The 131682-nt window shown below is 34.9% G+C and overlaps 11 protein-coding genes and 2 long non-coding RNA genes across 33 annotated transcripts; 8 read left to right on the forward strand and 5 right to left on the reverse strand.

Annotated features, from left to right (window-relative positions):
* The first annotated feature begins 976 nt into the window (after nucleotides 1-976).
* Nucleotides 977-13298, forward strand: LOC100854642 (uncharacterized). Of its 8 annotated transcripts, none has more exons than XM_059734115.1 (10): nucleotides 977-1168; nucleotides 2162-4360; nucleotides 4457-4542; nucleotides 5059-5552; nucleotides 6267-6422; nucleotides 9305-9425; nucleotides 10653-10883; nucleotides 10987-11111; nucleotides 12076-12602; nucleotides 12716-13298. In XM_059734115.1, the coding sequence occupies exons 2-10, from the start codon at nucleotides 4283-4285 to the stop codon at nucleotides 12896-12898; spliced, it is 2001 nt and encodes a 666-aa protein (XP_059590098.1). In that variant the 5' UTR covers nucleotides 977-1168; nucleotides 2162-4282; the 3' UTR covers nucleotides 12899-13298. The 8 variants fall into 8 exon arrangements, with proteins under 8 accessions (XP_059590098.1, XP_010663247.1, XP_019082238.1 ...); XM_010664945.3 differs by having other exon boundaries at nucleotides 4162-4360; XM_019226693.2 differs by having other exon boundaries at nucleotides 4177-4360.
* Nucleotides 13299-14007: 709 nt separating this feature from the next.
* LOC100250074 (histone deacetylase 5) lies at nucleotides 14008-25261 on the forward strand. Of its 7 annotated transcripts, none has more exons than XM_019226484.2 (14): nucleotides 14008-14455; nucleotides 14963-15164; nucleotides 15833-15979; nucleotides 16132-16238; nucleotides 16984-17195; nucleotides 18813-18877; nucleotides 19207-19377; nucleotides 19513-19599; nucleotides 21913-22039; nucleotides 22114-22232; nucleotides 23138-23331; nucleotides 23561-23687; nucleotides 24663-24727; nucleotides 24889-25261. In XM_019226484.2, exons 1-14 carry the CDS (start codon nucleotides 14292-14294, stop codon nucleotides 25052-25054), a joined length of 1953 nt encoding a protein of 650 aa, XP_019082029.1. In that variant the 5' UTR covers nucleotides 14008-14291; the 3' UTR covers nucleotides 25055-25261. The 7 variants fall into 7 exon arrangements, 6 of the variants coding, with proteins under 6 accessions (XP_019082029.1, XP_019082030.1, XP_010663245.1 ...); XM_019226485.2 differs by having other exon boundaries at nucleotides 22123-22232; XM_010664943.3 differs by having other exon boundaries at nucleotides 21916-22039.
* Nucleotides 25262-27098: 1837 nt separating this feature from the next.
* On the reverse strand, nucleotides 27099-34617 carry LOC100255234 (uncharacterized). Its single transcript, XM_010664941.3, has 9 exons — nucleotides 34405-34617; nucleotides 32689-32804; nucleotides 32421-32478; nucleotides 31902-32051; nucleotides 30663-30873; nucleotides 29842-29887; nucleotides 28491-28611; nucleotides 28299-28371; nucleotides 27099-27660 (listed from the first exon to the last, which is right to left on the reverse strand). The coding sequence occupies exons 1-9, from the start codon at nucleotides 34448-34450 to the stop codon at nucleotides 27426-27428; spliced, it is 1056 nt and encodes a 351-aa protein (XP_010663243.1). The 5' UTR covers nucleotides 34451-34617; the 3' UTR covers nucleotides 27099-27425.
* An 813-nt stretch (nucleotides 34618-35430) lies between these two features.
* Nucleotides 35431-43345, forward strand: LOC100246670 (ATP synthase subunit gamma, mitochondrial). Its single transcript, XM_002284017.5, has 9 exons — nucleotides 35431-35677; nucleotides 38316-38359; nucleotides 38477-38629; nucleotides 40073-40186; nucleotides 40280-40407; nucleotides 42000-42122; nucleotides 42215-42334; nucleotides 42619-42740; nucleotides 43006-43345. Exons 1-9 carry the CDS (start codon nucleotides 35583-35585, stop codon nucleotides 43073-43075), a joined length of 969 nt encoding a protein of 322 aa, XP_002284053.1. The 5' UTR covers nucleotides 35431-35582; the 3' UTR covers nucleotides 43076-43345.
* Nucleotides 43346-44008: 663 nt separating this feature from the next.
* LOC100251806 (phosphoserine phosphatase, chloroplastic) lies at nucleotides 44009-53459 on the forward strand. Of its 3 annotated transcripts, none has more exons than XM_010664939.3 (8): nucleotides 44009-44352; nucleotides 44840-45066; nucleotides 45375-45507; nucleotides 45600-45707; nucleotides 51573-51666; nucleotides 52355-52504; nucleotides 52577-52630; nucleotides 53088-53459. In XM_010664939.3, exons 2-8 carry the CDS (start codon nucleotides 44847-44849, stop codon nucleotides 53211-53213), a joined length of 885 nt encoding a protein of 294 aa, XP_010663241.1. In that variant the 5' UTR covers nucleotides 44009-44352; nucleotides 44840-44846; the 3' UTR covers nucleotides 53214-53459. The 3 variants fall into 3 exon arrangements, with proteins under 3 accessions (XP_010663241.1, XP_010663242.1, XP_019082032.1); XM_010664940.3 differs by having other exon boundaries at nucleotides 44341-44462; XM_019226487.2 differs by lacking the exon at nucleotides 44009-44352 and adding an exon at nucleotides 44609-44701.
* Nucleotides 53460-56857: 3398 nt separating this feature from the next.
* LOC100260312 (uncharacterized) lies at nucleotides 56858-64610 on the forward strand. 2 transcript variants are annotated; one of them, XM_010664938.3, is made up of 4 exons: nucleotides 56864-56973; nucleotides 57095-58742; nucleotides 61997-62442; nucleotides 63681-64610. In XM_010664938.3, exons 2-4 carry the CDS (start codon nucleotides 57800-57802, stop codon nucleotides 64545-64547), a joined length of 2256 nt encoding a protein of 751 aa, XP_010663240.1. In that variant the 5' UTR covers nucleotides 56864-56973; nucleotides 57095-57799; the 3' UTR covers nucleotides 64548-64610. The 2 variants fall into 2 exon arrangements, with proteins under 2 accessions (XP_010663239.1, XP_010663240.1); XM_010664937.3 differs by having other exon boundaries at nucleotides 56858-58742.
* A 740-nt stretch (nucleotides 64611-65350) lies between these two features.
* Nucleotides 65351-70176, reverse strand: LOC100256940 (glycine-rich RNA-binding protein blt801). Its single transcript, XM_002283990.5, has 5 exons — nucleotides 69991-70176; nucleotides 67844-67988; nucleotides 67693-67761; nucleotides 66983-67089; nucleotides 65351-66136 (listed from the first exon to the last, which is right to left on the reverse strand). The coding sequence occupies exons 2-5, from the start codon at nucleotides 67977-67979 to the stop codon at nucleotides 65615-65617; spliced, it is 834 nt and encodes a 277-aa protein (XP_002284026.1). The 5' UTR covers nucleotides 67980-67988; nucleotides 69991-70176; the 3' UTR covers nucleotides 65351-65614.
* Nucleotides 70177-76714: 6538 nt separating this feature from the next.
* On the forward strand, nucleotides 76715-78252 carry LOC100262038 (presenilin-like protein At2g29900). The gene has a single exon (XM_010664935.3). It carries the CDS (start codon nucleotides 76898-76900, stop codon nucleotides 78209-78211), a length of 1314 nt encoding a protein of 437 aa, XP_010663237.1. The 5' UTR covers nucleotides 76715-76897; the 3' UTR covers nucleotides 78212-78252.
* Nucleotides 78253-82871: 4619 nt separating this feature from the next.
* On the reverse strand, nucleotides 82872-84803 carry LOC100265529 (exocyst complex component EXO70E2). Its single transcript, XM_002280790.5, has one exon. It carries the CDS (start codon nucleotides 84801-84803, stop codon nucleotides 82872-82874), a length of 1932 nt encoding a protein of 643 aa, XP_002280826.1.
* An 8338-nt stretch (nucleotides 84804-93141) lies between these two features.
* LOC100267211 (uncharacterized) lies at nucleotides 93142-97873 on the forward strand. Of its 5 annotated transcripts, none has more exons than XM_010664932.3 (5): nucleotides 93142-93592; nucleotides 96011-96070; nucleotides 96180-96248; nucleotides 96676-97441; nucleotides 97562-97873. In XM_010664932.3, the coding sequence occupies exons 1-5, from the start codon at nucleotides 93276-93278 to the stop codon at nucleotides 97586-97588; spliced, it is 1239 nt and encodes a 412-aa protein (XP_010663234.1). In that variant the 5' UTR covers nucleotides 93142-93275; the 3' UTR covers nucleotides 97589-97873. The 5 variants fall into 5 exon arrangements, with proteins under 5 accessions (XP_010663234.1, XP_059590092.1, XP_059590093.1 ...); XM_010664933.3 differs by having other exon boundaries at nucleotides 93173-93592; nucleotides 97565-97873; XM_059734109.1 differs by lacking the exon at nucleotides 96180-96248 and having other exon boundaries at nucleotides 93172-93592.
* Nucleotides 97874-100527: 2654 nt separating this feature from the next.
* On the reverse strand, nucleotides 100528-105453 carry LOC109124341 (uncharacterized). The gene is made up of 2 exons (XR_002032289.2): nucleotides 105113-105453; nucleotides 100528-104674 (listed from the first exon to the last, which is right to left on the reverse strand). It is a non-coding gene; the product is annotated as an uncharacterized LOC109124341 (long non-coding RNA).
* Nucleotides 105454-108441: 2988 nt separating this feature from the next.
* On the forward strand, nucleotides 108442-110693 carry LOC100253457 (protein EDS1). The gene is made up of 3 exons (XM_002280750.5): nucleotides 108442-108910; nucleotides 108994-109737; nucleotides 109835-110693. Exons 1-3 carry the CDS (start codon nucleotides 108590-108592, stop codon nucleotides 110570-110572), a joined length of 1803 nt encoding a protein of 600 aa, XP_002280786.1. The 5' UTR covers nucleotides 108442-108589; the 3' UTR covers nucleotides 110573-110693.
* Nucleotides 110694-110845: 152 nt separating this feature from the next.
* Nucleotides 110846-116485, reverse strand: LOC104882293 (uncharacterized). Its single transcript, XR_788017.3, has 2 exons — nucleotides 116199-116485; nucleotides 110846-115897 (listed from the first exon to the last, which is right to left on the reverse strand). It is a non-coding gene; the product is annotated as an uncharacterized LOC104882293 (long non-coding RNA).
* Between the last annotated feature and the right edge of the window lie 15197 nt (nucleotides 116486-131682).

Consider the following 131682-nt stretch of genomic DNA (forward strand, 5'->3'; position numbering starts at 1 on the left):
ACACCAACAGTTCAAAAAAATAATTTTTTATTTATTTGAATTAATAAAAAAAACCGCTAGACTCACGCACGTGCAAAGGGCGTGTCGAAATGGGTTCGAACTCGAGACTCTCACTTACTTTTCGACAAACCCAAGAGATTAAGGTAATAAAATACAATATATACTTATATAAATAGCTTATTTTTTCTTAAATATTTGTCTCACTACTTGAATCGGTCCAATGGGAATCATTTGGTCAAAATCGATTTGGTTTGACCACTTAGTCTAAAGGTTGTACATGTGATTTCCATTTTTCTTCTTAATTGACTCTCTATCATGTTTTTATTCAACAACTCGATACCTAATTGGATCGAACTTTAATATTTCCTAATTAATTTTAAATATAAGTAAATGTTGATTGTGACATCATCATCATTTATGCCTTTGTTGTTTTAAAGCCAATGAATGAGAAGATAGGGACCTCCACATTATTTTATCTTGGTGGACCACCCATATGCATTAATGTGGGGTATTTTTTTTTCTTATCCAAAGTTTGGAACATATGATAAAAATTAATATGGCATTATCATATGTGAATTGGAGCTAACCCTGATATTTGTTTTACTATAACATTGGGTGGTGGGGTTGGACCAAATTTGAAAATGTAATGCATTCATCAAAATTCAAAATTAGTCCTTTTCATGTTGGAACCTTTTGTGACAATGATTTTATAATTTTTTAAAAATTATTATACCATTTTTTTTTATTGTTACCCAAATATTTAAAAAAAAAAAATGATTGAAAATAGCTAAAATTTGTTTTTAAAAAATAAATTATTTTTTTTAAATACAGAAAAAACAAGTTATGTTCTAAATTTTAAAATAAAAAAAAAGGTTAGAGAAAAAAAAAACTGTAGGGGCATACCAAAGACTTGTGTGAGCCCTCACCCACTACCACATCTTCCAGCATAGAAGCGAAAGCCACCAAAGAGAAAGCAACAGGCGCTGTCACCTTTTCTCTGACATAATTACGAATTTACAATTTACACAGCAGAAAATTTGGGTCTTGGTCTCTTCTCTTTCACTCCTGCATTGACCTCTCCACCCAAGAAATCCCAAAAGGCCTTACCAGCAAACAGAAGAGTATCAGAAAAATGATGCTTCCAGGGGACACCGGCAACACCCACTCGGTAAAAACCCTAGTGTCCAGTGGTATTCGTATTCATTTTGTCTGCTTTTGCTGCCTTTATGCTTCTCAATAATGCTTCTCTCTGCACACCACTTCACGTTCTTCAATGTTTTTATTATTTATTCCTTTATTCACTTGTCCGTACTCTATGGCCAGGTTTTTGTAATTTTTTTTGTTTTTTGTTTTTTTTTATCGAATTTCCGCTTGTTTGTTTGTTTATTTTGGCTGTATAGTTTGAGAGATTGTAGACTCTGTTTTGTGGGTAATAAATGGGGTTTTTGTTTATCTGGGTCATTTCCTTCTTCTCGTGTGTGTGGGTTTTTTTTTTTTGGTGAAAATGTTTTACATTCTTGGTTGAAATGGTTGTTCTTGGTTACTCTCTCTCTCTCTTATTTTTACCTTTGTTCTCTGCATTTCTGCATTTGTTTACTAGCTTAAACTGTTATGTGTCAGATGGGTTTGCTTAAGTGCATTTTTCTATATTATTTCTGTTTTGTATTTTGCATTCATTCTTTAGCTAAAGACTGTTAGGGGAAAAAGCATTTTTTTTTTCTTTTCCTGCTATTGATTGATTGATTGGTTTGTTTATTTTTTGGCTTCTATGTTTAATTGTTTCATGTTAAAAATTATTATGGTGAATGAGATTTGCTGGTTAAGTTATTTCTTTATAATTTAGAATTGTAAGCTTGATTTTCCTGTGATGGGTGAATGGCTTTTGCTTCATATGGTTGTTTTTCATTTTCTTAGTTCTCTGCTTACTTTCTTTGCATATTTGCTCTCTTCAATTGTGGCTTAAACGGTCTTTTTAATAAGCTGATGGTTTTACAGCTTTGTTCTGGTGTTAAGGAAAGGAAAGAAAGTGCTGTGATCTTCATTTTATACTTCATTTCTAAAATAAACTTAATATTAAATATTGGATCCGATCTTTTGTTGGATTGAATATGATATTGAATGTTGCATTGATTAACTGATAGTTTGCATTATTTGATTTTAGTTGTCTTTTGACCTGAAAGGTGCTGATCTTGGAGCTGATCTGTGTTGCCTCTAGATTCATGAACACATTTCTCAGATATAGGGTTTATGGGAAGAAATATCCCAGAGAAGCTTTAGAAAAGGAGCTCCATTTGGGTCCTTACACTTCTTCACTTTGATTCACTCAGCTGATGAACTGAAACCCAGCCATTTTTAGACGTGAGATCTGACCCCAACTGAAGAAAAAATTTCAAAAGCTTTGCCACTTTTATTAAGTACAAACTTAGACAATCTCAAATACAAGAGAGACTTGCAGTCACATCTTGACTGCTCCAATGACATGGTCGAGCATAACCTTGCAAGAATTGGCTGAGAATTTGAAGGAATGAAAGAGAATGAAGGAAAGTGCTAACCATATGATAGAGTTTTTGTTCACCGAAACAATGGATGCCAAGGATCTGACTTTTGATTGCACCATCCTCGTTAACAGTGGGAGTATAAATTGTACTTTTATGAACACTGATTGCCAGCCCCCTTTTCCTTTTATAGGCAAAATGAAGAAGTATTAAATTAGAAGTTCCCCCAAAAAAGGGCATGCTCCAAGTATGCATGATGTATAAAAGATACACTAAAGGAAAAAATTCGCTTAATCTAAATTTTTTGGGTTGTTCTACCAAAAGGGTCCTGGAAAAAGATATGTTGTCCACAAAAACTTGAGTGTGAAGTATTGAACTTTTGGTATTTACAGTGGAAAAGGAGACAAGGAAAAAGCTCAATCATCATGATAAAAAGAGACAGGAAGATGATGGCCCTGTTCTATACTGCTTTTTCCTTAAAAATACCAGCTAACTCATCACTCACAGAAACTGAATATTTAGGCCAAGTAATGCAAGCTGCAGTCCAGGGACAGAGGGGTGCACTCTCAGGAAAGGCAAAAGCTCTAAATAGCCAAAATCACTTCCCAATTGATAGGTGATGAGCTTTTTTCCATGTTCATTTTCATGGTATGCCTATGAGGTTGAAGTTCTCCTACGATGATCTATAGTCTCTAATAAGCTTCTTGGATGTATTTGCACCATTCTCCTCAAGGCATGAATGTGATCTTTTCGCCTTTTATCTTTTGGTGTTTCTGGTGCAAATTAAAAACGAGGCATCCACTAACATGCATGCAACAGATTGGAACCTCAATTGCTTTAATTATTTTATTACTGGGTGCCAGCATTTTGATGCCTGCCTCCGTGTCCTTTATTGGCACATGGTGCATATGAAGATATCTTTTTAAAACTACCAATTAATGAATGCTTCCTTACTTTTCTTTTCAAGAAAAAACACTTGATCTCAATTTTGCTTCTGGTTTGAGTACTATAAAGATTTTTTAAGTTCCAAAATTTTAACCTGTTTTTACCCTCTCTTTAATAGAATATTCCTCATGGTATTTGCATCATTGAAGTTTCTTTTAATTCTAATCCAATGCTGAAAAGAAATTTTTTCTCTTTAGAAGGTAGCATGATTACAACTTGTCTCTGTAAAATTTCAATTTTTCTTTCTTTCCCTTCCATCTGCAATCAAATGAAGCAGAACTGTTAAGTTAAAAATTTACAATTATATGACATACTTGCTTCGCAACATTTGGATTGTACGAATATGTCCTGGGATTGTGCTTTACCATAATTTATTATTTCCCCATCAGTTTAGTCTGTATTAACACAGGCAATGGAATTAATTCCATTTATATTTATTTCTATGTTTGTTTAGATGTTTAATCAATTAATGCCTATGTACATATGTAATGTCTTTTTATTTATACTAGTATATCCTATACTTTCTTTTATCATGGAATATTGGGCTATCTAATTTGTAATGCTCAGCATTATCCAATTGACAGCCTTGTTCCGAAATCCACAACTTAGAAGTTTTTCCATTGTTTTTTCCCTGTCCACATCAACTTGTTTTGAATCATACACCATCATTTAACTTTGGCCTTGGAATAATGGTTTGTTTGGTCGGCTTGATCTGAAATAGTTTCAGATTTACCAGCTCATATGATCTACCAATATGGATCCATCAAAAGATGGCTGTAGCCACTTTATGACATCATACGCAATTTATCACCAAGATTGTATTAGCATCAATTTCATCAGCCATGTCCAATGCATGGTTCCTCCAAGGCCTGCGAGCCTCACTTAACCAAGTGAATAATGTTCACTGGGTGCCAGAAGTTGTAAGCAAAAATATACTTCATTAAGCATAAATAACTGTTTGTATGAAGTGGTAACTATTTCTGGCATTGATTACTTGTTCTTCTTCCTCCATGCAGGGGAAAGTTTGTGACATATGTGGTGTATGTGGATTTGAAGATCTCATAGCTACTTGTATTAAATGCCGCACATCTTCTGAGCACATGTAAGACTCTCCCTATCTTCCCCACCAGACCACCACCTCCACCCCCCTTTCTCCCCCTCCCTTACTCTATGCAAGTCCTTTGAATAAAGTATATCCAGAAGAAATGTTGCATTTTGTTTCTTATTATTGTCTTCATTATATGTAATTACATGGAAAATGGTTCTGGCAGGCATTAGTTTCCTTATAGGGCTGGCTGACCAAGGTAAACTTAGTTTGAAGTTTGGACTAGAACTTGGTTAAAGTGATCTCCTTTTCTATTATAATTCAGCTATGTGGCCATCTATATCATTTCTTGCATACAATAAAAATACATGAAGGGTCGAAATTGGTTGAATTCACTGTGTAGGGGTTACTCATTTGATTTAGTTTTTGTTGCAGGGTCCCCATTAAATATTTGGTTTATGGTTCCCTTTCTTTGCTCTCAGCTAGTTTGATGCTTACTTGATTCCTGTTGTATATACTTGCTGTTTATATGGCCTTGGCTTTGAATATGTTGCCACCTCTCTCTATTTTCAGTTACTGCTTACCCATCACAGTGAAGGAGGTACCGAGTGAGTGGACTTGTGAAGAGTGCCAACGCGGCAACAACATTGTTTCACCAACATCTAGAGAGATGATCCATCAAAACACTATACATTCTGCAGGTTATGGCAAGGTTTCTGACAATTCAAGGAGGCAAGGTTGGTTTAAGAGGCAGAAAACTGTTGAAACTGCCAAAGTTAAGTTTCTTTCTACTGAAGAGGCCATCATGCTAAATTCAGGCACCAGAAGAATGGGTTCCTCTTCCCACTGTAATATGGACTCGAGGTTTGATTCATTGAGACACAGAAAATCAACCAAGAGAACTCCAGTTGGGTTTACAATTGCCTCTCCAGAGTTCCCTTTGATGAAATTGAAAGAAAATCATGGTATGCAGCCTTCTGGAAATTCAAAGCTTCCTCGACATGGTAATATGCAGACCAGTTTAATAATCAAACAACGAGCCCCTCAAATATCAAAAGAATTGGATGGTAATAAATTTTTTTAACCTGTTTTTCAATAAAGTTTGTAACATCAAATCGATACCTAAGGATAACAGAAGATAGAGTTGGCTGGTTGCATATTGTTTGTGTTGTGAAATCTAAAGTCTGCAGTTCATTGTAACATATTTTAGACAATGCTCTTAGCAAGTCAACTTAAAATCTGAAATTTCAATCTGATGTAGCCAAAGTTTTGGCTTTAGCTGGTGAAACCTGATATGATGATGTATGCTTGGTTGAGTCAATAGAAGACCCTGGGAGTTTTGTTCCATGCCCACAATTTCTTCTTTTCCATAAAATGTTTAACTATGATTTTTAATGCAACAATATCTGAGTTGTTACTATTTTGGCCTTTTTTCTTTTTCTTTTTTTGTTGAAATGCCAACTAGAAGTGTTTGACTTTTTGTTATTCTTATCTAATATTAGATTATCCCTGATCCTTTCGTTAGTCCTTTTTTTTTTTTGTGATACTAGTGGTCACTGAGTTCACCCTATAGACAATTTAAGTCAGGTGATCAAGTTCTAGAACTGTTAGAAAGGTATTGAGCTGGTGTATGGTGTTGATGGCAAGTACAATAAGGGATAAGGATGATTCAATAAGGCAACTGGTATAATAGATTTATGTTTGAGGATATATTGGCTTACTGATGCTGTAAATAAGTATTTATCTGAGGGGCATCTTGTTGCACCTATGATCAATCTCAGGGAAAAAGGCTTTTGCAGCTCCTGCAAAGGAATATGTTTGCAGGGAAGAATCAATAGATGTCTGTACCCATGCTAGAGAAGTTGAAACTTCCAATACAAGGGCAGAGAAGGCAACAAATAAAGCATCTCCATTGTTGCCATCTATGCATGTTTCAGGTAAGTGAATTTCTCTAATCTCTCAAAAGTTTAACCTGTTCTGTCCCATTAATAAAATGCTGATTGTTTTTGTTTCTTTAGTTGACACATTTAAGGATTTTTTTTTTCAGTAAATATTGTGGAGTAAAGAAACTAGAAACATATAATTTGGCTTATTTTAGTTGCAATTTGTTAATTTAAACACTGATTTGTCCTCGTTGAGATTATATAATTAAAATTGTGGATCAAACATAAAATTAACTAAAAGGTGATAAATTTCTTCCATTTCTTGTTGTGACAGCGGAAGTTTTGGTACCATTTGCTGTGGAACAAGTGTAAAGATAAAGAAAATCCACATAAAAAAAGACATGAGGCTTTAACATGGTTTGGTTAACCATGGCTATAGCCATGGATAAGAAAGAACCAATCCGCTATACCACAGGGACCTTACAAGAAATCTGATACAAATTCCAAACCCCAAAACAATCTCCTATTTCTTTGCTCCTAGTACTTATATCCTAAACCTAAGCATCGTCCCATAAGGTGCCTCTCGCTCTTGCTCAAATTTCTACTTAGTCATTGAGTATAGACTTTACATGTCTATCTCAATCTCATAACACTTTTCCTTCATACCCAACAATATTTATTGAGATTTTCCAAGCACCCTTTTTTATTCTACTAGCAAACCTATTTCCACAAGGAAATACCAATATGTAAAATATTTTATACAGTATTATTTACCGAAAGGAATATGTATTAAAATATGAATTTGAGATGTTTTCTAATGATCTTCATCTTGGCTCAAATGTCTTTGAATTAGTATTTCATCTTTTCACGATACATGCCTCCATTGTCTAAGTCTTCTCCACACATGCCTTTACCAATGAATATGACTTTGATAATCTATGATTGATGCCGTCACATAATATGTTCCACCAGAAAACTTGTCTCAACTACATCTACTTAAAATTTAAGTTCTAAGTAAAGGAATGCAAAACAAGCATCTACTATATCTAATCCAAGATCCTAGGTATTTGATCTTCTAGATCCTTTCTTGCACAACAAATACTTTTAGTAGATTTTTATGGATTCAAACCATTACACTTAACTATTTTTACCTCTCAAGATTCAATAAATTTGTAGTTGAGACTACACTTATTCTGAATCCATTGGATACATGGTCCATATATCACTCCCCAATGAGAGAACGACTGACTTTACCTTCAACCAAAGTCTTTTGTATTTCTCTTGTCCATTCCAAATCTTCTATACCATCTTTATGCTAAAATTGCATTTTTAGAATCTTCAAGCTTGAATATTCTCCTTGACTCTTCCAGAAATCATATTTTTAGCTTTGATACCAATTTTTTGTGGCTATGGAAGCTTATTGCCACATGTGTGCAATAAGTGTAAAGATAAAGTGAATCAACACACAAAGAATATGGGGGTTTTAACATGGTTTGGTCAACTATACTTACATCTACATATGGGAGAAAACTAATCCATTATACTGTATAGAACTTATAAAGGAAAGAGATATTAGGTACAACTCCTAAGCCTTAAAACAATCTCATGTTTCTTCACTCATAGTATTTACACCCTAAACCTAAGTGCTACTTAACCAATATAAACTTAATATGTTCATCCCAATTTTCTCCTCTTATTCTACAAGAAGTCCATTTCTAAAAGGAAATGTCAGTATGTGAAATATTCTATATAATATTCTTTACCTAAAGGAATATGTATTAAATAGGAATTTGAGACACTCTCTAACATATCTTATGTTAGAAAAATTTGCCTCTAAAGTTAACATAAAACCAAAAGGTGTAGTTGGCATGTGTGTAACGCTTACACTGGTATAGAACTTATAAAGGAAAGAGATATCAGGTACAACTCCTAAGCCTTAAAACAATCTCATGTTTCTTCACTCATAGTATTTACACCCTAAACCTAAGTGCTACTTAACCAATATAAACTTAATATGTTCATCCCAATTTTCTCCTCTTATTCTACAAGAAGTCCATTTCTAAAAGGAAATGTCAGTATGTGAAATATTCTATATAATATTCTTTACCTAAAGGAATATGTATTAAATAGGAATTTGAGACACTCTCTAACATATCTTATGTTAGAAAAATTTGCCTCTAAAGTTAACATAAAACCAAAAGGTGTAGTTGGCATGTGTGTAACGCTTACACTGGTATAGAACTTATAAAGGAAAGAGATATCAGGTACAACTCCTAAGCCTTAAAACAATCTCATGTTTCTTCACTCATAGTATTTACACCCTAAACCTAAGTGCTACTTAACCAATATAAACTTAATATGTTCATCCCAATTTTCTCCTCTTATTCTACAAGAAGTCCATTTCTAAAAGGAAATGTCAGTATGTGAAATATTCTATATAATATTCTTTACCTAAAGGAATATGTATTAAATAGGAATTTGAGACACTCTCTAACATATCTTATGTTAGAAAAATTTGCCTCTAAAGTTAACATAAAACCAAAAGGTGTAGTTGGCATGTGTGTAACACTTACACTGGTAAAACTTATATAGTGTCCTTTCAGGAACATTGGAGGCATTATTTTAGGACTAGATAAATCACTATAAAACTTGGTTGAGTTAACCTTTCCTATTATTGGGTTTTTGGTAAAAACCCTAAATGGCATAAGTTGGGTGCAGCCAAGTTTATTTTTACATCTACTGATTAACCTTTTATAAGGTTCCTGCACATGAAAGCCTTTCTTTTATAGATTTCATTGATAGATTGGGTGTGGTTCTTCTTTGTGTTCAAAAAAGGATATAGCACGTGGAGGCTCTTAGTTGGGAATTCTGTAAGTAATATTCTCATATGGTTATATAAACGCTTTTGTTAATCGGATAACCTGTATTTTGTTTAGGTGGTAAATGTCATTCTGATGCCGAGCCTATGGATTCTGATAAAGGAAGGGTTCCACCAATTATTCCACCTAAACTGGACAACATTCCTTTGAAATGTGCTGCTATAGATGCTGTTTGGAAGTGAGTAATCTATTCTTTCATGTTGTCAAGTGTTATAAGAGTTCAAGAATTCAATTTTTTCATGATAATTAACTTTTGAAGTAGGGAATAAACACAACAACCGATGAAGAATGCTTTTTCATCAATTTTTTCATTTTTGAAGCTTCATTTACTGTGGTGGAAAAGGTTTCCTGGGAAAAAAGATGTAAAGTAACTTTGCTTTAAATGATAACAACAGCGATCTGCGTGCTTCTCTTCAAACTGGAATTCATGGAAGCAATTTTCACTTGTTTTTTTGAAAAACATTTCATATAGATGAAAACAAAAGGTGATATAGTCTGGAAACTATTTCCTATGGAATACAGTATAGCTGCTTCGGCTCAACTCTGGTTGTTTAAAGAGGTAACCAACTGAAACAAAGAACTCTGTAGGGAATGATTTCCACAGAACTGTGTGGGCGCTTATGTTTATCTTTTCTTCCTGGAAAATCCTTGGAAAGGGCATGTCTAGGATGCAGTTTCCTAGAATTGGCTTAGATTATGCAAACAGTAAGTTCTAAGGTCTAGCTAGACATGCTAATAGGTTAGCATTGTTTTGCTTTTGGGACATTTTACATTTCTGCATTGGTTTTCTTCCTAATATTTCCTTTTTGTCAACGGACAATTGCCACAGTGTATAGGAGCTGGAATTGTGTTTCATTAAACTATTGTTTGCAACAGTTTTTGTCTTGTTTGGGTTCTGATAGAAATGAATGGTTTGTTTGTTTCATGAGTGAATTATGTTCTGTAAATATGAAATTGATGGGGGGTGGCTTCTTGTTAAGGAACATTTTGTTGATAAAGTTCTCCTTGGTTGTTGAGATCAAGCAGAAAAGAGATCAGCTTGACATAAGTGCAACACCTTCCACTGATTTCACCATCGTTGCCTCACTGTGCTGAGGTCACTGCTTCTTTGGTTGCCTAATGATAATTAACTCTTACTTTCCAAAACAATTTGACTCATGGTTGAAATTCCTTTGTACCAAAACTTCCACCATCCTCTCGAAAAGGGCCTTTTTAGTATGTCGATGGCACATACTTATGCTTGATTTCATGAATCATTTCTCTACCTTAAAGGGCGTAAAAACTGTTTTCAGGACCTCTCATTAAATGATCTGATGTGTATTGGCAATACTGTAATTAGGAATTGCCATTGTTTCACTTGAAAAAAAGTCACTAAAGCATTTCATGCCTTCTTTCTTGTTTGTAGGGGAAGCTTCAAATTTGTTGATACTGTTACACCAAATGAATCATATGTAGGATTTCAGGCTCATCCTCCATATATTGTACATAGGAAAGCCTATGAATTTTCTAAGCAGATGCCTACAGTCCTTCAGTTTGAGAGGCTTCATCGGTGTAGTCTTTGGGCAGAGTTATTCCAGGATGATTCTCCTGATGGAGATGATATTGCCTTGTACTTTTTCCCTGGCAGATTTGGGAGGTCAGTTTGCAGCTCAGTTTTGGGCTTAATCCTTCTTTCTATAAGGTTTTGGCCTGCCTTTTTTTAGCCTAGTATTTCAAAACACCTTTTTTTTTTCTTGCAGGTCCAGACGAGATTATGTACACCTTCTTGAACTCTTGGAAACACAGGATTTGGCAATGAGAAGTCATATAGATGGTGTAGAGTTGCTGTTATTTACATCTAAACAAATGCACAGAGACTTTCAGAGTGAGTTCTATAGTTTCTATAACATACAATTTTTTTTGCCCTTTTTTATGGACAAGTATGAATGACTAAATTTTTGGGCTTCTTACCTTCTTCCATTTTCCCTTTTTCCTAAATGAATTAATTTCAGGGTTTCTTATCTTTTCCTTTTCTGGAAGAAGGTTTTCTGGTTAACATTTTCAAACATCTTTGCAATTCAATGTATTATTTGCTATTGATATTTCAGATTCCATGTCCCATAGACAAGAATTATTTTGTAACATGACCAAGAAAGCAATACATGTACAGCAAGAAGTATTCAAGTTAGTCCATAAGAAAAGAAACTACCCTTTTCTTTGCATTGTTTACTAAATACTTTTTAGAAGTGTTAAACCACCAATTTTCTTAAAAGCTTAAGTTTGTAGGATTTGGTTCGATAATGCATATTATGCTCTTTAACACCCTCCCATACATGTAGCCCCATACCTGCACGTGGAGAGAGACATGACCCGTAGACAAACAACCATAATCAACCTCTTTTGGGCTTACATGTGTGCTTTAGGCTTTGATGCATGTTGAACAACCAATTTTCTTAAAAGCTTAAGCTTGTAGGATTTGAGTCCATAATGTATATCATGCTTTTTAACAAAAAACATATTGTGAATCATCATATTGTTGTTCAAAAAAATCATTTTGATTAAGTGATTTAAGGATTCTTGGCAATGACCATAAATTATCCCAAGAAAGGAAAATCATATACATGTGTATTGTATATGCACACACACACGCATCCTTTCAGTCTTTATTCTAATCTTGATAAAGACCGATCAAAATGCAGGTAAAACATTAAACTGAGTATCATTTTATGAAACACCGATTATTTTGTGCATCTGTGAACTGACTAGCCCATTCTGTCTCTGGTGTGTGCCTCTTAATAAGTGCCTTCATGATGATGACATTAACTGTTGTATCTCTGAATGCTATGCAGGAATAGACACGCAATACTATCTATGGGGAGTATTCCGTTGTGTAAAAACTAAGGAAACTGTTATCAAAGAAGGCATGAACATTCCTCTGTTGGTTCCTCCTTCAGAACATCCTGGTGATGATCATTCTAATAAAGATAACAGTGAAGTTGTGGATATGGAAATTGACATGGTAGGTGGAAAGAATGTGGGAAGAGTTGATGAAGCTGTTGGGAAGGTTAAAAAAGAACAATGCAACAACTGTGACTCGTTTCCTGGGTTCACTGAGAAAGTTGAAAACAGGTTGGCCTCTGCAGAACCTATGGGGAGACCATGTACAGATGTGGAAGGACCTCCAGGTTTTGAGGAAGTTCTTGACCTTAAAGTAAGGGGCAATCCATGCAAACCCACCTTTAGGAAGGAAAACCCGTGTCTCAATGGTGAAAAAGCTACTATAAAAAATGAGGATACAAGTACTGAGAAGTTTCCAGTAGGAGACATGGTATCCCATAGTTTGCAATTCCAGACAGGATTATGGAAACAGTTTAAGGTACTGAAAATCAATTGGTTTTGTCCAAGATGATCACTGATGCTTCATATGGCACTGAAAATCAATGTTTCAATTTGAATTTTACTGTTTTAACTAATTTTGAAATCCTACAGGTGCCTGCTCGTCAGCTGCCCGCGTATCCAATGGACAATAATCCTCTCCGTTTTTCAGAAATGGACAAAAAATATCGCTCAACAGGGAAAGAAAGAAAACTAGAAACAACCAGTGAGAGAAGGTGCCCTGAAGTAGATGAGAGGAAGAAAGGATTTCCCACTACTTCCTCTAAAAGACCTTAGAGCCTGCAAATATTTCAATTTTTTTTCCCTATAGAAACCAGATTTGAAGTTAGGAAAGTTCAGAGTGAATCTACTGTATATCAGTCATTTACCAGACACCATTAGAGAAGATGCTCAGGGATAGAAATATGTGTTGACAGTGCTGTACAGCTGAAGCTTTGAATTACATGGGCAAAGTATACCAAAAATTATAACACAGGTACAGATATGGGTTTTTTTTTTTGTACTGAGGCTTATTGATCAACGGATGGTTAGTAAATATATGGTGTAGAGAGATTTATGATGTGTACATGAAGGAGATGGATCTTCCCACTGACTGTAACAACACCTGAGTTCTGGGTGTGTTGTAACTCAAATCATCAAGTCTATGCAAAGCCCATGAGGGTCTTTTGGTTTGTCATAGAGGATGTGATGGACAGGAAAATGTAAACAAAATTATTTAGAATTTTTTTTACTTTTTATTAGATTTTTATTCTGTTTGTGGAAGAGAACGATATTAAAGACTTATTTGGTAATTATTTTCAAAAATAGTTTTCTATTATCTAAAAAGAAAAAGAAAAACATATTGAATAATAAAAAACTATTTTTTATTTTCTGTTCTTAAGAATAAAAAACAGATATTTTCAAATAATAATTTTTAATTATTTTTATTTGTTTTTTGAAAACTATTTTTAAAAATAATTATATAAATATGTATAATGATTAAAAATAAAATTATAAGCATAAAAATTATTTTTAAAATACATTTAAAAATGTTTTAAGTTCCTAAACAAATTTTTGTTTTATAAAACATCAAAAAAATGAATTTAAAAAATTGTTTTTAAAAATTATTTTTTTAAATTATTTTAAAAAATAGTTACCAAACATAACCTAAACATAACCTTTCATCTTAAAAAAATAATTATGTCATATTTGATTTTATTGGAAAAATAAAAAAATAATTATAGTTAAAATTAATTAAAAGTTTATACAATTTTAAATTATTTAATTTGTATATAAAAAATAAATAAAAATTTTATTTACTTTTAAATTATTTATTTATCTTTTTTTTTTTTTTTTTTCATAAATTTCCCACAAAATTTTCAAAAACCTTGGCAGGAACTAGGAAGTAATGAAGTACGTTGCCGGGAATTTTAAGGCTTGTTGCCTTAAACCCTTTTCCAGGTGATCAGGAGGCGTACATCAGATGTGATCAGACCACATCACAACCTAATCTGGTAGGCTAGGATGCTCAGAATAACTTCTCTATCATAACTCCTCTCTGTTCGCATCAAATCATCTTCCCTCCAAATCAAATCATTTTCCCGAATTTTCTTTTTGTCTTCTCTCACTTTCCATCCTGTTTCTCTCCATTCATCTTGGACTTCGAGCCTCAGTTACTCAGAGATAGGGCATGGAGGTGAACTCCGAGAAAGGCGATCGTCGGCGACGCGTGGGCCTCGTCTACGATGATCGTATGTGTGAGCATGCCACAGCAGATGGTGATCCTCACCCCGAGAATCCCGATCGGATTAGGGCCATCTGGAAGAAGCTCGAAAGCGCTGGAATTCCTCAGAGGTTTCCGCTGCTCTTCTCCTCAACTATTGGTTCTTTTTTTACGTTATCTTTGATTGCAAGAAAGTAGATTAGTTAAGGAAAATGATTTGACCAGGTTTGGGTTTGATTCCACTCACAGAAAATTAAACATGCTATTTTCTGTTTAATGTCGTTTCTTTAAAAAAATTATGTGGTGATTGATAAAAGCATTTGACCATTTGGGGTATTACTAAGTCCCATGTGTAGTAATTCAGATTTGAATTTTTCTGCTAATTGGACTGGAAAATGGGAATTTAGTTTTATTTTGGATGCGCCGAAAATTTCTCCCGGATTTTGCTTCTTGGGTTTCCCTTTTCCACTTTCACTTTCCATTTTTTTTGTCTCTTTATATGTCAAATTGCTTTCATGCTGTATTGGGCAACATGATGGTAACTCAAATAATCTTCATCTAATATGAATTTTGGCTGAAGCCGGAAGGTATTGACTTGGTTGAATGTTGTTTTTAAATGTGCTCTTCTTTTCTTTCAGATGTGTGGTTTTCAATGCTAAAGAAGCAGAAGATAAACATATACTATCAGTTCACAGCAATAATCATGTCAATTTGATTAAAAACATTAGCTCCAAACAATTTGATTCAAGAAGAAATAGGATTGCGTCAAAGTTTAATTCCATCTATATGAATGAAGGCTCATCGGAGGCTGCTTATCTTGCTGCTGGCTCTGTGATTGAGGTAATAATTCTTAGGCATGCTTTATATGTTTGAATGTTTAGGGTTTTTCTTTTTCAAGGAAGAGAAAGAAGTGTTCACACATGCCTATATTTTATTAAGAATGTGGTAGATTAATCTTCCTACAAGTTAATTATGATGAATATTGTTAACGATTATTTAATTTTCTATATCACAAGCTAAAATATGGGGACAAAAATGGCCTTATGCAAATGGACTACAATGGGCTCTTCTGTTGAATTTTTGTATCACATTCTCTTGCCCTTAAATGACATGATTATGATAAACATATAGTTAAATGTGAAATGTGAAAAGTTCAAAGTGGATTTGTTTGTAGCTCAAACTCTTATTTTTGAAATTATTTAAGTGCATTTCAGCTGGCATTCTTTTTCCTTTTAAGTTTCGAAAATTTTAGTCTCAGTCTCTGAAACTGTAAAATTTTTTACTAGATGCTATTTTTTGAAGAGGAAAACTTTACATAGCCGAATGTTTCAAAGCATGCTCTGGAAAGTTTTTAAAAGGTTGAGTTTGAGTTGCTCTAGTTATCCCTGCACTAAAACGAATTTCAAAACCATGGATGAAAAGGCATGCTCCACTTAATCATGTCATTGAATTTGTGTACCTTTTGGTTTGATTTTCAAAGCTTAATTTTAATTATTTTTCTGAATTAGGTTGCTGAGAGGGTCGCCAAAGGGGAGTTGAGTTCTGCTTTTGCCATTGTTAGGCCTCCTGGACATCATGCAGAGCAAAATGAGCCAATGGGATTTTGTCTATACAACAATGTGGCTATTGCAACAAGTTTTCTCTTGAATGAAAGAGTAAGATATTTTAGTTATTCAGCAACTAAAATCTCTATTTTAGCTTCTTGAATGGTCATGGTATTCTGCATTCCTTGTTTCTAAACCTAGAAATATGCAGTTTGAATTGAAGCTTCATTTTCTACCTTTAGTGAACTCTTTTTATGTTGCAGCCGGACATTAAAAAAATCCTGATTGTTGATTGGGATGTTCATCATGGTAATGGCACTCAAAAGATGTTCTGGAAGGATCCTCGAGTTCTATTTTTTTCTGTTCATAGGTAATAGAAAGTTGAATTACTAAGTTCTTTTTTTCCTCCTGATTGATCTCATCTACTTCTGATGTCAGTGTTACATTGCCTAATATTCACAAATACTCCTGGATAATAGTTGGTTTAATATGCATGAAACATATTTTTGCTATTTACAATTGACATGGATATAGTTAATGATCATGGGAGACACTAAACTTTATTAATTGAATTGTTAAAATATCAATTTTCTTATGACTTTCATCGAAAAAATAGTTCCATACAAGTATACAAATTATTGCCCAAACAAGGAGTTTGTTTACAAAAAAACTGTAATGTAATCACGAGAAAAGAAGTTATAAGTCGGTGGCAGTTGGTTTTGATTAAGACATGTCATGTCTGAAGATATTATTTATTCTGACAATAATAATGTTTATTTTTGTGTGCATGAGTGGGTGTATACATTTATATTCTAATCATCGATAATATAAAGGAATCTTTCCAAAACATTATTGATTATTAGGTAATAACTTTATTAATTATCTACCGTAGAACCAAGTTTATTTCCCAAAATATTATTAATTATTGGAAATGTTAGTTTGTAAAATATTAATTATTAGCGTATCAATTATAATTTTTTGTTGCTTGTCAACAATCTATTTGGTGATCTAACTGTTTTTAGCTTTTAGCTTGATTGGTTTTTGTTGTTCTGAATATTCAAGATTCAAAATTGACCCCTAGTTATAGTGATTGCATGGGTTGTCCTCTTCTGTAGGCATGAGTTTGGGAGTTTTTATCCCGCAAACGATGAAGGTTTTTATGCTATGACTGGAGAAGGACCAGGTGCTGGATACAATATAAATGTTCCTTGGGAGAATGGACGATGTGGTGATGCTGATTATCTCGCCGTTTGGGACCATATATTAATTCCTGTTGCCAAGGATTTTAATCCAGACATTGTTATAATCTCTGCAGGATTTGATGCAGGTTTTGTGGTTGTAACCTTATCTCTTGGAGATTTGTCAATTATCTTCCCTTTTCCTTTTTCCCCCCCTACTTCACAAGCTTTGTTAGTATCTTTATTAGATGTTTCATTTGAGTTATATCCATCTATGCATAATTGTTTGAATGCCTATTTGATAACCCAAATGGTAGCCTAGTTACTTGGTGTTCTTACGTATAAAGCTAGTTTCTAGTTATACATGGTATCTGTTGCATTCTTACTGTTAAATTATTCAAGTAACAAACAATTCCAAGCATTTTATTGTGCATGATGATAATATAGATCAAGATTTATAAAAGAAACTTCTTCAATAAAGAATGATATTTATGGCGTGGAGGTTGGGTATGGGTTGGGATGTTGCAGAAAAGCTGAAATCAAACATGAAAATTCATGCCATTCTTTGTCTATATTTAGCAAATATATGATTGCAAGAAATGCAGTTTTTAAATTGTTGTAAAAAACCTTGAAAAATAATATTCAAAATTAATTCATGTCAAAGGGCAAGTTTAGTATTGCTGTGATTCATAAAATAACCAATCATTAATAATTAAGATCACAAAGTAACATCAAGATATACAAGTATAGATCTTAGTCATAATGATTGAGTGTAAAGAGATGACAAAATTACGTTAAATTTATGTATACACATTTTAGTGGGTGGGGGAGGCAAACAAATAGAAGGCTTTAAGGGGTGCCTATCAAAAAAAGAGGATGCAACCCAAGGGCACATGATGTATTTAAGCAGTGCACAAAAACACTAACAAACACCAAAGCTAAGCTAATCAATCCCCATATTATCCACAAAATCCAAAAAAGACATCTTATGGGAGCCCAAGTCCCTGCTTGACAAAAAAGATAAAAGACTTTAGAACTGAATTTTTCAGCTCCATGCAAGATTGCTACACTCCTTGGGATATTTTTGTATTATGCTCTTTCCAACTTCCAAGTGATCCAAAACATACTTAATGGGATCATCCTCCAGACATTCTCCCAATTGTTTCCAACAAAAGAGCTGTTCCAGCTGAGAATGGCTTCTTTAATTAAATGAGGAAACACCTAAAACACCAAAAAGAGAGAAGACTGAAGACTGCAATCCATAGGTCCATTTGCAATGAATGATGATGTGTATTGCAGATTCCATATCATCTTTGCAAAGATAAAACTTATTGACCAAGCTTGTCTTCTATTTTATAAGCTGGTCTAAAGTCAAGATTTTCTCCCAAACGGCCTCCCATGCAAAAACCAAACTTAGAGAGCACTCTAGAGTTCTAAATCAGCTAAGTAGGAATGGAGAAAGGCTCCTCAGAGACCAGGTTTTAGTGTGATCTAATGGAAAACTTAAAGGATGCGTTTCTTTTTTAAATTTTTTGGGAGGCATTAAGATACGTCATCATTGTTTTGTAATTTATCTTGTAATTTGCATAGTACTCTTTCAAAGATTTAATATTTCTGTATGGATATCTGCAATAAAAAATTTTTCTCTTCCTTGGCTTTGTTATACATTGATAATTGATAGAGCTTCAATTATTTGATGAGTGCTGGTTATTTCTGTTTTGGTTCATTTTCTATTTTGTATTTTAATCTTTCTCAATATAATGCAGCAATTGGTGATCCCTTGGGGGGGTGTCATGTCACACCATATGGATATTCTGTTATGTTGAAAAAGGTTAGTTTTGAAATGATTTTTTATTTTTATTTTTTTGGTATGTGTATTTTCTTTGTTATTTGCACCAATGGTATAATGAAGTTGCTTGCATTATTAGGGTAAAAAGAATTGATGACATGGATGACATGACAATATTTCTATTACCTTGATGTTGGATTTGCTTTTGCCTCTTTTTTCTCTAGCTGGAATTACAGTTGGTGTTTATCCTCTCAATTTAGTTTTCAGTAAATTCCATCTCTGAATTCTCTTTAAAGTGGCGTCTACAAGTACTTTATGTGCATTTGCTCTAACAATTTCATTTTTATTGTTCCTTTATTTATTTTTATCAGCTGATGGAGTTTTCTGAAGGAAAGATTATAATGGCATTAGAAGGTGGATACAATCTTGTCTCTTTAGCAAATTCAGTTCTTGCATGTGTTGAGGTTTTGCTAGAAGACAAGCCTATTGCTGGATCTTCAGAGGCCTATCCATTCGAGTCAACATGGCGTGTAATACAAGCAGTAAGTTTACATTTCTCAGTATCTTTTACTTCAGGTTGTCCATTTCGCCTCTTGGATCTCTTTACAATTACCTCTGTATTATCATGGCACTACCTGCTTCTTGTTTGGCTAATTCATTAATATTCTTTGTTTCAGGTTCGCCAAGAATTGAGTGCATTCTGGCCAACTCTTGCAGATGAATTACCAAAGAAGCTAACCAGTTGTAAAGCATCTCCACTTCAGGTGATGCTTCTTTACTCATTTTATTCTAAGTGTACAATCATGTCTGTACCTAAGATTCATGGGCTGATACAGTTAATAAAACTTTAATATCCTAAGGATAGTTTTCGGTTAGTAAGTCTCATTTGAGTAACCTAAATATCTCAGGTTGTAGAATCTGCGACAATTCATTAGTTATATTTATTCTATGGCTCTGATAAAAAAATAAAATAAAAATTCTATGGTTGCTAAAGAAAGAGTATGTGTTCATGAGATTAACAAAGCCAGTGCAATGCTCATGTTACCTCTTAGGAAAGTGTTGTATTTTTTTAGATTTTGTTTTGATTGAGAACATCTTATTAAGGAAAAAAGCGATGGAAAAGTTTGGAGGAAACCCCACTCCTCGTCTTCCGAAAAAGAAAAAAAAAGCTTGTTAAAGGAGGTTACTGCAACAAAAGCAGTACATCAATACTAATAACAATTTATACAAAACCACCTTAAACATCTATCATAAGTGGACATGCCTTTTTAACACAAAAAATTAAAAATCATCTTAGTCCAACAACACCAGCTTCTCATTTCCTTTCTCTTAAACATCTAATCATATGTGAACATGCCAAAAAAGGAAAAACATCTTAGTGCTACACCACCACTTACTCAGCTCCTTTCTCTTTTCTCTGATTTTCCTTTTACTTATTTATGAAGGTATCCTTAGAGTTGTCACTGAAATTGTTGAACATTTTATCTTGATCCATGTCCCTGAAATAGTGAACCATAGGCATCCCCATTGTTGTCAAGGGAATTATACAAATATTGTTATTATATATTTTTTTGGATCAGATAATTTATACAAATATTTTAGTGAAAGAAGCATTAAATTGAAGACATAAGTCAATGACAATGAAATTAGTGTTCAACTTTTTTACTCATTTGTGTTAGGTTATTAGGTGGAGCAGGTTAGCCACACTAATTTGGGGGTGGGGGGGGGGCAGCGCAGTTGGTATGTTCCAGGTATAGTGTGTCAAATCTGTGGGAAGAACAGAAGAGCAATGAAACTTTGCTTTTTGATCTGGTGAAGAGATGTTAAGATTGGGACTAGGGTAACTAAAATCTCAGCATAATTGGAGATGGGCAGTGGTGGTTTGTCTTGCCAGAGTCCTCTAACACCAGCCCTCATGTGCGTCAAATCACTATCACTTTCCATAAGATTCTGGCTAGAAGCATACAAGTACCATCATGTGCATGGGTGTTTGGAACCATGTTTTTAGAGGTGTAATTACTGATTTGACTGCAAAAGCAATAAGATATCAATTTCAATATGGAATGTCACTCTCAACGCCACGGGATACGGTTGATTGGCTAATGTTTCAAAATTGAATGTTGGTTCATTCGAACCATATAAACTTATATCCAGAACTCCCAGTAAGAGAAAGTTGGAACCTCCTGTGGTGTTCAAAATAAACTTTGTAGCTGAACACAGATGTTTCTTTCCTCCCACACGTACATAAAGAAATAGATAAACCGGAATGAATTCTAACTCCTGCATGATGAAAAAATTAAGGCAAAAGGTCCTGGTAAGAACATGATCCTATTGATTGTTATGGATTGCCAACACCAGGAAGTGGAATAATCGGGATTTTCAAGCAACTGGCCAAGCTGAGGGAAGAGAAGAGGTTCTTAATAGCCTCCTAGTAGATCCAGGCTTGAAACCTTAAGTTGAAAACTCAGCAATCATAGAAGATTTCAAAAGTGGGTTTAGGATTCCCCATAAGTTGATTCCATTGCATCATGGCCCTTTTAGGTCTTGTATAGAGGGCTGGCGATTGCCAGCTAACTTGGTCAAAAGCTCAAAGTTGGTACTGGGTTTGTTTGCAGCCTTGTGAATCAAGAGGGTTTGGCAATAGCATTGATGAGTTAGGACCCCAATATGGCATGTGCTGCACCAAGGTTGACATTAGTCCAAATGAAAAGGTGTTCAGTTAGTATGAAATTTTAGAATCCACCAATGTTTAATGTTCCATTTTGTGGGTGGGGATTGATTAATCCTTTTTCATTTTTTTCTCTATTATTTTTTTTATTCCTGCCTTTGATTCTATACATCCTGTGTGGATGGGTGTTTTGGCATTCTTTATCCTTTTCCAATAAAAATGAAAGTATAACAAGAAACCGAGAAAGTAAACTGAAGTGATGAATGTCCAAATTTAGCATCTGGAAATAAATGAGTTTTTGACCTTTTTGCTGTTAGATGTCTTTTGTTCTTTTTCCTCTGGTAACTCTTATTTTTCAGTGTTTAATGCTATATGTGCGGCCTATAAGATGGTTATGTTGATCTTCTAGCAGCTTCTGGTCGCAAGCTCTGATTCTGAAGATGAAAGTGACATAGATCTGCATATTAGAGCAGAAAATCTTGAGGCAGTTGTTCAGGATGGCCTTTCAAAACTGAAAGTTGATGAAGATAGTCATGGTAAAGAGATATCTTAAATGCCTCATCTGAAAATTCTTTTCCTTTTTATTTTTCTTATGTGAGGGGCTTGAAAGTGGACACAGATCTGGTGGCCACCTGGAGATCAGAGTTGTCAAAAATTGATGTTTGGTATGCCTCTTTTGGATCGAATATGTGGAAATCAAGATTTCTGTGCTACATTGAAGGTGGACAGGTAAGGTTTTACTTACTCCACAAAAATGTCCCTAAATTACTTAAATCCTGAAACAGATCTTGGGGCTTTGTTTGGATCATGTAAATTGGTAGGGAAAGAAAAAAAATGTAGGAAAGAATTTAAAATATTTTCTTTGGTTTACTGTGGAAAATAAATGTAATGAAAATTATTTAGAAATTTTACTTTTTCAGGCTTTTTTATTCTTTATATAGTGAAGAAAAGAAGATTAATAAATTTGGAGAAACAAGCAAAAAAATCTATGAAGTTTAAATTTACTTATTGTGTTCCTTTTTTTTTTTCCTGTCTATTTTCTGTTCCTTGTACTTTTCCTTGAACTTTCCAAGATCCATAGAGGTAATTGATTGTGTAGCTTCAAAGATTGTCAAACATTTGAATGGCATTTATTGTTTTTTGTTTTGCCTTGAGATATCAATTTTGAGCAGTCATCCTTATCCTACGAAATACAAGAATCACTTACAATAATAAGCTTACTTTATGCCAAAGAATGAAGTAAATCAAAGGAAAAAAAATGAAAATTACAAAATAAAATAAAATTGAGCGAAAAACAAGAGAAAACATGATAAGAAGAAACGTACCTTGCTTCTCCTCCTGATGTCATTTTGGGTTACCTTTTATTGTTTACCTCAAGAAACATGGAAATGGATCTTCCTCTTGATCACTTGTTGCAAAAGGTGCAACTTTTCAAATTTCCTTCCAAGAGGACTATGGCTGGGCACTGCCTTGATGCACATGCTACCAAACTGGAGCAAAATTTGTTATGTCTTTGACCATTTGTGTAGCCTGGGTACTGCTAGCTGTGCATGGCCTTAAACATACTGCAAATCAGTTTTTTTTTTTGTTCATTTTTATGTTTCCTCCTTTAACATTTGTGAAATAACTTCTAGTTGGAAGGTATGGAAAAGCGATGTTCCGGTTCAGTGGATAGAAACCCACCAAAAGAGATTATGTGGAAGACTGTCCCTCATCGTTTATTCTTTGGTCGTGATCATTCCAGCACATGGGGTCCTGGAGGGGTTGCTTTCCTTAATCCTGAAGAAAACAATCAGGACAGAGCTTACATTTGCCTATATAGAATTACGTATGTATTTCTTGAGCTCCATCTCCCCTGCTATTGTAATTGCTTCTTTTTATCTTAGGATAAGTAATCCGAGTCTCTATGGGACTAGTCCTTACTTGGTATATTTTTATTCCTCAGATAATATCTTAAAGATTCAAATATTTTAATGGGATGCTGGTACTTCTAAGATGAATAGACTTCTTGCTTGTTTCATCCACTGAGTTGATTTACAATTCTTGATTTTACTCAGTCTTGAACAGTTCAACGATGTTCTGCTTCAGGAGAATGCTTCAAGTTATGACATCAGTTCTCCTTTGTTTGATTTAGTGGCTTTAAACTCTATTGCTGACAAACAGTCTATCTCTGTGGAGTTCAAGGTATGTCCACAGGTTGCATGAACTACGTCTTTGTGAAGCCCACTTTGTTTAGGTTGCAATTAGCATATTTGTGTTTGAACTATCACCTAATTTGAAAAGTCCATGCAGACATCTGAGCCTCAACTGAGCCTCTCATGTCAGAATTTTAAGCTCAGAAAATATCATTGTTTTTATTGTAGATGGTTGTTAAATCCCCCCAACCTCTTTTACCTCTTTCATTCAATTAATATTAATATCTTTTAATAGATTAATGATATTATGGCTAGACATTTGTTGCTTCAATTGGATTGGGCACCTTTTGGTTGGCCTTTTGAGAGCTTTCCTTGTCAAGACAAATGGAATTAGATTTCTTTTTCTTTTTCTGGACTTTGCTTTATCTACAAACTGCATCCCAGAACCTGGAAACATGTCTGCTTAATTTCTAAAAAGCATAGATTTATTGTCCATCTCAGTTTATTCTCAAATATCGTCCTGCTTCCGTGACAGTCAATAACCACCACCAATTGAGAGTTGTTAAATCGAACCATTTACACATTCTGAGACTTATTTTTTCTTCTTATTTTTATGCATTTTCCAACTTTTAATGCTCTGTTTAACTAATTATATTTCTCCCATCATAATAGTTACCTCAAGCTGGCAAAAGAGTGAAATTCTGGACCACTCATTTTATCTACCAAGATCTATGTGGAAATCATCATCATTGTGCCTTATTTATTGTATTCTTGGCCAAAAAAACATGCTGAACCATTGAAGAGTTAATTTATACTAGGTGGCAATAATCTCTGTTGAATCAATTATCATTTATCTATTATTGTTTTTTAGCCTAAGTTATGTGGTGGTTGTGTTTGGGGAAAGGATTTCTCATCTTTCTTTATATTTACATATTTTTTTATTCTAATTAAAAAAAATATATTTTTAGCTTTTTGCCTTGTGTGTATCCTTGCTCCATCTCAAAGCTTCTTGGTTTTTATGCAGTCGGGCTGGTATCGTAGCGTCCTTTATTTGGGAAAGGAGTGTGATATTCCAATTCTGACTCTCACGTAAGCATAAATGCATAATGTTTCTTCCTCTTGAATTCTCCTTCGGTTGTCTTTTTATTTTTATCTTAATTTTTCCCTCTAAAGATAGTTATAGCATTTGTAATGGTTGGTACAAAAAGAAATGTACTTACCCCTTTTTGTTCTTTTAAATTGTGGTTCAGATGCCCACTTTCAGATGTTGAGGCCTTCAAATCGGGAGACCTTCCCATGAGTGCTCCAAGCAAAGAATATGCCAACACCATAATAAGAGGCCTGACAGAAGGAAAACAGCTCTCAGAAGAAGAAGCCATTGCTTACATACAGGAAGCTTCTACAAAGCCATTGTGATTTCCACCCCTAAACCCTTCGCCTGCTTTGTTTCCTGAAGACCATTTGAAGGAAATCAGCTTGCAAATATGGGTAAAACCCTTTGATGGTATTAAAATTATGATGTGCTTGCTGTGATAGTATTAAAATTATGATATGCTCCCCTTTAGTAAATTCTCTGTACAATATGATGATGCAGTTAATATTATTCTAATTTGCTTATAATCATGAATTACTTGTATTTTATTTTATTTTTATCAAATTAATCCTTGTTAACCCAAGTTTCATATCAAAATTCAATTCCTGTTAAACAATGTTCCAAAATCTTAGAATTGGGTGAAGTGGCTCTCAAATTTGCAACATAAAAATAACAAAACAAAAAATTTTGGGAATGAGACCATCTTACCTATATGTTTGTAAGGGGAAATGAAGGTAGCTTGACAGCATAATATACCGGTAGCACACAACCGATCGAGACACTAATCGACCAACTGCCCAACCAGTCGATGCTTTGCCAACAATGGTCACCTGCAAAACCCCAATGGCTAATAGAGTGGTTTGTTGTTGATCGGTTAAGCTATAACTTGTGTCTAATAACTAGTTTCAGCATAAACATCTATTTAAAGTTTTGAAATTCATTTAGGAAGTTGCATTGATGGAGTATTATTCCTATTGATTGAAATTGGGCTTTTTAGTTTATTTTTTGAGTGTATTTAGTGGGTGTTTGGTAAATCAATTAAATAACTTAAAGTGATTTGATAACTTGATTTAAGTATTAAGTAAATTAAGTATGGTAAAATAATTTAATAATATGATAAAAATGATTTTAAGTGATAAGTAAAAATAATTAATTGATTCTTAAGTCTATATATTCATTTTACCTTTTTATCTTTATTTGTCTTAATTATATCTATAATTTTTTTTGCTATTCCACAACTTTTATTATTACTCGAGCTCCTGTTATAATTTGAGATAATAAATATAAATCAATTTGATGATTTATAATAAATATTAACTTAATTTTATCCAACAACCTTAATACTTAAGTAATAATTAATAATAATTTAAGTATAATTTAATTTAAAATCAACTTAAATTATTAAATAATAAGTATTAAATTTTATCAAATACCCCTTTATCGTGAAACTTATGAAATTCTATTAATGCACCTTGAATTTAAATATCCTTTGTCTCGTATTCCATTCAAAACCAAGCATTGATAAATTTTTATTTTTCTAGTGATTGTTTGAGTGTGGGAGAACGACTTGAGGTTTGTAAAGGTAAATGAATTCGAGTATGCAAAAATTAGAGGACTTTGATTTGAGAAATTCCTTGAATTAATGGAATAGTCTAGGAAAAAAAATAAAAGGAGTGGAGAAATCGAACTTTGAACCACTATAAAAATTATGTGTGCATCTCTTTTCACCTCACTATTTAATTTTAGAGTAGTAAGTTATTATTTATCATAATTTTTTATCAAAAATTAAAATTTAGGCTATGTTTGATTCTAAAAAAGTACAAAGAAAATAAAAAAATGATTTTTTTTCATATTTGGTTTCATTATGAAAAATACAAAAAAAAAAATAATTATAATTAAAATTAGTTAGAATTTTATACATTTTAAAATTATTTAACCCTTCCATTATAAAAGAAAATAAGTAAAAGGAATTTAAGCGTATAAAAATAATTTATTGACATTAAATTTTATTTTTTATTTTTCTTTGTTTTTTCTTTCTTTTCACTTTTCTTTTTTTTTTTTCTTTTTCCGAGAGAATCAAACATAATTTTAAAGTTTATTCAACACCCAATTTGATTCCATCTTGAGTTTATTATTAAGAATGGATTAACCTTGACTTTACAGTGAGTCTCACTTATTAATATTACAAGATAATTAAAAATCATTGTAAATTGTGATATAAACTTAAAGAAATATTTATATTTTCTATTTTTAAAAATAGAAATCAAGTTTTCTCAAACTTGAATACTTGAATATAAGATACTCACAATATCCATGAACCCAGCACGTCTGTGGTTGATTCTCCCCATCCTTGATTAAGCAATCACAGTAGAAATTATTGTAGACTGTTCCTCATTGAAACTCAAGGACAGAAAATTTTGGTACCCAATATGGGAATATATGTTCACAATACAGAAAAATGAAGATGGTACAATTGTACTAACCATCCCCTGTACATTTTCCATCATGAAAGATCACATTTTCTTCTAACATATCAATATATCAATCTCTAGTGTTGTTTCCATGTTCATGGTTTAGATTCCTCTTGAGAAAAAAAACAATTGGGTGTATCTGTGTAATCTGTAGATTTGGATATGATGTAATGCCCATCTCTTATAAAAATGGACGGGAAATGGATTAGAGTTGATAGCAGGTCTAAGCCACCTCTTGTAGAGAAGATCCCTTTTTGTCTATAGACAAGCTTGAAACTTCCTGCATACTATTGTTGTTGAGTCCTCCATTGAAATGGTCTCTAAGGAACTCCACGGCCATGAATGTAAGAGCAGAGGCTGGAATATACCATACAATCCTGGGAATGCTCCCTCTGAACATTCCTTTGACACCTTCGGTCATCCATATCCTGTGAATTGCGTCCAACCAGCCATTGTAGCTAAGGAGGCACAACATAAGAAAGTAAAGCCATTAAGCAAATAAATAAATAAAAACCATCGAAGTATCTCGGTACGAGTGGAAAACAATGCTACAGAAATCATATTTAGTCTTACTTCTATTTCTGCTTTATATCAGAAGGTAATGTCATTGATTGATTTGGAAGAAGACAAAAACATCCAAAGGAAAATGGAATATGCTAAAACTAAAATTCAGTATCATTTTGAATCATGCTGATTACAAAGGTACTTCACTCTACAAAAGACACTTTCTGCATCTTTATTGAACTTGTGAAGTTCTAGTTGCTCTGTAGTTTGAGACACAGATTAAGCTAAAAGACAACACAATTGAGATTCAGATTTTCAATCCCTCAAAATGAAATACTAATTTCCTTGCTGATGAAGAAAGGAAGAGGGTGAGGGTGGTTACATCCTTAGAGAACTGACACAGCGCCTAAAATGGCCTTTGAATGAAGAGGTGCATGTGTGTGTGTGTTGAGAGAGAGAGAGAGAGAACTGACACAGCACTAAAAATAGCCTTTGAATGAAGGTGTGTGTGTCGAGGAAAGAGAGACAAAGACAGACAAAGACAGACAAGTCCCACACAAGATATTTCTACCTCATAAAAAAAGAACAATACCTTGAATTCGATCCCTGCACTTGCAATCTTGTCTTGATGACATCCAAAGGAGTGGTTAGATATGCACTAAAACCTGTATGATTTAGAGTACTATTAATTAGTTTTTTGGCATCGTCTTTTGAATATATCCTTCTAAGATGGAGAAACAAGGGAAGCCATTGCCAAAAAAATGGCACCAAGCAGACCACATACCACCAGCTAATCCTCCCAACACGAGTCCCTCAACAGAACTATTCACATTATAATCTGAATTGGGTATCCATTTTTGCTTCCCATGCTCTGCTAAATCTTTTAGAGCTTCATAAGAAGTTACCTGAAAAGTAAACCAAAAAAAATGTGTGAAACAAAATAATGTAACGAAGACTTAAATCCAATATTAGTATTCGAAAAACGATGATAATTCAGAACTCAAATAACATGCACATGTATAAGGATAAAATGATGAGGCTGTCAAGGAAAAGAATGGTGAACTGGAGCTGACATGGAGACAAGCAATTAACTGCCCTATGATATACCAATGACAAAAACACAAGCTAGGTGAATCCTCTTCATTTAAAAGGAACATCTGTATGACAAGAAGAAAATTTTAAAAAAGAAGAAAGGAAAATGGTTTATTCTATTGGGTGTTGTGGCGGGAAGGCATGGTAGAAGCCCAGTCCGCATCACACGTTCTCTGATTGAAATGAAAAACTCTGCTCCAAGAATTCAAGCAGATGTGATTGGTTCAGCAAACAAACTCAACATTAAAAGAAAAATCATAAATTTTTGCTCATATTGAATTTGAAATGCCATGCCCCTCAATTTTTTTCTTCTTTTGTTCTTGGGATGCAAAGGAACTCTAGTTGAAGTGCTTAATGTTATATGGGATAACATTTCAAATATTTATTTCAAACATTGTGGTTTGGAAATTGAACGCTAATTGCTCAACAATACTGCTAATAAGCAAGGACCTGAAAACATAATGGACACAAATTGCTAGAAATTAATCTATTTTCCTTCCACTGCAAGATTCCCAAAGAAATAAGCTGGCAAACTAGGAAATCTTCCAGAACCACCAGCAGCTTCACCCTTTTCTTTTCCTGCCATGCATAAACTCAAGCTACAAATACTTTCTGACAAGGGTTATAACTTGCAGACTTTCTCAAATCTTGGATGTAAGATTCAGAAAGGAGCACCAGAAGCTAGGGTTTCAACCAAGGGAATTCACTTTAAGAACATTAACTGTTCAGTTCAGATCATCTCATCTTGAAATGTATCTTAACATTGTAAAACAAACAGGAACATTATTCCAGAGAGCTGGCAGTAGCCCATGCCACCAACAGCCTCATAACTCCAACATTCTTGATGTGTCATTAGAAATGCTATTTACAAAAGACTACTAAAATCAATTCATTGGCTAAAGTCATTTACTGTATTTTTCCAACCTATCAAGTATCAACTAGTGCAGAATCTCAGATACCTTTTTCACTTCTAAAATGCAAGTAAATTTATAAATAAATAAAGCAACAAAAGAAACAGTAAACTCTCTAGTAAATTTATATACCATGAGCCCAGAAAATGGCACATCCCTGGCAAGCGTAGACCAGTATCTGCCAAAATGAACAAAAAAGAAACTTAGAAATAAAGAAAATATGATATGGATCTAGAAGACACAATTTGTATGAATGCAATGTATTGGTGGGCAACAGTTCCAATTGGATAGTTTTGGCATCATGACAAAACTAATTGCGTAAGTCACAAGCTTCCAATTTCCTAGACACATTTGCATGAAATATTTGGAAAATTTCTTCCAAGTAGTTTGTTCAGGCAACATACCATTCCATACCTATTAAGTGGGTGGAATGGAATAGAGAGCCCCATAAGTCATTCATCGCTTGCGGGGTTCACAGGGAAGGAGAACAAGGAATCTGCAATTCAAAAGGTCCACTCTGAACTCAGCATGGTTATTTTCCACCAAAGGGAAGGGTGATTCTCAGGCTTTCTAATGCATACTGAAGCCATCAGAACATCAAGGAAGATAACTTATTCTCTAAATTGGATTCCTGAAAGTGCAAAATCAGATTCCAATAATCTTACTAAAAAAGGTACTGTAAGTCTAGAACTCTTGGGCAACATTTTGCCCACTTAGACATATATTTTTTCCCTTTTGCTTCTTTACACAGTTACCAAATTTGCTCTTCTGACTTTCTTGTCACTTTTTCTGAACAGGCCCACCGTCCTTAAAAAGGACATTAGGCGCCATATTATGGACCTCGGAACAATCATATTTATTCATAGGTGCTCAATGCATCATGAATTATTCAAAGTTAAATAACTATATTCCATGGTCTATAATATCAGCAAAGGGTTGATTTCAAGATGTACCCTGCATATAATCCTTTTAGGCCCTGCTCCTTCCATATTGAACAGCCAGCCTGAAACATTCCTGCATAATAACCATACATTTGTGGACCAGGTCTTGTACGGGCAGTACCATTTATGATAACTGAACTCCAAGTTGTCTTTGTGCCTTGGACCTGCATGCGTTGCTTCATCACTTCACATGGAACATATACAAAAGAGCCTAGTGTGTCTCCTGTAATGCATATAGAAAAGAAGACAAGATTTTGAGGTATGCCAACAGATCATAAATCCAAAATCATTCAAATTACTAATTTAAATTAAAATATTTACCCATGTTGTAACAGCATACCAAAGATTTGACCAATTTCAAACTCTTGCACACTGCTCATGTGCATAAATTGTAAGGTGTTTTCAGACATCAAAGTCGTAACACACAACAAGATTAAGATATTGATATTATGTGCATCAATAGTGTGCATGGAGGATTCAACTAGCTTGTGATTCAAAGCTGGTATGTATACAAAGGCAAAAAAGTTCTGGTTTATTTAAATCTAACAAAAATAATAGATAGCGAATGCCATAAGCTACCAAATAAGAGGCAATTATAAATTTCTGTAAAACCAGTGAAGACAAGAATGAGAAGGAAAGTAATCTTAAATAGGAATAATCCAGAAGAATATTATTGATTACATCAATATCACTCAAATTCATCAATATTGGTTGGTAAAACCAACCCACTCAATACATGTAGCTTTTATGTCCTACAATAATAAAGCCAACATTTTTTTTTGCCCCTATCGGGACTTGAACTTGAAACCTCCCACATATCCATATCAATTCCTTGCAACTTGAGGCAGGCATCAAAGTTGTCCCCATCATTAGAAGTTGTTCAGGCATAATGATTGTAAGGAGAGAAAAGGAATCATCTCAGATAAATGACTCAGGAATTAGAATTTGCTCAAAGACATTTGTGAATAAAACTATACATTCATGTCATTCAAAAACATGTATAATATTGCCATAATAGACAAATTGTAAAATAGCAAAACCCGGCTCATCAAGCTACACTAGAGTTTATATTTTATGTCTTCATATCAGAAGTGTGGAACTTTACACAGAATGCACTCAAAATTCAACATAACATACGTTTTGTGATCATTTATCTTGCCATTTGCAACAAAGGGAGCATCTAAAGGAAATTTATGCAGTGCTGACATGATTCAAGTGAGATGATAATAAAGGAGCACCAGAACAGCTTACCAACACTTCCAGCAATGAAATGGGCCCAGTGGCCCTCAAGGCTGGGATGTGATTCTTCAATCCATTTTTTGGTGGACTCGATGACACCAAAATATGTTGCTCCGGTTGCAAGAGAACCGGTTAGCCCAGGAGTTATACCTCTATAAAATCCTGTAAACAAAAAATTAGTTCAGAGCAAGTATATGAAATGGTGACTATGCTGACATCGGATGAAGAAATTAAAACTTCCACAGTTCAATTTTCACATCATGGATGTAGTGTACATTGACATTGAAAAAACATGACTTCACGTATGCTCATTATCTTCAACAGTTAGATAAACCCAATGCGACTGAGAGATACACACCGCCAAAAAAAAGTTTGAGATTAAAGGAGAATATAAAGAAATGATTTTAATAGCCTATCAAAAAACAATGAATAAATGATTTTAATTTTTATGAGTGAACATACATATATTCACTCAAACTGACATGTAAAAGAAAAGGAAACAGATACTAACAAAAATGAAAGAAAATGTACCTCTCAACCCATCAGCAGCCCAGATTGTATGCACCATCTGAATTATAGTTTTTTGGTTCTAAGGCAGCAAAACAAAATATCAAAAAACTATAAAATATCAAGAACCAATGAATCTCCCAACCAGAAACTTTAGCAAGACGTATTTAATAAGATTGAACACCCATAGAATTTTAAAGTGAAACATGCAAGATATCAAGGCAACTGTACTGAATTGCTCTCACATTTTCATTTGTACATTGTATTATGCCAAGTGCCCAAGGGTACATACCTGGCCTCCCCTTAAAATAGCTTGACTTTGAATTCGGGTCTTCACAGTATCAATTGGATGCATCATTCCTTCCCCAAAAGCCCCAGCCATAGCTCCCCATACAAATTCCCTCCATACTGCAAATACAAGGTATAAATCAATCATAAACATCTGCCACTGCTATCTATGTGGTAGTGATGAGGAAAATGTAAATCATCTTCTTATTCATTGTACAGTGGCTAGTGTGTTGTGGGGGATGGTTCTTAGCCTGTTTGGAGCCCAGTGGGTCTTTCCAGAAACTGTAAAGGAGGCGATTATCAACTGGAAGGGTTCTTTTGTGGGCAAAAAGAGGAAGAGAATTTGGAGATCCATACCGTTATTTATTTTTTGGACAGTGTGGAAGGAAAGGAATAGATTAGCATTTAGGGGGGGGGAGTTAGCTATACAGAAAATTAAGTATTCTTTTGTCTGAAATATGTGGGGGTGGGCAAAATTGTATAATGGTGCGGAGTCTCGCTCCCCTATAGGTTTCCTGAAGTGGATAGCCTCCAGTTGAGGGCTGGTGGGTTTTTGTTGTTTTTTGGTCCTTTGTTGTGAGGCCTTCGTCGCCTCGTATACTCCCTGTATGCTTTGCGGCGTTTGCCTTTGCTAATATATGTGTGCTTACTTATCAAAAATAAAAAAATAAACATCTGCCACTGCATATAAACTACAGAAATGGAACACTCCCCAATGGGTTCTCTATATGAATCTTTCGACCAACACAATGGCATGTAGGGGTGGCAAAGTTTGATACAATTCACCAATACGACTCAAACTCAAGACGTTTTTCATAGGGTTAGGTTAAGTATAATTGGATTTGAATCAAATTTGTGCCGAACTACATGACCCATTTAATAAATAGGTAGTTTTTAGGTCAACTTGCATAACATGAATTTAACCTGAATTGACCCATTGATTAATCTAATTATAATTTTAAACTATTTAACCCTTGGTTGAAATATTAATCATATGGATTTATACAAGATCTACCTCAACTTAATTATTAAATAGGAAGACCAAATTATTAAATGGGCTAAATGGGTTACATGATGTGTTACCTATTTAATATATAGGTGGTATTTGGGTTTATGTTTATGACACGATTATTATCCATGTCGGGTTTGAGTTGATCTATGTAGTAGAATACCTAAGCGACCCACCAACACAAATTGCCACCCCTTGTGGCATGCCAAAAATTTGTTACAAAGCCTTTAGGAATTATACTTTTCCAGATGATAAATTGGAGCATATACTAGTATTAGGACATTCATGACTAAATGACTGAATAAACAACAACACAGTTCTTCGATGCTCCACCTTAAAGCATGCTGACACAACCACCTCCTCCGCATTACCCCTTTTCATTTCCCATACCAAAGCAACAACAGAATCAAACCAGTCCATAACTACAATAGAATCTACATTACGTGAACTCTCGCGTTTCAAAATTAAATTGGCTCGAGGAAATAGAAAAACGAAAACAGCAGCAACAGCAATGGCTCAGCCAGCTTTTAGCAATTATTGACTCGACTTAAGGTGGGTTCTTCATTTCCACGAAAATGAACAGCAGAAGGGAAAATGCGAGATTTCAAATTAATTTATCTTTCCTTATCATTTCCTGTGTTTTCTTGGCGACCAAACAATGGTAATGCCCATATTGAAAAGGACAAACAGAGTAGAAAAAAAGAAGCATACCAAAGAAGTTACTGGGATTGGAAGGTGGGTTGGCTGAGTGGGACATTGAAGCTTCGACTTGTACGGAGAAGGTCGTTGGGGCCTCTCTTATTAGGGTTTAGTGTGGGAAGGAGTGGGGTTTTTCAATTCAAATCTCCTTTTATGGGAATATAATTTCCAGCCATGACGTCGCTGAGTATGAATTCGTTGCTAGTCTTATGTTTCTGAAAATAATTCTAAAAATTGAATTTATTGTTTTTTAAAATACAATTGAATTAATAATTAAAATTAATTAGCCTAATAAAAATATCATTATTTTGTTTGTTTTATTTATTTATTTTAGATTATTCAACATAATTTTTCAATTTACAATCCTTAAAAAACTATGTTCCATTATCGAAAAATATTTAAAAAAAAAAGTTAAGAAAAATAATTTTTTTCATATTTGATTTCCATTTGAAAAATAAGAATAAAAAATTAAATATAATTTAAATTAGTTATAAATTTATATATTTTAAAATTATTTATATAGATGATGAAAAATAAGTGAAATTGGTTTAAAATAGCATATAAAATAATTTATTAATTTTAAATTTATTTTTTTATTTTTCTTTATTTTTTATTTTCTTATATTTTTACTTTTTATTTTTTTCTTAGTATTTTTCCTCGCATTTTCTAAATACCAAACATGGGAGAAAAATTGAAGGCCATCACAAAAAATAATCTCTTCTCACTTTTTATTATTGTTGTGATAAAAACTATAGATAAGTTATTTTCTAATTGAAAAAAAAGGTGGTTAGTCATTATTATTGATTTTTTTTTCATTTTTTAAAATATTATTAAAATACAATTTATTTAACTTTAAATGAATCACAATGAATTTATATTAAGTAAAATAATTTTAATTATATTTTTATTTATAAAATTTTAATATTAAACTAAAATTAGGGAAAATAATAACAAAATAGTGACAATAAAATAGTGAATATGGCACCTAATTTGGTCCAAGAGTTAAAGGAAAAATAAAATAAAAAAGAGATGGTAAAACGACACCGTATTGTTGGGCAAAGAAGCACGAGTGGTTTTTGAGCAGCTATTTACAAGGGGAAAAGAAAGAGAGCAGCAGCTGCGACCTGCGTCGGATCTACAAAAGAACGCCTCTCTGAGAATATTAGGGTTTCCAGGAATCGATCGAAGCAATGGCGATGGCTGCCTTTAGACGAGAAGGGAGGCGTTTCGCCCCTCTAATCACCCCCCGTCCTATCGCCGCCGTCCGATCCTCTCCCATTCCTGAGTATGGTCTCCTCCATTTCACTGTTTTCGATTTCGCTTTTCTCTCATGTTTCGATTGAACGCTGATAGGGGTTCTGTTATTCTATTGCTTTATTTTAAGCTCTGTTTCGTTGCGCAGAAAATGCAACTAAAAGAAAATAAGTTGAAATCATGAACCCTTAGGGACGTTGAGATAGAGGAAAAAGAAGGCGTTTTTTTTCTTTTTCCCCCAAAACGATTCCCATTTCTGGAAACGAAGGCGGGAAACTTGATTGGCAAATTTTCATTTATGGGTCACTTTATTTGTTTAACACAAAATGCATCTTTTTTATGGACGATCTTCTGTTTTTTTTTTTTTTCAAGCATTTCTTACCCAATATGTTTTATGAAACTGAGCCTGTACAGCCTTTTGGATTTGCTGATACGAGATTTTCAAACTATCATTAATTTCTATTGGAAACCCAAAAAGCGTGCAAACATATAATTCAGATTTTATTCTCTGTTCTCTACTCAGGTTTCTTAGCAACCAAAAGAATCACCGTCGGGATTTCTAAAATAAAGTACATATTTGTTTTATTTCTCATTATACATTGATGATTTTGCGTTTTGCATGATGTGGGTCTTAGCGATTTTGGTGGCTTTTGATATTTCTATATTTGGTGTTGCATTTTAGGGGCCTCATTTGGTTTAGATCGTTCTTTCATGACCTGTGAGGGATTTACATTTAGATTATGAGTCAACTAAGCTGAATAACACTCAAAAGGGTAGAGTTTAAAAATGTCTATACAATAAGCTCAAAAAGAAACATAGAAATATAGCAAATCCCACAACAACTCTGGCTTCTCCAAGTGTCCTCGAATCCATATGACATGTACTACAGCTGGCATGCATATGACATGTATCTGAAAGTATCTGGCTGTACTCAACGAGTATCAGTATGACCTTGTAACCTTACTGTATGAGTGAGTATCAGCATCTGACCCTCGATCCTCTCAAGTCAAGAGGATGAAGCACGGCTAATATCTGTTACTTATGCAAGAAAAACAAGGGATTAGTGCATCATTCGGTGGTTCATTGTGGAGTTTTCTGGGAACCATGAGCTGCTGTTTTTATTTATTTATTTATTGTTTTTTGGTTCCATTCATCCTGGGTTCTTCCCGGTACTATGGAAGAGGTGCTCCTTAGTAGGCAAGGTAGTCCTATCAAAAAAGCAACATATGGGTGAGGATGACTATCCTTTGTTTGGCATGGCGTAAGTAGAAGAAAAGCAATCTGAGGGCTTTCAAGGTTTTAGACGATTCAATCCTGAGCTTAAAGAAGTTACGCTGCTCTTTCTACAGTCTTGGACAGTGGGAGAATCTTTTGCTAATGGCTATACTCTTGTGATTTTCATCAGTATCTTGGGCTGTTCAAGTGATTAAGGAGCTCTTGTTTTTTGTTATTCTCCTTTCCTGTTTGGGTTTCTATTTCAGTGCAGTCCCAGTATGCTACCTTTGGACACGGGCTGTGGCTCCCTAAGGGTCCTTCTAATCTTCTTGTTCTTTTTCTTTTATTTTTATTTATTTTTAAATCTATAAAGCACCCATGTCACATAGGAAAAATAGGCGAATTAGTGAGAGTGAGGAAGTTTCTGGGTGGTGGGTTGATTTTCATGTTGCAGTGTGGTTGATCCTGCAATTAAGGGGCTTGGAAGTTTAGATTTTATACGAGAATAAGTCTCATCCCAGTCTTTTTTTTTTTTTTTAAAGTAATTCTCATTTTCTAATAGTGTACTCTGCATCCTTTTGTGATTCTGAATGCATAAAATTTCTTGCATGTCAATAAAAAAATTTGGAAAAACTTTTGGTTTAGGTAACTGGTTTAATAGGCAATCATAAAGCCTAATATTGGAAATCCATATTACAGTATTTTCATCACCATCAATATTGTTTTGATGAATGAATTTATTTAATGAAGCACAATACCCAATGATCAAAATGGTATATTCCTCCCTCTCATATATTGATTCTAATGTGGGGATGCTCCATGCTTGGTCATCGTTAAAATAAAATCATTGATGGTTCATAGGGACTTGGGGGTGTACCTTATGTGACTGATGCTTTATTTATTTATCACTGTAGAACCACAATGTAAATCTCAATATGATAAATTTATTTAAGATTGCATAGCAAGAGATTTTCTTATGAAACAATAATCCAATTCAGTGCTACTTTTATGTGCTAGAGTCATAGGTAATAAAAAGGTTTGGAGAACTGCTCCTTTGTGCATTTCTTGGATAATATGGAAGGAAAGTAATTGAAAATCATTTGAAAGTGAGGAGCAGCCTGATCAAATGCTGAAAAACACTTTCCTTAGTAATCTTTTGTTGTGGGTTAAGTTGTACATAAAAGAAGGCTTAATGTCACTAATTGATTTTATAGTTTGCTTAGGTTCTCTTGGAGTGAGGGAATTGTTTTTTGTGTTCTTTCTTTTTGGTTGTGCCTTTTGTTGCTCGTTGTATACATTTTGTGTACTTTGATGCGTTGTTTCTTTGGCACCTGTTTATAAAACCATTTCATTTGTCTAATCAAAAGAAAAAAAGTTCAGTTTCCTTTGGATGCTTATTTGCAAGTTTTTCCCATTTACACTTTGAGCAACTAAAAAATTAGCTTGGTGGTCAGGGAGCAGGCCCCTCTTGGAGTTCGCTCTATTTCAACTCAAATAGGTGAGAAACTTTCCTATCCTTTTTCTTTCATGATATCAAACTTAAGTTACCGACTTCTGATATATTTATTATTTCTCGTAAGTGTTGATGGTTTTTGGTACTGTATTGTTTTTGCAGTCAGAAACCGGATGAAGAGTGTCAAGAACATCCAGAAAATTACAAAGGCAATGAAAATGGTTGCAGCTTCAAAGCTACGAGCAATTCAAACTAGAGCTGAAAATTCCCGTGGCCTATGGCAGCCATTTACCGTACTGCTTGGCGATTCTCCTAGTATGTGCTATTCATTTGAGCTGGCTTTATTCATCTTCTTGTCAAGTGTGCTCTGGTTGTCAGTTCTGTGCTTCATTGTTAAAATGTTACTGGGTTGTCAACATGTTAATGGTCAATCTTATCAATCTTGTTCATCATCCTTGCATGCATCTAAAGTCCACTATACTGGAGTTCATATTTTTAACTGTGTCATATCATTCTAGTGCGCTACTCTAAATTTCTAAGGAGTGGTAAGTGAGCATAAACAAGATCAGAGAATGTGTGAAAGACTAGAGATCTAATTGGTCGTCAGTGGAGAATGAGTGAGGACCGATTTTTTTGCCTTCCTTGTTTTTATTTTTAAGGTTTGGATGACTGATTGATCCTTTTTGTCCACAATTTTGGGAGCATGGGAATGGCTTTAAGAAACAAATGTTACAAAATTTACCACAGACTTGTGGACGATATGTTTTAAGTCCAAGAGTATATGGGATATTTATCACGATTCTAGAGGTTGTAGATGGGACAACTACATAATCTTGAGGAATTGAGTGATTTAATTTTTTTATGCAGGAAGGATAGCTGATTCCTGGCTTAGAATTAAATTTTGTGGTTGTAGTATCCAAATCTATGGGGAGTGTAAGGAATTCTGTTGCATTGTAGTTTTGCTCCACCCCAAGAAAATGGTTTCCTCTCGAGTCAAGGGGATTTTTTTATCTAAAAATGACAAGTTGATGATGCTTGATCAAAGTTCCTTTTTATTTATTATGTTTGAAAGTAGATGTTGAAATGGATCCTTGCCTTAAAATTAGTTTTTACATTTAAGAATCAAGTAATCTTTTTCCCCCCTTTTGAAGGATAGCTTATAAGATTGATAGCCTAGCTCTGGAGGATTACTTTGGTCATTCCATGCCCATTTGGTGCCTATGTTGTTCTTTTTATCCTTGCTGTTTATTTTTCCTTCCTTTCTTTTGGGAAATCGCTTTGTATCCTCTTTTTCTCTTTAATAAATTTTCATTTCCCATAAGAAAAATTTTCAAACTTGGAAGCAGACATTTTAAATTTTGCCACCCTCTAAGCTTCTGGTGTGAGGATACTTCAGGTTTTTCTTCGGTCCTTTGCAAAATGAATGATGCTGTTATAATGCAATGGATTAGGGTTCAAAAAAGTTTGACAGTAAACATCACTTATTATATTTGGATATGTATGCACAAAATTAACTGACATTTGTGCATGTGTGCATATACAGCTCAAGTCTTTTGAAACTTTCCATTTTCATAATATTACATGCTATCACTATTTGGAATTGTAGTGGCTAGACAGTGCTTGCTCTGTGATAAGTGACCCCATATTATGTGCTCTTTATTTTAATTCTTTGTGGGTGTTTAGATCTTTTTCCTTTCTATCCATTCATTTATTTAATATTTGCTGTCATTTTGTTTTCTTGTTTTTCTGCATTGCTAGGTGTTGATGTAAAGAAGAATGTTATTGTTACTATTTCTTCAGACAAAGGTCTATGTGGTGGAATTAATTCTACATCAGTCAAGATTAGCAAGGCTCTTCATAAGTTTACTTCTGGTATTTCTTGTGGGAAACTGTATTTTTGGTGATTGTTTATCTCTATCGCTGGAGGTTGAACACTTTTTACTAGGAATCTTCTGTTCATATCAGGGCCTGAGAAGGGAACAAAGTATGTTGTTTTGGGAGAAAAGGCAAAGGCTCAGCTGATGCGTGATTCAAAGAAGGACATTGAGCTATGCATAACTGAATTGCAGAAAAATCCTCTGAATTATACACAGGTCAATTTCTAGTGCTTCTTTTCTCTATTTGACATATATAAAAAGAGAAGAAAGCTACCTTATTAAAAAAAGGAAAAAAAAGAGAAGAAAGCTACCTTTCCCCTTTTTTTTTCTTTTCTAATGAACATGGCTTTTCTTGTCCAGATTACCAACAGAAAGGGGAACTTCTTTTCTGATTCATATTGAATGTCTAGAAATATAAATACATAAATCTATTCTTGTTAACTGGAATTGTTTGAATTTAAAGTTCGTATGTTATAAGGCCCTTTAAACTTCATTTCACATTTAATCTATTGCATTAGTTGTTAGTAGGGTTCCATGCAAAGCATAGGCACCACTTCTATGGTTTGTCTTAAGACTTTTAGGAGTGAAACTTTTTGATAAGTAAGCAAAGAGAATAAATTGAAGATTTTAAAAACTATACACCAAGGTACATAGGTCATGTACAAAGGATAACAGAAGGCATAGCCTAGAAGAAAAACACAACAAGACTACTCCCTCTCTCATCCAAATCTCATCCAATCTACAAAATCGATTAAGGGCATTGATCCTTCCACTATGTACATTCTAACCTATAATGACAAGCTTCTAATGAAAGAGCTTTTGTACATTTGAACCAGCTGCTCTGTTTTCAAACGTTCTTTGGTGCTTCCAAATTGTCCCAAAAAATGCACAAAGGGGCGACTTTGCATACTTGTGTTTTCCTCTGACAAAGGAGCGCCATGCCAACTTAGGAGAGTCTCCCTCACCGAAGAAGGAACCACCCAAATGATGCCGAGTAAGGAGAAAAACAGTTGCCATAACACCCTGACTTTGGGATAACGAAGGACGATTTGATCAATTGATCTGCCTTTGCTTTTACATAGGTAATGTCTGTTTGCCAATGACCATCCTCTTCTCTAAAGTTGATCTAAGGTTAATATTTCCCCCAACTACCAAGGCAAGCAAAAAAAAAACTTGCTTTAAACGAAACCCATGAAGTCTAAATGATCCCCTCTAGGAAGGAATTGAGACCCTTAGCTCCAAAATAGAATTTACAGATTTGACAAAAAGGACACTGTTCCTTGCATCCATCCAAGCCACCATATCCTTCTCTTCCCTCTTTATGGATTTTCCTTGCTGCCTTGAGAAAAAAGCATCTACATTGTCTAACTCTCAAATGTTAAAATGTCTAGCGAAACAAGGATTCCAGTGTCTTCCCTTCCCTTATTCTTCTGAAACATCTGCTACCCAAGCCTCTTTTGTTGAAGCTAAGACATACAAAAAGGGAAAAGACAGACATAAGGGTTCCTCCCCATGCTTAAAGCCTCTTTTAAGTGTTAAAACACAATGCTGGACTCTTTTCTGAGATGGTTCATTCCATTAGGTTGGACAGGAAAACAAGTAATTGAATTGGAATGATGCCTGCTTTTGTCTCTCTTTTGTAACTCTAATGTGCTTATCTCAAAAGATAAATAAACAAAGGAGCAGATTAAATAAATAAAGTAGTAAATTAAAGTTTATGCATCTAGCCATCTAGAGATATTTCTAATTCGTCTTTTTGTTTTTTCTTGTTCTTTCCCTCATGCTTCAATCAAATTGTTGTATTTCAGGTTTCTGTTCTTGCTGATGAAATCTTAAAGAATGTGGAGTATGATGCTTTGAGAATTGTTTTCAACAAGTTCCGTTCAATTATCTCATTTGTACCAACAACGTCAACAGTGTTATCTCCTGAGGTAACTATATTGCATCAAATATAAAATCACACTTTATTCTTATTTAATGCTTTTTTTTAGTTTGTGAGCTCATTTGATGTATGTTGATTTAGGTTGTGGAGAGAGAGGCTGAGGCTGGGGGAAAACTGGGTGATCTGGACTCCTACGAAATTGAAGGTGGTGAGACGAAGGGAGAAATACTTCAGAACCTAGCGGAGTTCCAGTTTTCTTGTGTAAGTCCTATCCTTAGAGGCTAGTACCTTCCCTTTCTGAATCCTTTTTTCTTTCTAGTTCCTTCTAACCAAATATAAAAAAGGAGTAATTTTTCCAAATCATGCCTGGTAGCAGCCAGTAGGCTCTAGTTTAGATTATTAGTCCATAACTAGTCATACATCTAAATGTATGGTTGGTTGATTTATCTGAATGAAATTTCAAGAACCTAGAATTCTTCAGGCCTGTCATATCTATAATTATTTTTAAGATTCACCCTAAATTTAATTTTTCACATTTCCCTCAGGTTTTGTTCAATGCTGTATTAGAGAATGCTTGCAGTGAGCAAGGTGCGAGGATGTCTGCCATGGATAGCTCCAGCAGAAATGCTGGCGATATGCTTGATCGTCTCACGCTTACTTACAACAGGTCTCTCTCTCCCTCCCTCTCTCTCTCACACACACAACACAAACATGAACATGTTAGACGACCTTTATTAAGAATATAGGCGGCATGGCAGGGTGTTGAGATCCCCAACTTTCACCCACAAAATTTGAATTATTATTCTTTGGTGAATAGTTGTTGCATCCATCAGTTGAATATCATGGATACTTACGGCAGGCATATTTGATTTACTTGTATTTTTTTTTAATTTGTGATTGATCTCCCCTATTCATCTGATGTTTTGTCACAGAACCCGTCAAGCTGCAATCACCACAGAACTGACTGAGATTATATCTGGAGCATCAGCACTGGAGGGCTAATTGCACAACATACCCCACTGCTGCTCCACCCCCAGACAGCGACGAAATAAAAAACTTTGGTGTAAGCTTTATTCGCAGACGGTCGTGATACGTTTGAGGCAATTTTTTTTTTTGTATTTCCTCTTTCCAATTGAGCAATTCTAATAATCTCCCGGATCAACTGCTGTGCTCAGGATTTAGGAATCAGCATCTTTCCATCTGGGATTCCTTGTTCATAATCAGCTTTTTTATTTTTGTGGCTTAAATTTTACTTGGATGGTTATGGTTTCATTCTCATAAGTTGTCCCAAGTCCTAACTGTCTTTATCACCCCCAAAGTGGCCACTAAGCGAAGTGAAGATATATGTATATATATATTTTTTAAAATTTTTTAAATAAAAAAATAAAAATATTATATTCAGATGGTGATTTTAGAAGATATTTTTAATATAAAACTATTTTAGCCAAAAAAAAATCAGTTTTTAAAAAGTTGAAAAAGCATTGTTTGGATTCTCTCAACTCTCAAGAATATTTTCAGAAATAAGTTAAATAACAGTCACCAACAGTAAGGGAAAATAGTGAAGTCTTTTTAATTATATGAAAATGTTTTTAAAAATAAATAAATTAGAAAGCGTAATAAAAAATTGGAAAGCAACGGGTTTCTAACTATGCCCCACGCAAGCTTGAATCTTGTGCTTGTTAAAATTAATGTGGTTGGTACTTGGTATAGTGGGTAGGGCTGGTGGGATGAATCACACATCTTCAACCTACGTGTTTCCCTTTTTTTTTCTAATAATATTCTTTTAAAAAAAAAAAACAACGTTTTAGAAAATATAACTATCTTTCATAGAAAATAAGTTTATACTTTATAAAAACATACAAAAAAAAATGATATATAAATAATATACGTCTTAGAGTACTTTCAAATACTCGAATGAAATGATGAAAATCGCTTCTTAGATTATCTAACGAACTTTAATTTTGACTTTATTATTTATTTTTATTTTATTTTAGATAAAATTATTATTATTTTTTTTTAAAAAAAAATAGGATTTTAATATAAATGTAATTTAAAGATTTATATTAAAATAATCGATTTTGAGAAGTATATAATTTTTTTAAAAACATTCGTAACTTTTTAAAAAACAGGACCAAACATGTCTCAAGACCATGTTTGGCGCTCCCATACGATGTTGATAAATTTATAAGGATTCATGCGAGCAAGGCAAGCACAGATCCAATCAATAGAAAGACACAGAAGGTCCAGATTCCAGACAACATTCAAACGCAGCGTAAACCGTAAGTATTAATCTTTGTCCCTCTGTTTGTTTCTCGAGAAAATGTCTGAAACGCAAACCAATTCTCAAATGTATCTGCTTCCCTGAACCTTATACTACAACCCATCCAAGGTAAATCTTAAGATCCGAAATTTTCTTTTCTTTTTCGTCATTTTCTCAGCTACCAAAAGTGGCTACGTGTCTCTTTTTGTCCTTGTGAATTCGGTTGTAGATCTGCAACTCCTATATCTTTTCTTCTAAGCTCTTATGTGTTTCGCTTCCTTTGAAAATTCTTGTTATCCTGTTTTAAATTTATTGCGTTGGCTCCTGGGTTTGGCAAATGGTTTCTTGTGTCTTTGTTGATTCAATCAGTAATTTTCCTTTCATGAATCATATGAATGGTTGTCACTGGTTTATCGTGTTTAGTGCCCTTGTTGTTTTGGCGAAATGATTACATTACACTGCATTTTCTTTCTTCTGATTATTGTTTTTCAATCTGTTGAAAACAGATAAGTAATGGAAGGATTGATGAGAGTGCGAACAAATCCCATTCATCTTCATTGTGGACGACATCATTCTCCTTCTCTTCCTGCATTTCCCACATTGCAGCTACATAAAAAGTTTTATAGAAATTCATTTGGGATGATGAAACATCCCAAATCGTTCAACTCAGTAGTTGCTTCTGTTCAACCGTTAGAAGCTTCTACTCGCTTTGACAACACTTTACCATCCAAAGGTTATATTCAAGGATTCAAGGAATTTTCGTTAATTTTATTCTATTTCAATAATTGAAATATCATTTTGATTCAGAAGTTTAAATTATTTATTTATTTTTATTTTTTAAAATTCCTTTGCACATAGTGCTCTGTTCAGTTAATCGAAGGAAAATGGATTTGTTTTTGATGTTTGAAGACAATGAACCAAGCTATCTTGTGCAAATGTTAAGTTTACAAAATGAGTTTTTAAATACTGAACTCTAAATTGGCATTCTTGAAATTTGAGATCATAGTGCTGCTGTTGATGATTGCTCATTTCAATTTCTAGAGATTCTTGAACTTTGGCAAGATGCCGATGCTGTCTGCTTCGATGTGGATAGCACAGTGTGCGTGGATGAGGGCATTGATGAACTTGCAGAATTTTGTGGGGCTGGAAAGGCTGTTGCAGAATGGACTGCAAGGTTGGATTCCCTTGCTGTTTGTTTGGAAAAAGTTTAATTGCTAGACACTCTAGAAGGTACATGTCTGATTCTTCTATGTCTGCTTTTGCTAGAGCGATGGGTGGCTCTGTTCCTTTTGAGGAGGCCTTGGCTGCCAGACTGTCTCTCTTTAAGCCTTCCTTATCCCAAGTCCAGGACTTCCTTGAAAAGAGGCCCCCAAGGTAGGAGGACTCTCTCTGATTCTCTAGACTGTTTTTGGGCCTTTATTTTCACTTATAGTTATTTGGCAGTGGATGAACAATGAAAAATTGAATCTTATGTTATGGAACCTAGTTTAAAAATATTAATCAAAAGAGAAAAAGTAAAGCTCATTGTGAGGAAGTTTAGCAAAGAGTACTAAGGTTAGAATTCAAGAATAAGGAGAGGGACTATTGGCTTCAGGCTTTGAGAATCAATCCAAGGAGGATGGCCTATCTTTCACACTTTTACTAGGATTTCAGTGAGCAACAGCTTATGGGAAGATCCTTTCATGAGATGGATTTTCAAATTTGTTTAAGATAACAGCAAATCAAGAGGCTGTGGTGGCTGATTATTAGTCTATATAAGTAGTTAGTGGACATTGGCCTCCTTGGTTGATTTGATGATTTCATAACTTGGAGTTGGAAATTGTGAATTCATTTTTGGCTTTTCAACTTGTGGTGGCCATAATGGTACAAAGGATAAATTACTTTGGAAGCTATTGGAGGATATTTGCTTGTCTATCAAATCTTATTTTAGTGCTTAAGTTCAAATCCTTGAAGATGGTATAAAGGTCTTTGACTCCTTTAGAGATTGGTTCTTTTGCTTAGAAAACAAATTCGACAATCAATTTTTTTTCCCCCTCAATCAACTTATAAGAAGAGGAAGAATTTTAGTTCCTTGTTTGCACTTTGTGTTAATTGGGTTTTTAATTACTACATCTTGAAAAGATGGAGTTTAGCCAAAAATTGATTGGATGGATTAAATGGTGCATATCTACGGTAGATTTTTTTTGTGTTAATTAATGGCACCCATTTGGGCTTCTTCCAAAGCTATAGTGATTTGAGAAAGGGGGATACCCTTTCAAGGGGGTGGGGGGTGGGTGTGGTTGCTAATGTGGATGAGTTGTCTCTTGTGCTAAATTGTAAGGTTAGGGAGCTTTGATCTTCCTTTAAGTTTATGCTACTTTGGGATGGGTTGGAAGAAGGTTATAGTAAATGTCGACCACATGGAAAAGATAATATGTTTCGAAAAGGAGGAAGGTTTACTTTGATTAAAACAATCTTATCCAAATTGTCTATCTTTTTCATGTCCTTGTTTAGTATTCCTAGGATGATCAGATTGAGGTTTAAGAAGATTTGAGGAGACTTCCTCTAAGGAGGCAGACTTAGAGAAAAAGTTGCATTTAGTGAAGTGTTCAATTTTCTACATGGATAAGAGTTAAGGGGTTTAGGCATTAGACGCCTTTCTTTGCTTAATAAGGCTCTCCTTAGAAAGTAAAGTTGGATATGCATATGTGAAGAAGAAGCACTATGGAACAAGTTGTAGATAGGAAGTATGGGGAGGAAGAAGTGGGTTGGTGTTCTTGTGAAGTAAGAGTTGGATATGAGGTTGGTTTATGGAAAGCTATTAAGAAGGGATTGAACTTTTTCAATGGTAGAGCCTCCTTTGTAGTGGATAATGAGAAGAGAGGTGAGGTTTGAAAGGATAGGTGGGGTGGGAATAGGCCTTTTTTTTTTTTTCTTTCCCTTATTGCATGTGATAGCCTTGACAAAGGAGGCCTAGGTGTTGGATTATGGAACTAGTTAGGTGCATGGATGAAAATTTTGCTATATATTGTGTAAACGATATTGGGTGAAGAAATATTGACTAGAGGAAATTTTGGGAAAAATCACCAAGAATTGGCGAAATTTCAGGGCTGTCAAATGTGGTCAACATGGCAGTTAAACTTGGTCAAAGCTCCAAAAATTTTAAGCTTTCTGTTGATAGGGGGACTCGAACACCAAACAAAAGGCTCATATTGCATCTAGGCCAACCACTGGGGCAACTTCGCCCTTTGTTAAATATGATGCACCAAATATATATATTTAAAAGTAATCATATAAACAAAATAGAAAATGAATATTTTAAAGAACAAATTAATTATAATTATTTTATAATAAAATGAAAAAATTTCATTTAATTGATTACCAAAAATATAAAAATTATCATGATAATTTTTTTCATAGTATTTTTAATATCATTAATATATTAATTAAATATTAAAAAAATATACATATATCATAATTTATTTTATATCATTTAATACAATTGAATTAAATGGATCATAATTTTAATATTAAATATCTTTTTAAAATTAGACATATTATAATTAAATGTCACAATATTGTTGTGGAATAATATTTGATGTAATTTAATAATAAATGTACACTAATAAAATCCATATTTTTTATCGACGCATATGATATTATTATCAAATATGATAAATTATATCATACATATATCAAATTCATGAACAAAACAACTTTAAAATGTCTATTATACTTCTAATTACATTTCTATAAGGTTTTTCTTACATTTTCATAAGTTTTGATCAATTTTAGGCTTACTGATATTTTTTTTCCAAAATATACGCCGATATATCCCCAATATATTCGTAAAATTGAAGTACCAATATATCCCTAATTATCGATATTTTCATCCTTGGTTAGGTGTGGGAGGTCATTGGAATCCTTGTTTCTCCTAACATTTGAACGATTTGGAGTTAGATAATGTAGAGACATTTTTTTCAAAATTGCAAGAAAAAGTCAATGAATAGGGAAGAAGAGGATAGGGTGGCTTGGATTGATTCAAGGAATGAAATATTTTCCATCAAGCCATTTTATTTTATCTTGGAGTTTGGGAGAACGGTATCTTTCCTCATGGGCATAATTTGGAAAGTCATGGATTTTCTTCTAGAATGGACTTTTTTGCTTGGGATATCAATAAGGGAAAGGTATGACTTTAGATCAACTTTAGAAGAAATAGTGAATGTTGGCAAATAGATACTTTCTCTTAAAAGGAGAAGAGGAATCAATTAATCACATTTTCCTTCATTGTGTAAAATAATGGTTTTATGGTAGTTTCTCTTGTCTTTGTTCAACATAGATTAGGTGCTACCTTCCACAGTCAAGGAGCCTCTTTTAGGCTGACATGATTCTTTTGTAGGAAGAAAGTATAAGAAGTTTTGAAGAGTCACTCCTTTGTGCATTTTTGGGATGATGCGGAAGGAAAGGAATTGAACATGGTTTAAAAATGAGGAGCAAGCTAATCAAACTCTAAAATACACATTTCTTAGTAACCTTTTAATGTGGGTTAGGTTGTATATAGAAGAAGATTTAATGTTTTTAATTGACTTGTTAACTGTTGGGATTCTTGCTAAGGGAGGGAGTCATTTTTCGTGCTCTCTCTTTTTAACCTAGCCTTTTGGAGCCCTTTGTATATACCTTTGTACCTTGGTGTGTTGTTTCTTCTGCATTGTCTATAAAATTTTTTATTTTGCTTATCAAAGAATTTTAGTTCCCTGGTGTTGTATGTGCAAATGGGAAAAGGGATCAACTAGTCACTTATTCATCCATTGTAGGGTGGTCCATGGTATATGGTTGTTGTTGTTCTCCACTTTTGGGGCTTCTTGGATGTTGCTTTTGGTGGTAAAGGATATTTTAGTAGTTGGTATGGAAGGCTTATATGTAGGAAAAAGTATGGAGAATAGCTCAGCTGTGGTTATTTTGGTGTTAATGGAGAAACTGGAATCAAGAACTATTTGAAGGTCAGAAGAGTTTTAGAGTTACAATTGAAAATTTTATTCCTGAACTCCATTTATATGGTTGGATAATTCCTTGGGTAGTGGAAACCTTCCTTTTTAGAATTCTTTCCTATTGGCCTTAACCTAAAGTTGGTGGAGAGGATGTTTTTATCTTTCATTTTGTTTTTTGGTGAGCCTTGTATATTTCCAGAGTAGTTTGGTTGCTGTCTCTTTTAGGTGCTAGTTAATATATTACTTTTTTCGTATAAAAAAAATGTTCAAATCTAGTCTTTCTCGGAAGTCATGGATTACTCAGAATAATAGGCCATGCCCTAATTTTCTTTTGTTTAAAAGTTTCCCTGACTGCTTCTAGCGTTTTGTGTTTAGCATACTGTGGTGCTTAGACTGTTGGACTATATGATGCCTGCCAAATTATTTTTTTCATTTCAGCACCTTGTTTCAATTTGATTGGTAAGTCATATTATGGAAGATTATGTGGCCATTATTTCCATGAAAGTACCAATACCAATACCATGGGCTTTCACTAACAGCCATAATAACTGTTAATCAAGTTCTTAGCTATTTCAGAATCTCGATGCATAGCATAATTTAATTTTTATGCTTGTTAGACAATCTGGATCCAGTAAAGTTTCTTATTGCCATCCAACTCTCATGTTTATAATTTTGTCTGAATTAGGTTGAAAATCGTACTGGGTAATTATTTCGACTGTTTGGAGCACATATATCATGGCATTTATAACTACCATTCAATGTCTGACCGTGGCTATTGAATCTTGAGGTTGTGTTAGGGAGCTGACACTTGGTCTACCTTTTCCTATTACCGTAGGATGTATTTGTCTATTCATAAAGAGAACCTTTACCTAAGGATGGAGTTGCTAATGCCTATGCCTAAAGAGTAGTTGCCCCTATAATTGTAGTTAAAGTTAGAAGGATATAGTGCCAAAAGTAATGGTCCTTTTAGTGTATAATGCGAGTCAGGGTCTGACCCCTACTAATAAAGAGACTTGGCAACATAAAGCAAGATGTGTTATCATATGCTTCCTAGTATTTTTATACACACTAGAGAAGATCCCATGAGTATGACCATCATGTCACAACCTGCTCCAAATGACCCTCCCTAGAGCTTATATAGGGAGCAAGAAGCTTTTGGAACCTTTTTGGAGTCATCTACACTAGTGGAAGAGTGAGAAAGGTTCTAGAGAAGCCTAGAAATGTCCACACATCTCTACCACTAAGGCGGAAGACAATGGAAGAGTATGGAGCTATCTAGAGAGTTCCAGAGGTCTCTTATAAATACTTGTACATAGCCTTTGTCTAGGAGCTTCTAGAGAATTCCTGATTGGTAAGGAACCATCCAATGTTTCAGAGAGTTCCTAAGATGCCTATAAATAGGTGGGGCCTCATTTGGCAAAGGCACCAAGCAAGTGAGAGCTTCCAAGCATTGTTAGGATCCTTGTGCAATACAAGCTTCCTTAAAGTGTTGCCTTCAGTTCTTATCCTAGCTTCCAAATCATGTGCCCAACTTAGCCTAACTAGCTAAGTACGAAGGGAAGGCTAACATAGCAATGTCAAGTGTCTTGAGTTGTTTAAATGCTGCACATGAGCTTAGAAAAAGCCTAAGTTCATGACAATCTAATGGTGAATTCTAAGGTTCAAAGATAGGGCTAATTCATAACTACAAAAGCCTGGCATGGCTCTAAATATGCATTGGATTCAAGATTTGATCTGTTTACTGAGACAAAGACATAATAATCAGAAAGATTATGAAGTTTCTTTTTTTAGCACTTAACTTTTTTCTTGGATTCCATTGTTCAAAAATGCCCGCAAAGCATGGTGAGATGATGATGGTGCAAGGCCAAAGCTTGATGAGTAACACAGTTAAATGGTGCTTTATTCTATGGTTTGCTAAAATGCCTCATAAAAATGATTGACCCTATTATGTTATTTTGAGCCCTAATAAGTTTTAATATTAGTTTCACTATCTTATAATGAGCATATAAATAATGCATTGGAGATATTTGTAAGTGTAGAGAGATGATGAATTTACTTGTTATGGCCTCTTACAATAAAACAATAAAACTCCACCAATTTATCCTGTTATTCTGGCCAATTTAAACATGCTGAGTGTACTATATTTTACATTGCTGCAATTTGTTTTTTTATTTCTATATTTGCTTTTTTTTTTCATGTAATTTGATACCGTCTGGTTTCCCATACTTAATTGAGTCTAATTTCTTGGACATTCACCATTCTGCTTGTGTAGAATTTCTCCTGGAATAGATGTGTTGGTCAAGAAGCTGAAGGCTAGGAATACCAACGTTTATCTGATCTCGGGAGGCTTTCGTCAAATGATTAATGTACACTGCTGAACTATGGAATGAGTGCCCTGGTTTTTTCTTTGTTTGTTTGTTTCTTGAAAGCATGCATCAGATGTTAATCTTTTTCTTTAATTGGGAGGGAGTAGCTTTCAATAACTTAGTGTTATTTGGAGAAGATGCATCATGCAAAACTGAAGCTTATAATGCTATTATCTAATGAAGGGTCAAAAAACATCCAGTCAAAGGTGTCATCTGAAGATATTGTGCTTAAGCCATATTCTTAAATTGTTGTTTAGGAAGAGGTTTAAAACTGAAAATAGTGCCCCTGGGAAGGAGGTTGAAATTGTGTGCTGATGGGATACTGCTTCACTTTATATCATGTCAATCGTAGTCAAGCTTGTTAAGTTGAATTTCTGCTAGCAATCCTAAAATTTGACTTGACTGTTGATTTTTTTCGTGACACACGTACATGAAGTTCAATTCTACAGCTTGATGATCTAGTGGTTCTGTTATATAATGCTTAGATTCTAGATGCCTCAACTCTTCAAATGCCAGAAGATAAGCAATTTCCTTTCTTTGTATTGCATATTATTATCATGGGACCCAGAAGATGTTCTGTATCTATTGGAGCCCATGAATGGCATAAGTGTCCTGTGTGTGTGCGTGTGCATGTGTGTGCATGTCAATTTTATCTTGGAAATATTAATGAGAGCAACTTCCTTTGAAGCCTGTTGCATCAATCCTGGAGATTCCACCTGAAAACATCTTTGCAAATCAACTGCTGTTTGGAAGCTCTGGGGAGTTTTTGGGGTTTGACGCTAATGAACCTACTTCAAGGAGTGGAGGGAAAGCCACAGCAGTTATGCAGATAAGGAAGGTCAGTCTTTTAGTTCTTGGTTTCATGAATGATGAGAATTTTCTTACAAAGCTGAGTACGATGATTTTCCAGGTTCATGGATACAAGAGATTAGTCATGATTGGAGATGGTGCAACTGATCTTGAGGTAAGCAACCAAAGCTGATCTGTGAGCTTAGTTGTTTGGCACATGTGGTGGTTTGATTTGAAGATATTTTCTTGGGGGTGCTACCCCACCTTTGTTTCTTTCTCGATTTTGTGGTTATTGTCCTTTCCTCTGGAACTGCTTCAGGTTTCTTCTTTATGAAGAGATCTTCTTTTCATTATATTTCTTTATGATGTCGCGTTTTCTCTGGAAAAAAGAAAGGGAAAATTCAATGAAACTTTCTGTTGTGCTCATATTAGGACTTGGTAACCCTGTAGACAAACCCTGCAAATCACGACTATTTGATGTATAAATGTTGGTCAAATTCATCTAAATGTCTAGTATCATATACTGAAGACGAGGCAATCTTGTTGTAAGTAAGCCCCTGTATTGGAACATTAAGTTCCTATTTGATCTGATTCTTTTCATCTTTTTGTTCTATTCCTTCGATTCTATGCAGGCTCGTAAACCAGGAGGTGCTGACTTATTCATTTGCTATGCGGGAGTTCAACTTCGCGAGGCCGTTGCATCAAAATCTGATTGGCTAGTTTTCAATTTTAAAGACCTGATAAATACCTTGGAATAACTCGAAACACTCGACCTTTTTCAAGGTATTTCATTTGGCTTTGTTTTGTTTCATTATTATTCTGTGGTGCTGCCTGGGGGCACCTGCATCTTATAGTTGCATTCTTCCCAGAGGTATCAATTTTCCTTTACCATAACTGAATGTAAAGAAGAAGGAAGAACTAATGTCATTGAAAGAAAATGGTTCTTAGGTGTTGTTCCTGTGATGTAAAGATGATCATATATTAATATCTTTTGTTCCTGAAAATGAAGTTCTCCTTCTAATATTGTTTTTTCTGTAAATTTCTTAGGTGATGTTTGTTTGTTTGGTTTTTTTTTTTTTTTAAACTTAAATTTAAATAGAATTTAATTTAATTTAACTTAAATATAATTTCATAGTTTTAAGTATTAAATTGCTTATTTTTTTATTATTTTATTTTTGTTAAGTATTAAATATTAATATGGTAAGCGACATGTTTGATTGTATTTTGATTATTTAAAAAAATTATTTTTAGTTTTCAATAAAAATTTCTATTCAAATAATTCGAAGTTTGAAAACAAATTGCATTCGTTGTTAACTTAAAAAACAATAATCACCTTACTTTCAATACTCATTTACCATTTTCTCTCTTAGTTCAATTTGCAAGAAGAGAAAGGTAAATTGGTCTTTTTGATACTCTATTTTTATTTATTTATTTATAGTTTGAATAGACTTGAAAGATATTTATGGGTTTGTTTGGGAATTGTTTTTAAAACAATTTTTTGTTCTTAATAGATAATTTGGTATTTTTAGAAAACATATTTTAGTTGTTTTCTATTGTGTTTTACTTATTTTTTAAGAATTGTTTTAAGAAATAATTATACAAACATGAAAAATAATTAAAAATAAAACACTAGATACAAAAATTATTTTTAAAACATATTTAAAAGTATAAAAAATAGATTAAAAACATTTTAGTTTTCTAAATGAACTTTTATTCTACTAAAATTAGATAACAATTTTCAAAAAGTAGTTTTCAAAATTGTTTTTGAAAACAATTACTAAAAAGGCCATAAGTATTAAAAAGATAACTTAGCATGCATTATTTTGTTTTTTGAAGTGTAGTTTTATTTTATTTTTTCATTATAAGAGAGGTAAAAAATTAAATTTTTATATAAAAATATTATTGTGAATTATATTTAAATTAATTTTTATTCACATCTTAGATAAATTTACATCTTTTCATACTTTAAATAAGAAATTTGTAAAAAGTAGGTGATACTACATCTATTCCTAAATCCTAAATGGAATGTAACGATATACGAATTCATTTTTCGATACATAATCTATTTGGATAAGTTTGAATGAACTTTTCTCACAACAAAAATGCACATAATTGTATTCTTACTTGGTTTGATATGAAATAAACTTTTAATCATGAAATCGATTCAATCATCATACTATATATTATAAGTTCATAATTCTAGCCCTTTATTAAAGATGGTAGGAGGGATTATGACTTAAGAAATACATCCTAAAAGCTAAAAGAGATATCCAAGAACAATTGCAATAATTGGATTCATTAATGTTTTTGGTATGATAGATGTTATCACACATACCATCATACTCAACATGATGGAAATGTTTGAACTTTTAGAGCTCTTATAGCATTTCGCATATGAGGGGTTATTTCTTGATTTTTAATTGGGTTTTGTTGGGTCATTAATAACTTGATAATAGCTTATAGAAACAATCCTCATAACTCCTTAGAAGTCTTATTAAAATCAATTTCTATAAATACGAGCTTTTTTGTTCTTCACATCAGAATACTAAAAATGCGTTTAGACGTGATTTTAAAAAGCGTATTTAATATTTTCAATACTTAAATGATAACATTTTTAAAGTAATAGAAATATTAAAAATATTTTTTAAAATTACTATCAAACGAGCTCTAAATGAAGTTTTTAAGAAAAACTTGGTGGTGTGTTTTGGTGCATAATCCAAACAAACAATAGAATGAAAGCAAAAGTAAAAGAGATGAGGATTTGGGGAAAATTTTGTTTTTGGCACATGATGCACAGGATCAAGGTAATTAGCCTCTTACTATTGTCCCACTTGCCCATATCAATATGAATTCCCATTGCCAAGTTAGCATTGCTTGATGGGTCCCCTCATTTTGTTCACTTTGCTTGAATCCAACAACCACATGCACAAAGGATATATAATAATGATAATGCACAAAATCAAAACCCAAAATATTGCACAAAAGAAAAAGGGAGAATCCCTTAATATAATAATATAAATGTCATTTTCAATGAGTTACATGGAAAGCAACTTTATATGAATATCCAACAACTTCACATATTCACCAAGAAAAATGAGTCTCCATTTTCTTGTCATTTTTCTTGCATCATGATGAACTCACTTGCTTCAAGCAAAAGCTTACCCTTTTCTTGAACTTAAACCCTAATTCTACACACAATGAGAAGAATTTCAAGATTGTACCAACCCTAGAAAAACAGGTTGAAGTTTTTGTGATTGAACGCCATGTGCACAAAGGATTAAGGTAAGAAGATTGGTTGTTGAATTACTTATACCCCTTTCACACTTGCACATAAAAGTAATTGAAGGAAGAGAAAAAGTGTAGGCTTCAAATTCTTGGCCACCAAACATTGTTTGCTCTTGTTGTCAATGGCGATTATGTCTAGGGTTTTACAGAGAGAAAACAAAAAGGTCTTTTCAACCCCATGTGCCTCCTACACAAGAGATAAAACATCATCATTAAAGAGCCCTAAGAAAGTTGAATTGAGACCTTCCTCTATAAATTAGTACAACTGTTCACATTAATATTGATTAAAAACTAAATTTTTGTGTACTTATTTGAATTTTTCCTTCTCAATAACATTATATTCTAAAAAATGTTTTATACTTAAATCACACAATTTTTCCACCTCTCACCACCCAAAAGAAAATTGTTCAGCAATTAATATCACAACTCATTTTGTTAAAAGAGGTTTAAAACATTTTAATGAAAATAAATTAATATTTGTTCCACTCATTTTATCTATGGGCCTATATAGCAGTAACTAAAATCGATCATATTGGTTCCATTTTGTTCCATTTTAAAAAATAAAAAAGTCGATTTTCTTGTCTCCTTATAGATAAAGATTAAATCAAACCGATATTCTAAAACTTATATATAATTATTTGATATTTGATAAAATAATTTTATATTAAATTTAATTAAAATAATTTATTGTTTTTATATTTTGGTCAAATTAATTTTAAATACATTTAATATATTTTTAACATTAAATTAAAGTTGGTTTCGATTAATTTTAAAATCAGGTTAGACTTAAGGTCTAATATAAACTCAAATTAATGAGATTTGAGTTTAAAACAAACAAAAATCTATATGTTTAACACTATAAAAATGTTCTTAAGTTAAGTGTAAACCAATCAAATCTAATCAATATCACAAAGTTTGGTTTAGTTCTAATTTTTACTTTCAAATTTAATTAGTTCGGTTTTTATTACATATAAAATCAATTATATTGGTTTTATTCAAAAAATTGATTAAAAATAAATAAGAATAAATAAATAAATACGTGTATATATATATAATTCTAAAAATGGATTATTTAATGAATTTAGTTTATTTCTTCTTTTGTAAGAGCCGCCTCGTTCGAGTTGTACGATATTTGAAGGTCTATGTAAAAAGTAAAAACAGAGCAAATGGGTGTGGTTCTTACAAGGGTTCCAACCAGCTCTGCGACATCTTTTGGGAAAATTTCTCCAAGAGGTACTTCATTGATCCTGAAAAAAAAAAAATTTTTTCTCCTCCTTTTTGTTCTTCAACCGGGACTACGGTGGTGAGCCTTGGTGAAACGGGGCTTTTCTCATTCATGGGTTTTGTAGTGCAGTGGTTGCTTTTAATTGGGTAGGGCTTGATTTTTCGTGCGCGGTCGACGAATGGGGCTAGTGGTTCTCATACGAGGGAGTTTTGGGTGAAAAGGGTAGTTCTCGTTTATGGGTTCTGCAAGCAGAGATTGATCCGTTCGCTAATGGAGTTGCTGGTTCATGTACGACAGAGTTTTTAGTGAAATAGGTTCTTTACGTTGGTGGGTTTTTGAATACTGACGCGCCTCGCAATGGGATGCCGTTCAGATTTCTGACGTCTGTTCGCAAATGTATGTGTTAAAATGTCGCTGCTTCTGGTATTGAGTTCGCTTGTTGAAGTTTACAGATTAAGGAAGGTCTCTGGGAGAATTGATCCTTAAGTTTCTTTCAATTGATGGTTCTAGTGTTGGATTCTTTTAGATTTTTATTTGTTGCTCTATCGGAGTGGTGTTGGTTCATTGTTTTTTCTGAGTCTGAGGGTTTTCCATTTTCCTGAAATTGGCTGTTGCTTAGAGAATTGGTGAGGCTTTGGTTATCAGGTTTGGACATTATTTCTCATTTTCGGATTCCTTGAGTCTTAGTGGGTTTTCAGTTCTTGGATTCAAGCATTGTTTTTGTTTTCAATTTAATGAAAATTATCATTTTGGGTACTTCGGTGGTGGGAAATGAAACAAAAGGGAAACTTTTAGTTTTGGGATTTGGATGCTGTTTTTCTTGTGGTGGGGAGCATGAAAATGGATATATGGATTGTTGTAGCAGCTGCCTCTGCAGTATATTTATCTAAGCAGTGGCAAAAAATTTTAAGGCACAGGGAAAATTCTTCAGAGTCATTTTGTGGGACTTCTGATTTTGAGAAACCCAATCCAGCATCCACGTGGTGGCTTCCTGACAAGAAGAGCTGTCCCTTGCGCAGTTTGGCTTGGAGAAAAAAACTAGATGAAGACATTTCTATAGAAAAAGAAAATATCTCCAAAGGGGAAGTTTCAGAAATGACCCAGTTAGATGGTACTCCAGCAGCAGAAGTGGCCTCTGCTTGTGGGGCTGATGGTGAAAACCTTGTAAGTTTGGGGAATCACAAGGATTGCAATGTACTTTTTATTTCAAGTTTGGCTAATGGATTTTCGAGAAATGACAACCTTCAAGAGAATGAGGATGGAATTAGGATGACTGGTGATATTGATAGTTCTGGTGATTCTGTACATGAACCTTCAACTGTGAATGTGGGTCCTTTTCTTGGTTTATTGAGGAAAGGAAGAGCTCTTAGAACTAAGCGGTTGCATGCACGTTTTGCTAGGCCTATAAGTTCTCTGGAAAGTTGCCTTATGGCTCAGTTATATAATGAGCATGCTGAAATGGAAGAATATGTGCTTAGTTCCTTGCAATCACCACCCGCACCAACTGTGAGGCCATTATTTACATCCGACGGAAGCAGAATTATAAACAAGGCAAGTGGTGATTCTCCCAGCATGTGGATTGGAACTGGGGATGACAATCTACACAAGGAGGCCTATTTAGAAGGTAAGGAGACTGCCATTGGTGTTCCTTCACTTCCAAAGTTAAGGTCTATGGAGCAGCCAAGGAAAATGAAACTTAAGACAGGAAGGGGGCAGAGGCAAAGATTTGGCAGTTCCAGTAAAATGATCAACAGAAAACATTTCCATTCACAAGGAGGTACTATTCTTATTTTCTTCTCCATCTATGCATAATTTTATTTTTATGGAAAAGAAATTATGGATGAATCTCAACTATGGATTACACCTAAGAGGATGATTCTCCCTTCTTAGTATTTTTCACTATTTAAATTTTCTCTTTCAATTCTTTTCAACAAAAAAACCAAAACACATGCAAGAAATGCAACAACACTCTCCCAACAAGTATATCAATGCAATTCACATGCAAGTGTAACAACACTCCCCAATAAGAATTTTCATCAACTTGTAACTGCTTTAAACACAAATCCAAATACCCTTTATTTCAAACAAAAATTAAGCTAAAAATTATTATGCTATTTCAAGGATCACATAATCAAATTTTAGTTCAGATTCTCTGCTAATCTACTTATTAAAACAATGTAATTTTCTTAATCAAGATAAACACAAAGAAAATTAACTAATGAAGAGATAGAGAGAATAAGACAATGACACCAAGATTTGACATGGAAAATCTCCAAAGAGATAAAAAAACTACAAGCCTACAAGCTATTATGAGCATCTACTACAAAGAAAAACCAACTGACTACAAGGTTTTACCCAACTTAAGTGTACTTATCCTTCCCAAACTACTTGACTAGCACCTTCCAACTTCAACTTCACACATTTTTTCTTTCAGAGCACACTTGGAGTCAACACTAAGCATGATCTCAGCCTCTTCTTGAATTCGCATAAGAAGAAAATGAGTTTTCACTCAAACCCAAATCAGCAAGAACACAAGAGATGAATGGAAGAAATGAATCAGCCCATTTTTCAGAAAATCTAATTAAAAAACGATTGAAAATCAAGGTGAGGAGGATTTTCTCAGGAACCAAACACTCCTAATTTGGATTGAAGTGAGAAAGCTCAAAGGGAGTGGGAAAACAACTGTTGGTGTTACTAGCCCTAAAATAGAAACTTTTTGGTTAAATATGAAAGAGAACCCTTGGTCTAATGGCCCAAAAAAGATCCAATAGTAGATGGATCGATCTTACATAAATGTGGATCGATCTTGAAATAGGGAACAAAAATACTTAACCAAAAAAAATTGTTGCCTAAAACTCCCAAAGCTTCTTTAAAAGATTTTCATTCATTTCAAAAACCTGGTTGATTCCATTTCATCCATCTACAACCTCAGTCACATGCCTTAGCCTCTAAGCACTTTCAACATCTTGAAGTTCTTCATTAGGCAAGTAGTCCAAAGGACAATTTGGAAGACCCCAGTTAGGAGTGCACTTAGGAGCTTTTGACCCAGAATTGCCAACCTAACTAAAGCACTCATAAAAAGAAATGTATTTTATCATTCTTTACTAATAATTCAGAACATCCTAATGATTCAATTAGCAAGTAGTTTCACCACTTTCATTTGTTTCCATTTCCCCACATCTTTTACTTGACAAACTTTCTATGGTTGTGGGAGCAATGAAGAAGAAAACAGAATGTTTTTTTTATATTATATTTTGCCAAGCCCTTGACTCATGTTATTGCTAGTTAAGGTGTCAGGGTTGCAACATCATGACTGAGAATGTTGGCATTGGGTTAGAGCACTTTAGGACCCTTGGACTTTGTCGTGAATCAAGTATTAACTGTTAGGATGCCCAAAAGCATGGGTAAGGGCCTAGAGATGGCTTGTTCTCTTACATGTCAAGCCTTTTAACCACATATAAGTATTTAAATACAATGTTTTAAAAGGCTATAGGTGGTCATGGGTAAGGGCCTAGAGATGGCTTGTTCTCTTACATGTCAAGCCTTTTAACCACATATAAGTATTTAAATACAATGTTTTAAAAGGCTATAGGTGGTCTAGAGTTGTTTTAATAATAATAATCATGAAAATCAGAAAAACACTAATAAAATCATATGAAAAATCAAATAATGAGAAAACCATACAATGTATAGTAATCAAATTAATTGTGTGCCATTTTCAATAGCTTCTAATTTAGTATTTTTTTGTTTTCTTGTCTCTTCTAAAATCCAACTCTCTCATGTATTTATCAAATAATCTTCAAAACTACCATCACTATCACTAGTAGGATCCTCTAATGAATCATAATTATATCTAATTGCTCTATTATCCTCTCCATCGATGTTAACGTCAACCCATTTTTCTTTGTTATCCTTTTTTTTTTTTTTTTTTTGATAGGTTTCTTCTTTATTCATTAATTACAGTGACTTTTTTTCCTTTATCCATCAATAATAAGATAATGATTATATATAACCTCAGTCACTACAATGACCAACAGTTCTTTTATTTCTTTTTCCCCATCTCTTCCTTTCATTCCCATTTAAGGGTTAATTGATAGTTAGCTAAGCCCTTAGTTTTTTAAAAGGTTTAACCCTTAATCTTGGATGCAAGATAAAACTTATTAATCTATACCAAAACCCTATAAAAACACAAGTCATTACAACCATAAATATTGTGGTCTAAACCTCTTAACAAATCTATACAAAAAGCCTATAAATGCCCTAAACCCATTAAAACCTTTGAATATTTGAGGCTATAACCTCAAGGTTATAAGCCTCAATCGGGTGAAGCTTAAGCTTTGATTACTCTCTATTGAGGCCATGGCCTCAAGGTTAATTTGCATAGCCTCACCCTGAGGTAAGCCTTCATAGCCTTTTAAAGCACTGCTTAAATAATAACCTTGCAAGTTTAAGAGGCATACTAGACATGACGCCATCAGTATAGTTAAACCTTGACAGCATGCATTTTGGATCTGGACATCAAGATGTGCATCCAATGCCTTAGATGTCTAATGACAATGGTTTTCTATGGCCTTGCAGATGAGTCCCTAAACACAGTCAGTAAAGCTGGTGTTTTGTTGACATGGTATAGCTCTTAGCCTGGAGGATTGTGTCATTGAAAGGGCTTTTGGATACCCTAAGCCTAAGGCACTTGTGATAGGGTGAGACACCATGAATGGGAGGCCTATCATCTAGATAATCCTTTGCATGTAAGGCACCAAGTGTGCCGCACCTTGTTTACCTTTGCTTGCCAAACCTTTTAGTGTAAGACGATATGCCTCAGATCAGGTCCCTTATTGCCACAAATCACTCTGAATTGCAAACACCATGTTATTTCTTTATAAGCAAAAGTTTTATCATGTGATAAATTGAAGTTGTACCTTCTTGATTTGCAAATGTAGAAGGTACAGGCTCTGAAATAGGTTTTTAGTCATCATACTTGGAGATCTTGTGATAAAACTGAACTCATATATTGCATGAATGGTTTTCCAGGATCACCTGATGGAATGGTTCTTTTCTGTCTTGGGATTTCGATTGGCATGATATTTTCTCAAATTTCAAATAAAAGGGAAGTAGATGAAATGAAAGAATTGTTGCAGCGGACTGAGAACTTGGTTCAGGATCTACAGGAGGAACTTGAGATGAAGGATTCATTAACCGTGAAGGAGCTAGCTAATGAGGATTACGAATCACAATATACCCATGATCATGCATTTGGTAGTGAGGCTAATGAGGATTATGAATCACAGGATGCACATGAGCATGCATGTCACAATGGGCCATCCAATAGGTTTTCCTCTGAACCGTGTGATCAGAAGGCAGAGGAAAATTCAGAATTAATGAGTAAAATTGAGGCAGAGCTTGAAGCTGAGCTTGAACGGTTGGAACTAAGCATGAATTCATCTTGTTTGGAGAGAAAATTATCCAATCTTGTTGAGGTAAGCATATCCTCTAACTTAATATTTTTATTGATGCAACTTGATTATCTAGTCACTTCCATGGGTTTACCCAAAAATCCATGAATTAAATTGATGTTGGATCGCTTTTCAGTTTTGTTACATTGTTTTTATTTCAAAATCGGAGTTCTAAGAGGGTTTATTTGATCAAGAAAGCAAATACTATCATTTCTACTTCCAAAACTTAAGAATTATCCTTTCCGTTCTTGTAAATTAAAATTCTTCTTTAATTCCAAGATACAGGTGACTGTCTGTCAAAACCCTTTGTTTTAGTACTTACTATTTTATTTTGTTCTATTTTTTATAATCCAAAACAGTGATTTAGGATATAAATATTTTTGGGAACTACAGTTCTGTAATTCATTATTTAGGATATTTCAAATGTAAGAAAGTTGGCGTAGTTGTCACTGGAGAAGGAGTTACATTCCTACAAAGAACTTGAGAAGAAGTTCCATTACAAGAATCTCTATACAAAAGAAATTCTAAGAAAATAAAAATTCACCCCACGAAGGAAAATTTATCTAAGTTTGCAATGATGATCTGCACCAACCATAGCTTGGTTCCATCTATCTAGTCCAAAGTTTATCTCATAAGTTAAGGTTTTTGTCCCACGCAATTCAATAGTTAAGCAAATTTTTTTTTCCCTAAAATCATTCCTAGATAATACTCAGAAGAAAGCATTGAGTATTTCTCTCTCTAAATCCCTACAAGCTCTTTGGAAAGCTGTGTTTTCTTTTGGCTTTGGGCAATAAACCCCCATGATGCTTAAGCCCCTAAATTCCTATTGTTAAATTTAATTACACCAAACTTTTTTTAAAAAAAAAAAACCCCCAGAAACCTCATCGCTAATAAGAACCCTAGAATCTGAAACCATTGATATTCCTCCATCTACAAGGAAATGCTGCTTCCCATGAACTAATGCTAATCATCTGAGATCTTATTAGCAACTATCCCATTAACTGTTTATCTGTTGTTGTGTTTGTAAATCAAATTTCAGTCAGACATGATAAAAGACTGCTGAATTGCCTGGTTTTTCAGTGATAAATTAGTCCAAAGATTTAGGCCTTGTGGTTCTAGTAACCAAGCTAGTAGAATTGGCAAGATATGCTATATAATCACCAACTTTTGAGGCCATTATAACTTGAATTTGCAAGTGTCTGTGGATGATCTCTTTGAAACAATCTGTTCACCAGTTTCAATCAATCTTGAAATCTGTGCAGCTTGATCCAGACATTGTAGCAGATGTTGCTCAGGGTGAGCTAAAAGTTGAGATGGTTGGCAGGCAAACTGGTGGCCAAGATGATTCGTACCAGGATGTGAGCAGCACATCCACAACTCACTCAGCAAACTATGCAGTCTCACCGCGTGAGTTGAGCTTGCGTTTACATGAAGTCATTCAATCAAGACTAGAGGAAAGAGTCAAAGAACTTGAGACAGAACTTCAAAATAGCAATAGGAAATTGCAATTCATGGAGTCAGAGCGCTTGACTTGTTATGAGGAGTTCGCAGACAGCATACTTGGGTCCTCTACCCAACGAACTCCAATTGCACTCCCTGTAGAAGAGAGCAACCCTATAGCCCAGCTATCAGTTGTAAATTTGCCAGAAGATGCCTATAATGAGGTTGAGGACTTCATGAAGGAAACCCAGTCAGAATCAGAGGATTTTCCATCTACGGCTTATAGAAATAACCATCAAGATGGCTTACATCAATTTGATGGAAGTGTGTTGTGGGATCATGAAGATCTCCTGAAGGTAAACCAGTCTGAGGAAGAGGATCAAGAGAGCTCACATCAAGTTGATGGAATTGCAGAATGGGGCCAGAATGGGAGGGTGGGAGATTCCATGGGATACCGCCCTACAATCAATAAGGAGAGACAAAGGAGAACATTTATACCCCAGGAGGTGAGAACATTGGAGGAGCACATCTTGATGGACAGGGAACTGAGTGGAGATGAAAATAATGACGAGGCTGATGATGAGATGAAACTACTGATACAGCAGATAGTGGAGAAAAGCCGGCAAGGTTCTCCCATAGTTTTGAACGTCCAAAGGGCATTGTTTTCAGTGGATGAAAATGAACACTGATTGAATTGTACTGAAGAAAATTTTGCAGAAAACGAGTATAAAGAAAGGAATTACTTTTCATAATCCGCCATTTCCTTTTTCCCATCAAGTACTTGCGCCACCTCAAATCTAATTGAACATTTTCTAATACATCACAAATCAACCCAACTGTAAACATTTGAGGCTATAGAGTAAAGTTGTTGACTTACAGAGTATGACCATTGCCTGTTCTGTTTTTTATTTTTAAAATAAAGGCAAAATAAAATTTATATGCTTACTTTATATCTTTAAAAATTATTATAAAAAATTCTTTGTAAAATATTACACCAAGAAAGAATTAAGAAAATTCCAGCCACCGTTTTTAGGCTCACCAAAGGATGCACTCTTACAGGATCAATTTACTTCTTGACAAGAAACCAAAACGAAAAAATATATTTTTAAAGGCCCCTGCACAGTTGTTTAGCACGGAGGAAACCTGCAACAGCTAGAAATGTTTAGGAAACAAGTCAATAATCTGAACGACCGACTGGTATGATAATCAGCACTTTTTCTTCTTTCTTTTCTTTCTTTTTTTTAAGTGAAGTCTTCTAAAATAGAAACAATTGGGCAAAAACTCTAAAAACTCATGAACCAACGACTTGAGAGAAGAGTGAACCCACATAAAAAAAAAAGACATAATAGCAGATCCAATGCAAGTGGCAAACACCTGTGTGTAGTTAGCCTTTGTGGGGCTGCTCTTTTCCCGGAAGGGTGAGTAAATTATCAAAATTGAATACCTGTGCTTTCAACAAGAAGGCATACCATGGAAAAGAATTTCCAATGTGTACAGCAACAAAAACAGAACTTGCATGCAAGAAGAGATGGGGCAGAACTTGTCTGTTTACAACTCTTTTATGTTTCTAAATAAATAGTTCATCTAAGTTCTTAAAGTTCTCAAAGCCAAATCCAGCACTAAATAAATCAAAGAGAACAGGGGAATGGGGAGGAAAGGTTAACTGAAAGAGGCAGTCTATCTTGAATCTGGATAAGAAGCAAAAGTCATGTGCTTTCATTCCCACGTCTAGGAGATGATTCTTCAACCTAACTTTTCAAGCCCTTCTGTTGGCATAGTCATCAGGTTCATCATCGTCATCCCTGTAATTTCCTTCTGTGGCAGGTTCATCTGGAGAAAACTCCCCAGCACCATCACCCACGCTGCTGCTCTCATTGGTACCCAACTGATCAGCCCCACCACTGGCAAAGCTGCTGCCACCACCACTAGGAAAGCCGCTACTGCTTCCAGCAGCACCACCAACATAATTGTCACTACCACCAGCAACACTGAAATTCCCGCCACTGCCATAGCCACCGCTACTCCCACCATAACCACCACCACCACTGCCATAGTTTCCACCTCCACTCCCATAGCTATCACCACCACCACCATATCCACCACTACCACCACCATAGCCACCACCTCCATAGCCGCCACTTCCACCATAGCCGCCACCTCCATAACCACCCCCTCCATAGCCACCACCGCCACCTCCATAACCACCACCACCTCCAAAGCCACCAGAACGTGCTCTATCCGTTGCATAGTTCACTCTCACCCTACGGCCATGAAGATCCTGGAAGAAAAATATAATATAATATCAACTGAGGTTCCTTTAATTACCAAATCCTTAGAGGGTAAACCAATTTAGTGAGGACCAAATAAGCTTTTCATGATCTCAAATAGGATATATTCTGTGATAAGCCATCCCCATTTCTCTATTCAATGGCAATTGTAAGATTAATTTCTAAGCCAAAGCAGGCTCTAGAATCTCTGGTATCAGCAGATATTTGAGAGTCAAGAAGGAGAAATATAAATGGAGGCATTAACCATTTTGACGAGTTTTTGTCAATTGCAGGAGATTTAAGTGGCAGTTTGAAGTTTCACCTCTTTTTTCACCTCCAACATTGCTGATAAGTAAAATCAGACCAGTCTCAAAGAGATTAAATTCATAGTCAAATTTCACACATTTACATTTTCCCTTATATGAAAGTTGTACTTCAAAGACTTGGAATTTGCACAAGATTTCTGGTTGATACATTTGCATAATCAATAAAAGTTGCTATATTTTATACATTATTGTAAGAAACATTTATACATTAAAATGCTTATAAGCCATTACATATTACAACAATAATCTTCAAAACTATCATTCACTTCAATTATCATCAGCAAACCATAAATGAAGAAAAAAATCCAATTCCTCTGGGTAGCATTGGATGCATTTGAATAATCAATACAATTCCAAATTTTATTAATCATCGTAAAAAACCATTTACATAGTAAAATGTTTATATGTTATGAAGTATTCTAGCAATGATTTTGAAAAACCATCCTTCATTTCATGGTCATCACCTTAGCCAATCCTTACACAAGCAAACCATAGATGAAGAAAAAAAATCAGTTAACAGATTAAAAATACCTGTCCATCCAAGGCCTGGATGGCACTGGAGGCCTCCTCACTAGAAGTGAAAGTAACAAATCCAAATCCTCTGGATCTACCAGTCTCACGATCCACAATGACTCTTGCTGCAAGATATTTCAGGTTGTGAGCATTAATTTCTCATTACTAATTAACCTGATAGACTAATGATCCATCCAAAACTTGCCTCAAAAACCAGCCACCCACAAAAGCTCCCTCCAATAAAGAAACATATAATCCTTTTTTTTTTATTCTTAAGATTCTGGCATATGGAGTTGGAATTTGGAATGTTTTTCAGTCATACTAGAAAATGCCATTGCTAAAAGAATTGTGAACATGCTCAACAGAGGGAGAGACTGAAGCCCATGGAACACCCATTCAAATATTATTAACACAAAAGAAGAAAAAAATTAAAGAGACAAACAGACAATGGACATGAATGCAGAGAATGTGTCACCCAAAACACATCGCCATCTCTTTGAAACCTTCTATTCCAAATTCCCTTTCTTTTCAAAATTGCTAACTTGAGAAGTTTATTTAAGGGGAGGGGGGGGGGGGGGGGGGGGGGGGGGGCGCTTTAAAACGATACAATGAAAATAAAGCTCAAACATCAATACTTTCAAAAACCATTCACAGAAAAACCAGCAAACAGAACATGTTGGCTTAATTGTCTGAAACCTAATAAATGTCAGATGGATCAGTACAGATACCTTCAATGACTTCCCCATACTTATGGAAAGCTTCTCTTAAACTTGTGTCATCTGTGCTATATGAGAGACCTACAGCACCAAAATTAAGGGAGTGTAACACAATGCCATGAAAATGGGTAAGAACTAGTATGCAGAGGGAAAATGAATGCACCTCCAATGAAGAGTTTCGAGGATGACATGCATCTTATTGCTTGGTAGATGGATGGGTTGGAAACAGAAAACTGAGAGTTGACCTGCTTGCTTACAGTCTGTCGAAGTATGTTCCCAACTTTACCAAAGAAAGCCATCTCTGAAACCTAATCAAAGTAAGAAAACAAAATCAGGTAGCCATATTAATCTTAAATGCATACGGTGAAGTGCAAGTCATACATGCATATCTCAACTATAATTCACATATCAAAGAAGAAAGTCTCCATTTAACACAATTATTTTCAACTATTTTTTTTATAGGTAAATAAAATCATGTATTAGAAGCACCTAGAAGCAACGAAAACAGTACACACAAAATATACAAACAGATCGCCCAAGAAACTAGGCAAAGAACACAATTATTTTCAACTGAATAGGAAAGCTCAAATCCACTTTCCTTATTAAAGATATTGGGCAAAGGGAAGAGAAAAGACCTAGCTATGAAATAATAATAAGAATAAGCATTTAAAGGAAAAGAAAATGATTCAAAGTGCTTGTCCTTCATGAAGATTAGCAGGTTGATACGCAATATCATTAGCATTGCATTTGGCCATTTGGGAGAAGAGATTCTTAAAGTAGACCTTTTTTATGCACTGTGCTTCTAGCAACCTACTGTGTCCAAGAAGCATGAGAAACATAGAAAAGGGGTGCAAACAAATATATATAGGTTATAATATTCCACCTGAGATCAAAATACTGAATAACATGGCAATACATCATAGGATGTGTTTGGTTACAGTTTCATGTGTGCTGGATAGCATTATCCACACAAATAGGGAGAAAAGAGGTGCAAAAGCACACAATTTAGAGGGCAAGTTAATTAAAGTCTTGTTTGGATACACTTTAAAAACAGAAAATAGTAGTAATGACTCTATTTAAAAAGTATAAACTCTCATAAAATATTATACATTTATGTCTATGAAAATCACTTTCAAAAATTTTAAAATTTGAAGTAATAAAAACCCTAAATTGTTCTTGTATTTTCTGAAGAAGCTAGTATTAATTTTTTGTTTTTTAAAAACAAAAACCTGGTAGTCTATCCAAATCGACACTAAAGTTTTTTTAATGGGCAAGGTCCAAAAAACAAAACTTTTCCAAGTAAAATTTTAGCAAAAAACGTATCAAAATAACTTCCATGCATCCTTCCCCACGATTTACATTTGATATAAACCTAACACAAAAAACAACTTCGTAAAAAAGCCCTTCAGAAATAACAAAATGCGTCCATACTTTTAGTTAACACCCCGAAAAACAATAAAATCCATTCACATAGGCTATGTTTGGTTCCGGGAAAACTTGAAGGAAAATGAGAGGGGTAGAAAATAGAGAGAAGGTAGAAGGAAAGAAAAAGTGAAAGAAAATAAAAATAAATTTAAAATCAGTAAATTATTTTCTAAGCTACTTCAAACTCATTTCCCTTGTTTTATATATAAAAATTAAATAATTTTAATAATTTGAAATGTATAAGTTTCTGAATTATTTTAATTATATTTTATTTTATTTTTCATATTTTCCATACTAAAACCATCCATAAAATTATTTTCGGATTTTTCTTAGCATTTTACCATAAACTTGAGTTTTTCTCCGTTTCTTAATACAATGACAACAACAACAACTGGAATATAGTGACTTCTTTTCCTCCTCCTTCCACAGTTTCACTCTAGCAGCAACCAGCCAAACAGTAGAAAAATGAACAATAACGAAAACCACAAAAGGACCACACTCAAACTTCAAACACAAACAACGCGCAAACAACACACGCGGATTGATGCAAAAGAGAAGAGAGAATCACTAATCTATAACATTTCGATGAGCGATCAAACCCTAAACAAGTCAAACCCTAGAAAAGCATATTAAACGTAAAAAACACAATAAATAAAAAATAAAAAAAACAACACACTCTCGAGATGTCGATAAAACACAACAAATAAGATGGGGGGAAAATCAAGAATTCATAAAAACGGCAAAGTAAAAGTCTTCAACAACGATCAGTCACTGGATTCCGGGCTCTCATTGCCTTTCAAAACATTTAACCGAGAACCAAACAGACAAACAAGAAATAGAACCAAGATCGGCAATGAAATCCACTGATTAGGGTTTGGACCATACCTTTGCTTCTCTTTCTTAAACCCTAAAAGGTTTTGATCAGAGAGGGTTTTATAAAGGAACTGAGGAGAAATATAAAGTGGTCCGGAAATTAATATTCACCGCTGGATTTGTTTCGAGGAGTGACAACCGTCCGATGCGAGATATTTGCTAATGCGGTATACGCCCTGGGTGATGATAAATGTCAAATGACATTACCGCCCTTTCCAATTGTGTTATTTATTTATTTATTTATGTATGTTTTCCTTTAAAAGAGTTTAATCAGCATGTTTTTTAAAAACTATTTTTTATTCATCTATATTTAAAATAAAATAAAAAATCGATCAAAACAACTCTTATTTATTATCTAAAAATTATTCTCTACTTCACTTTATTTTTAAAAATTGTTTCCAAAAAATACTGGCAAAACAATGTTACAAAATTTTAAAAACTTAATATTTAAAAAAGAGTTTGTATAATAATAGAATAAAAAATTATTTGATTAAAATGAAAAAAATAATCTCACATTTGTAAAACTAACCTCCTTGTATTTGAATCCAAAAAATAACCTATATCTAATATAACTATTTGTATTATTTTCATATAAGTTTTGAAATAAAATATCGTTTTTACAAAGAAAATATAAAGGGTATTGTGGACCCCGCATTTCGGCTCATGCATTTGCCACTCGATGGCGAGCTCAAATTTAATTTGAAAAATGATTTTGTTGATTAAGAAAAATTGACATGGAGTCGCCACTTATTTTTGTTTTATTTTTAAAAGGGTAAACAAAATAAGAAAGAAAAACTCTAAGTGTGATTCCTTATTTTGGAAAAAGTGGTCTGTGAAAAACCAGATCGGGTTCGGGGGTCAGGTTACTTATCGGGAAGGTACGGTAAAGACCGTAGCACCCCTCTAAGTCCCTAAAGTCGGGTCTCTACTAATAAAATGAAGCTGACGTGGCAATCAATAGGAAAATCAATAGATACTCAAATCGATTAAGCGCATATGGGAATCAAAACATGCAATAGAGAATGACTAGAATAGGAGTAGATGCGTACCTGGGCCACGAACGAGCAATGCGCTATCATAAAAATGAGGTTAGTGCACATTATAAAGCACGAAACATATCACATGCATCACCAAACGGAAATTAAAATTGTTCGAAGGAAAACTGGATTTTTGAAATTCATTTGAAAATTGGAGTCTTAGAGGTTATTTGAAAATTGGAATTTTAAAGATTATTTGAAAATTGGATTCTTAGGAAGTAGATGTAAGAATGAGAATTTTAGAAATTAAATTTGAAAGAAATTGGGATTTTGAGGAATTATTTGAAAGTTTGGGATTTTTAAGGAAAACTAAGTTACGAAAATTAGGGCTTTGGGAATTAAATTTTGAAAGAGATCAGAACTGTAAGTTAATTGAGAAGTAGAAATTATGAAAGTTGATTTATGAAAATTGGAAATCTCGAAAATCATTTGAAGACAGACTTTTTAGAAATGAACAAATAAAATGGTAATAAAAATAATGATGATAACAAATGAGTAATTGAGTAAATACGGTAATTGGAACATTAGGAAATGAAACTTAAGTTCGGAAATAGGACAATTGAAATCTCATATAGCTAAATTTGGAAATCGGAATTTTGAAGAATTAGATTTTAATGATTGAGGTTTTTAAGGGAAATAAATAGGTAAATATGGAATAAGGTTATTAATTAATAAAACGATATTTGGACGGATGAATAGTGAATAGTGAAATTTTTGAGATTGAAAATTAAATTTAAAAAAAAACAAATTTTTGAAAAATTGAACTTTAATGATTAAGATTTTTAAAGGAAATAAATAAATAGATAAATGGAATAATGATAAGAAAATAATAATAATTAAATAAATAAGTGTGAAAAATTAGAATTATGGGAATTGGGGATTGGAATTTGGAAATCGGAATTTATAATTATTGTTATTATTTCTTGAAGATTTATTTTTAAATGATATTTTAAAAATTAAATTTAGTAGCTAAACTTTTTGAAAAATTTATTTGAAGGTGAAATTTAGAAAATAATAATAATAATAATAATAATAAGATAAACTAAAGTAAGACTTAGAGGTTAGAATGAAAACGTGTAAGACCAAAAGAAAAATGGGCATGTACGTTCCAGGATGGCCCACAAAAAAAACTTCCATTGACTTCATTGCCATGTGATGATTCCCAAGCAAGAAAATAATAATAAAAGAAAACCACAATGGTTCTCGTATGTAAGAGGAATGAATGGGTTTATAGGTATTTAGGTGGGGTAGGTTGGTGATTGCTGTAATTACTGCAGTGGAAATAACAACCACATACTGATGATGCTCCGATGCAAATGGCTGTAATACAGGCAAAGAAGAGGGTCAAGAAGCCTCTAGCTGCTGGTCGTAATTCCCCATCAACCCTCGACTCATTTTATTCAAACCTCAGACCAAATAATATTCCCATTATAGTGAGAATATAGGGATGAAAACAACAACAGAGGTTAGAGTGAATGCTGAGAATAGAACCAGTAGAATAACAGGCAACACACTCAAACGTATAGGGCCTCATCTCAGGAGGCTCAAAATAGGTGGGATCCTGAAACTGGGTTAGCACAGCATACATAAAGCAAAGTCATACGAGCCCCATACTAAACCATAAGGATGACAATGAGATCAAAAACAACAAAGTAAGAGCATGATCCAGAAATCAACAGAGTTAAGCATGTATCCATTATCATCCACACCCAAACTTCGACAAACAAATGCGAAACAAGCAAATGGGAAAGAGATGAGAAGTATAGGAATCCAAGTAAGAGAGAAACTCACCTCAGAATCAAAGAAACACGCCCCAAGCTAAAAAGAATGCCCTCTTAAAATAGGTCTGCTCTCCACTCTCTCTAGTCTGAATGCGTTCCTCCCTTTACTCAAGCTCTCCTCCAGCTATCCTCTCTAAAAATCCGGCTCAAGCTATCTCTCTCTCCAGCCAGCTTTCCTCTCTAAAAATCCAGCTCAAGCTATCCCCCTCTCCAGCCAGCTTTCTCCTTTCTTTTTGCTCTCGTCCTTGCCCGAAGACCCAGCACCTCTTCTGCAGATCTCCCCTCTCTTTTTCCTTTTTTCTTTTTTTAGCTTCTCATCCAAGCCATCTCCGTACCCCCATCCCATCTGCCGCCCCAGCCCACTTCAGAGGAGTCAGAAGAACAGCAAAAAAATAATCATGCAAAAGAAAAGCCCTGTGCTCCTCGGGGGGGTCTACAGGTATTTTTATGGAAAACAATAAATATTTTTATTATTTTCATATAAGTTTTGGAATAAAATATTGTTTTACAAAGAAAATATAAAGGGTATTTCTATGAAAAAAATAAATATTTTTATACTAAAATATAAGAAAATGTATGAGATGAAAATGGACTTATAAATACCATACGGGATAGACAGACATATGAAGAAGAACAAAAGATACCCCGTGGAGCATGATGACTCATGATAGGGTATGATTACAAGGAGTAGAAATCCAATAGCTGCATCTATTATATCATCTATAATATTATTTATTGTATAGTGGAATGATTTTCTCTCATCACGTAAGCATGATTGGTTGAACCACATTAAAATCTCATATATATGTGTGATTGTTTTATTTTTGTGTATCATACGTATGATTGTTTTATTTTTATATTTTTAATCTAACAACATAATTTATAATCAAAATGTATATAGAAAATTTTCAAATTTAATTTAAATCACCTTATTGAATATGGTAAAAAACAATTCACAAAGTTTTGTGCATTTGAAGTAATAAAATCAATATTGTATTGGTTTTTGATTCACATTATTTTATAAATAAATAAATTTGAAATTATAAAATTAAATTAAATTTATTTTAAAATATTTTTCAATAATTATCTTTGTTTTTATTTCATTATTTAATTCTTGAATATATATATATATATATATCTTTAATATTTACTCAAAAAGAGAAGAAGTTGGAAAGATGATTGTAATAAAAGTAATTTATATCATTTTATATATTATTTTATTTAAAAGAGATAATTTATTGCCAACCTATAACTTTTTTTAAGAATAATTTTTAATCTAATTTAAATTATTTCATCCAATAAAATAAAAAGTAAAAATATTTACATAGAAAACTTTGAAGTTTAATTTGAACTATCTTGGGAAAAAATATCATAAAGTTTAGAAGGAAATTTTATAGAAATTATTACGGCTTATTAAAATTGATTTTTAAATATTAAGCTATTGATATGACACCAAGTTACATATGATAATGATGAAAATTAAGTTAATTATAAAATATATCCAAATCATTACCATTTATTAAAAATTAATAATTTTCAAACATGAGTAAATTATTAACTACAATAGGGATAAAACTAAGGGGATATTCAGTAAAACTTAATACTTATTACTTAATGATTTAAGTTACTTAAGTTGTTGACTTAAAACTTATTACTTAATTTTTACTTTAGATATTAAGGTTGTTTGATAAAATTAACTTAAAAAATATTCTAAATCATCAAATTTACATATTTATTTTCATAAATTATAATTAAGGTAGAGAAAGTTGAGTAACAATGAAGATCGTGGAGCAGTGAAGAAGATTGTGAGGGTAACTAAGGCAAATAAAGGTAAAAAGATAAAGGGTTTATTACACTTTACTCTCCTAACCTATTGTGTGTTTTGCACATTGCTCCATCGAATTTAAAATTGAGCAATGTACCCTCTATCATTTATAATCGTATGCAATGTACATTTTTTTTACTGATAGTGTTAATTTTTTGGACAGAAGACACATGTGCTTTTTGCGTGACTGAAAGCAAAAGTATCACTTTTTTTAAAGTGAGTGTGAAAGGGTCATTGTTATATTAAAACCCGAAATTCCAACCATCTTCTCCTCGACTGTTCCTCCTTGTTGTTGGTGTTAGATCTCAAAATCGAAGCCCTAGAATCTAAAGGAAGCTAATGTAGGATTGACATCGAATAGAAGACATGAATTTAACAATATTTCTTTCTATTGCTATTTCTTTAATGAGTAGAAACATGTAGAGAAAGATGGGTAGGGTTAGGATTTCGTTTTGATTTTCATAAAATTTGGGGAAAATAAAACTCAACCAAATAGAGGAAGGTTAGGGTTTTTATGTTATATTTTCGTTTTTGGGTTAGGATTGCAATTTGATGTTTAAGAGAATTTGGGGAAATTTTGGGTAGAAATTTTGGGAAACCATATCTTGAGCAAAGAGGAACAACCGAGAAGAAAAAATTTATATGGGGTTTTAGTAGTAGTTTTGTAGGATTGGGATTCTAGGGCTTTGAATGGGAAAAAAGAACGAGAGGAGGTGAGCTACAATTTGGGGAGTAATGGTTGACCAGAAGAGCTTGAGGTTGGAGGTTTACAAAGAAATTGACATTTTTGCCCTTGATCGTGTCGACAACATATGCCCTCTCATCTAAAAAAGTAGCATCGTGAGTTAAAAAGCGTACATTGCATGCAAGTATAAAGAATGAAGGGTACATTGTGCAATTTTGAACTCGAATGGGTAATGTGCAAAAAAACGTTGTAGGTTAGGAGGTAAAGTGTAACAAACCCAAAGATAAAATAAAAATATGGACTTAAAAATAAATTATTTTTTTATTATTATTTAAAATTATTTTTGACTTTAAGTTGTATTATTAAGTTATATTTTCAAATATACTTAATTTACATTACTTAAATTAAGTTATTAAGTTGGTTTATCAAACACCCACTAATTTAATTAAAAAAATAATTTAAATAATTTTATATTATTATTATATACTATCTATTAATACAATAGGATATATATTATTTTAATTATTTAAAGAAAATAATTTATAATCAAACTACTTTTTTTATAATGAATATAGAGAAAAAACTCAAATTTAATTTAAAATATCTTATTTAATATGATAAAAAATAATTCATGCATTTAAGATAATAAAATCAAATCTTTATAATTATCAATCACCTTCTAAAGCATTATCTCTTCCCACGTTACACCTATATTGATTTGATTTTTCATATAAAATTTACATTAAAAAAACCATAAAATTGGGAATGACACTAATATAAAGAGACATAATATAAATTATTACTAATTATTAAAAAATTAAATTTAAATTTAAATATTAAATTATTAATATTCTATTTTACTAATGACCTATAAAGTTCGTAAATTTTGATTTAACAATATTATTTTAAAAAATGATAAGAGAAAGCTAAAAGTCTAAATAATTATAAAAAAAACAAAAACATATGCAGTTTTTAACTTTTACATAACATATGTATTATTTAAAAGATTGATTCATTTTAAAATATTAAATTATTGATATTCTAGGATTCTAATCCCTAAAGTTATCGGGATAAATTTATTATACAAATGGTTTAAATGTTCATAGAAAACCAAATGAATAAGTCGTTTTAATTTTTATCTATGATAATATAATATTTGTTATTAAATTAATAATTTTCAAACATTAAATTATTATATACAAAATTATCATAGAACCACCAAAGAATTAAAAGTTTCAATGACCATAAAAAACAACCGAACTTAATGTGAGTTTAGAATAAGAGATTAAATTGTTAAACCGTAAAAGAAATATTTTATATTATATTTCACCCAAAAGTCCACTTGAAATTTTGAATATCATGGTCTGGCATTACCTACATAATACAATTAATTTTTCTAATATTTTTGGAAAATTTTATTATCTGTGGTAGAAGATGGGGCAAACAGACCCTTACCCGCCTACCCAAAGGTCAAGAGGAAGCTGGGAAGCTGCAAATTTTGTGTCTACCCTTCAAACCCCAAACAAATCTCAAGGACCCATCAATCGAAACGCCATCAAGAATCAAAATTGATCCTAAAATTGGAACCCCAATGGCCCAAAACCGAAGACCCAGAAGCATTATTGAATCTCTTGGCGAAGAAATCATCAGAATCATATCTCCAGTCTCAATCTGCATGTTCCTGGTGGTCCTTCTTGTAACCATCCTCAACTCCGACACCTCTTCATCGTCTTCTTCAGTTTCTACCATAGCAACCATAGCATACAGCGAGGACAGCTCAGACTCGACATGGGACAAATTCAAAGGTGCCCTTTTGAATTCACTTGTTTTTGTGGGTGTTGTCACTGTGGTGACCTTCCTTCTGGTCCTTCTTTTCTATTTGAGATGCACTAAGTTCCTCAAGTACTATATGGGTTTCTCTTCTTTCATTGTTTTGGGCTTCATGGGTGGTGAAATTACTCTGTTCTTGATCCAGGATTTCAGCTTTCCCATTGACTGTATTACATTTCTTGTTGTTTTGTTCAATTTCACTGTTGTGGGTGTTTTGGCCGTGTTCATGTCAAAGATGGCGATCTTGGTAACTCAAGGGTATTTGGTGGTGATTGGGATGTTGGTTGCATATTGGTTTACTCTTCTACCTGAATGGACTACATGGGTGCTATTGGTGGCCATGGCATTGTATGATTTGGCTGCAGTTTTGTTGCCTGGTGGCCCTTTAAGGCTCTTAGTTGAGCTTGCAATATCCAGGGATGAAGACATTCCGGCTTTGGTTTATGAGGCCAGACCAGTGACTTATCAAGATTCATGTCCAGGAGGTGGTGTAGCTCAAAGGAGGGCATGGAGAGAAAGGAGGGGTGTTGGATCAAATTTGAGCGAAAATTCAAATAATTTGGCTACTTCTGATGTAAATGTTAATCCTGATGTGGCTTCAAATTCGACTCTTGGGACATGTTTATCTGTTGGAAGTGGCGAGCAAGAGACTAGTTTGGTCAATGCTGAGGAGGGTCGGGTTTCAGAAGGGAACTCAGAGCTTGTTGTGCCATTAATTGATCATCGAATTAATGTTGGGGAGCATGGACAGGAAGATTCTGTGTCTACTGAAAATTTGCCATTTGAGGGAATTGGGCTGGGATCTTCTGGTGCAATCAAGTTGGGCTTAGGGGATTTTATCTTCTACAGTGTGCTAGTTGGCAGGGCAGCAATGTATGATTTTATGACGGTTTATGCATGTTATCTTGCTATCATAGCTGGTCTTGGTGTTACGTTAATGCTATTGGCAATTTATCAGAAAGCATTGCCAGCTCTTCCAGTGTCAATTTTGCTAGGTGTGTTGTTTTATTTCTTCACTCGATTCTTGCTTGAAGCTTTTATTGTACAATGTTCTTTGAACCTCTTGATGTTCTAGAATTATAACTTATTTTTTATTGGAATTACCTATTGATGGAATCCATGTCTTGTCTTTGTGATTGTACTGGCTCCACAAAGTGTTCTCATATTTTTACTTGTTTTATAATCAATTTGAATTGTGATCAAATTTGTTTAGGTAAGAGACTCCTCAAACAAATAAAGGGTAAGGACAATTTTTTTTTTTTAAAAAAAATTTGTATTTTGTTTATAGGCAAACAAAAAGATATATTAAAAAGTGTCAATCAAAAAAAGGAGGTGCACCCTATGTACATAGGGAGTATACAAGGGGAGGCACCTGGACAAAAGGAAGCTGCAATGCAAACAAAGAAGCACATTCCCTCTCTAAAGGGATTCTACACCATTAAATAAGCGACCTAATAGGGGTTTCTTTTAGCTTAAGGTCCGTCAGCTCTTCCCCATCGAAGATCCTTCTATTTCTTCCCTGCCACACACCAAAACAAACAAAGAGGGGCCATGCTCCACACCCTTCTCCACCATGTGTGGCCTTTCACCCTCCAACCCAGAAGGGGAGCTATTTCACAGAATCTAAAAATATCAACTGAAGCTTGAAGATTGCTAACAACATGTCCCACATCTTTCTAGTTTTGTTGCAATGGATAAGAATGTGGTTTATTGATTCCTCATTGACTTTGCAAAGACTGCATATATTAGTCATTGATTGTCCTTTCCTTATAAGAGCATCAATGGTTAGGATCTTCTCCCACTTAGCCTCCCAAGCAAAAAAACAAATTCTCGAAGGGGCACAAGTGCTTCAAATTCCTTTGGTAGGGAACAGTGCTTGATTCTCATCACGTAAAAAGTTATAGAAATATTTCACTTGGCATGTCCCTTTTTTTCCTCCCTTCAAAGTAGGCTATCCTCCCTTGATTCTAGCACTCTTACCTTGTGGATGAGCTCTGAAAATTGCATCAGGTCCCAAGGGAAATTAACCAAAGAAATATTTTCTGGACCTAAAAGAATTGGAGTGGGTAAAAGCTATTCAGAAAGGGTTGAAAATTGAAACATAGAAAAGGGGAGAAAAATTTAGGAAGAAACAAGAACTAGTTATAAAACCACCCATTTGATTCCTGTTGCTAACAATCAGCATTGTGGCAATGGTTTATTCTCTGGGTCTTGCAAAAAACTACTTATTCACACCATGGGACCTGGCCATAACTTAAGTTATCATCTTGAGTGCAAGGAAGGGGATGCAGAGGGTAGTAAGCATGGTAACTAGAATGGTTGAGTCTCGTCCATTCTTTGTAAGAAGCGTTTCTCTAGTTTCAATGAACAAGTAATCATGGAGTGTGCGATTGAATCCATAGGCAAAATACAGGTATCATGAGGGTTGAACTTGCTTGAAGGCACACAATTCAAAATGTGTATTGGAGATGGTATGGGAGATCGAAGCACAAGATACAGATTGAAAAGAATAACAGACAAAATGTGGGGAATTATTTTGTTCTGCTGAACCTCTGTATTAGCTATGTCAAAATGAAATGGATTGTCAGAAAACATACAATAAAAATATAATAAATCTCAAAATTTCACTTCCATGTTATGGGAACCTGGGTCTCTGGAAGTCAGTTTACCTGTAAAATTTCACATGACTTTTTGCAATGACAAAAATAGGAAGTGGAACTCAATACAAGTTTTGGGTAGTGAATATTGTGATATAAAAGGTTGGAAGGGGCACACAGGACATGGAGAAGTGTGTAATCCCAGGAATAATAGTGTTAATCCAAGGAGCCAAGGGAGCTATTGGACACAAACTTTCAGTTAACTGGCAGATTTTTCCTGTGCTTACTTCTACTTTGTGGTAGGTATGCCAGAATGCGGGGTTAATAAATAAAAAATCTTGAGGCCCTCCTGGTTGTGGCTTTTGAGAAATTTCCTTTTCTTTCTTAGAATGGTGCTAACAACTATTTTCTGGCATCTACTTATTTCTTTGCCACAAATTTTGAAGTAGGGAAGCCTCTGCAGTGCATTAGATATATAACTGCGTTGGTCGCTTATATAATTTCTTCTCAAACTATCCTCTGAAATGATGAAATAAGAAGCTCACATCTTTATTGATCCAGTTTCTGGAGAAAATATCCTAGATGTGACCAGCTCAACTTTGTAGTGGTAGTTTGGTAAGAAGAAGCAGTTAAGAGATTTTATCATATATAAATGTGCAAAGCTAATTTTTGTATGTTTAAATTAACATTTTGAAAACAAAGAGAATTGGGTATGGGGTGCTTTGGAAGGAAATCATACTTTTAACTGTTGTCAAGTAGGTTGTTCATATCATGAGTCATATCTAATTGCATTTTATTTGGTCATTGAGCCAAGATCATTCTCTACAAGAGACTAATAGAACAAAGGAAGATGATGAAAACTATCCTGTCATTATTTTTATTTGACCACACTGAATCCATTAAATGCTTGGCATGTATCTTTCAAATGCTAAGCAAAATTGTGGAGTTTTACTGGGCAGTGGGAGTACATGACTGATGACTTTGATACCCTGAGAACAGTTTCATACTTTAATGCTGTCGGTTTAGTCTTTTATATGGATCCATTAAACATGAGGTTTTGTCGTTTGAAAGATTCCTTATGATATAGATACCTTTTACCATTGGTGGCTGCTTTTATTTCTTGCACTTTCTTATGGTTATGATCCAACTATATTTGTTTAAAGACCAAGCCGAAGTCTTTAAAATCGCTCAAATTAATCTCTTGTTCTGAAATGTGTGTGTTTCTCTTGTTGGATGCTATGAAGTGAGTATTTACTATGTTTTTATGTGTAGAAATCTTAAATAATCTTAGGCTATATTTGGTTGACGGGATACGATAGGATAAGGTAGGATACGATCTTAGGATATTATATCCCGTTAGATAGGAAATGCATATCTTAGGATATGATTTCTAATGAGATATGATATCCTTGGATATTAAATTCAATGAACATAATATCCTAAGGTAGCATATCTAATGAGATATGTTCTGCTATGTTTATATTTAATTTGTAAAATGAATAAAAAAATAAAATAAAATAAAATATATATTATTTTTTAATATTTAAAATAAAAATTATATTGCATTCCAATATTTTTTATTTAAAAAAATATGAAATTTCTTTTATGTTTTACAATATTTTGTATTCATGGTTAAAATATTTAAACTTTATAAATAAATAAATATATTATGTTATTCAATTTATAAAACTAATACATACATACATACATATATATATATATATATATGTATGTATGTATATAATATTAATGTTATTTTACAATATATTTTATAAATATTTTTTAGCCATAAATCTAATTTTATAATAAAAGATTTTTATTTTGAAAAATAAGTAATGTAAAAAAAAATGAAAAATTGATAAAAATAAATAAATAAATTTATGATACATGGGATATATATATCTTACTTCTTAGCTTAAAATTAACATATTTCGTGTAGAATGGATATAAAAGAGATAATGGATAATATATTTCATCACCGATCAAAAAATATTTGGTTGAATGTAAGATAAGATAATTGATGTGATATAACTTATTAGTTATTCTATCCTATCACCAACCAAACTTGGGATAGGATATGCTAGCCCTTCTCTTATTCTATCCGATGTTATATTCAGCCAACCAAAAATAACCTTAAAGCTTGTGAAAGATTGGTTAGATAAGCATTAGAACTGAAATGTGCAAGTTTATTTTCTGAGTACAAGTCATAGCAATTTTGAAGAAAATGGCTGAAATGAATGTGGTGTACTATGGTTTGTACCCATGCATCAACTGCACCCCCAACTTGCATCTTTATGTTGCACATGTACCTGAAAAAACCCTGATAAAGCTGCCTAGGTCTTCAGGGTCTTGACTTTGTCCAGCCATGGAAGTTATCAAGGGCCAGTATCACACAGTCACTTTTGGCTGGATTAAAGACTATCATGTTCACCACCTTATCCACCTTCCTGGCTTATACCCAACTAGTGCCTCAACCAAACTAGGTCAAGCTCAACCAAGGAGGACGGCAACACCATATAGAAAACCAGTTTGAATGCGTCCAGGCCTTGGGGGCCCTGTACAACAGGAAGTGTCAAGATCACTAGGATGCTTCTGTCCAACATTGAATGCCATCACTATCATCATCACTTTCTCATCTTCAAACACAAACACAATTAACTGGAATTGGGACAAAATCCTGGACCAGTTTAATCTGAGTAAACAAAAAGGGTAGCATTGTCCTAGTTTTGCAAGGAGTACTCTGTTTTTCGGTTTCTATTTTCAGTTTTAATTGTACCCCTGGAGCATAGAAGGATTTGGGTCTAGGATCTAAGGCATTGTTTAATGTTTTGGACCCTGAAAATGTGATCAGGCAGTGTTGAGTTCTTTACCAGCATCTTCCCATGCTAATATTAAAAAACATAGGCACATAGAGCATAGCAAAAAAGAGGGAAGGAAATAACCATATAACCCTGCCTATAATCCCACTCAATATTATCACAAGATAAAGTTACAGTTATATAACAGCCTAGTTTTGCGGCTTGAGAACCGTTGACTGTAGCCATAGAGTGAATCACTTAACATGTTTACATCAATGACAAATATGAAATAATTAAGGAGCAAAGAAAACGAATACTGAAACTCAAAACTATTCAGATTTCACTTCCTTCTATTGTTCAGTGATTTTGGTGACCCTTCAAAGAGATTGTGGACATAATTCTCCAGATCATCTGCTGAGTACTTGATGTGCTTGTCACTGAGATTTTCAGAGTTCCTCCCAATAAAACCCCGATATGCCTGGATTATTTTCTGTGAAGTCAAAATTCGTAAATTATCACGAAGCTGAGGATCAGGGATAAACCAGGCTGTCTGGTTTTTGTATACCTCCTCAAAAGCAATACTGAAGCCCCTGCACCTCTCTTTAAGAATCATCTTCCAGGGTGAACTTGAACCCGAATTTCCATCTTCTCTAAGCAAAGAAAGGACTGAACTCCAAGTAGTTCTCTCGTAGCTTGTCACACGCTGCTGAACCTTCACCATGTGCTTCCTGATCCATTCATCACCAAAGAAACCCCTTAGTTCAGACCCCTTAACCTTCTGGACCATGTAGTGAATGTTGTTCATCAAAAATATGTGTTGTAAAGACACATCTTTGTATAATTTGGATCTGCTTTCAAGGTTAGATTCCAGGAGAGATGCGATTGAACGAAGGTGATGAGCTACTGGACAGACTACTTGAGAAGGAACACCCTGCGCATTCTCTGCTTCAATAAGAGGCTCTGGATCCTCCCCATTCTGGTCCTTGAGAAGCAAATTGAGCGTATTGCTGTATTCAGTAAGGATCTTGATGTAATTCATGACATACCTGGTGAGATGGAGAATGCCACCTCCTGGGAAAGGGCTCGTTGATGTGTATGATGCAATAGCAGTCTCAAATTCCATAAAAGTTGCTCCCGCAGCATCACCCAATTCCCTTTGAAGCTTGTGGAAATCAATCCTGATGGAAGCGCCGGCTTCTTCAGAGAACAGAGCATCTATGTGTAGGAGAAGATCTGCCAGAGCCTCATACATGTTCAATAAGCTGAACAACTTCTCCGGCAGATGCTGCCCAATTGCTACAGCTTCACCAAAATTCAAGAGGCGCAACATTGAAACCTTTGAAGTTTCAACAAAGCAAATTGGATTAATGGATCCAAAATCCCCCAAGATGTGGTCGCATAGCCGTTTCTCGCTAGCCAGATAAACCCGAATGATTATCTTCATAGCCCTGATCCACTTCTTTATCTCGTAGTTCAAGTTTCCCCAATCCATCCTCAGCACATCCTCAATGCTGAGTTTCTCCAGCTCAAGAATGCCCAAGTACTCATCCAAGGCATCTTTCCGGGCACCAATGAAAGCCTGGCAAAATTCCTGGTCATAGTTGGAAGCAAACATCACATTTGCAATGGATTTGAGATGAGGAATTACTTCTGGATTGATCAAACCTATTGTATATTCCTTGGATTCATCCCCATTGCTATCTCTCCTTGATGAGTCCTCAGAGATGTCATCTTCCACCGAAACAATGGATTCTTCATACACAACAACCTCCTCACAAGAATGAAAAGATGCGAATTCAGGCTCAAATGATTGCTTCTTGTGTCGAAGAATGTGGAGTAGCTCTTCCTCAAGCCTTACCATTGCGATCTGCAGAATGCTCTCCGCTTGGCGAAGTAGTCTCTTCTGTTTCTCACCTCCATTCAAAGACAAGCTCTCCAAACTTTCTTTCAAGGTTTGGACTTCTTCAACAGCTTGCAGATACTCCAACACTTGCTTAGAACCCGAGTCCCATATCATCAACTGCTTCGACTCCCGATTCATTATCTTCTTCTCTGCACATTTGAGCCGCAATTCAACCTCACTCAATTCATCTCCCTTTCTTTCATTGAGGATGGTCATGGTGGACAGGTGGGTGTCAAGATCCACTAGGATTTTTTTGAAATCCCCCGTGAGGTTCTTACTTGCCATTAGTGCCTTCACCATATGATGAGCTGCAGCCACCACATGTTCTTCTCCTTCATAGGTTGGGATTATTGCTCTGCACTCCTCCATGACAAGGAAGATTGATGGAGGGAAAGAATCACCAACCAAAAAATCGAAACCTTGAAAACCCTCAAAAGGAAATGGAGACCCAAATCTACCAAGCCTCTCAAATTGGAGGAACCCGAATCAAATCAAATCAAATCGTTGCCAGAACAGACTCAAAAGGACAAAACATGAACTGGGGTACAAGAGAAAGCCCCCCAGATAGAATTTAATCTCAGACGTGGGGAAATTGTTGCGATGTTATAGGGGAAAGAAATAAAAAATTCAAAGGCTCTATGGATAAGAAATTCACTTTGCAAGAGAATGGATTCAGCAGTTCTAGGTTACAAGAGGTGATTCAACAGTTACACTTACAAGAGAAGTGAAACCCACCAGCCCATCTGAACTGCTGCAAAGAACCAGACCCAGAAGTGAAGAAGATGGAGGAAGCCCACTTACCCATGACCCAGGAATGAAGAAAAATTACTGAAAATTCACGATCACAAATCAAGTTCAAGAAATTTCAAGCTGCATATGCCATGAAGATCTAGTACAATCACACAAAATTTTTTGTCATGCTCTATCGCATAGTCCTATCAAAGAATAACACAAAAGACGAATCCAAAACTCCAGAAACCCCAGAAATCAACCCCAAATCAACAACTCTGTTTCGGAAAACCAACAACAATAAAAAGAAGAAAATAAACCAAAAACATCATCAACAACAACAACAACAACAGACGTCAAAGAGGAAAACTGGTAGACAAACTAACCCATGAATCTCCTTCTTGATACGTGACTGAATCGAGACAACTGCCATGAAAAGGGTGAATGGCCTTTTGGGAGGAAAATAAGCCAATTCCGCGTTTTTTTGTGCCGAGAAAATGAAGGAAAATATGAATAGTGGGAGGAAAAAAAAGAGAGAGAAATTGAAGCTGAAACTTCGTAAATGTCCGATAGCGTGCGTTGACATTTGACTCAGAGTTTCTTGGGAACATGAACTTGCTACAGTGTTGTCCCACTGCCCAATCCTAGGTTGCCATCGGCCCATCACACAGTTCCGCTTACATAATCATATGCTTGTCTTTATTTTCAGTGTCTTTGGCCTTTGTTCCTTTTGGACGTCCTAAATCGTAGATACAACCGCGGTTTTATGGATTCCATATGTCCATTTTTATTGTTTTATATCTTATTTTCATGGTCTCTGTCATCGTTCAATGATATTCAACAATCAAGATGAAAAATTCAATAGATATTTCTTCAATTTCTTTTTCTTTTTTTCATTTGATTTCATTATTAGTCGTTCATTATGATATGAACTCTCAATTTTTTTTGGCAAATATCGTCCTTGCGTTCATTTTTTGAAGGTAATTAATTAATAATAAGTTTTGGATAACATGGTAATTTCACAAATAAACCTTTAGAGCCCAATACAATAATGTCATTAACCAACAAATCTAAAACTAAATAAAATATTTCAAATACTACTACAAAAATCCTAAATAAACAATTTTAGACTGTCAATAAAGAAACACCCTTCCTATCCTGAACTTTCTTTATCGATATTACTTGTATCTGAAAGCGGAATAATAGAGAAGATCGACAATTTAGTAAGGAAAAATGGTTCAATAAGAAGGATCAAGTATAATACATGATTAAATCACTGAAAATATCACATCTTTATAAAAATCAATTAGCAAGCAAGCTCATATAATTCAATAATTTAATTCTTTTTTTTTTGAAAAATTCAACACTTTCAATCTAAAGATAAACCCAAATAAAACATTGCACAATCAAATCATATTCAAAAGAATTTTACAAACAAATATTTTACTTTGATCCATTAACATTGTGCTCGAATATTGGGACTTGCGATAGGTGGCTAGTCTCAAAATATACCACCAGCAAATAACACTTTTATTAAGAAGGATTGCACTACATCACTATCCTCACAAAGGGTCACACAACCAAAGTTTTCAAAATTATTATAATAAAATTCACTTGTAAAGTAATAAACAAATTGATATTTCCAATTTATTTAATAAACTAAAGAACAAATCAAAAAATATTTTAGAATTTTAGGGAATTTAAACATTTTAACACTTCTAAAAACAAATGAAAAAATAGATAGAAAATTATAAAATAACTTAATGCACTATTAAGTCTTACCTAACTTACATAAACATAAAGAGGTAGAGTTGTGAAAATTTCCCATGAATCACCGTGTGAGAGATTTAAAAAAATCTCACAAATTAAAATTCTCATAAATATTATACTCTAAATATATATTTATTTATTATTTAGCCCGGTACTATAATAAGGTAAATTAATATTCCTTTAGGGAAATATCCAATTTTTATTAGTGAGGTTGACTTAACTTGTTTTCCTAATCAATTATTCGACTTTCTTTTCTAAGGAATCAAAATATACTTATTAACCATATCATAGTGTTCTTAAAGTCCCCACATAATAACCCTTTAGTCTTCATATGCAATTCTTATGAATTTCTCAACAATGACAAAATATCAATAAGTCCACAACATATTTCCATAAAATTCAAACTTTCATACTACGGCTAATTTTTTATTCTTAAATCTTCATCAAAATAACTCTAAATTTAAGATTTATTAATTCTATATTATTCTAAATATCAATTTATTTATCTTTGTACTTTTATATTATTATTTTTTTTTTCCAAATAACACCTAAACTACGTCCAAATTTCTTTTTTAAATAAAATTTAAGGATTTTAAAAATATTTACTTCATATAATCTAAACGAAATCAATGTAAAGTATTGGATAACGGTAAAAGTGTTTACCTCGAGATGTGGAAATTGACTTGAAAAATGACCTTGGAATTTTATGATCTAATTTCTATGGTTTCAAACGAGAAAAAGACATTCCACCCTCATTTATTTATTTATTATTATTATTTTCCAAAAGCCCAAAATTCATCTCCATAACCCAAGTCAAAAAGTCAAAATTAGAGTCTATCATATTTAACTAACCAAAAATTTTATTTTCTTAATTAATTAAATTATAATTTTACCCTAATTTAAGATGGGGGTGTCATAGTTCTTGAATAATGTTTTCATTTTTTTTTTTACATTCTCTGTATTTTAATCTCACTTTCATCCTTTATACGCTTTAGTTAAATTCTAATACCCCCCATTTGCTGCAAAATTGTGAATAAATTATTAAAAACATGATTAAAAAAATAATGACAAGATTAGAATAAGGAAAAAATATATATATGAAAAAAAATTAGTAAAAAGTATTAAGGATCATTGTTGTAACTCTGATAATTTTTTTTTTTTTTTTTTTGTATTCTTAGGCTATGTTTGGTTCCTAGAAAATATTAGGAAAAGAAAAAATAAATCTTAAAGAAAATATTTTTCTCATATTTGGTTTGTAGTATAGAAAATATAAAATAAAATTAAATAGATTTAAAATTTATATATTTTTAAATTATTTAATTTTGTTATAATAGAGATAAATAAGTAAAATGAGTTTGAAGAAAAATATAAAATTAATTTATTAAATTTCTCTCCATTAAATTTATAATAACTTATTTTTTTATTTTATTTCATTCTACTTTTTCTCTCTATTTTCTTTCATTCCCATTTTCTTTCAAATTTCTCGGAAATCAAAGATAGCCTTAGTTAAAACTTAAAAGTGATGATGAAACGAAATGATATGTTATAACATAATGGATAATTTATGAAAGATTGATAGTGAGCTCTCCACATTAGTTTGATTAGTATCCTCTAATCATATGCTCAATGTCTTTTTCTATGACCAAATCCACTAATCAATTGAATGAATGCGCGTAAACCATAATTTAATATTGGTAAAATAATTATAATAATCATATTTTTCTTCCGACTCCCTTTGATTCTTCCTTAAGATATTCCCCTTTTTGTTATAGAATGGTTCAAGATTCTCTCTTTAAAAAATTCTCCTTTAGTATATTTTTTGGTCCCACTAAGGAAGTGATCATCTTATGACAATTGTACATTTTTTGAGTCCACTCTACAAATAAATGCTTATCCTTCCATGTTTTTGAGAAGTTTGAAGATTTTTTTTCAAGTTTAGTAAAAATTTCCTTAACTTGTATGCCTTAAAAGGTGGTTTGATGTGGAAATTATACAACTTCAGATGTTAGGTAAAGCTAAAAATGATAATACTGTTATAATTAGGGGGTGTATGATAAAACTTAATACTTAATCACTTAAGTTGATTTTAAGTTAAAATATATTTAAGTTATTGACTTAAAACTTATTACTTAATTATTAAAGTCGTTTGATAAAATTAACTTTAAATTTATTCTAAATCATTAAATTTATATATTTGTCTATATAAATTGTAAGTAAGACATAAGAAGCCTACTAATAATGGAGGTCGTGGAGTAACAAAATCATGAAAGTAATTAAGATAAATGAAAGTAAAAAAGTAAAATAAATATATGAATTTAATAATAAAGTATTGTTTGTTTTTTTTTTCTACTTAATTCTGAATAGAACTTAAAACCAAATAAGGTTTAATGGTGTTAAATAATAGATTGTTTTGTTTTTGTAATATTTTATTTTTATTGATCATTAAAAAAAAAAACTAATATGTTAATTTTTTCCATTTAAAAAAAAAGTCAAATATTTTGAGTTTTTCTATTCAACAAAAATTTGTAACAAGCCATGAAAAAGTAGAAAATTAAACAATTTAAAGTTTGAAAGCGAATTGCTTTAAGTAAAAAAATTAAAAAAACAAACATCTTCTAAGTTAATTATTTTTACTTATTATTTAAAGTTGTTTTTTTTACTTTAAGTCATACTTAATTTATTTAATAACTTAAATTAAGTTATTAAGTTGATTTACTAAACACCCACTTAGTTTGGCCTTAACAGGTTCTTACACTTTTAAAATATATCCATCTAGTTATATATATATATAATTTTAAAAATTTGTTTTTTCATTTGACGTAGGTTATCACAAAAATAAAAGAAAATATATAGTATATAATTTGGGCATCTTTATTAGATTATTGCCGGTTGATTCAACAAATTCAGTTGAAGAATCTTTCTCTTAGAAAAAAATGACCATTGAATTTGACAAAGTGGCATCTTTTGATTTTCTTTTGATCAAGTCTTGTGGAGACATGAAAGGTGGTGGTGGTCACATAGGCTGACTTGCATGGAGTCATGTGGTCTAGGTTATATGATCCTCAAAGATTGCATTGAATAGGACGAGTACGTGGAAAACCTTCCTCCATCAATGGCTCTTTTGTTGTTGAGGGGCCATTGCTTTTACTTTGTTGTCCTTTTGTTTTACCGACTTGCCTTCTTGATTTGGTGGAGTCAATCCCCCTTCCACATTCCACATTCAATATGGTTTCTATTAAATAGATCACTTATTATTAAATATTTAATATATATTTGATTATTTAATATATGATTTATTTATAAAAGGTTTGAGAGTGCTTTTATTTATAGTATTTTTAATCAAAATAAGTTATTTGAATGTATTTTTTAGAGAATCGTACCTTAAATGTTTTTTAAGAATTGTTATATTTTTTTAAAAATTATTATAAGTAGTATTTTGTTTTTTCTTAAAAATTGTTTTATAAATTTTATCAAATATTTAATTTTTATTCAAGAGTGCTTTTTAAGTTATAAGTATTTCTTAAAATTATTATTAAATAGAATCTTAGGACTTTTTCAACTTCAATATTTAACGAGCTTGAGATGACTTTAAAAAAATTTGAAATGTGATATTTTGGGATGCATTTAGAATGACTTATTGGATTGGAATATGACTTATACCTATTTTTATTTGATTTTAGATAATTTTCCGTGACATGACTTTTTCTTTTTAAAACGTCATTTCTTATTTATATATTTTCCTACAAGTAAAATTGCGTTTAATAGTGTTTCTAAAAATCATCTTTTAAAAGTTGTTCTGAAAATTAGTTAGGCGGTGTTGTTATTTAACCCATTTCATCCTTCTATTTTTCTTTTCAAGGTAATGTTCCATAGTTTATGTATGGTCTCATTTGGGAAAAAAATTAATTTTTTTATTCTAATATAAATATAAATAAAGGTTAATATAAAAATTTTATTTTATATTCCCGTAAGTTGAAAAATGTTTTTACAATAAATACCATTGTACGTTTTCATTAAGTTTCTTTTAAGGTTGATAATATTTTTGTGAATTTTTTTATTATAAAAATGAACTTTAAATCAAGTGATATTTGTATGAAATTTATTAATGCGCTTCGTTGGAGTTGGGTGGGTGTTCAATTAGACTAACTCAACCCGATCCAACCAAATAAGAGATCAGGAGTAGGGATGGCAACGGGGCGGGTTTTTTCGGGTACCCGCCCCGCCCCGCCTCTAATGGGATGGGGTTGAAATTTAATAAACGGGTTTTTAACGGGTATGATATTTTTTTTTAAACCCGGGGCGGGTTCGGGTATTGCCCCATCCCGCCCCGCCCCGTTTACATATAAAATTAATTTTAAAATTTAATTTAATTTAAAATTTAAAATTAATTTTATTTTACTATTTTTAATATATAGATAATAATAAAAAAAATAATAAAATAAGTTATAAAAAATATAATAATTTTATTATTTATAAATATATTTATTTTAATGTAATTAAAAATTAAAAAAAAAAAAAAAAAAAAGGAGGCTAAACGGGGCGGGGCGGGGATGAGAATTATTTTTGATAAACGGGGCGGGGTTGGGATGGGGGCGACCTGTCCCGAACCCGCCCCGTTGCCATTCCTAATCAGGAGAGTAGTTTTTGAGAATTGGAATTATCAAAAATTGCCTAGAAAACACTCCAATAATAAAATAAAATAAAAAATCTCAAAAGTTCTTAGAAAAATAAGGTAAAAGACTTTTATGCAATGAAACAAAGTGGTTCTTGATTTTGTGTTGTGAAATAGAGTGATTATCGATTTTAGTGTGGTTCTATTTATAATTTGGGGCGAAAAATTGAATGGTGAAACATCTATTTTTTTTTTTTTTTGGATCTTGGGCATTTAAAAAAGGTAATCCAAAATTTTCTTACCACGTTTAACAATTTTTTAAAAATAATTTGGAACTCCAAAAATAAATCTAATCATTCAAAAAATAATAGATCAAAACTCAAAAACTCATATATTATAAATCATGATTTTACTATTGCTACATATGTACACACAAATTTCACGAAAATCCTGCAACGTAAGCAAAATAATAGGGGAAAATAATGTGAATAATTTTTTTTTTATTAAAATTGATAAATCACGGGGTACAATATTTGTGGTAATATTATTTTACAAAAGAATATATCATTCTGATTTTTTCACCTCAGTCATAATTTGGAAAACAACAATGATGTTTTTTTTTATTTTAAAGTTTAATCAAGGGTCACAAGTGACTTATTTTTAAATGAACTCGTTGAATGACAAAGATCGCGTGTATAGACAACAAAGACGTTTTCTTTGTTTTCAAAGTCAATCAAAAACTTAAAGTTGCCAATTCTCGAATGACTTTGTTGAAAGACGAAATATACGTGTGTACCGAATGACTTTGTTGAAAGGCGAAATATACGTGTGTAGTCCTTTTACGATTTCTTAAACTTATAGGGAGATTTTGTGAAACATTTTAGATAATTAATTTATTCTTTATTCTTTTTTGACTTCAATTCAAATATTATTTCTTTAAGAATTTGTCAACAAAAAATTATTATTTTTTTAGTTCTTTTACTAAAGATTTAATTTTATTTGAAAGACTACATTTTGTAGTCTTCTAAATATCGTCACTAACATATGTTGTGTCAAATGTGTGTAAGACTTATCATTAGTCAATACTGAATTTTATCAAATTGCAAAGCAACACTTTTTTAAAGACCAATTTAGTGATGATTTATTTCATTAAAAATTTTAGTCTTTACAACATACAAATAAATTATAAATTAAAATATAATTAATAATTCAAATTCTTTAATAACTTTTATAATTTAAATTATTTAATGATTTTTTTAAGTTTTAAGAATAATTTTGAATTTTAAAAACTGATATGATTAAATTAAAATATTCTACATTATTATGCTCATTATTTTGTATTAAATGTGTACATAAAATGAAAAAGTTAACTCATTTATATGTTAAAAAAATTAAACTTTATTCATTATTTATTTACTTTAGATAAAATATTATTTTAATTTATTATTATTCATTTTTAACCAAAAAACATTTGCAAGCTGTTAACATCCTTATTTTTGTAACCTATTTTTTGTTTTCACAAACGTAATTGGAAATGTCAAAATGCCCTCATTATTCTGTTTAATCACATTTTCGTGGGGAAAGGAGTGGTGTTTTCTCAAGATTACCCTCAGCACGCCCTTTAATTACATTTTGTCCCTCAAAATTCGCTAGATCGCCATAGCTTTCTGCGATGTACTTCAAACCCGAATATCCAACCCGGTTAAACGGTCGACCCGGTTCATGAAACCATGTCCGCCTCCAAAGCCAAGCTCCTCTGCAACTTCGGCGGCGAGTTCACTCGCCAACTGGGCAAACTCAGCTATATGGGAGGCAAGACTCGGCTGGTCCTCGTCGACCGCTCAGTCAGTTTCGACGAACTTCGATCGAAACTGAGTCAACTCACTTGCGCTTGTCCATTCTCCATCGAGATCAAGTATCAGCTTCCCGACGAGAGCTTGGAGTCTCGCCTCGTCTCCGTCGAGTGCGAAGACGACGTCGTTGCGATGATGAGCGAGTTCGAGGCTTCGCAGAGGATTCAGGTTTACATCTTCGCTTCGGACCACAGGTCATACTGAATTGCATTGTGCTTGGGGCTTTTTGTTTGTTTTGGTTTGGTTGCTGAGAAAATAAGGAGAAAAAAATTTGAATCGTTAGGGTTGGTTTGTTTTCTGAGAAAATGTGGGAGAAGCAAAGAACCTGGAGATTTGAACATTAGGGTGTTTAAATTACATAAGAATCCATCCAATTAAGCACAGGGAAAGAGGCTGGGAACCTTAGGGTTAGTTTGCTTGATGAAAACAAGTGGGGAAAGAGAAGAAATTGGAAGTTTGAATATTTAGAAATGGCCAAAAGATAAAACGGAATACTTCCTTGATAAAGTCTAATGTAACAGGTTATGATATTGAATTATTAATAGTTTGCTTGGTTGTTGAAATTTTTTTGAAAAAGAAAGTAATTCTAAAATTTTGAATATTAATTCAGTGTTTGCGATTCAAGCGAACAAAATACTCCACTCCAGTGAGCCAAATAGAAATATGTTGTTTTCCCTTCTTTCATAGCTGGATGCTGTGAAACAGGGGGAATTCAAATGACCCATCCACTCGTATCAAATTAATCTTATTAGGTTATCACTATGCACTCTCTCAGGTTTTATTCCGAGAAATTAGGGAAATTCATCCTGATGATTGGGTACTCCGGCAGTTGCTTGCCTCTCTTGAGTAGAATCCATTAACATGACACTACAGCTACAAACAGATTTTCGGCCTTTCATATGAGTTGTAAAGGAACTTGAATATCATTTTCTTTTGAGTTTGTTTCTCCCTTAATCTTCACCATTGCTATGTTAATTTGTGCTAGCATTATTGTGTATTGTCTGGGCTTTGCTCATCCATTTGATTCTCAATATGCACCTTTGCTGGTGAAGATTGATTATTCCTTTGAGTTTTTTCACCACCTTTGGCCTTAGAGTAGTGGGCATAACCTGTGGTAAAGTCAAATTCAGGGTGATTAGCCTCTAAGAAAGCAACCTCCTTCCTCTCATGTCCGATATGACATTGAATTAAAAAAATAAAAATAAAATTAATGACATATACAGATATTTGATAACCGTATTTTGTTGAAGCAATGAAATATTCAATTGTAAACAATTTGAGTCAAAGTCTATGAAAAATAGGAAATGGATCATACTTCTAAAACAACCTCAAACAAAACTAGTAACTAATATTTGGAATTAAAAAAAAAAATTGCGCAATTATTCAGTTTGCTTAGTTTTTTGCTTTATATGGTGGGTCCTTGAGGTGTAGCTTAGTGGTAGCGCACTTTGGCAATGAACCAAAGGTATCAAGTTTGAACCTTTCAGGAATTTAAGTAGTATAGAGTAGAGTGACGGGTCCATACCACTTAGGTTTTTGGAGTTCAATGGGTGATGTATTCTTCAATGAGAGGTGCCGTTTTGAGCTACCATGTGTCCTTCGTCATAAAGAAGAGAAAAAAGGTTTGGAATGCTTATTCTAGATCATTTGGAGGGAAAGAAATAGAAAAGGTTTTGATAATATTGAAAAAGTTGACCAAGCAATTAAACAATCTTTTATGTACATTTTGTTGGAATCAGTCAGAGTGTCTTTAGGTGATTATTCCTTGTCCATGATGCACTTTGTGGAGTGGTTAGAGTCTAAGTAAGGCTTGGTTATTGTTTTTTGTGTACCCCTCATCTTGTTTTTTGGTCATTTGGTCTCCTTGTATACGTTGTATATACCTTTGTGTGCATTTTTTTTAGGTATTTTTAATATAATCAGTATTTTTACCTATCAAAAAGAAAAAAAATGCCACCCAAGTTTTTTTTTTCTTTTTTCAACAGTTGGGATTAGTGCCTCTCTGTTGGGGTGGATTCTATCAGGAGGGGGAGAGAGAGAGAGAGAAGAAGGAGAAGAGAAAGAAAAAGGAAAATGCAAGGCTTTGAATTTCTCAGCAACCAACTAGTGGTTTAGACTGCATTTGGTTTTGAATGAGAGAGAGAAGAAAAGAAAAAAAACCTTTATATGGAGCTACATGAACAGCAGAAAATGCAAGGCTTTGAATTTCTCAGCAACCAACTAGAGGTTTAGACTGCATTTGGTTTTAAATGAAAAACAAAATTGAAGTTTGAAGCTTAAGATTTTCAGCATTTAAAGCTAGAGAAAATGTAAACCTTCACTCAACTTAGCACGATGTATCTATTTGGCTTACTCTGTTCCTCTCACTCTCCTTCTCTCTTTCTCTCTCTCTCTCTCTCTCTCTCTCTCTCTCTCTCTCTCTCTCTCTCTCTCTCTTTGCAGAGAGGAAAAACAGAACAACTTAAAACAATATTAGTACTTCTATTTTCTATCTTCTCAGTTTTCTCAGCAATCAAGTAGAGTTGTATTTTATTTTATTTTTTTCTGCTTTTATCAATTCTCATTTTATGGGAATATTGATGTGGTTCTGGTTCAAATATACTGTTTTGTAGGGAGAATGCTAGTCCAGTTGTTGCCCAACCAGTATTTAGTGGTCCAGCCTCAACTCATGGGTACAGTGATCTTGAATATATTAGTATGCTGATTGTTAAACAAATAGTGATGTTGATTTTCTGATAAATGTTTCTCTTCCAATTTTTTCTGGGTTATCAATTCTTGAAGAGACAATGCAACACCTATTTATCCCCAGGAGCTAAATGATTGTGAAAATGACCTATTTATGTTGCATAGGTATGTGATGAAAATAAATTTCTGTGTTTTTGCTTTCAATTTCATTTAATTTTTAATTCTTTGTCTGCCTTCTGAAACAAAATGGTAATCCATCTATCATTTTTGTCGGTCATGGATACCTTCACCAATTGCATTCCAGTGTCAAAATGGTCTATAATTTTCATAGTATTACCAGATTTGATTGCAGATCATGTACAATTAGGAATTTCCATCTTCATCAAGCTTAGAATGCCATGTAACAATATGGAAGCAGTTATCATGATTTCACAGGAAATTGAAATGATTGCACACCTTTTCTATACCGTAATGAGGGCTGTCACAGTTAACAATTCTTTAAATTGCAATGATATTAGAGGAACTGAGACCTCTGGGTTCTTCTTGCACTGTCATGCAGATATGTTGCTGACAAATTTTCATTGTAATGCAGAGTTGGTGAAGGTATTTCCCAGGCTTCTGTAGATAGCCACACCAGTCCAGCATTATCAGAATTGGTTAATGGAAGAGAAAGTGATACCTTAACTGTTGGCCAGGAATTCCCTGATGCACGCTGCTTTCGTGATGCATTAGTAGCTTCTGCCATTGCCTCGAAGTTTGAACTAACGTTTATCAGATCAGACCGGTCTCGAGTAACTGCTCGATGTGCTGCAGATGATTGTCAATGGCGAATACATGCATCTAAGCTCCCAGATGGTGAAACTTTCCAAATTAAGACATTGAAGGGGAAGCATTCTTGTGTATGGCCAGAGCGTTCTAGTCATCGCCAAGCAAACATGAAATGGATCTTAAGTTGTATCATGGACCGTGTTCGAGAAAACATTAATTACAAACCCAAGGAAATTATGAGAGATATTGAACAAGAATACGGTGTCATTATTCCTTATTTAAAGGCTCATCGTGCTAAAGAACGGGCTCTAGAATCTATATTTGGGATGCCAATTAAGGATATAGTTCTTAATCAAGCTGAAGTTCATAATTTGGAGAATGACCTACATACTATTCTGGATCAGAGAAAAAAGAAGCCTCTAAAAGGGAGTTCGGTTCATTGCAATCTGTGCAGAAAGGCAGGACATAATCGTAGGAGTTGCTTAAAGTTGAGTCACAATGAAAGCCAGGCTTCCAGTCTCAAAGAAAAAAACTTCCATTGCATGCTTTGCAAACAAAGTGGACATAACAGGAGGACATGCCAATGCAAGGTTAGTTCTTGGCTGACCTACTATTAACTCTCTCTTTCTCTCTCAAGACATTATTTTAGATCCCCTTCTCTTCCTCAGACCATTTTTCTTTGTTCTAAAAAGTGGTTTTCTGTTCTGTAGCAGGTGGAACAAGTTTGGATAAAATAGTGTTTAGCTGTCTAGATATTTACTCTTTTTATGTAAATTTTTGTTGTTTGAAAGGCATGTTTACTTGCTTGTTTTCCTAATCATTTTAGTTTTTTTTTAATATATTCATTTTAATCATGTATTTACCAGTACAACTTGCAGCCTTTATTTTCTTTTGCTGCAATACAGTTGGAAGAACTTTGGATTTTTTGTTTGTTGACAGATGCATTAACAATACAGTAAATGACAAGGAGGCCTTTGGATGCCCAATGAGAATGAAATAATTAGGATGCATATTTCATGGTATTTTATATTGAGTGATTTTGTTTTTCAGGCAGAGGTATCATTTACATCTATTCTTTTATTTTGTATGTTGTTTGCCATTCCATCCAAGATGATGGATTTGTGCCTTCAAATGCCATAGAAAACAAATAGATGCATTCCATCATGGTGGCACATTCAAATATTGCTGCTATAACTCAATCCCAATCTTTAGCAATTTCTAAACCTGTGGTGGATTGACTCCTTTCCTTACTAAGTCTATTGGTATAATTTATGCATGAATAATTTCTTAATGTCGGTGTAGATCATCTTGATCTGTGCTTGAGGGCTCATTCCAGCAGTCAGCTTTTGTATGGTTTGCCTACTACTTGTTTGCAATTGCTCAAACCTGCGATTTCCTATGGACACTAATCCCCTCTGCCTTTGTGTGCATGATATCAACATTTGTGTCTGACTGCCTGTTATTGTGTTTTCCATTTCCATAGCTGTTTTGATTGGATATCCTTCATTTGTATGATGTAAAAGAAAAACTATTGCAAAGCAAAATGAAGAATGCTCCTGTGTATTACTAATTTACTACTGAACACAAATCAACAAGCCATCCCTTTAAGGACATATCTATAAGTTCCATCTGACAAGGACCTCTCCACTGGTTACATATATCTTTCTTTATGGGCCATGAAGGAAGCCCTTTTCCATAACCCAATACAACCTAGTTGGAACATATCATCCTCAAAAGTGAAATCATTGACACTGTAGGGTGCGTTTGAATGTGGGAATCGGAAAGGAAATATGATGGGAATGAAGGTGAATCATGATACCATGTAAAAGAGAGGAATCAAAATCCTAGTGAGAGTAGTATTTGGTTTCCATAGTATTTCATTTTTTATTCTTGCTCCCATTCTAAAAAACAATCCAAACATAGTAATTAATGAAAATGAAATTGATTTCGCACTACTGTTCTCTGTCCCAGTGTGCCAAACATGACCTAAGTTCTATTACCTCATTCTATTCCTAATTGACTTGAAGTTCATTTGGGCCAAAATAGAACATATTGTCCTAAGATTGAAAAGTTTATTCTTTTAAGTCTGCCTACTTTGAGGCTTCTTTTCCAAATCACTCCATTTGGGACAAACCACTGTCTAACTAAATGGTGCGTATGACCTTGCAACAAATAAAACATAATACAGTGCATGAAACCTTCCAACAAGAAAAACATTCAAGGTCCAACACCCACCTTGATCATTTTGAACATTGACACCAAAAAATCAAGGACTTTGAAACTTTTCAACCCATATGGATCTCATGGGAGTGTAACATGAAGCATGATTAGGACATTTAAGGCTAGGGTGTTGTGGTAGTTGCCTTTTGTTCTCTTCAAAGTGTCTTGGGTCTTATCCTTATCGGTGAGAGAGACTCTTCTTGGTTGGCATGACTCATTTGTGGGCAAGAAACGCAAAAAGGTTTTGAAGACAATCTCTTTATGTATTTTTTGGACAATTTGGAAGAAAAGGAATAGACTTTGCCTTTGACAACGGGGAGTTGTCCATATAAAGGTTGAAAAACTCAATTGTTTGTACTTTTTGGTATTGGAGTAAGTCGTGATGATGTTACCATAAATTGATTTCAAACATTAGCATCGGTCTTTTCTAAAAAAAAAAAGAATAAATTTGAATAAATCTTGGAAGGAATTATGCTAAGTTCATTGAGCCAATTGTAATAACCAAAGTGAATGTAATTATAGACATCTCTCAAAATATTTTATTATTCTTCTTTTCCATAAATGTTTTTATCTTTTTGTCTATACCACCTATATGTCTTACTTTCTCAGGTTTTTTAAACATTTCAATCTAAAATCAAGGAAAAGGCCAAATGTATGATTGCAAAAGTTATACAAGTCATCTGAACTTTATTTAAATAAGAAATTAAATAACTACCTCCAAAACTATTCCACTCAAATTGTTGGAGAGGCTAGAGGAGCAACTTTAACAATTCGTAATTGGAAGTGACCAAGTTGATATTAAAATCCCTCCATAAACATAATACAACACATAAATCAATAATAGAAATAATTAATTAAAACAAAAAATCATATTAACAACAAAAAATTAAAATATAGAATATTATTAATATATACTATATTTTGATTTATGTTAAGAATATTAATTTGATATTTTATAGTTGGTAGTTAAATTAATAAAAATAATAATTATATTTTTCTATATTTAAATTAATAATTAATAATTATTTAATATTAATAATATTTAAATCTATAAAGTGTGGAATCAAGAAGTTTTTAAGATAATACTAATAAATGTTGGATCCGCATTTTTCACATGCATTCCCACTCGATGATGAAACTCGTATTTATTTAAGGTGAAAAACTGTATTTTATAAGAAACTGGAGTCGCTACTTATTATTATTTTTTTAAAGGGAAAATAAGGAAAGACAGGTTTGTAAAAACTGAGTCAGATTCGGAGGTCAAGTTACCTATTGGGAAGGTACAGTGGCTAATCATAGCTACAGTGGCTAATCATAGTACCCTTCTAAGCGTTACAAGTCGGGTCTCTACTAAGAAAACTAAGACAACTATGACAATTGGTTGATCAATCTATGGATACCTAGCAAGAGTCAAAATATACTACGACCAAAGCATGTATCAAAAGATAATCGAATGAGTAAAGAAGGAAAGGAGTGTACTTGAGTAATAAGTCGAAGTGTGTTTCTATGGAAAACAAGGTTAGTAAATAATATAAGTATAAAATATCTCATGCCAGTCACAAACAAAATCAATCAATATTAATCAAGCAAAGCAATTATAGGAAGGAGTGTCATGGATGTTGGGCCCACCAAGGCCCAATTTATTTTTACATGAATTAATTCTATAAATTCCATTATTTTTGGAATCATAAAATTGATTTATGCATTAAAAATAGAGAAAATCAAGAAAAACTAAAAAAAAAAACTGTGAAAGGTGCTTGCCGGGGGAAATATGACAGCACTGTTTATAAAAATCGGGATTTTAGTGCCTAAAATAGTCTAAAGATGAACATTTAAAACTGGGTTTATTTCAATTGAAAATAGTTTTGAAAATTCAATTTAAAAGCCTGTAAATTCTCACCAAGATAGGAAAAGCTCACCAAGAGGAAGGATTGCGCGGACTTAAGAATGGTGCACCAAAGGTGGCAATGGTGGAGTGGGGCTCGTGGGTAGGCAAGCTTGTGCATTTCCATATCAGAATCTCTGTGCTGCTGCTCATTCTCCAAGAGTCTGTAAGTCGATTCACCCCTATTCCCATGCAGCAGAAGAGTGCTTCAATTGTCTGGTTTTGCAGCTCTCACCCTTGTGTTTACTCCAATCCAAGATTGTCCCCCTGCATCCCAATCTCTCTCTATGCTGACTCAAGCCGAGCTTGCAGAATCCCAGTCGCAGAATCATTCCTTTTGAGCTCACAAAATTAACCTGGTAATCTCTTCTTCCCAGAACTCTAGTTTTTTATTGTACTCAGTGGTCTTCCTAAGCAATTCCTCATAGCTAGCATCGGTTCCCATCTTTGGGATGCAATCTGCGCTCCATTAGAGCCCCATCTTCACCCATAGAACTCGCCCAGGTTACCAAACTCATTCCTGCCATAGCCGAGTCCTCCATTAGGCAGCAACAAATACAACACCTTAAATGGATTAGTTTCCAGATCAAATTGGAGGACATACAGAATGCTGTCATCTAAAGGCAGCTTTTCGAGTTCAAGAGAATTTTAATGGCCAGGTGATAAGGGATCTTAGTGACAGTCAACATTCAGCTAAGCAGAAATCTGGAGAGGCTATAGTAGTGATCAGCATTGTGCCCAGCCGTACATTCACCTTGACAAAATTGTATTTGGAGGAAACATTCTGAATGGAGAATCGAATGGTTGGGAGAGAGGAATCAGAGATGTCTTCTTCTGGGGTGTCAGGGTTTGGACGAGTTGTGTGAAGACTGCCAGGTACTGAGGATACCATGGCTGGGAACAAGAACTGGTCACATGTACACGGAGATGGCCATGCATGTGGATTGCATGCACATGGGAAAGATGGTGCAATAGACTTCGCTAAATTCAAGCTTCTTGGATAGCTTGCAACTTCATCCAGATAAAAGATGCTTTCTGCTTCACATAGATGTAACAAAATTGATGGGGAGAAGAGAGTTGACCACTTCATCTCCATTAACGTCACTCTCAACATCAGGAGGAATTTCTTCTCTTGTTAACGAGGAATCTGATCTCTTAAAAGACTCTGGTGGCTCTGTTGAAGCCATTCTTCAATTGTACAATGCTCAGACTCCAAGTTGGTCACGGCCTCCAATACTAGATTCCCCAGCCTTACAATGTACACTCTTTGAACCAGTAATCTGCTCAGGGTTGCCAGGAAAGGCCCTTGGCCTTAGCATCGACAGTTTGATAATCACTTTGAACTATTGCGCTGAGAGGCGGAGAATTCTCTTCTGGTTTAGGGGTTGTTGGCACCCTTCTGTGGGCCAATCTAGACTCCTCTCTTGAGCCCCACCCATTTGCCATCACATTCATGTTCCTTCATTGCCCATCAACAATAAATCTGTACTGATAAATACCCGAGGGGAGCATTTTCATAATGGCGGACTATTTCCTCATCTCTGCAAGGGTTTTCTTATCTTCCAATTATCCCATAATTCCTCCGCAGCTACTTCCTTGCTATCATAGCTCCATGTAATCATAGTTGGAATTCCTTGCTCACTGCACACCACCTGACCTTGGCCGCTCATTTCCAAGTCTCAAAACTCTGCCTTTCTCACCCTCTTTTACTACCTTTGAGGCTTTGCTGCAAAAGATCAAAACTGTAAGCTACCTCATGCAATGGCACACACCACCTTTTCTCAGATTCCCTTATTAGCTTGTGGAGAAATTTATTGAATTTCACATCAAAGGCAAGAAAATTGGAAGGGGACAATGAACCGCAGATAGATGAGAGAATAATGGCCTTGTCGTTGCATGTTCATGAGCAGCATGAACTGCATCCTTCATTTCAGGAACTGAGGCCCTATGACCTCCAGACCTGAAGGCTCAATGAATACTCAAAGATTCGACTTCCTGTAGGCTTGCCACATCCTGAACAGACCTGAATTTTCTCTTATTCCGGGCCCTTGTCTCAGAAGGTGGTTCCTTAGCTGTCCTGTATGTCAGAGGCAAATTGATGCCTTGGATTAAAAGAGTCTGATGACAGAGTACTAAGATGCTCCTGATTGAAACGGAACACTTTCATAGCAGCATATTCAAACTACCACAGAATTGAGCATCAGGATGAATTAAGCCACTTTACTTCATCAACTTTTTGCACTTTCCAACAGTGCAGGACCATTTTCCTTGCCATTGCTGAAAGACTGTTGATGAGCGCAATGATCATTGAATTACTGGTGGATTTTCATTGTGGGAAACCTAAGCTGATTAAGCAACAAACCCAAACTTTGACTAGCTTGAATTGATAGATCTCCAACATTGGATACAGGATGACCTCTTAGGAGCTAAAGATATATTAAATTCCACAAGCTTTCCTTCAGAGGGCTGATCAAGAGGTGTATCTAAACCTTATTTGGCATGACTAACAAGCTGTCACTTTCACATGCATATTCTAAGCATCTTCCCAGAGGCTTAACAGAAAAGGGATCTTCAGGTTTACAGAGGAGGGAAAGGAAACCCTGCTTTGCATTCGGAAAAGTTTTGTTGTTGTTGACATCTTCACCATTCTGAGTACTTGGGACTGTTGGTGCAGGTGTGGAGCAACCAGAAAAGTTGTTACTCAGACCCAATATTCTCAATAGCACTGCCTAAATTTGCCAGGCTCAAGAAAAAAAATGAGAGGTAGCCAGTTCTTTTGATGCTTCCCTGCTTGAATTTGGAGTATTTGAAATATAACCGGCAACAACTCTATCAATCCCAAGGGTAGAGCTCAGCTTCTCATTATAGCGACTTGTGACTCCCAGATCAGTGGAGATCCATCTTCATGACCAGAGATTGACCATGACTCCACCTCATGAATGATGAATTCCTAGAGCCTCATCTGTTTGATGAAGGTGAAGTTTGATTAGTAGGAGTTTTGAGTACTATTTGATAGTCTCTCTTCATGCTGTGGGGGGTTCACTACAGGTTGATTATCATCATGAGATGAGCTCGACATGCTCACTCCTTATTGGATTTATACTCCGACACTGATGTTGCCTTCAAACTCCACAAATAAGCTATACTTGAACCGAAGACTAAGGATGACTAAACCATCACCTCCATCCTAACTATGCTGGCGTTCAAATGCTACAGGATGATATTTCAATGGTCCTGCTTTCAAACCACAATTCCACACCTGAAGACGTTTCTCACCGAACCAAAGGCAACGGTGGTATTGGCATTATTGGACATACAAATGCTCTGCACGGACCCCAAACCACCATGGAACTTCAGTGTCAAGGCCCATGGCCATTTCTGTTGTCCATGAAAATAATCTTGAAGGGCTATACAACTTTTAGCAACTCTTTAAGGGATGCAATGTGTCTGGAAGATTGAATTGAAGATGAATGACATTTGTAGAATCAACAGATGAGGTTGCATTTCTAGAGCCTCTTTCTGGAGGCCTTTCTCCAAGAATTTTTCCATGGCTCTCTGTTGTCATCTTCTGCACAATAGGAGATGATTTCACATCCTACAGCCACTTGCTCCTGTTATTATGCTTCTGTCACCCCTCTCACAGTTTTCTTGCAAGATACAAATAACTCTCTCCACTGGGGGTCACGAATCTTGGCAGTAAGCCAAAACACAGCCCTCTCTTCTCAAGCACAGATCAGAACACAAAACCAATTGTCCAGAGCAAATCGAAAGATGTGAGCCAGAAACAGGATATGGATTGAGATACCGGAAGTAGAGAAGTGAACAAAACAAGATACAGCATACCCAGAACAAAATAAACAAGTAAGCAAAACATTAAATGGGATCCCTTTTCATGTTGAAATCAATGGGTTCACAGACCAGTGGTGCAGCAGGAAAGTTCAACACAAATATCAAAATGAGGTCATCAACAAACTCCTACTAAGGCTACTATAAGAGTGAACCATATTCAGATTAAAAAATATGAGAGAAGAGCAGTACAACATCACATCCATATCAAAACAATTTAACAATGCCTAGAAAATTAGAAATAACAAGAGAAAATGAAAAAAAACAGAGTGACGAGTGAAAATGAGCAAAGAAGCTACAACAAACGTACCTGAAAATGCTCCCTCCAACGAGAATAGTTGGGCTTCAAGCTGCTTTGTTTCTTCTTTCAAACCTCCAGAAAACCACAGCAAAATCAACTTCTCTTCCTCTCCCTTGCTCCTAATCACCCTGCCTAGAATCCTCTCTGCTCCCTGTTTTCTCTCTAACCCCCAATTCCGAAGAATCCCACCATCACTCCAACCAATCTCTCAGCAATTCCCCCTGTTTCCACTCTCTCCATTTATGTTTTTCCCCTGTCTCCACTCTCCCCGACCCACACTCATAGATACTTTCCTGCTCAAGACTCCTACTACTCTCTCTAAAAAAACGACCCGCCCAAAACTTTGCCACGTGTCGCTCTCACTGGCTCCCCTTTCTCTCTCCGTAAGTAACTCACCAAAAAGACAAAAATTCACCCTCAACCATTTTGCATTGCCTCCTTGCCCACCTGGTTTGCCACGACTCCAAAACAGAGTTTAAGTCCAAAATAATCCGTTGGTAGAAAAAAATGATAAGAATAGTAGTCATCTCAAAATATTTGTCAAAGTAGTATTTTCTATCCACGTAATCATTTATGCGAGTTTTTTTAGTGTAAAAAATCACCATTATTGACTGTGATTTTAAAAGTTTCAGAAATATCCTTAAAACCACAGTCACAGAATGTGGTTTTACAATTTTCCTCGTTAGTAAATGTGGTTTCACAATATTTTTAAACTGCTCCAGTTTCAATGGTATTGTGAATTTAATATTATTTTTTAAATATTCTTTATCATAATAACCATAAAACCACAGTTAGTAACTGCGATTTTAAAAACATTCTAAAAACCAAGATCAGACCATGGTTTTACAATTTTCTTTAAAACCACAATTACTAATTGTGGTTTCACAAATATCTTTAATAAGAACTCGTGTAACCATACATCAACTAAAAAAATATATGGGATTTTAGAACTTTGCTTTTTTTTTTTAGTTTTAGTGTAAAATGGAAAAAAAATATTATTTATTCATGCATTTCAATAGTACTTTCAAATCATATCACAATTACCCTCATAAGTGATATGAGATTATAAAACTTTGCTTTTTTCTTTTTAATTTTAGTGTACAATAGGAAAAAATATTGCTTATTCATACATTCCAATAATGCTTTTAAATTGATTGTGAATCTAATTTTTGTTTGGTTAAAATCTTTAATTTTTAATTAAAATAAAATATATTTTTTATTAAAAAAAATGTATTTAACCTTTTATATTAATTTCATAAAAAATAGGTACAACCTAAAAAAAAGAAGGTATATTCATGCTTAGGAACCAGAATCACTATCATACTTATCATGGTGTGTATTCCTTTGGGACCCTTGATAAGTAATTAGAGGTCCTCGCCCACCCCGAAACGAACTTTGGAATCCTAGGTATATCATTTCTTAGAGGAACCAAGACCCCTATCTCCATTATCATGGTTCATATATTTCTTTGGGGACCTTTGAGAATGAATTGTAAGTTGTTCCCCACCTTGGAACGGACATTGGAACCCAAGGAACATCCTAAAGATAATTTGGTACATCCTTTACAAAAATTGGTACATCTTTTACAAAATTTGGCACATCCTTAAAACAATTTGGTGCATCCAATACACGAGCCACCAAGACCTCTATATTATTACCCATGGTTCGTTTATTTCTTTAGGGATCTTTAAGAAGTAATCAAAGGTTATTCCCTACTCCGAAACTAACTTTGGAACTCTAGGTACATCTTTAAGGAAATTTGGTACATCATTAAGAAAATTTGATATATCTAATCCTTGAACTAACGAGACACCTATCTTTCTTCTCATTGTCTATTTATTCTTTTAGACAACCTTAGGAAGTGATTAGAGGTCGTTCCCCAATTTGGAATGAACTTTGGCCCCTTGGTACATCCTTTATAAAATTTGGTAAATATTTTATAAAATTTGGTACATCATTCACAAAATTTAGTACATCCTTAAAAAAAATTGGTACATCAAATCCTTGAACTACTAGGACCCCTATCTTATTACCTATGGTTTGTTTATTTCTTTAAGAATCTTTGGAAAGTAATTGAAGGTCGTTCCCTACTCCGAAATGGACTTTGGAACCCTAGGTACATCCTTGAGAAAATTTGATACATCTATTACTTGAACTAACAAGACACCTATCTCCCTTTCCATGGTTCATTTCTTCCTTTAGAGACTCTTAGGAAGTGATTAAAAGTCGTTCCCCACCTTGGAATTGACTTTGGCAACTTTGGTACATCCTTCATAAAATTTGATACATTTTTTACAAAATTTGATACGTCCTTCACAAAATTTGGTACATCCTTAAAATAATTTGGTACATCCAATCCTTAAGTTAATAGGACCCTATCTTATTACCCATTGTCCATTTATTCCTTTAGGGATTTTTGGAAAATGATTGGAGGTCGTTCCCTACTCCAAAATGAACTTTAGAACCCTAAGTACATCCTTGAAAATTGTGACATTTTCTAATTATAGGCATAAAAAAATTAGGTGAATGACAAAAATTAGTTATTTTTCTCAAAAATGACAAAAAAAAAAAAAAAACTAGGTCCTAATATAGTCATATAAACTATAGAAGAAAGAAATTTGAATTGTTGTACACCAAGGCCTGGCCTTGCATGACAAATAAATTGGCAACATAGGAATATGGTTGTGGATGTTATGTTTCAACCAAGGATTCTGAATGGAAAGGGAATGATCCCTAGCCACAAATGTGAGTGTAATTGAGAAAGCAAACACATGAGTAGACAGATACGTATTGTTGCTAACCAACAACACAATGATGATACCTGTTGTTTTTGGAAAAAATGAAAAGAAGGAAAGGATAAAACATGGATTATTTACTAAAAAGGTGGAAGAAAATCATGTTTATGAGAGTTATCGCCATGATTGGACTTGAGCGTCTAGCACATGAAGTAAGGAGATGCTAGTGGTACCTATTAAATACGAATATGATTGGTAGATTGTCGTTATGTGGGTTGGTGTTAGATTATTTATATATATTTTGGGTTTACTAAGCTTTGGACAGCCGTTGGGTGTTAATCTCACACTTTTAATATTAGTAAGGAAAATTTGAGCTTTCACACGACAAGGAAAGGTGGCATTACAGCCAAGCAATTTAATTATTAATTAGTTACTGGAGTCGGAGCTTCCTATAACTAATTTTTAAAAAGAAAAAGTGGGAAATGGCGCCTCCAACAGTCAAAAAATGCCGTTTCAACCGGGGCTTAAAAATGGGCCTCCCTCCGCTGTCATTTCCACGCAACTCCATTGCAACGACGGAGTATTATTCCATTCCCATAGACCACCATCCAAGTCAACTAAAAGTCTAGATCAATTACTTGTTTTAGTCACCAGAAATTACCAATAAACCACTCACCGTCTTGGCCACTGTCTTGTTATTAAACCAAGCTGCAGCGTCAAATCACAGAGAGAAAATTTGCATAGAGAGAATATGGGAGAAACACTTGATCGTATTGGATTGAGCGGAGCAGTCATTAATGCAGCTGCTTCTCTAGCCATGAAGGCTCACGATTCCACTCGCGAGCCATTTCTCCTCAAGAAACCCCGTGGCTTATCCGTTGCTGTTGTTGCATTTGCTGGATCTTGGCTTCCCGATGATTGGTGTGCGGAGACACCTTTTGGAGAAACGACGATAGATGCTGGTACCTTTCCTTCGCTTAAAAGTTTAGGCGATGACGGAGTCGCTCTGGTCAACGGGTCGTTTCTCCGGCGATTCAAGGCAATCTTAGGCCAATCATCACTTGCCGAAAAGGTACTTCAATTCAACTTATGCATAGATATATGAAAAACGATCTTGTGAATTTAAAATGTGGATGTTGGGGTTGGATTTTTCAGGTGAAAAAAGTAATTGGAGAGAAGAAGCGAGTTATTTTCACCGGCTACTCGTCGGGTGCTCCGGTGGCCATCCTGGCAACTCTATACCTCTTGGAGAAGTCAGAGCCCAATCAGAGCCCACCCCGCTGCGTCACTTTCGGATCCCCCCTCGTCGGTGATCGGATCTTCGGTCATGCTGTCAGGCGGGAGAAATGGTCCGACCACTTCATTCATTTTGTTATGAGATACGATGTGATCCCTCGGATTATGCTTGGCCCTTCATCCACTGAGCACAAACAAATTCTCGATTTCTTCAATCCCGGATCTGAATCCTTCAGAAAACACACTGATTCTTCTTTAGGTTTATATTCCAGCGTGATGAGGAATGCATCCATGGTTGCAAACTATGATGCCTGCAATTTCATGGGATGCAGAATCCCGGCGCTGGAAACTCTAAGGAACTTCATTGAGCTCAGCCCTTATAGACCTTTCGGAACTTACATCTTCTGCAGTGGAAGTGGAAAGCTGGTTGTCGTAAGGAACCCGAATGCAGTACTGCAGATACTGTTTTACTGTGCTCAGTGGAGCCAAGAAGAAGATGCAGAGGCTGCAAAAAAAGGCCTAAATGAACACTTGGACTACCAAAAGGAACTACAGAGCTTAGGAAAGCAGAATGTAGTCTATCTAGACCATCTGGAAGAGCTTCCGGTGTCTTCTGATGGCAGTCCAGCCACAGTCAACACGACCTTGAATGACCTCGGCCTGGTGAGCCTTCTTTCTTTCTTCTTACTGCCAAACTACAGAATTTTAGCTTCCATATGTATGTAAATCTCAGCTGATGTTCTAGTGTTTTGGATTGCAGAGCACACAAGCCATGCTATGCCTTCAAGCTACAGGAGAGTTGGAGAAGCGAAAGTCAAGAAACCAGGATAAGATCATTAATGATTATAAGCAAAAGATTGAAGGTGAATTAAGAAAGCTGAGTGAGTATAAGGAAAAGGCCGAGACTTGCGGACAGAGCTACTATGATTCCTTCAAGCTCCAAGAAAAACCAGATGCCTTCCATGCTAATGTGAGCAGGCTTGTGCTAGCTGGTTACTGGGATGAGATGATGGAAATGTTAAAAGCGTATGAACTTCCGGATGAATTTGAGAAGAGGCAAGACTTGATACAACTTGGAACAAATTATCTCCGCATGGTTGAGCCTCTAGATATTGCGAACTTCTATCGACACGCCAAGGATGAAGAGACAGGGTTCTACGTGAAAAAGGGGACTCGACCAAAACGATACCGATACATCCAAAGTTGGCTCGAGTATGCTGAAAAGAAGCCATCTGGATCCCACTCAGAATCCTGTTTCTGGGCTGAGGTAGAGGACCTCCGCATTAAAACTAGAAGCAACGGATCCTCTCCAGAAATTAAGCAGAAGGTTCAGCAACTGGGGCAAAATCTAATTAAATGGATTGATGATGAATCTTTAGGCAAGGATGTGTTGTTGGAGAATTCCACCTTTGTTAAATGGTGGAAATCCCTTCCTCCTGAGTATAAATCAGAACCCGAATCATCTCGCATTATGAAACTCATCCATGAGAAAGATTGAGAGGGTTTCATGCTGTTATCTCGAGGCATTTGTTCAAAGTCAATAAACCCTGTAAATAAGCTCTAGCTTTGACTGCTCTCTTGATAACTGAAATGTTCTTGATAACTCCATTATTTACCAGTAAGATGGTTTTCTTCCTGAGTGTATGCAAAATCCTGTTTCCTTTATTAATACATAACGATCCATTCTCAATCGTGTAGATAATATCACTGTGATACCCCGGGTCTTAGGTCCCACTATGTGAAAATCAAGAATGCAAATGACTAGATACCAAGAGGTAATGCTCATGATTTTTTCATACAAACAAACAAGTTACAAACAAACAAGTAGGCTGTACTTCAACACAGATGAAGTTTGCGATTTGAAGTTACAACTATCTGATAATAAAGATGATGAGAAGGCATATTTCTTAAGAAAATGGCCATGATAGCATTTAGCAGAGAGGAGCATACTAATACAGAAGATTGAAAATGGGCTGGTAAATTAACGGACAGATGAACGCTTGATGTGCATCCTTGGCTGATCGATATGTATATGAAATTAAATGCTGTGACAAAGACCTAGTTAGCTCCACAATGAAAAAAGAAGCCCTTGCCATATGACTACAGAGGCCCTATCACAGACTCACAGTTCAACTACAACCAGTTCCTTCCTAGCTTTCAGAACTTTCCATATTTGAAAAATATTAATTTGATATTTTATAGTTGGTAGTTAAATTCATAAAAATAATAATTATATTTTTCTATATTTAAAATAATAATCAATAATTATTTAATATTAATAATATTTAAATTTATAAAGTGTGGAATCAAGAAGTTTCTAGGATAATACTAATAAATGTTGGATCCGCATTTTTCACATGCATTCTCACTCGACGACCAAACTCATATTTATTTAAGGTGAAAAACTGTATTTTATAAGAAACTGGAATCGCTACTTATTATTATTTTTTTAAAGGGAAAATAAGGAAAGACAGGTTTGTAAAAACTGAGTCAGATTCGGGTGTCAAGTTACCTATTAGGAAGGTACAGTGGCTAATCGTAGCACCCTTCTAAGCGTTACAAGTCAGGTTTCTACTAATAAAACTAAGACAACTATGACAATTGGTTGATCAATCTATGGATACCTAGCAAGAGTCAAAATATACTACAACCAAAGCATGTATCAAAAGATAATTGAATGAGTAAAGAAGGAAAGGAGTGTACCTGAGTAATAAGTCGAAGTGTGCTTCTATGGAAAACAAGGTTAGTAAATAATATAAGTATAAAATATCTCATGCTAGTCACAAACAAAATCAATCAATATTAATCAAGCAAAGCAATTAGAGGAAGGAGTGTCATGGATGTTGGGCCCACCAAGGCCCAATTTATTTTTACATGAATTAATTCTATAAATTCCATTATTTTTGGAATCATAAAATTTATTTATGCATTAAAAATAGAGAAAATCAAGAAAAACTATATAAAAAAAAACTGTGAAATGTGCTTGCTGGGGGAAATATGACAGCAATGTTTATAAAAATCGGGATTTTAGTACCTAAAATAGTCTAAAGATGAACATTTAAAATTGGGTTTATTTCAGTTGAAAATAGTTTTGAAAATTCAATTTAAAAACCTGTAAATTCTCACCAAGATAGGAAAAGCACACCAAGAGGAAGGAAGGATGACTTAAGAATGGTGCACCAAAGGTGGCAATGGTGGAGTGGGGCTCGTGGGTAGGCAGGCATGTGCATTTCCATATCAGAATCCCTGTGCTGCTGCTCATTTTCCAGGAGTCTGTAAGTCGCTTCACCCCTATTCCCATGCAGCAGAAGAGTGCTTCAATTGTCTGGTTTTGCAGCTCTCACCCTTGTGTTTACTCCAATTCAAGATTGTCCCCCTGCATCCCAATCTCTCTCTATGCTGACTCAAGCCGAGCTTGCAGAATCCCAGTCGCAGAATCATTCCTTTTGAGCTCACAAAATTAACCTGGTAATCTCTTCTTCCCATAACTCTAGTTTTTTATTGTACTCAGTGGTCTTCCTAAGCAATTCCTCATCGCTAGCAGCAGTTCCCACCTTTGGGATGCAATCTGCGCTCCATTAGAGCCCCATCTTAACCCATAGAACTCGCCCAGGTTACCAAATCCATTCCTGCCATAGCTGAGTCCTCCATTAGGCAGCAACAAATACAACACTTTAAATGGATTAGTTTCCAGATCAAATTGGAGGACATACAGAATGCTGTCATCTATGGGCAGCTTTTCGAGTTCAAGAGAATTTTAATGGCCACGTGATAAGGGATCTTAGTGACAGTCAACATTCAGCTAAGCAGAAATCTGGAGAGGCTATAGTAGTGATCAGCATTGTCGCCCATCCGTACATTCACCTTGACAAAATTGTATTTGGAGGAAACATTCTGAATGGAGAATCGAATGGTTGGGAGAGAGGAATCAGAGATGTCTTCTTCTGGGGTGTCAGGGTTTGGACAAGTTGTGTGAAGACTGCCAGGTACTGAGGATACCAAGGCTGGGAACAAGAACTGGTCACATGTACACGGAGATGGCCATGCATGTGGATTGCATGCACATGGGAAAGATGGTGCAATAGACTTCGCTAAATTCAAGCTTCTTGGATAGCTTGCAACTTCATCCAGATAAAAGATGCTTTCTGCTTCACATAGATGTAACAAAATTGATGGGGAGAAGAGAGTTGACCACTTCATCTCCATTAACGTCACTCTCAATATCAGGAGGAATTTCTTCTCTTGTTAACGAGGAATCTGATCTCTTCAAAGACTGGTGGCTCTGTTGAAGCCATTTTTCAATTGTACAATGCTCAGACTCCTTCAAGTTGGTCATGGCCTCCAATACTAGATTCCCCAGCCTTACGATGCACCCTCTTTGAACCAGTAATCTGCTCAGGGTTGCCAGGGAAGGCAAGGGCCTTAGCATCGACAGTTTGATAATCACTTTGATCTATTGCGCTGAGAGGCGGAGAATTCTCTTCTGGTTTAGGGGTTGTTGGCACCCTTCTGTGTGCCAATCTAGACTCCTCTCTTGAGCCCCATCCATCACATTCATGTTCCTTCATTGCCCATCAACAATAAATCTGTACTGATAAATACCCGAGGGGAGCATTTGCATAATGGTGGACTATTTCCTCATCTCTGCAAGGGTTTTCTTATCTTCCAATTATCTCATAATTCCTCCGCAGCTACTTCCTTGCTATCATAGCTCCATGTAATCATAGTTGGAATTGCTTGCTCACTGCACACCACCTGACCTTGGCCACTCATTTCCAAGTCTCAAAACTCTGCCTTTCTCACCCTCTTTTACTACCTTAGAGGCTTTGCTGCAAAAGATCAAAACTGTAAGCTACCTCATGCAATGGCACACACCACCTTTTCTCAGATACCCTTATTAACTTGTGGAGAAATTTATTAAATTTCACATCAAAGGCAAGAAAATTGGAAGGGGACAATGAACCGCAGATAGATGAGAGAATAATGGCCTTGTCGTTGCATGTTCATGAGCAGCATGAACTGTATCCTTCATTTCAGGAACTGAGGCCCTATGACCTCCAGACCTGAAGGCTCAATGAATAGTCAAAGATTCGACTTCCTGTAGGCTTGCCACATCCTGAACAGACCTGAATTTTCTCTTCTTCCGGGCCCTTGTCTCAGAAGGTGGTTCCTTAGCTGTCCTGTATGTCAGAGGCAAATTGATGCCTTGGATTAAAAGAGTCTGATGACAGAGTACTAAGATGCTCCTGATTGAAACGGAACACTTTCATAGCAGCATATTCAAACTACCACAGAATTGAGCATCAGGATGAATTAAGCCACTTTACTTCATCAACTTTTTGCACTTTCCAACAGTGCAGGACCATTTTCCTTGCCATTGCTGAAAGACTGTTGATGAGCTTAATGATCATTGAATTACTGGTGGATTTTCATTGTGGGAAACCTAAGCTGATTAAGCAACAAACCCAAACTTTGACTAGCTTGAATTGATAGATCTCCAACATTGGATACAGGATGACCTCTTAGGAGCTAAAGATATATTAAATTCCACAAGCTTTCCTTCAGAGGGCTGATCAAGAGGTGTATCTAAACCTTATTTGGCATGACCAACAAGCTGTCACTTTCACTCGCATATTCTAAGCATCTTCCCAGAGGCTTAACAGAAAAGGGATCTTTAGGTTTACAGAGGAGGGAAAGGAAACCCTGCTTTGCATTCAGAAAAGTTTTGTTGCTGTTGACATCTTCACCATTCTGAGTACTTGGGACTGTTGGTGCAGGTGTGGAGCAACCAGAAAAGTTGTTACTCAGACCCAATATTCTCAATAGCACTGCTTAAATTTGCCAGGCTCAAGAATAAAAATGAGAGGTAGCCAGTTCTTTTGATGCTTCCCCGCTTGAATTTGGAGTGTTTGAAACATAACCGGCAACAACTCTATCAATCCCAAGGGTAGAGATCAGCTTCTCAATTATAGCGACTTGTGACTCCCAGATCAGTGGAGATCCATCTTCATGACCAGAGATTGACCATGACTCCACCTCATGAATGATGAATTCCTAGAGCCTCATCTGTTTGATGAAGGTGAAGTTTGATTAGTAGGAGTTTTGAGTACTATTTGATAGTCTCTCTTCATGCTGTGGGGGGTTCACTACAGGTTGATGATCATCATGAGATGAGCTCGACATGCCCCCTCCTTATTGGATTTATACTCCGATGCTGATGTAGCCTTCAAACTCCACAAATAAGCTATACTTGAACCGAAGACTAAGGATGACTAAACCATCACCTCCAATCTAACTATGCTGGCATTCAAATGCTACAGGATGATATTTCAATGGTCCTGCTTTCAAACCGCAATTCCACATCTGAAGACGTTTCTCACCGAACCAAAGGCAACGGTGGTATTGGCATTATTGGACATACAAATGCTCTGCATGGACCCCAAACCACCATGGAACTTCAGTGTCAAGGCCCATGGCCATTTCTGTTGTCCATGAAAATAATCTTGAAGGGCTATACAACTTTTAGCAACTCTTTAAAGGATGCAATGTGTCTGGAAGATTGAATTGAAGATGAATGACATTTGTAGAATCAACAGATGAGGTTGCATTTCTAGAGCCTCTTTCTGGAGGCCTTTCTCCAAGAATTTTTCCATGGCTCTCTGTTGTCATCTTCTGCACAATAGGAGATGATTTCACATCCCACAGCCACTTGCTCCTGTTATTATGCTTCTGTCACCCCTCTCACAGGTTTCTTGCAAGATACAAATAACTCTCTCCACTGGGGGTCACGAATCTGTGGCAGTAAGCCAAAACACAGCCCTCTCTTCTCAAGCGCAGATCAGAACACAACCAATTGTCCAGAGCAAATCGAAAGATGTGAGCCAGAAACAGGATATGGATTGAGATACCGGAAGTAGAGAAGTCAACAAAACAAGATACGGCATACCCAGAACAAAATAAACAAGTAAGCAAAACATTAAATGGGATCCCTTTTCATGTTGAAAACAACATCACATCCATATCAAAACAATTTAACAATGCCTAGAAAATTAGAAATAACAAGAGAGAATGAAAAAAAACAGAGTGATAAGTGAAAATGAGCAAAGAAGCTACAAAAAACGTACCTGAAAATGCTCCCTCCAACGAGAATAGTTGGGCTTCAAGCTGGTTTGTTTCTTCTTTCAAACCTCCAGAAAACCACAGCAAAATCAACTTCCCTTTCTCTCCCTTGCTCCTAATCACCCTGCCTAGAATCCTCTCTGCTCCCTGTTTTCTATCTAACCCCCAATTCCGAAGAATCCCACCATCACTCCAACCAACCTCTCAGCAATTCCCCCTGTTTCCACTCTTTCCATTTCTGTTTTTCCCCTGTCTCCACTCTCCCCCGACCCACACTCACAGATACTTTCCTGCTCAAGACTCCTACTCCTCTCTCTAAAAAAACGACCCGCCCAAAACTTTGCCACGTGTCGCTCTCACTGGCTCCCCTCTCTCTCCGTAAGTAACTCACCAAAAAGACAAAAATTCACCCTCCACCATTTTGCAGGGCCTCCTTGCCCACCTAGTTTGCCACGACTCCAAAACAGAGTTTAAGTCCAAAATAATCCGTTGGTAGAAAAAAATGATAAGAATAGTAGTCATCTCAAAATATTTGTCAAAGTAGTATTTTCCATCTACGTAATCATTCATGCGGGTTTTTTGAGTGTAAAACACCAAAAGTTACAGAAATATCCTTAAAACCACAGTCACTTATGGGCTTTACCTTATCACTCGATATGCAGGGGATTCCCTCAGGGGACGATAAAGACCTACCAGAATATAAATGAACCATAGGGCCCATACCTCCTTAGTAAGGACAACGACTTATACCGGTCTAGAGGAACTTAAAAGCACTGCTTGAAGACTCGGCTTGCCTACTTGCCGGGAGAGCTCACTTCCTTAATCAGCCCACTGTCAGTCTATGCAGCTCCTTGACTTGCTCACTAGCTGTCCAAGCTGTATCAGTGTGCCTCCCCCACACTGATGAGTGAGCCCAAGCCATGTCGAGGTGCCCATGGTCTGGGCCTGTTGCTTTCCCTTCCTGTGTCAGGTTCCGCTTCAACGAACCATGGCATTGTGCCCATGGCTGTTCCCTCTTGGTGCACAGGGCATTGCGCCCCTGTGCTGTGCATAGGCACTCGGGTGCTAGTCGGCTGTTTGTCTGATGCCCCATCTGGCCATGGCATTGCGCCCATGGTCTTCTTGGCTGGCTTGCTTGCACAAGGTTTAGGCGCCCTCGTGCTGGCGCGGGGAGGGGCTAGGCCGCATCAGGCCCCGTGTTGCTGCAGCCACGGGTTGCATGCCACACATGTCGTGGAGCCCATGTGTGCATGCTCAATTGCCATGCCAGGATGCCTTCTTGGTGCGATCAAGGCTCGCTCTTGGTGCGGTCAAGGCTCGCCCTTGGTGCTCATCCCCCTTGAGACACCCACCCCCCCCTTAAAGAGCAATACGGGCCGTTTTCAAAGTTTCTGGAGGAGACATCAATATGTCTGAGGAGACATAATGAAATATTTAAATAAATACAAATTAATTTAAATTCCCAAAATATCCCTCTGCACCACTCCTTAGCCCAAGTGCCTTCAAGGTGCGCATGGTGCCTGTCTGGCTTGCCCTTGGTGCGCGCCTGGCTCGTCCGAGGTGCGCGCGCGGTGCGTGTCTGGCTCGCCCACGGTGCGCGCGCGGTGCTCGTCTGGCTCGCTCGCGGTGCGCGCGCGGTGCGTGTCTGGCTCGCCCACGGTACGCGCGCGGTGCTCGTCTGACTCGCCCGCGGTGCGCGCGCGGTGCTCGTCTGGCTCGCCCGCGGTGCGCGCGCGGTGCTCGCCTGGCTCGTCCGCGGTGCGCGCCTGGCTCGTCCGCGGTGCGCGTCTGACTCCTTTGTGATTCTCACACTAAGCTTCAAGGATTCGAACCACCAACCCTCTAGGCTTCCCTTGCTTTCAACCTAGGCTCTCATGGGTGCAAGGCCTACCCATGAGGCCTATTTTTCCCGGTCTAGCTCAAGTGGCTAAGGGGCTGACAAACCCACCCCCACCTGCTGAAGTCGACGCCCTCGTCGACTTAGACCGCCAATAAGCCTGGACCTCCTTCTCAAATTGCCACAATGTAACATCTCTTTCCCATGAAGCTTCAGCTTCTGAAACCCCCTTCCACTGAACCAAGAAATCAGTTCGCCGGTTCTTTTTGCTATGTCCCATGGTCCTATGATCCAATATCTTTTCTAACTCTCGATCAAATTGTTTCATGACCAAGGGAGGTGCTCGCTTTGTCTGCACCCTTTCTGCATCCAGATCCTCATGGTAAGGCTTCAGAAAGCTCACATGGAAGGTCGGGTGAAGCTTGAGCCTCTCAGGCAGCTTCAACATATAGGCCACCTGGCCAATCCGCTTTATCACCTCAAAGGGTCCATCATATTTAGGAATAAGGCCCCTCTGCCTTGTCTTGCTGCTGATCTTCTTCCATATTTGGGGAGTCAATTTCAGGAGGACCCTGTCCCCAACCTGAAATTCTAAGGATCTTCTATCCCGGTCTGCATACTTCTTCATACGTCTGGCTGCCTTCTCAAGACTGTCCCGAGCTTCATCAAGCATCTCTTGTCGGGACTGCGCCATTTTATAAGCTGCAGGACTGTTACCTCCCACCTTCTGCTTTGCCACCTCTAGAGGCATCCGAGGTTGTACCCCAATGGCTAACTCAAAGGGACTCATCCCTGTTGCTGAGCTTCTCTGCAAGTTGTAACACAACTGTGCAGTGTCCATCAAGTCCACCCAGTTCTTCTGAGTTGCCGTGACATAGTGCCTGAGGTATTCCTCTAGTAATGCATTGATCCTTTCTGTCTGCCCATCTGTCTGAGGGTGGTTGGCTGTGGAGAACTTTAACTCTGAGCCTAAGAGTTTGAACAGCTCAACCCAGAACTTTCCTGTGAATCTTGCATCCCGATCACTGACTATATCCCGCGGTAATCCAAAGTGCTTAACAACATTGCTGAAGAACAACTTAGCCGCTTCCTCCGCCGGGCAAGTATCAGGAGCAGGGATAAAAACAGCATATTTTGAAAATCTATCCACAACAACAAAGACAGATTTAAAGTCACGAACCTTTGGAAATCCAGAAATAAAGTCCATAGAGATACTCTCCCAAGGTTTCTCTGGAATGGGGAGGGGCTGCAGCAACCCAGCAGCCTTCTTCCTTTCAGTCTTGTCCATCTGACAAACTAGGCAAGTCTTTACATAGGCTTGCACTTCCTCACCCATCTTAGGCCAGTAATAGGATCTGGCTAGTAGTGCCAGTGTCCTTTCTTCTCCGGGATGGCCTGCCCACTTCGCATCATGAGTCTCCCGTAGTAGTTCCTTTCTCAAGCCGCCTGCAGGTACATACCACCGAGGAAAGCCAGTGGAGAAAACCACAAAGGTTGTGCAACAGACCACCCGGATGATGGGATGCTTCATCTGCAATGGCCCTCATCGAGCCAAGGACTGCCCCAAAAGAGAGAAGCTCTCAGCCTTGGTGACTGCAGAGGACAAGGGAGATTCTGACCCAGAGACTCCTCCAAGAGTCAACCCCCTGCAACTTCTGAACGTGATTCATGGTGAGACCCCTGTCCAGAAGTCCTTAATGCATATTCATGCAATTGTGAACGGTGTGAAGGTGAAGGCATTGGTGGATAGTGGTGCCACTCATAATTTCGTGGCCACCAAGGAAGCAGCTAGGTTGGGATTAAGGTTGGAAGAGGACACTAGCAGGATCAAAGCTGTGAACAGTAAAGCTCAGAAAATCCAAGGGGTAGCCAAGAATGTCCCCATGAAAATTGGTGACTGGGAAGGTATGTGTAGCCTACTTTGCGTACCTTTGGATGATTTTGATTTGATCTTGGGTGTGGATTTCCTCCTGAGGGCTAAGGTGGCCCTGATTCCCCACCTTGGTGGGTTGATGGTGTTGGAAGAAAAGCAGCCCTGCTTTGTGCAAGCTTTGAGGGCGAAGGATGGGGGCAAGGGCCAACCAGAGATGTTGTCTGCCATCCAATTGAAGAAGGGATTGAAGAGGGGCCAGGAGACTTACGTTGCAGCCTTGATCGAGATCAAGGAGGGACAGACTATGGAGGTCCCTGATTCTGTGGTCAAAATCCTTAAGGAGTTCAGTGATGTTATGCCTGCAGAACTCCCCAAGGAGCTGCCACCCCGGCGACCTATTGATCACAAGATAGAATTGCTACCTGGAACAAAGGCCCCTGCACAAGCTCCTTACAGAATGTCCCCTGCAGAGTTGCTGGAATTACGTAAGCAACTGAAGGAGTTGTTGGATGCAGGCCTGATCCAGCCCTCAAGGGCTCCATATGGTGCACCAGTGCTCTTCCAAAAGAAGCATGATGGCTCTCTCCGCATGTGCGTGGACTATAGAGCACTCAACAAGGTGACCATTAAAAACAAGTATCCGATCCCCTTGGCTGCAGAACTCTTTGACCGACTATCAAAGGCTTCTTACTTCACCAAGTTGGACCTGAGATCGGGCTATTGGCAAGTACGGGTTGCAGCAGGAGATGAGGGGAAAACAACTTGTGTAACTCGGTATGGCTCATACGAGTTTCTGGTAATGCCTTTTGGATTAACCAATGCCCCTGCTACATTCTGCAACTTAATGAATGATGTTCTGTTTGATTATTTGGATGCGTTTGTAGTAGTTTATCTAGATGATATTGTTGTTTATAGCAAGACACTAACAGAACATGAGAAACACCTAAGATTGGTGTTCCAGAGATTGAGGGAGAATAAGCTCTATGTAAAGCCAGAGAAATGTGAGTTTGCTCAGGAGGAGATCACGTTTCTAGGACACAAGATCAGTGCAGGCCTGATCAGAATGGATAAGGGTAAGGTGCAGGCCATTATGGAGTGGACAGTGCCTTCCAAAGTGACAGAGCTGCGGTCCTTCCTTGGCTTGGCCAACTATTATAGAAGGTTCATTAAGGGATATTCAAAGACGGTATCTCCCCTTACTGACCTATTGAAGAAGGACAACCAGTGGGATTGGAGCAAGCAGTGTCAGATGGCTTTTGAAAGCCTGAAAGAAGCCATGTCCACTGAGCCTGTGTTGCGGTTGCCAGATTTGGACTTGCCCTTTGAAGTCCAAACGGATGCCTCTGATAGAGCCTTGGGTGGAGTCTTGGTGCAGGAAGGGCACCCCGTGGCATTTGAGAGCAGGAAGCTGAACAATGCTGAGCAAAGATACTCCACTCACGAGAAGGAGATGACTGCTGTGGTGCATTGCCTGCGGCAGTGGAGGCACTACTTGCTGGGGAGTATCTTCACCGTGGTCACTGACAATGTGGCCAACACTTTCTTCAAAACCCAGAAGAAGCTGAGCCCCAGACAAGCACGGTGGCAGGAGTTCTTGGCTGACTTCAATTTTGAATGGCTGCATCGACCAGGGAGACATAACACAGTGGCTGATGTCCTGAGTAGGAAGGAATTGATCACTTACATCACAGCCCTCTCAGAAGTCATCTCTGACTTCAATGAGAGGATCAAACATGCTGCAAAGCAGGATGCTGCATATGGCAGGCTGAGGCAGCAAGTAAAGGAGGGTGTGATCAGGAGATATTGGCTAGAAGGTGACCTCCTTGTGGCAAAAGGAGGAAGGTGGTATGTACCTGCAGGCGGCTTGAGAAAGGAACTACTACGGGAGACTCATGATGCGAAGTGGGCAGGCCATCCCGGAGAAGAAAGGACACTGGCACTACTAGCCAGATCCTATTACTGGCCTAAGATGGGTGAGGAAGTGCAAGCCTATGTAAAGACTTGCCTAGTTTGTCAGATGGACAAGACTGAAAGGAAGAAGGCTGCTGGGTTGCTGCAGCCCCTCCCCATTCCAGAGAAACCTTGGGAGAGTATCTCTATGGACTTTATTTTTGGATTTCCAAAGGTTCGTGACTTTATATCTGTCTTTGTTGTTGTGGATAGATTTTCAAAATATGCTGTTTTTATCCCTGCTCCTGATACTTGCCCGGCGGAGGAAGCGGCTAAGTTGTTCTTCAGCAATGTTGTTAAGCACTTTGGATTACCGCGGGATATAGTCAGTGATCGGGATGCAAGATTCACAGGAAAGTTCTGGGTTGAGCTGTTCAAACTCTTAGGCTCAGAGTTAAAGTTCTCCACAGCCAACCACCCTCAGACAGATGGGCAGACAGAAAGGATCAATGCATTACTAGAGGAATACCTCAGGCACTATGTCACGGCAACTCAGAAGAACTGGGTGGACTTGATGGACACTGCACAGTTGTGTTACAACTTGCAGAGAAGCTCAGCAACAGGGATGAGTCCCTTTGAGTTAGCCATTGGGGTACAACCTCGGATGCCTCTAGAGGTGGCAAAGCAGAAGGTGGGAGGTAACAGTCCTGCAGCTTATAAAATGGCGCAGTCCCGACAAGAGATGCTTGATGAAGCTCGGGACAGTCTTGAGAAGGCAGCCAGACGTATGAAGAAGTATGCAGACCGGGATAGAAGATCCTTAGAATTTCAGGTTGGGGACAGGGTCCTCCTGAAATTGACTCCCCAAATATGGAAGAAGATCAGCAGCAAGACAAGGCAGAGGGGCCTTATTCCTAAATATGATGGACCCTTTGAGGTGATAAAGCGGATTGGCCAGGTGGCCTATATGTTGAAGCTGCCTGAGAGGCTCAAGCTTCACCCGACCTTCCATGTGAGCTTTCTGAAGCCTTACCATGAGGATCTGGATGCAGAAAGGGTGCAGACAAAGCGAGCACCTCCCTTGGTCATGAAACAATTTGATCGAGAGTTAGAAAAGATATTGGATCATAGGACCATGGGACATAGCAAAAAGAACCGGCGAACTGATTTCTTGGTTCAGTGGAAGGGGGTTTCAGAAGCTGAAGCTTCATGGGAAAGAGATGTTACATTGTGGCAATTTGAGAAGGAGGTCCAGGCTTATTGGCGGTCTAAGTCGACGAGGGCGTCGACTTCAGCAGGTGGGGGTGGGTTTGTCAGCCCCTTAGCCACTTGAGCTAGACCGGGAAAAATAGGCCTCATGGGTAGGCCTTGCACCCATGAGAGCCTAGGTTGAAAGCAAGGGAAGCCTAGAGGGTTGGTGGTTCGAATCCTTGAAGCTTAGTGTGAGAATCACAAAGGAGTCAGACGCGCACCGCGGACGAGCCAGGCGCGCACCGCGGACGAGCCAGGCGAGCACCGCGCGCGCACCGCGGGCGAGCCAGACGAGCACCGCGCGCGCACCGCGGGCGAGTCAGACGAGCACCGCGCGCGTACCGTGGGCGAGCCAGACACGCACCGCGCGCGCACCGCGAGCGAGCCAGACGAGCACCGCGCGCGCACCGTGGGCGAGCCAGACACGCACCGCGCGCGCACCTCGGACGAGCCAGGCGCGCATTTCCTCGTTAGTAACATGATTTCATAATATTTTTAAACCGTCCCTGTTTCAATGGTATTATGATTTTAATATTATTTTTAAAATATTTTTTATCATAATAACCATAAAACCATAGTTAATAACTACGGTTTTAAAAATATCCTGAAAACCACGGTCAAATCATGGTTTTACAATTTTCTTTAGAACCACAATGATTAATTGTGGTTTCACAAATATCTTTAATGAGAACTCGTGTAATCATACATCAACTAAAAAAATATATGAGATTTTAGAACTTTGCTTTTTTCTTCTTAGTTTTAGTGTAAAATGAGAAAAAATATTGTTTATTCATGCATTTCAATAGTACTTTCAAATCATTTCACAATTACCCTCATAAGTGATATGAGATTATAAAACTTCGCTTTTTTCTTTTTAATTTTAGTGTAAAATGGGAAAAAAAAATTGCTTATTCATACATTCCAATAGTGCTTTTAAATTGATTGTGAATTTAATTTTTTTGTTTGGTTAAAATATTTAATTTTTAATTAAAATAAAATATATTTTTCATTAAAAAAATGTATTTAACCTTTTATATTAATTTCATAAAAAATAGGTATACCCTTAAAAAAAATAGGTATATTCATGCTTAGGGAAACCGGAACCACTATCATACTTATCATGGTGTATATTCCTTTGGGACCCTCAATAAGTAATTGGCACCCACCCCAAAACGAACTTTGGAATCCTAGGAATATCCTTTCTTAGAAGAACCAAGACCCCTATCTCCATTATCATGGTTCATATATTCCTTTGGGGACCTTTGAGAATGAATTGGAGGTTGTTCCCCACCTTGGAACAGACATTGGAACCCAATGAACATCTTAAAGATAATTTGGTACATCTTTCACAAAATTTGGCACATCCTTAAAACAATTTGGTACATCCAATCCACGAGCCACCAAGACCTCTATATTATTACCCATGGTTCATTTATTTCTTTAGGGATCTTTAGGAAGTAATCAGAGATCATTCCCTACTCCAAAACTAACTTTGGAACCCTAGGTACATTCTTAAGGAAATTTTGTACATCATTAAGAAAATTTGATATATCTAATCCTTGAACTAATGAGACACCTATCTTTCTTCTCATTGTCTATTTATTCTTTTAGACAACCTTAGGAAGTGATTAGAGGTCGTTTCCCAATTTGGAACGAACTTTGGCCTCCCTTGGTACATCCTTTACAAAATTTGGTAAATATTTTATAAAATTTGGTACATCATTCACAAAATTTGGTACATCCTTAAAAAAAATTGGTACATCTAATCCTTGAACTACTAGGACCCCTATCTTATTTCCTATGGTCTGTTTATTTCTTTAAGAATCTTTGGAAAGTAATTGAAGGTCATTCCCTACTCCGAAACGGACTTTGGAACCCTAGGTACATCCTTGAGAAAATTTGATTCATCCATTACTTGAACTAACAAGACACCTATCTTCCTTTCCATGGTTCATTTCTTCTTTTGGAGACTCTCGGGAAGTTATTAGAGGTCATTCCCCACTTCAGAACTGACTTTGGCAACCTTGGTACATTCTTTATACAATTTGATACATCCTTTATAAAATTTGATACATCCTTTACAAAATTTGATACATCCTTTACAAAATTTGATACTCATTCACAAAATTTGGTACATCCTTAAAATAATTTGGTACATCTAATCCTTAAGTTACTAGGACCCCTATCTTATTACCCATTGTCCATTTATTCCTTTAGGGATCTTTGGAAAATGATTGGAGGTCGTTCCCTACTCTGAAATGAACTTTGGAACCTTAGGTGCATCCTTGAAAAAATTTGGTACATCCAATCCTTGAGCTATCAGGATTCCTATCTTATTACACATAGTCCATTTAATCCTATAGGAATCTTTGGGAAGTGATTGGATGTACCAAAATTTCTTAATGATGTACCAAATTTCCTTAAAGATGTACTTAGGGTTCTAAAGTTCATTTCAGAGTAAGGAAAATTTCTTACAATTTTCCATTGTCATTTTTAAATTATTATTTTTTTACAAATCATCCTTAACAAATTTTTTTTCTTTACGACTATTTTAAAATTATTATTATTTTTTTCATATTTTCCTTGAAATTTTGAGAAAATAATTTTCCCTACATGCATTCCCATAAAATTTTATATATTTATGGTAAATAAAATATTTATTTGTTTTATAAATTTTATCACATATGAATTAAAGAAAATTATTTTTTCATATTATTTTTAAATTTTAAAGAATATTTTTTATAAAGAATATTCAAAAATAATATTATGATAAAGAATATTTTTAAAATAATATTAAAATTACAATACCATTGAAACGGGGGGTGGTTTAAAAATATTTTTGAAACCACAGTTGCTAATTGTGGTTCTAAAGAAAATTATAAAACCATAGTAACAGAATGTAGTTTTAAGGATATTTATGAAAATTTTGAAACCACAGTCATCAACGATGGTTTTTTACACTAAAAAAAAGCTCACGTGGATGATTACGAGGATAGAAAAAACTACTTTGATAAATATTTTGAGATGGATACTATTCTTACCATTTTTTTTCTACTAACATATTATTTTGGACTTAAACTCTCCAAAACATGCTCCCCAAAAGAAAATCTGATTTTTTTTTTCTCCTAAAAAAAAGATACCCAAAAACATGCTATTTCCCGCCAGCTACCCATGAAAAGATACATGTCAAAAGAGCCCTCCCAAAATGGGGGTCTATAATATGTTATATCATTTAAAATTAAGGATTAATTGATTAAAAAGATGAAAACATTCCAAAATACCCTTCAACATTTTCATTATTTACATGTGTATTTTAAAAGAAATGGTTACTTTTACAAAAAATAAATAAATAAATAAAAAATGATGAGGGCATTTTGATAAAAAAAATGAGTATTTTTTAGATTGAAAAAATGTGAAGGGTAAATTTTCCAAATTGTCCCTATCCCTAAAATTAATGCTCATTGGCTTATAAGGGACATGACCTCATCCATTGATCTAAGCTTTTTTTTGCCCCGTATTCAACACTTGGTTTTTAAAAAAGTTATTATGGACCCACATTTTTGCTCGATGCGTTCCCACTCGATGGTGAAACTCGTTTTTTATTTATTTGTGAAAATTTGATTTTTAGAAAAAGACTTGGAGTCGCCACTTATTTTTGAAGGGAAAAACAATAATAAAAAAGAAAAACCCTAAATGTGACTCTTGAAGGGGAACAGGTCTATGAAAAACCGAGTCTAAGTTCAGGGGTCAAGTTACTTATTGGGAAGGTATGGTGGTGAGCCGTAACACCCCTCTAAGCTCGTATACGTACGACCTCTATTAAACGAATTAAGGGAATTATGAAAATTAACTAATTAATTATGGATACCAAGAAAAATAATCATGCAAATGAGTATATACAAGTTATGGTGAAAATCAATATACAGAAAAATAATAATGAAATCTAATTACAAGAGTACACAAAATAAATGACAAGAGGATTATACAAAATGATTTATTGAACTAAATTAAAAAAAAATGGTTTTCAAGAAATTTCAAAAGGATTTTATTAAAAACAATTTTGAATGAGTGATTTCAATTTATTTATTTACAAAATATTTTCTTCAAGTGATTTGGTTTAATTTTATTTGTATTTAATTTTCAAAAAAAGTTATTTACACTTATTATATCAAAATAATTTATTACAAAAGTTCAATTTGGCAACAAAAATTATTTTATTTGCTTTTACCAAAAAAAAAAAAGAAGAATGAATTTTTACAATTTTGTTTGCAAAAGTATTTCAATTTGTTTTCATTTAAGAAGAGTGATTTATACAAATTATTTTGAAAAACATAACTTCATTTGCAAAAAGAATTTTAATTAAAAAGAAAAAAAAGATTTAAATCATCTTTTCTAAAAAAAAAAATACTTTTAATTCCATTTTAATTAAGGAAAAATATTCATTTAAAAAAACATTTTTTGGACAATTTTATTAAAAATTAATTTTTGGGGCAACTTTATTTGCAAAACAATTTTTATTAAACAAAGAAATTTTTGGACAATTTTATTAAAAACAATTTTTCAAATTCTATAAAAAACAAAATTTCAAATTCTATAAAAAAAAACAATTCTTTTGGATTTTTCTAAATGTTTTTTCCTGAATTTTTATAAATAAAAAAATTCTTTTATTTAAAAAATATTTTTAAATTATTATTTTATTAAAACATATTTACTGAATACAAAATTTCTAGTTTGTTCGATGCTCAATTTTGTACACACTCAATGAATATATACAAACGAATATTTATGAGAACTAATAAAAATAAAACCAAATAAAAGTGAGAAATAAAATATGTACCCAAATAAACTTATAACAAATTCAATGTCTTCCTACGGCTTTTTGATTCTCACTTTCTTTCATGAAATTTCGTGCTCCACATGTTATAAATTCGTACTCAGCCAACAAGATTGTAAAATGGACTCATGCAAAAACAAAAACAACTCATGTGTAAATATCCAAAAATATGTAGAGTCCAAAATAATTATTCAAGCCCAAATTCAAACTTTAAATTAGCCCAATAAATTTTAACAATTAAAAATGGGCCCAAATTAACAAATATAACCCAATAAAAATATCTCACATATCATAAACCCTAATATAAAGTTTTCAAATTAATAGCCAAAACATAAGCTCAATTAATCAAACCCGATAAATTAAGATAAATCTCATTAGGCCTAAATTTAATATTTCATAATCCAAACTTAATTTAATATACACCACAATTGTCCCATGCCCAAATTAAATAGTTCAAATTGGTCAAACCCATATCAAATATTTAATTCATCAACAAATCTCACTCACATTATGGGTCTAAAATTCATATAAGTTAACAAGCCTACATCAATAATTTACATGGCCAAAGAAAATAATATTTCAAGCCCAATCCAATAAGCCCAAACAAAAACCAATTAACAATAGGCGCAAGTCGAAATAAACAATATACAATTGATATAATCCAAATATCCCAAATTAATCACCAAATGCAATATAACCACAAACCCAAATTAACAAATTTCAAATTAATTCAAAAACAATAAATTAGCCCAAATTTCATAGTAATTTACCAACAAAAAATTAACTAAAATTTCATATTAATTCAACAATCCAAATTTCACAAACAACCAATGTTTTAAAAACCGGACCGGACCGGCCAGTCGGACCGGTCCAACCGTCGACCAGTCACCATTCTAGTCCGATCCGGGGTTAAACTGTTCGAACCGGCGGTTTAACCGGTGAACCGAACGAACCGACCGATTCCAAAAAAACCGACCAATTCAAAAGTTTTTAATTTTTCTTTAAAAAAAAATTAGAAAATGAAAATTTTACCATGGAACTTAAAATGGATTTTACTAAAGGATGTTGGGCCTGTCTTATGACACAGCCCACAGCCCACATACCCATTCCACTTTATGTGGGCTGAGTTTTGAGCCCACAAGCCTATCTTAAGCCTTTGCTGAGGATGGCTTTTATAGGAGTCATTTGAGTCCTTGTTCCTCTTTCTTGCCGATGTGGGATTGCTAAAAATCAAAGGAAAAAAACATAACAAAACTCCAAGAAGGTTTGAACCTTGGATCACCCCTATACTAAAGTCCACATAGAACACCACTCAGCTACATGGATTTTATTATCTAATATGCCAAACAAAACAACACATATTAGATTTTAAATTTTTTTATAATATTAAATAAAAATAATATAATATTTTTAAAAATTATGAAATTAGTTTAAATTTTCATTTTTTTTATATATTCACATTTAAATATTACACATATTTCATTTAATAAAATTTAAAATATTAATATGATTTAATTTGATAATATCAAAGATATAAAATAATATTATTGATGTTTAATTTATTCATATATATTTTAAAATTTTTATAATTATATTTAATTTTAATAAAATATAAATTATATATTTATGACGTCACCGGTTCGATAGCGATTTGATAGCGGTTCGACCGCCGGTCCGACCAGTGAACCGTGAACCGGTAACTTTTCCGGTTCGATCACCGGTCCGGTTCTGAAAACATTGCAAACAACAATTACTATTAAAATTAAATCAAGAATAATAATAATAATAATAATAATGAAAAATGAGTGGGATGGGACAGCGAGGGAATGAGCGAAAATGGGAGGGGGTCACCGGTCGGCAGTGGCTCGTCGACGGCGACTACAAGGGGCTCACCGACAGCGGTGAGAGATTGGGTATGGTGAGAGGAGAGTAGAAAATAATAATAATAAAAAATAAAAAAATAAAAAAAGAAATGAAAGAAAAGAAAATAAGAAGAAATCAAAATAAGGGTGTTCGGATGGAGAGAAAGGGAGGGAAAATGTGGGAAAGAAAAAATGAGGGCCCGTGTGGGAGTTGGAGGAAAAAAAATGAAAAAAAATAAAGAGGGGAAACGGGGGAGCACGGTTGAGAATGGGAGTGGGTGGTGTCAGGAAAAATCGAAGGAAATGGGGGTCGGCTGTCCACCATGGGAATTGAGGGGGGCGAGGAATCTAAAAAAAGAATGAGGGGAAAAATAGGGGCCCGCTCACCTTGGGAATTGGAGAAAAAGAAATTAAAAAAAAGAAAAAAAAAAAGGATGGAGTGCACATGGGGAGCCTTTGGACGTGGGAGGTAGGTGGAGGGAGAGAAATGAGAGAGAAGATAAAAATATAATATAATATAATATAATATAATATAATAATAATAATAATAAATAAAAATAAAAATAAAATAATTTATAAAATAATAAAAACTAAGAATTAAATTGTGAGTGAACCACAAAACACATGTAATCGGGATTTAAAATTTATTGACAAAAATTGAGTTCAAAATTAATATAAAAATAAAATTGGAACAAATTTTGGGGTTTATAATATTTGATTAAAAGGATCATTGAAAACTCAATTTTAGAAATTTAACATTTCATCATTCTTTTTTTTTTTTTTTATCTCATTTTAACAAAAATGTTCTTATTCTTTTCATGTAAAAATAATTTTTTATTTTAAAACCTACATGTAAACACTTGAAAGGATAAAAAAAAACACATTTACATCAAAAGCGGGATACTCTTCAAACAAAAATACAAAAAGGTTTAGATTTACAAATACGAGGATTATTTCACCACTTTTAACTAATTAATTCTTTTTCAAATAGGCAAAATGTGAACCTAGCACGATTAACATTAGTAAAGTATCTAATTACTAAAGAGAATGGTAGGATTTATTGACCTAACTCAATTTAATATATGTTAAAATGGTGACATTTTCAAATTATAGGCATAAAAAATTAGGTGAATGACAAAACTTAGTTATTTTTCTCAAAAATGACATAAAAAAAAAACTAGGTCCTAATATAGTCTTATAAACTACAAAGGAAAGAAATTTGAACTGTTGTACACCAAGGCCTGGCCTTGCATGACAAATAAATTGGCAACATAGGAATATGGTTGCGGACGTTATGCTTCAACCAAGGATTCTGAATGGAAAGGGAATGATCCCTACCCACAAATGTGAGTGTAATTGAGAAAGCAAACACATGATACCTGTTGTTTTTAAGGTGTATAATATAAGTGAAAAGCAAGATGGGAAATTAAATCCAAAATCATCCAATGGATTTGCCTAAATGGCCTAACTAAATAAAATATATTAACCCAATCTAACACTCGCACCAGTTTTGGAAAACATGAAAAGAAGGAAAGGATAAAACATGGATTATTTACTAAAAGCCCGAGTCAAGAGGTGGGAGGAAATCATGTTTATGAGAGTTGTCACCATGATTGGACTTGAGCGTCTAGCACACGAAGTAAAGAGATGCAAGTGGTACCTATTAAATGCGAATATGGTAGGTACATTTTCGTTACGTGGGTTGATGTTAGGTTGTGTTTGTTTTTTTCATTTAATTCTAAATAGAATCTTAATATTTAATAGTATTAAATATTATGTTATTTATTTTTGTAGTATTTTATTTTTATTAAGTATTAAAAAGTAAAAAAAAATTAATATGTTATTTTTCTATTTAGAAAAAGTTACATATTTTGATATTTTTTATTTAGTAAAAAATTTATAATAAATCATGAAAAAGTAGAAAAACGAATAATCTAAATTT

Source organism: Vitis vinifera, chromosome 17 (genome assembly GCF_030704535.1).
Source record: "Vitis vinifera cultivar Pinot Noir 40024 chromosome 17, ASM3070453v1".
NCBI classification, from domain to species: Eukaryota; Viridiplantae; Streptophyta; class Magnoliopsida; order Vitales; family Vitaceae; genus Vitis; species Vitis vinifera.

What these genes read in the sequence shown, in the direction of transcription:
- LOC100854642 (XM_059734115.1), top strand. Translation starts at nt 4,283, where the DNA reads ATGTCCAATGCATGGTTCCTCCAAGGCCTGCGAGCCTCACTTAACCAA. An exon ending in AATATCAAAAGAATTGGATG is followed by an intron (nt 5,553 to 6,266) that starts GTAATAAATTTT and finishes GATCAATCTCAG; the next exon opens with GGAAAAAGGCTTTTGCAGCT. An exon ending in GCTATAGATGCTGTTTGGAA is followed by an intron (nt 9,426 to 10,652) that starts GTGAGTAATCTA and finishes TCTTGTTTGTAG; the next exon opens with GGGAAGCTTCAAATTTGTTG.
- LOC100250074 (XM_019226484.2), top strand. Translation starts at nt 14,292, where the DNA reads ATGGAGGTGAACTCCGAGAAAGGCGATCGTCGGCGACGCGTGGGCCTC. An exon ending in CTATTTTTTTCTGTTCATAG is followed by an intron (nt 16,239 to 16,983) that starts GTAATAGAAAGT and finishes CCTCTTCTGTAG; the next exon opens with GCATGAGTTTGGGAGTTTTT. An exon ending in ATTTGCCTATATAGAATTAC is followed by an intron (nt 23,332 to 23,560) that starts GTATGTATTTCT and finishes GATTTTACTCAG; the next exon opens with TCTTGAACAGTTCAACGATG.
- LOC100255234 (XM_010664941.3), bottom strand. Translation starts at nt 34,450, where the DNA reads ATGTCCCACTCAGCCAACCCACCTTCCAATCCCAGTAACTTCTTTG. An exon ending in CAATCCCAGTAACTTCTTTG is followed by an intron (nt 32,805 to 34,404) that starts GTATGCTTCTTT and finishes TTGTATTTGCAG; the next exon opens with TATGGAGGGAATTTGTATGG. An exon ending in CTAAAAGGATTATATGCAGG is followed by an intron (nt 29,888 to 30,662) that starts GTACATCTTGAA and finishes TCATTTTGGCAG; the next exon opens with ATACTGGTCTACGCTTGCCA.
- LOC100246670 (XM_002284017.5), top strand. Translation starts at nt 35,583, where the DNA reads ATGGCGATGGCTGCCTTTAGACGAGAAGGGAGGCGTTTCGCCCCTCTA. An exon ending in TCTTCATAAGTTTACTTCTG is followed by an intron (nt 40,187 to 40,279) that starts GTATTTCTTGTG and finishes TGTTCATATCAG; the next exon opens with GGCCTGAGAAGGGAACAAAG. An exon ending in ATCCTCTGAATTATACACAG is followed by an intron (nt 40,408 to 41,999) that starts GTCAATTTCTAG and finishes GTTGTATTTCAG; the next exon opens with GTTTCTGTTCTTGCTGATGA.
- LOC100251806 (XM_010664939.3), top strand. Translation starts at nt 44,847, where the DNA reads ATGGAAGGATTGATGAGAGTGCGAACAAATCCCATTCATCTTCATTGT. An exon ending in GTTGCAGAATGGACTGCAAG is followed by an intron (nt 45,508 to 45,599) that starts GTTGGATTCCCT and finishes TGCTTTTGCTAG; the next exon opens with AGCGATGGGTGGCTCTGTTC. An exon ending in CAGTTATGCAGATAAGGAAG is followed by an intron (nt 52,505 to 52,576) that starts GTCAGTCTTTTA and finishes ATGATTTTCCAG; the next exon opens with GTTCATGGATACAAGAGATT.
- LOC100260312 (XM_010664937.3), top strand. Translation starts at nt 57,800, where the DNA reads ATGAAAATGGATATATGGATTGTTGTAGCAGCTGCCTCTGCAGTATAT. An exon ending in ACATTTCCATTCACAAGGAG is followed by an intron (nt 58,743 to 61,996) that starts GTACTATTCTTA and finishes ATGGTTTTCCAG; the next exon opens with GATCACCTGATGGAATGGTT. An exon ending in AATTATCCAATCTTGTTGAG is followed by an intron (nt 62,443 to 63,680) that starts GTAAGCATATCC and finishes AAATCTGTGCAG; the next exon opens with CTTGATCCAGACATTGTAGC.
- LOC100256940 (XM_002283990.5), bottom strand. Translation starts at nt 67,979, where the DNA reads ATGGCTTTCTTTGGTAAAGTTGGGAACATACTTCGACAGACTGTAAGC. An exon ending in CTCGAAACTCTTCATTGGAG is followed by an intron (nt 67,762 to 67,843) that starts GTGCATTCATTT and finishes TTGGTGCTGTAG; the next exon opens with GTCTCTCATATAGCACAGAT. An exon ending in TCCAGGCCTTGGATGGACAG is followed by an intron (nt 66,137 to 66,982) that starts GTATTTTTAATC and finishes TTTTTCTTCCAG; the next exon opens with GATCTTCATGGCCGTAGGGT.
- LOC100262038 (XM_010664935.3), top strand. Translation starts at nt 76,898, where the DNA reads ATGGCCCAAAACCGAAGACCCAGAAGCATTATTGAATCTCTTGGCGAA.
- LOC100265529 (XM_002280790.5), bottom strand. Translation starts at nt 84,803, where the DNA reads ATGGAGGAGTGCAGAGCAATAATCCCAACCTATGAAGGAGAAGAACAT.
- LOC100267211 (XM_010664932.3), top strand. Translation starts at nt 93,276, where the DNA reads ATGTCCGCCTCCAAAGCCAAGCTCCTCTGCAACTTCGGCGGCGAGTTC. An exon ending in GGTCCAGCCTCAACTCATGG is followed by an intron (nt 96,071 to 96,179) that starts GTACAGTGATCT and finishes CAATTCTTGAAG; the next exon opens with AGACAATGCAACACCTATTT. An exon ending in GGAGGACATGCCAATGCAAG is followed by an intron (nt 97,442 to 97,561) that starts GTTAGTTCTTGG and finishes TCTGTTCTGTAG; the next exon opens with CAGGTGGAACAAGTTTGGAT.
- LOC100253457 (XM_002280750.5), top strand. Translation starts at nt 108,590, where the DNA reads ATGGGAGAAACACTTGATCGTATTGGATTGAGCGGAGCAGTCATTAAT. An exon ending in AATCATCACTTGCCGAAAAG is followed by an intron (nt 108,911 to 108,993) that starts GTACTTCAATTC and finishes TGGATTTTTCAG; the next exon opens with GTGAAAAAAGTAATTGGAGA. An exon ending in CCTTGAATGACCTCGGCCTG is followed by an intron (nt 109,738 to 109,834) that starts GTGAGCCTTCTT and finishes TTTGGATTGCAG; the next exon opens with AGCACACAAGCCATGCTATG.